This window comes from Parasteatoda tepidariorum, chromosome 4 (assembly GCF_982258835.1).
Source record: "Parasteatoda tepidariorum strain Cologne lab strain chromosome 4, Ptep-v5.0, whole genome shotgun sequence".
NCBI lineage: Eukaryota > Metazoa > Arthropoda > Arachnida > Araneae > Theridiidae > Parasteatoda > Parasteatoda tepidariorum.
In genome coordinates this window covers 122,392,348-122,520,613 of record NC_141758.1, presented here as the reverse complement: position 1 = coordinate 122,520,613, position 128,266 = coordinate 122,392,348, and the positions used below count along the sequence as shown (strand labels likewise).

Genomic DNA, 128,266 nt, shown 5'->3' with positions numbered 1-128,266 from the left:
CTATTTGTGCCTGGGTCCTAAACTGTGTTAAAGATTTCAAAAGATATGGTGTTGACACATTAATAAGTTAGTGTGTTGAATGTATAGTTTGAGAACAAACAGCACGAAATCTGGGAGTAGTTACTGAGTCAATCACAAGCTTTATTAATTAGTCAATGCAACAAAATCAAACGATATTAAAAACTAAGAATTGAACAAAAATGAAAGAGGGCAAGGTTACTTTTCTCTTGTATCTGAGCCCATCAAATGGAGCTTATAAAAGTTTGCTATAGAAAATAACAAACTTGATTTCAACTATTAATGACGTTCGGATAGAGTTTTAATAATGAAATAATATTTCTTTAAGACTTATGATTGAATTTCGAAATGAATGCATAATAAAATGAGCAGGGAATTTCGGGGAAGAAAATGATTTACTTAAATTTATAAGATCCAAGTTTACACAAGTTGTCATTCTTGTCGGAATTAATATTTTCAGAGCGAATTCTAAATACGGAAAAATAGAGGGGGAAAAAAATACCCTACGAAAGGGAAAAAAAATCGGGCTCAAACTTAAGCAGAGTTAGTAAAATATCATTTTAACTTTGAGATACATCCAAAGTCTATCGACGTAAACGGATATTCTTTAAATATTGTAAGATCAGTATGATTCTTTGTTGTGATTGCTGAATACCTACAAAAATATATGAAACAAAAAAAAGCGTTTTTTTTATTTTTTTTTTTTTTGAGAGAGAAGGCAATCGTCTTTCGCACCTAAAGATATTAATAATGAGGCTTTTATCATTGACCTTAGGTAATCTACTTTAGAATTCTTAGATAACTTTAAATCCTAACAATTCAAAGGGCTCCATGCGTACGACTAGATTTAAAATTTTTTAAAAAAAGAAAAAACGTTCCATTTTTTAAGAAACGTTTTGTACGTCCAGGGAAACGCTCTTACAAATTCAAGCAAATTAAGAGTTTGAACTTCGCGAATTAAGAATTTAAAATATTTAAGAGTTCTCAAAAGTTTCCTGCAATATAAAATTAAAACTATAATTTTCTGAAAATACTGCGTTGCAAATACAATTTGAAAATTAGATCACATCTTAAAACAATTTAAACAATTTAAAATTTAAAAATAAACAATTTAAAAATTAAATTCACATAAAAATTAAAAAAAAAAACAATTTAAATATTAACATTTCGGTAAAAAAAAGACTAGAAATAACTGGTTGCTCATCATGATCCTATTTTCTTATCAATAAAATACATTCTAGAAACAAAATTCAGTTTCAAGCATAAATAATTAAGGCAGTTGTTTATGATAAATGGAGTCCTAATTATTACAAGTTTATTGCAATTACGTCCTAATTATTACAAGTAACATTACTTATTAACTACGAACTTTTCTTTTGTCATTATTAAAGATTATTTAAAAGAAAATAGACTTTTTATTACAGAAGTTTGATAGTACAGAACTTCGAAACCCTTCTTCGAAGAGAGGAAATTTTAATTTTATTTTATTTAAATAAATAATGAAAAAGCTTTTAAATTGGTTAATATTTTCCAATATTATATCATTTTAATAATATAATATTGGAATTTCTAATATTATTTTAATAATAATTGTTCAATAAACAGCGTAAGAAATTTCAAGTGTGTATAACCTGCTTTACAAATAACCGATTTCAGTGCAAGTTATCTAGCTTGGATACCTAAACATATCACACTAACTAGAAAGCTCTGTTAACCGCATAATAAACTTTTGTTCAGCACGTTTGGAAATGGATACATTTTTTTTATAGTTATAGGTAATATCATCACATCTCAAGTAATTACAAGACGAAAAATGTCGCCATACTTAGCCCGTGCATGACGAAATATCTCGTCTTATCCAGTGAACAGATAAAGCGAATTAAACTACATTTCGAGAGCAGTTTTACAAATAAATTTAATTTCCTAATATTTGAGAGGGGTAGAAATTAAATTAAACAAATTCATTTTAGTTTTAAAAATTCTGTTAAATGTTCTATAAGTTGTAAACAATTAACCGTATACATAAAGTGTTTCGAACAAGATTTTTTTTTGATAACAGATACTAATACGAAATTCTTTAATGCAAACAAAGCAAAAAATAAAGAACAACTAATATTTTTTTAAAAATTATTATAATTCAATGAAAAAAAATCCAATTTTAGTATTAATAAATATCTTATGTGAGTTAGGTATGCACGTTTTAAAAAATAAATAACAAATGAATTATTGGAAAGAGGTTTTAAAGCGCTACCTCATTTAGAGCTTAATTAACAAATAATAACGTTATGTTTGGTAGCAGAATTAGTACAGCACGATTTTATTTATTTTTACTTGCAGACATACAGTATCTAACCACAGGCTCTGCAGATAAATATTTTTCATGGTGTTTCAAATCAATACAGCATTTCAGTTGTCGTAGCCTCATGAGACAGTTTCAAAGATTTAAAATGTACGTTTTTAAAATTTCCTCAAAAACTTTTAATCACTCGTAAACACCATTTTCATTTCATGAAATCATAATAAAATAATAATTGGGATAAATTTCAATGCTGAACTTTTATGCAAAAGAGCAAAAGTGACTACACAGCTCATATGGCATTACTCATATATGCTCATATACTATATTACTTACATTACTCATATGGAATTTTATGGCCAAACGCATATGACATTACTAATCCAAAAGCTAATAAAATCAAATAGCGTTATAACGAAAATTTTATTGAACCAGCAAGGGAGCTTTCAATCTTGAAGTTCCAATACGTAGGGGAAAATGTACTCTCTCAAAGGGAAAAATTTAATAAATTTGTAAATGAAAAATAACACAAAAATCTCAACTCTCACTTACAGGTTGATCATATATAAAATTTTTCAATACATTTTTTTTAAAAAATATGTAGAATTTTTGTGAATGTTCAGAACTATTTATTTTAGCATAATCATAACCGGACTTAGGATTAAACCTTTTCTCACCAAATTCGTTTATCTATCAAAATTACATCGACGTTAAAGCAGAGAGAATCTATTAGCTTTTTATTGATCTAAATTTGGTTATTAAAATTTACACTTCTTATCCCACCTTTGAGATTTCGAGATTCCATCCCACCCTTCTTATATTCCAATCTAAATGTTCAATATTTCGGAGTGGAGGCTTTAGCAGAGGTGCCAACTTTCCAAACTAGCTTTAAAAATCAGAGGAACACAATGTATACAGTAAGTGTTATGGCAATCTTGCTATAATTGCTATAAATGAGAACTCAAATTATAGCAATTTCGTGGTGTCTATACAACTTCATTCGATATATGTATCTAATATTAATAAAATCATTCATGAATTTACAATTAAATAAAAAGTAATTTTTATAAAGTACTAAATTAAAAATTATACAACGAGGAAACTTTATACTTCATTAATAGATGGTTCAATTAAATTGATTATTTGAAATCAATGTTAAGGCTTTTGGTTAAACAAAAACTAGCCTTTTTATCATCTTGCATTTAAGCCACTAAAAATGTTGGCTGACAGCATTTCAGATTTGAGTTCATGCTTTTCCGTAAGTTTCAGAACAGCTCGTTGAAAGAATGATATTTCTTTCCATATTTTATTTCTTCCTTCCATTAGAACGTTGTTTTCTATTTATTGTTTCAAAAACTGTTTAAGGGACAGTAAAAAATTAGATTAGTTGCTGACAAAATTTCCTAGCACTTGGTAGTTAAGTTGAAAAAAAACTTAAACAAATAGCGAGAATTTACAAAGGTCGTAATTTTTATTAGTTAACCGTGACAGTGAAAGCGTAATAATAACGGGTATGTCGTAATTGCTGACACCTCTGCTTTATTAGTAATACACTCTCTCGATACAAAAGTACAAGGAACTAAGTTGATCCCCTTATCTCCGCTTTGGAGCCTGTTTCGAATACTAGAAAGCATCGCGCTCCCTGTGGCACCACAGCCTCATAATATGCGCAACCACAAAAGGTTTTGATTGCTAAATGGTAAGAGTGTACTTTATATTTAAATAAATTTCTAACCTCAAAACTTTCATTTTCTTGTTTAACACTTAAAGAAAAATACGATTTTGAGCTGTGGCAGAATCGTTCCACAAGTTGCGCGATGTCATTGCAGAAGCTTATTGTGAAAATTTGCTACATTTTTATTCAGTTGAGAAATTCATTTCAGTAGTATTAATTTAAAAAACCACACTTTTAAAATTCTCCAGAAGAAAAATTTCCACAGGCTTAGCTATTTTCTTACATATATAAGTTGAATATAACCAAAAAGGATCAGTAAAATACTTATACAAATCATGAAAAGTGATAACACTATATAAGTTTTCTTTTTCTTTCAGTGTTTAACACGGCCCGGAAGTGTATAAAGTTTACTTCCCTCCAGTTGTAATTATAACAATTTACAATATTAATTAAGATTAAATAATTAATTTCAATCGATATATTTTCAAATATGGCTGCACTAATTGTGATAGAAATAATGAAACTTCCGCCATCATGTACGTGGATCAATAAGTTTGCCATGCCGCTCTAATGGCGGTCCATTAAGGGTTGAAATGTAATCACTCTTTTTCTTTTAGCTTGTTTCACAATAAGCATAAATTCTTAGGGTTTCTAACACGTGGTTCGTAACCCCTTAACTCTTCCCAACTGCCAAACCAATTTCAACATCATAAACTCTAATTTAATTTGTTAAAATCCCATCTAGTAGGAAATGGATATTTAAAATTTTTAATAACATCATTAAAGGTGTAGTTAAAGATTGAGGAAACAGAAGTTACAAAATAAATGCAAAACTAAAATTGTAAGAATCAGTCGCAGATTCATTTACACATTTCATTACACCATATACATTTTGCAAAATGGTACAAAAATATGTTCATTTTATGATTGTGTATGATTGTATATATAAAGCGATGCGTATTGAAATAGGCCCACCACAGTTCATTACTGATTCAGTAGCAATTTCCCCAATAAGATTTTGTATATTAAATGTTGTGACATTGATTGGAAAGTTGGTTTAAAAAATACCGGAGCTGAAAACTTCTGTTAATTCGAAGGAGTCGAAAATTGCACAACATTAAAACGCTTTGCGACATGCCAAAAAATATTAAAAATTAAAATTATGGGGGACATCAATATGAAGGAAGGTACAATAGATGGAAGGTGCAATACAATAAAAGGTACAATAGATTTGCTTAAATATCTGCTAAATACATAGCATTAATAAGGGTCGCCGCTTGTCATTGTTAAATTTCTAAATAAAGAAGAAATATTCTTATAACGAATTTATTCCAAAACTTAATTTCTCATGACTGCAAAATAATGAGCACTGTCACTGCATAGATTTCGATTCTTTGGATATTATAATAGCTTAAGTAAAACTGTTTAAGTCGAAACTTTAAAAACATGTTTTTAAGTCAGTGACAAATATTTCTCAGTTTCTATTCGTTTTCTTTGTCTCCAGCAATATTTGGTTTAGTATTTAATGGTTTTTAATTTACGATTTAAACTCAATCTTTCAGAATCGATCAAAAACTAGTTCTTAGATTAGAAATTCGGTACATAGAGTTTACTTATTAATATTTTTTTTCTAATTGAATGTATTAATAAAAATGAAGTACCTCTGGAATTATTGCTTTTAATTAATTTTCCTGTCGCCGCGAGTTGTTACCATAGAACATAATTCTGAACCCCATTTCTCCGAAAACAACCGTGTTGTATATGTTTCCAATCATTTTTTCATAGAACATTATTATAGGTAACTGCCGCATTTTTATTCTTTTTTTTTGTTGGTAAAAACTTTAAACTTCAAAAGAATACAATGTACCACAGTTGAAAAGCCTTGGAAAAATTTGTAATGGAAATGTTGAAATAAAATGTTGACGAAACATTTTATAAATAATTTTATTTTTGAGTGGCTGCAATACGCATCGCTTTATTTCGCTCGGAATTTAGTTTGGAGCTGAAGAGGTCACGGACTTTTTTTTTCTCCCTATAATCCCTGAAAAAAATCCATTCCCCCTTAAATGACGAGATGGAGCAACTTGATCGACTCAATTACTTTCAAAAAAAAATATTTAGACACTAAATACGATATAAATTACCCTAAGCGCGCACGCGTCAATGCCATTTTAAATTAAAGTTCATGGTTAGAGTAAATAAAACTCAAGAATAGATAAGGTTAAAGTATTGTGAGAGGTAATAAGAAAGAGGTGAATAAAATAGAATACTTGAAAATGCATAAACGATTAAAAAGTCATTTAACATTTAATTAAAAAAAACTGAACTGTGCTTTATTAAAATGTAAAACCTCTTTACTGAGGGGTCTACTTTTTACTTTAAAAACTGTCAGACAAATACAAATTCACTACCTCTCATTCGTTTTCAATACATCTGTAGCGTATCTACCACTACAAAATTACAACTACAATTCACTAGTATATAAGACATGTTAACTCGACTCTGTGCCGGGGTACCTTTGCATAGATGACGGTTGACATGGTCGATAACAACTCACGCCCCACACATCCCTTATTTTTCTTTCTAAGGAATACACACTAACTATTGAATGAATATAATATTTTATTCAAAAAAGAAACTATTGCAAAATACAATATGCTGCTCAATGCCAACTGGCCGGCAGGGTGGCCAAGAAGCTGACCTCAAGTAAGAAAGTTTCGGTTCTTTCCTTCCCTTCTTCGTATTATCTGTCCTTTCTATTGTGAAAGCAACGTTGGCCCACCTAATATGGCACCCCTGAGAGAGTGACCAACCCATCTGATACCCGAATGACGAAAGTCAATAATTCGGGTGGGTATTAGAAAAAAATTTGTTCAGTTGAATTTTCTCTCGAATCTTTTTCCAAAGTAGCCACACTTCTGTCATTGATCACTACCGTCTTCTACTATCGTTTCGTAAATGCAATTATATTCCGATTCTATTGAATCGATACCCACACAATTTCAGCTTTGAAGGTTCAGATCTTTGATGCAACTATGAAGACGTCTGAATTTGAGGGGATGCCAAACCATATTTCGAGGTCCTCGCTCGTCTTCTTTTTTTAAGAGTTCTTTGAATCATCATTTTTCTTCACATTTCTAACTTTCTTCACATATTTGTAATTGTTAAACTTGTAGAATATAATCTTTCAGTTGTAATAGATTAAATATCAAATAAATACGGATCTGCTCTCTACAATCCCGTCTACTTCCAGAAGATCACTTCCCGTTCATAACAGAACCCTTCTTGATTAGCAAATAAAATGGGTTCATCTACAGCACACAAGTCAATCAGAACCAGATATTGTTAAGTTTCTCAATTCGTCAGTTCTTCTTTCTTCGTCGTTAATTCTTCTTTCGTTCTTCTTTCAACAAATTAATCCTTGTGTGTCTCTTTTATTTATCTGCCCCAGAAGTAATTTTCTTGCTGACCCCGTAAGACAGTGGCGAATTTCGATTGTAGATATCACTAGTTTTCTTTCGCTTCCATAACTTCAGCAAAAATTTGAAGGATGATGTTTTGGATTTTTGAATATCTCCCTTTTATTAACATTTTCCTTTTTTCATGTTTTCGAAAGTAGTAGATGCTCCGACAAACTCTTGATAGTTCTTTTAAAAGAATGTCGGAATTTTTTTCTCAAAGTTAATCCGTTCAATCCATTTACAGGCTAGTCTGCAAAGTTTAATCATAGAAATTTTTGTAAATTAAAGAGCTTGGAGCAAGACACACTTTTTCTTCCTAAACTTGAACTTTTTTTCCAGATACACTTTAGAAGTTTCAAGAATTTTCACTAGGAGACAACACAACAGCGTCCTATGGCCTGTATATTTATTACTAAAAGCGCTCTCCTGATCAATTTAAAAATGCATCTTATTAATTAACTCCTTTTAACTGAGCTATTTTAAACTGATAATTGCTTTAAATTAATTCAACTCTACGGGAGCAAAAATTCTTGTTTTAAATACAAACAAATTTTATCCCTTGGAATCTCTCTAGAGCAGTCTTCTTAGTTAAGTTCGTCGACAACAGCTCATTGAGCAGCTCTAGTACGACGTAAATAAAGTGCTACTATTTTCCAGCTTTGCTTCGAACTTAAAACATACGCACATTCTTCAAACATCACGCCGAACAACTTACAGATAATTATCAAATACATTTCGCTCAACAATTTCTGCTTTGTGCAAACGTTCAAAATTGGTTTGTCTACTTTTACGATCAGGGTTCAATGCGCAAAATAAAAAAGATATCATTGGGAATAACTTTTGTTTTATTGATCAGATTTTCGAAAACTAAGTTCCAACCATAATGGTTCAAAGGGGTTGTCTTAAGTTAACCCTAGCAATTAAGTTACAGATATAAACACAAAAACGTATTTTCTGACTCTGGAGTAAATGCTGTTTTTTTAAATAACCGTCATTGAACAACCTTCCTAATTTTGGGTTTATGATTATTAATCTTCAACTTCGTATCCATGTAATTTTTTTGGACCAATCCAGAAGACGAGGAAACTTCTGGATCAGTACCCCCACAGGAATGATTTGTTATGGGAAAATGGAGGACTTTGTGACTGCAGATTTTACATGCATCAGTCACCATTTACTCCGCGGGGAGTCTTCGGCCAGCGGAGATCAAACCCACAAATCCTCTTGAACATGAGCCCAGTGACCTACCAACCAGGTTATCCCTGTCAAAGTAGATGCTACTTGGAAAATATCACAATAGTTAGGTTAGAAAGCGGTCCTAAGTTTGAGTAACTTCATTCAAAGTTAAGTTATGCCAAGCAATCCAAAATAGTGCATGCCATTAAATTGATGTCGTACTTTTTTTAATTTAATCAAGGGTCCAATTAAAGTAACATTTGTAATTAATTTCGATTAATTTAATTCAGCGAATCATTTATAAATAAAACAAAGTAATTTAATATTTCAATAAGCACCATTTTAATACTAAATATTTCTCTCAGTTACATTTCAGAGAAAGTGTGTCAGAATCTTATAGTTAACATTTGAGGTTAACAAGTTAAACATTCCCTTTTCAACCAATATGATTGGTGTTCAGTTTGTGAAAATCCAGTAATTAGAGCATAAGTTATTCCGGGTGATATCTTTCATTTTGTATCTTTCATTTCGCACTGTACAACATAAAAGCGGAAGCGGACTTTACTAACAGCTACAAGATGTGATAAAATATTGATAACGCATTTTGCTTGTTCAGAATAAATGGAGATGTATTGAAAACGAGAGGATAGTGCATATAATGAGGGGGCAAAAATAAATCACTTTTTGAACTTTCAAGGATAACTTTTTCATATCAAATTCAAAATTCTGCGATAATAAGAGAGTGTACCCCAAAGAAGGTTAAAACATATATTTAGAGTATGCAGTAAAATTTTAATAAAAATAATAGGACAAAAGTTCACGTGGAACAGTACAAATGTAAAGAACCACCAGTGACAGCTATACACTGATCTCAGTGCAAAGGATGATGTAAATATCTTCCAGGTTTCTCCCGGGCAAAGTTCCAAGCTAACTTGTATTTCCTTGATACAGAATAAGCTTTGAGCTTCAAGATAATATTTTAAGAGACATGAAAGCTACATAAAGAGAGATCGAGGCTGTAAAAGGAATGCTGCAGAACCTTTCATCGAAATTTTACAGTCATCTCGAGTTTTCTTGGTGACTTCCACTTTTTGAAGTAGTTCAAAAGACATTTAAAAATCACAAAAAGAAACTGACTAGAAGAATATACTCGTAGCCACCGTTGGGCAAACCTCTAATTATATACATTTTAATTGCTTCAAATTTAAAATACTTTTTCTCATTTGCTATCGTAGTTGACGCGAGCAGGTACCGATATCGAAATATTGGAATGGGTTAAGTGATATAATCTAACCCAATCTACGCGGTTTTCCTATCTTGGGGTCCATGATTTCTTCGCTGGTGGTCTTCCCTTATGGCATCTCTTTTGGGGGTGCATATTAATGAAATTAGAACTCTTTGGCAAGTGATATCTAAAAAATATTAAGAGCAGCAGAGGCACACGAGCTCTGGCGACTAGTACGCAACAGTTTATATCCATAACACTGTCAATAACAAGAGTATGGATCTATATAAATATGTTTTAAGCCAATATCACCTTCGGAAAAATACATCTGCAAAAATTTTGAAATGGTTGACCAAGACGCGGTTGAACAGTTGAAAAAGTAGGCTGTAACCACAAACAATATCTCTCAGTTGATTTTTGTTGAAGTTTATAACTGCACCATTATTTGAAAGTAAAAAAATACAATATGGACGAAACATTAAAAGCACACCCACAAAAAAATTTAACAAGAGCTCCCATTAACACTTCATTTTTAGTATTTTTTGTGAGAACAGACGGAATTTAAAAATATTATTAAATATCTCTACATTTTTGTTCATTACTTTAAATTTTGAATACATATTATTTGACAGAATTTTATCGTGATATGAAATGTTATCCCCCGAAAAATCAAAGAGAGTGATGTCTTTTTACCCAGTAATGTAATAATAATAAAATAACATTAAAACAACGAATACTTACCCACATTGTTTTCCATTTATAATACGAATTATATTACAGCAACGAGAGTTTACAAAAAATATGCGCTAACAAATCGTAGATGAAACTATTTCCAACAAAACTTGACGCTATAGAACTTATTAGTTTTATGCTTCGTTGCTTTGGTTTTCTAACACTCAAAATAAAGTGAATGTTTAGAAATATGATCTTAATAGTTTAGTCAAGAAACCGGACAAAACTTTGAGTCCAAAACCTATGAAAGGTCGGGAAATTTAGCTTTGGCTATAGAATCCAGAATTTAAAAATAAAGTTTATTAGCAGCAGGGGATACACTGACAAAAAAGAAAAAAAGGACTATAAATTAATTTGTATATTATTAATGCAACTTAGAATTAGGTAAAATATGAGGCTGTTTAATTTGCAGGTCTAGAGCGGATTCTAGTTCTGATTTTTTTTCCATGTTGTACGCATTAATTGAAATAGAATAAAATAAACTGATTTTTTTTTTTTTTTGGAAAGAGAACAGTTAGATTTGAGAAAGTAATATCAGAACATAATTATCTATTTGAAATGGAAAAGTTTCATGAGAAATGTTATTGTTGGATTGTTGGAAAATTATTATTGTTGGAAAATATCTGTATGTAATTTGGTATTTTGCTACATTTTTACTTGAAATTTTACAGTAAGTAATTTCACAAAAAAAACCCGAAGTATTTACGAGGGGAAAAAATAGCCTAACTCCCGGAACTCCTATAATTTCATCCCAAAAAACCCTATGGTTCCATGCGTGAAACCAGAAGGCCCGAGCAATTTTATCTAAACTAAGCGGATAGCTTCATTTCTATTGAGTAATTTTAAAAAAAATTTCAACTGTGATCAAAATATGTATTTTATGTTTAAACTTCCTGTTCGAAAAAAAAGAATTGTAAATACAATTTGTAGAAATTATATGAATCTTTACTACTTATCAGAATGTGAAACTGAGTTCTTCATTTCAAGTCAGATTAACTTTTTTTACCAACTAATTTTCAATCTTAATGAAATTTGATATTAAAAACCCAAAAGATTAAGTTATTGTAAGATTTTTTTTTAAGAATTTTATTTAAAAATAATCCAAGGTAAAAATGGTTAATTAAACGCTTGTAAAAAAAAATTTAAAGAGCGTTGGAAAAAATTTCTTACAAAGGGGGGGGGGGAGAGCCAAACAATTCTAAAAGCCCATGCTCGTTTTTTTTTCTCCTTCGCTAAAGTAGTTTTATTACTAATGAGTAGTCCTACTCATATTAGTTTTTGACATTAAAAAATTTCATAGTCAGATGTGGTATTAAAGAGTTTTTACATATTATCGAAATTTATTAACCTCTTAATTCAATAACTGAACTTTAATATGAAATTATTGAGGGACAAAAATTGGTTCAGTGGGGGAAAGGGGAATCGCAATAAGCAAACTTTGCTTGAGGTAGGTGAAACACAATAATCAAGAATGACATTAAGGGACTCATACTTTAGAGCTGTCTTCTGACTAAACTATTTTGACCATATTGCCTAGATATAGTTCTGAAACGGTACCAATCATCTCAAGATTGAGGCACCAAGAGTCGATCCTAAGAAGAATGAATTACATGATCCGCTCGTTAAATAAATGAACTCGTTAAATCCGAGATGCACGAAACTATCAAAAATAGAAGCTTTAATCGAGCCAAAGAATGATAGATTTCAAGGAAGTAGAAAATCAAAGATCATAATTTTACTCTCTTTTTTTTTAATTTAAATATGAAAGCAATGTATTCAAAATTTTACTATTATTATCACCATCACATGGATAAGTCACTGATGGCCAAAGCAGCGTTGAATACGAAACCATGTTATAAAAGTCAAAACCACGTCTTTCTCATCGTCATTTGCTATTATATCTTTAATTATCAACCCCTTCAGGGGGCGTGATCACATGCCGCTGACCATAGCCGGGGTCTGTTTAGAAGAAATTTGGATCCGTTAACGGACCCTTCACAAAATATCTTTACATAAAACGGACCCTTCACAAAATCATGATCAAATTATTCACTCAAAAGAGAGAAATGTCATCAAATTTATGAAATATTTAATGTTAAAAAAATGCACATAAAGATTGCGAAATAAATATTTTTGTCATACGATAGCCACATAGCGACCTCTCCTGGATTGTTCACATTCGTTTGATACCACGTGATGAAGGCGGAGCAAACTCCTGGTGAACAAACTATTCTGTTGGAAAGTACTGGCCGAGGGATCTCTCTTCCACCGGTTCCAAAGGGGTTAAGAATGGGTAAACAATAAATTCCTCCCTCAAAAGGGGCGAAAAACGGAATTTTTACGTTATATTGATGTTTGCTGTATGTACGATTTATTTTCTTAAGAAAGAAGAGAAACTTTTTAAAGAAAATTAATATAACCTTGAAAATGAAGCCGATTAACCAGTAATAATATATTAATCAGATTCGGCGGAATTGACATATAAATCACAATATAATTGTGATAAATAATGGACAACAAATTATGTAAAAATGTACTTATCTTTATCCAGCTCAATCTACAGAGTCCAATTGTGCAGCTCCAGTGCGATTTAAATAGACCAATCCAAACAGAGGCGTGCAGAGAGTCATCCCATTCTTTTCTACGAGACAAATACGACACAAATCAATTAACATAAATAAAAAGACAAAAACTATTCTTTAAGGTTTAAATGGGTTTTTCATTTGGTTTATTTAAAATTAGGGATTAAACAATACTTTACGACCTGAACATAAATAACTAAACCTTAAAAAAGTATTAATGAAAGATTTTCGTAGCTATCTATATATATATTTCTCTTACACGGCGATAAAAAAAAGCCTCATTACAACTCTCCGAATGGCAACGCTAGAAAACCAACCAATAATTGCCGCTAAAAATGTCACATGCCAAATCTGGATTGGGTGGCTCAACATATAGCGCTTCTAAAAACGGAAACTGAAATAACCAGAGTGTAAAATATTATGTGCTTATGCGCATCGTATTTTTTGCTAAATAATTTATTTATTATATATAAGTTTATAGATGGTAACGAGAAGAGTTTTGTGGTTGCTATGGTGACTAATTAGAAGGTAAATTGTTTTTTTGAGTGAGTGTGAGATTTGTTTTTTGGAACTGCGATGCTGTAATTTTATTGTTTAGTTAATAAATCTTCCTTTTATATTAAACGTGATAGTAGTTTCCTTAATTATTTGATTCGAAGTCCTTGGAGTTTTATTTGAGGTCAGTTTATTTTGTATTTTTTGACAAGAGAGAGCATTCTCACCAAACGAGATTTCTTCCGAAATTCAATGTTTTGTATATGCAGGGTTTTTCCATTGCAATTTCTCTTATTTAAATTTTTAATACACTTAATTATAGCCAAAATTTTAACCTTTTTAAAGAGATATCAGTTTTAGAAATTTTATCTTAAGATTTTATACTATAGCACATTTCTAATAGGTTTAACGAATTACATGTCATTTATTTGAATTCAAATTTATTTTAATGACTTAGTATTTACTAAAAAGATGTAATTTTTTTTTTAAAAAAAAGTTGTTATATGGATTTGAATGATTGTTTTGAATTCTTAGAATTTTGTGCATTTGCAAAGTACTCAAGTTAGTAGCGAGCGAAGCGAGCTTGGTTTGCGAAGCAAACCATATAAAATTGCGTAGCAATTTTCGGGGGTTGGCGAGCGTTAGCGAGCAGGGGGGCACAGCCCACTAGTTAACTAATATTTTCATTGAGCAAATTCAAAGAGCCAGATCACTTTTTGTCCGATCCCTTTGATTTCAATAAGACTAGGGCAGGGTGAGTAGACAAATCTTTCAACAAAAAATAAGCACCTTTTAAGTACTTTTTAAGCACTCAAAAATATTTTTAAACACTATATACAATAACAAAAATCAAAATAATTTTCAAAGAATTTATATGATCATGATAAAGTAAGTAGTTTTTGACAAAGAACTCTTTTTCTTGATTACATTAGCCACCCTAAAAAAATTGAGATATTTTTCGGTTCGATTTCAGACAGGGGGTTATAAAGCCTGAAATTGAGAATATCGTGCAGCAGAGTTGTACATGGGAGTGCAAGAATCTCACCAAAGTACATGTGGACACTCATGCTTTCGTCAAGCATGTAAAATGATTGGTGTTTTCATACGCTACGGACGCCGAAATACATTATGTTTGAATGAACTGTAAAAACGTTGAATAGAACAATGTAAAAACTACGCTTTTGCATAATATATGGCGAAAATCAACATGGTAAAGAAAAAATCCTCATTTTGAAAAGGGAAAATCTTTTTAAAAACACTCCCAATGAGGTGTTCACATACCAGCGATGGCTGGTCGATTTGAATCCCGGCTCGCAACGAACTAAGAGATGACGTAAAATATCGTCAGTGGCAGACGGATCATAGTTTAGAGTCTCCTCGCCATCAGTATAATAGTGGGAGATTTTCGCGGTTTTCCTGTTCATGTAACGCAGGTTAGTTCCATCAAAAATATTCCTCCGCGAAGGCAAATTTCTCCTAATTCTTGATAAAGGAGTTCCCTCGTTTTCTGGATTCGATTCAAAATTACAACTCTGCGGAGTTGAACATTGGTAGTCATAAACACAAAGACAATTACATAATATAAAAATCGCAGAATTTTCTATCGAACAAGCAATTTACAAGACAAATATTTATTGACAAACAATTTACAGGATTTTACAAGGTGCGATTGTGATTTTTCGAGAAAAAGGTTTTATGGGAGTTTATTGTGCACTTAAAAAAAAAATTCTTCGATATTTAAAAACTAAATTTAGGTGAAGAAAAGTTACTAACAAAAATTTGATATGACTGGTTGATCTATCTAAATCTTTGCTATTACATAGAGACATTTCTTAATAGTAGACTTAATAATTATTTTTGCCTTTGAATTATTTAAATGGTCAATAGTATTTATTAATATAGCTTATGTAAAACGTAGGATATTTTATTATATTTCAGTAAAAAATCTTTTAATACTATGATGATTTATTAAATGACAAACGTTTTATTTATCAGAGTTTAATTTTTAATCAAACTGACTATATAACATAATTTAAGTGCCATGATATCTAACTTAATAAAATATTTTCGATACTCGGTGAGAAATTTTATGTAATCCAATGTTGAACAGAATTGCAGATTTGATGTTATTTATCATGATTTTGAGCTTTGTGATTTGAACCCCATAACTTGAATCCCCGTACACCCATAATTTGAATTTCAAATCACGAAAAGATAAATTCCTAGATCAAGCAACAAACAAGGGACAAGTTTACTTGATTAAAAAGTTCACTCGCTTCAAAAATAAATAAGAACTGGAAATAACAGTTGACGTGTTTCTTGAAAATGCGCGCCTATAAAGCACTTGAAACAAGTCGACTTTTAATTTGTATCTTTTTTTGTATATTATTAATTAATGCCCCGACCAACAGAATTTCTAAACATTTTCTCTCATTATCTTGAACTATTTTAGGGGCAGTTGTTCTGCTACGGAATTTTATTTTAAGATTTTTTTTTTATACACAATACCGTTTTGAATTATTAAAACTATCATACGTTTGAATTTAATTTGAAAATACCCTACATCTTTAATCCTTTCTTTTAATTTTTCTCCTGCATATCTCTTATTGTTTTTTTTAAACAAACCAATAAGAAATGGTAGCTCATAAGCAATTTTATATTTTCTTTCAAGTTAATTTTGAATTCTCGAATTTACGATTCAATTTAGAGTTTTTTTTTTCAGCAACATGGACCGTTACTGCCATAAATATACACACAAAAACCTTAAAACTTAGACGAAACGAAATTTATTTTGATAGTTAAACTAACGCCGAATAAGACGTTGGGTTTCGGGGATGATCAAAACAATTATGGCTCGATTGTGTGGAATCAAAGTTTAGGGTAAAAGACTTGCACTCCAGGACAAAGAATAAGTTGTCCTGGCGGAATCTGCAACTGAAGGCTTTGGCCAACCTAAGGCTATCGGTTCAAAAGCACAAATAGGCATAATTTGCTTGCAGAGTAGCTTGCAAAAAAATCTAAATGAGTTTGCACAGACACATTTTGAACACTACTACAAAATCTCGTTTTTTCTAATGAAGTTAATTGACTAAAAATTACAAAATCAAGTTGCATGTTTTTGTTTAGATTGATGTATGGTAAAGGCCATTTTGATTTTCTTATGTTAATTTAATCAGTTCAGAGGTAGATGAAAAGTTGCAATAAAGCAATCTTTTTTTGAAAATATTATCGATCTCGATTTTCTTGAAACTTTGAATAGCTCTTTTAAAATGGCGATTTTCTTAAAAGAGTAGTAGAAGGTAATAATAAAGTTTTCGTTTCGTAAGCAACTCTAGATGCGTTAACGTATGCACCATTACGACCATCTATAAAATAATCTGTCACACAAAAACCTCTCAATAAATCTTATTTTAGCATTAAGAAAATTCCAAAGTTAGGAAAAGAGAAATTGTTTGAGGTGATTCTGAAAATAGCACAGTTTTGGAATCTTTTTAGAATTTTCAATTTTTAGTATTTGCTCTTTAATAAAACAAGGCATATCGAGCATTTTCCTGATATAGCATTATTTTTTTGAATGGTGCTAAATTTGACAAAAAATATTTGCAACTTTTAAGCAAATTTTTTCACCATTATCTCTTTTAAAAGAGCAAATTTCATAAAGTTAGCTAAAAAGAATAACTTTGAACGTCAAAATAAAATTGCACGGATATAATTTTTTGTTCATTTAAAAAAACTAAGCAAACTGTTGTATTTCTTTCTGTGCACACACACGCATTTACCTCTCATTACTCAAATAATAAACAAAAGACAATCAATAATTTATCTTCATTTCTCGAAAAAAAGTATGCTTTGTAATTAGTCAGCTGCTGTACATCGAAAAATTTGATCAGCAGATTATTTTTAATTTCTTAACAAGATCTTAGCTAGCTGGCAATAATTCTAAGTTTCCTTTTAATTAAAACTTGACAATAATTTCAAAATGAATTTTACTTTTAAGGAAAACAAACTAAATTGCAAAAACAATTGATCAGCAAATTAATGGGAAAATTATAAACATGGTAATGATAAAATATCCAAGGAATAAGACGGTGTATTTTGTTTTTTTGGTTTATTAATGGAAATAGCAATTAAATGGAAACAAAGTCGAAATAAAAAAAAATTAAAGTTTTCAGTTACATTTTTATTAATATGGTAACTCCTTATAGTAAATAAAAATATTAAAACTATGCATGATTTATACATAAATGTATTTCTAAGATATATATGAATTCATTATTTTATATAAATACTATTAAAACCAGAGCCATTTTCCTATTTCTGAACTGTACAATGAAATTGCAACTTTAGGGTGCTCTATAAAAAAAAGCCTTACGTTGCCGAGGTAAAAAAAAATGTGTGCATTTGTTTGGTATATATACTCAAGAACTAAAAAAAATTAGCTGCGAATATTTGCGAATTTGGCTGATATATCGATTTTTATCGTTCGCGTCATTTTTATAATAAAGATTTTCTTATATCTACATGGCTGAACAATCTTGTCATTTTTTTAAAATTGCTGCTTAAATCAAACCTTATGACAATGGTGCCAGCACTACATATTTTGTAATTATATTTAGTCTCAAAATGTAAAGGAACAATTCTATCTACAATTTCGGATTTAAAAATTATTCATTTTTCGTCAAGGTCAGTGGAGTGTTTTCAATATTTTCACATTCATTGTGTTTCGACTATCATTTTTCATTCTAAACGGAGTGAATTTCAAGTTATACTAGTAAATTGAGGTAGGCATTTTTAAATTTTTTTTATTAAATATCAAAATAAAATGCTCTGTAATGAAATAGCAACTTATTCGCTGAAATATTTATTATTTTTTTTTTAAGATGGCATCAAAAATATATAAATGCCAAATTTTCGAATTTCTCATTGAAAGCAATGCTAATTGGACCCAACAACGATACGAAAATGCTGATAAGTCGGTTGCAGTGTTGTTTAATATTGAAAGTTTGAATGGCCAACAAAAATCAGAATTAAGAAAAATTTTTGCAACTATTAAAAATAAGTGGCAAAAATGCACTCGCAAGAAAGATTTATTTCTCCAGCAAAATAAAGATTGGCTTGACACGGAATTGAAATTGTACACATTCCAATGCAAAGGTAAATTATCTATAATTTGTAAAATTTTTATTACTTATATAAAATATGTGAGTAAATTATTGTTCTTATTTTTATTTTTTTATTTATTTTTTTTTTTTTGTTGATAGAAACTGTTTCAAATTTAACATCAATTCCTGTAAAACGTGGTAGGCCGCAAAAAGATTATGCATCAAGTAATGAACGCACTAAAAGACGCTAACTTCGAAAATTGTGTGAAGAAGCAGAACCACAATTAATTTTCGATGCGAGCAAAAGACACCTTCGATCTAAAGGCAATGCAGAAACCGTAAAATGTATTGGAGAAATAAAATTAAATAACTCCAATTTGATACAAAAAACTCCCAATGTTAACGCTTACTCACCAGATGAAGCATTAGCTTTAATCGTTCAAACAGGATTAACGAGAAACGCATATCAAAATAGAGAATAGTGCGAAATAGTGCCTTGGAACGTGAAATAAATGTCTATCCACCCTATTACAAAGTACGAGAAGCTACGTCACATTGTTATCCATCGAAAGTCTCTATCTGCATAAGTGAAGTGAAAGCTGAAATTAATCTTCAAGACTCACTAGATCTGACAACACAACGCATCTTAAAAGTTCAATCAGATGTCTTTGCTTAAACTTCTGCAGACAAAATGCAAAACATAACTTTGATTTCTAAATGGGGTTGCGATGGCAGTAGTGGTCATTCCCTGAATAAGCAAATTTTTCAAGATTCGTCTAATTCAGATGCTAGTCTTTATATGAATTGCTTAGTGCCTCTACAACTTCACGGTACTTGCAACGGAGATCATAAAAAAAATTATATTGTGGCAAAATCCCAGACCTTCTGCCACAAGATATTGCAGAGCAGTAAAGCTTGAGTTCAAAAATGAAACGACTGATGCTATTCAACAAGAGAAGTTGATGATGGACATTAAAATTAAAAACCTGGTCCCTACAGTTGCGAACTTACATAATTCTCAATCTTTTGTTGTTAAGCATATTTTAGGTATGACAATGATTGACGGAAAAACGTGTAATGCGATTACTGATACAAAGTCTGCACAGACATGCAATATATGCAGAGCTACATCAAAAGAGATGAACGACTTGGCGAAACTAAAGACCAAGAAGATAAATACAGATTTTTATGAATACGATTTATCAACACTGCACGCTTATATTCGTTTTTTTTAGTGGTTATATCATGTTTCTGTACGACTTGAAGTGAAGTGTTGGCAGAAAAGAAAAGATGTGAAAGAAAAAGTGGAAATCATAGAAGAAAATATAAAGTTTCACAGAGAGATGGGTTTACCTGTAGGTATAATTATACAAGGAAAAGGTACCACGCACGACGGAAATCTGGCTCGTCGTTTTTTCAAAAACTCGAAAAAGTCTGCTGAAATTACAGGACTTAATGAAAATCTGATTTCAATGTGTAATACCATTTTGAAAGCATTATCAAGTAGGTATGCAGTTGATTCCTCTAAATTTTACAATTATTCATTGGAACTTGCAAATTTATATGTAAATGAGTATTCGTGGTATCCAATGCCAGCTAGCGTTCATAAGATATTGATTCACGGACATGATATTTTAAAATCAGCTTTATTACCTATAGGTATGATGAGTGAAGAAGCCCAAGAGGCTAGGAATAAAGATTTTAGAAATTACCGTGAAAAGTTCACAAGAAAGATATCTAGAGTACACACGAATGAAGACATATTATAGTTCGTTCACCAGGAGTTGAGACTTGGCTCCACCTCCTCGGACGCAGAGTTCATTTCAGCGCGGGAGTTAAAAGAGAAACATCTCCGTTGTTGAAATTGAGACAACCCTTAATTTGCGCCAAACACAGAAAGTGAATTCTTTTTCAGTCACTTACTTTGCTTTATCATCTGCTAACATACCTTTTGTTACACTAGCTAATTATAGTTTAAATTTTAAAACTGTTGTTCTCCCAGCGAAATGTCTCATAAAGGACAAACTATTCACTCAAAAGAAAGAAATATCATAAAAAATAGTGTAAAATATCATCAAATTTATGAAATATTCATTGTTAAAAAAATGCACATAAAGTTTGAGAAATAAATATTTTTGCCAAACGATCGCCAAATAGCAACATTGTTCAGGATTGCTCACAACCTTCTCCCAAAAATAGCGAAATAGTATCGTCGCATACCACGTGATGAAGGCGGAGCCAAGTGCCAACTCCTGGTGAACGAGCTATACATATGTTTCTAATTTCGTCAGATCCAGTAATAAGTTCTCTTCGAAAATTGCCTAGTAGGAAAAGTGGTAGCATGCCTCAAGCCGTTATCGATTTATTGGAAGATCCTTCAGCAAGTTCATGTTTTATAGAAATGGAAAATTAATAGTGCCAAAGTAGTTTGTTTATATTAAATATAAATAAAAAACGTTATTTAATAAAAATAATACTTCGTGTATAAAAAAAATCATAAAAATAAACTTGAGATTATTATTTCTGTTATAAAATTTTCAAAATTTTTTATATCTAGCAAAATAGATTCATTATTTTTCTTAAATTCGATAATCGAATTTGTAATTAACAATCTTAAATATTTTGATTCAATTTATTTAGTTTAAATTTGTTTTGATAAATATTTGTGATTTTGCATCCATTACTTCATTTATTAAAATTATTAACCACAAATTTGTAATCAAAAATCACAAAAACTGCTATTAAATAATTTTTATTTATTTATTTGTAATATTTTCAATTATCATCCGCCATTTTGGATCCGCCATTTTGTTTTTTTGAAATTTTGACTTCATATTTAAAATCAATGACCAAAAAAACCTATAGGTGATCAATTTCTAGAACATTGAAGTTAATTTTCTAATTTTGGCCGCATTTTTCTGATTTTGTCCCACTGTGCGACGTTCTTAAGATGAAATGATTTGATCAAATCAACAAGTTTTGCGGAAAAGAAAGCAGATCTCGTCAAAAAGAAATTTAAGGCTTCCCGAAATTGAGATACTAAGCGCTAACCATGATTAATATTTGTTTAAAATAGAAGGAAGAAAATTCTACCAGGGGACTATGCAATTGAATATAATACGAACAATTATTTCACTTAAAACTTACATTTGAACGGGTTACCACTCAATGAAAATGAAAACACCGTTGTGCTAGTTACTTAATCGCCAAATTCGACTTTACATACTAAAGGCTATGAATTTCGTTTTTAAATCATCGCCAAATTTGTTTTACTGTCAAACCTTTGTATCATCAAATTAAAAGGTTTTTTTATTCATTTGTACTTTTTGAATTTTATAAAATAATTACCAAAAGATCATTTTCTATGCGTCAGATAGAAAACAACATCGATTCAGAAGATAAGAGAAAGAAAAATAACTGCGTTTTGAATTTGTTACTTCAAATTTGAGTACAATAAAAACTATATTCTAAAATAAAGACAACAATGTTCGTCAAGTATATTATATGTTAGAGATTATAATATGTTATTATAGTTAATATCACGTGACTGCAACTACTACTATTTCCACTTAATTTTTGTAGTTTTATTTTAGTTTTCGCCGATGGCAACTTTCTGTGTTCCATGAAAAAATAAGTATATCGTATTTAGAATTCTTGTAAATAAAAGTCATTTTGTAAAGTTAAACATCTGAATTTATTTTGAACAAACAGTAAAAGAATCTTATTGTCTTATGTGACTCTATACATGGACACATAAAAAAGAGAATTTAACATGAATAAAATTAAATTTTAAAAATTACTTTTTTTTAGGTGGAAGTAGAGAGAAAGAAGAAAACGATTCTATCTTTGCCTTAATTAAGACGATAAATGTAGGGCTCAATATTCTGAAACACGGGAGGGGGCGATTTTTGGTATTAGCAGTTATTACAAATGAAATTACTTTCTTCATTTAATCAACTTTAAGAAAACTAAATACTTTTCGAATTATTATGCTTTCTTTTTTATTATTCTCTAAGTTTACGTAATAAAGTGGTTGAAATTTCGATTTGGGATAAAAATAGAGATAAATTGCAGCATACAATTTTTAAGAAAAAAAAGGAAAAAAAACGATAGCTACTTGTGGTAGCCAAGGTCAGAGCACCATTTCAAATTTGAGAACTCTTGCCAAGCGAAAAGTGGTCGAATATATCAACAGGGTATCTGCTACATTTTAGATTTTTAAATCCGTGACTTTTCATGACTTTCCATGAATAAATCCAAAAAATTTTCATGACTTTCCATGAATAAATCCAAAATATTTTCATGACTTTCCATGAATAAATCAAAAACATTTTCATGACTTACCAAAAGTTACTATTTTCGCCACAAAACACAACAATAAATTTAAAAAAGCATTACAATAACATTATAACCAAAATTGCTATACTCTATCTGCATATTTATTGATTTTAAACTTAAAAAACCGAGTAAAGAAAGAGTTGAAGCAATAAAATAGCTAAAAAAAATACAAAAGCAAATAACGAAATACTGTCAGATATATGTAGTTATTTAAAGCTGTTTTACTTCCTCTTTAAAGTAAGTGTAATATGAAAAGCCTAAACTGGAATTTTAAATTGATAAAATAAAAAATAAATAATAAATAAAAAAATTCTGAAATCACAGCAGTTTAAAAGATAATTCGCTCTAGAAAGGATGTTCTTTCTTTAATTTCTCGAAAGAACGCCATAATTTTTAAGGAACAGGATAAAAAACACTTTATATTTTTATAGAATATGACTATGAGCTGGGATTTTGCTACAAATTTAGATTTGGAACATCGGAACTCTTGTGAAATTGGGAGGGGGTAAATTTCATTCTAAAAATTAGATTTTTCGGCAACCTAGACTTTCCACGATTTAAAAAAAAAATTTAAAATCATGACATTTCATGACAAATTTTGTTCAATACTGAAATCCATGACTTTCCATGATTTTTCATGACTTTCCAGGTGCTCAGATACCCTATATATATTTTTTTTTGGTAATAAATTTTATATGGCAATAAAATTAAGGGGACATTTGCTTATGGTTTGGATTTTTTAACATTTATTATTTACACATTTGTCAATTTCGTTACAAAGTTCACGTTGAAATTCTAGTTAATCAGTATGATGTCAATATTTCGATTGACGATAAATGCTGCTTTTAGCGATTAGAAAAATGATTGAAACTATCATTCAGTAAAAAATTTCAGTTAAAGTTTGGGTGCTCTAGCATGTCAGTAAAAGGTCGAAATTTTCAAGATTCCAGCATTAAACAAACGAAAGCGATTTATTAAAAACGTAGTAAGCAATGTTCAGAGATAAATACTTGTCTATTTAGCGTTCACTTTCTTGAGGTATCCCGACTAAACTCATACAAATGATTAATATCTGGATAGAATGACTAACAAGTATTTCTGTTGAGCATAAGCATAAGATAGAATTTTTTAAATGTCATATCGGTCTTTCACATCTTGAATTTTAAGTTTAGTTTCAAAACCAACTCAATATAGTTACATATGAAAACAATTTTTTTATTAAAAAAATTATCCGCGTTTTAATCTTTACTTTAATTCTCATTAACAATTCTAATAAAATAAATAAGTAAGTAAACAATTTAAATGCTTTGAAAAATATAAATTCAAATGATAGAGATAAAATTTTTTAAAAAAAATTGAGAAATATTTTTCATACACTGAAGTGTATGAAATATTTGTAAATTTTTTTAAGAATAATAGTTCAACGGCGAAATAGAGTAGATACGAGGCAGTTCAAATAATACGTAAGCACCTAACAGTGGAAGGGGGTTTGTGATTTACTTATTTTCCCTGATAAGGGGGTAAGGATACGAGCAATGCTCACGTTTAATATTTATTACTTATTTTCAAAATTTTCTTAAAATTTAAAAAAAAAAGATTCATGGAAAAATTTAAACTTTTATTCTAAAGTTGAATGAAGGCAAAAAAATTTTTTTATCAAAATATAAAGTGATAAAAGAGGCAGTTACCTACAATAACACTAAAATGATTACTCTGTACGCTTACAAAATTCAAAATAGTGAAATTTTGAGGTGCATTAAACTTAATTTTATATCGGTACATGATATTAATAAAATTAAGCGAGAGTTTCAATTAAAAAAGTTAAGGTACTAAACCAAAAATTAAATTATACTGAAATCTTATATTTTATTAAAAAAGTGGTAAAATTAAATTGATTACTCAAATTAGCCAATATTGTATTTTTATATTAAGCATTTGAAATACTTCAGTTTTTTGCTCACAGCTTTTAAGATTTGAGTTCGTTTTTTTTTCTTTAAGGAAAAAGGTTAGGTTTCAGAATAGTTCGTTGGCAAGAGTGGAAGGTGACATTTCCTGGCTATTTTGATTTTTTGATTTTTATTTATTGCTTAGAAGTAAAAAATTATCGTAGATTAGCTGCGTACAGCAAAATTTCATAGCAAAAATCTCATAATCAAAAAAACTTATTTTTATACAGATTATGGAATTTTTTAGATGAGAAATTTTATTACTGAGCCACAAGACTGTAATCTTGACTAGGAAGAGATATTTACAGATGAATCACAATAGTTATATAACTTTTGTTTTAAATATTGGGTGAAGATGTTTGATCATTTTTGCTTTCAAAAGGGGGTGGGGGAACAAAATTGCAATACATTTATAGAAAGAACACAAAAAAATAAGGCAATCTAGGACATTCTTCTGACAAAGTAAGTACAGTACGAAAAAAAGAACACCCTAAATAACTCTTGATTTAGTGATTGGATCTTTACATACCCAAGTCAAAATCTCTGATGGTTTTCCATTGATGGACCAACATAATCTTGATGGTAACCATCAATAATTCCATCATGAACCACTATATTTTTTGATGGACCAACATAATCTTGATGGTAACCATCAATAATTCCATCATGAACCACTATATTTTTTGATGGACCAACATAATCTTGATAGTAACCATCAATAATTCCATCATGAACCACTCTATTTTTTGATGGACCAACATAATCTTGATGGTAACCATCAATAATTCCATCATGAACTACTCTATTTTTTGATGGTAACCAACATGAGTAATCAATGTAGGAATTCGGATTGATTTATGATGGTCCAACATAAAAATAGCAACTTGTTTTGATGGTTTGTTCATGTTGAACAATCACGAATTTCCATGATAGCGTCTTAAAAATCAAATGATGGAACGATCATGAACAACCATCATCTCAATGTAAGAAATTCGGATGATGGTTCTGCATAAAAACCCAAAATGTTTTGATGGTATATTCCTGAAAACCAACAAGAATTCCCATTTAATCCTTATGAAAATGTATAGTTGGAACCATCATCAACCATAACGGATTGTTGGTCCATGAGAGTCTCTTGATGGTTAATCATCATAGTATTAGAGTCTCCATTATGGAATGATGGAAGCATATCAAAAAACACGTAATAGAAAATGATGGATGCTGTTGGACCATCATGAATCTCAGTGAAACCAGCATAAACCATCAAAATTTCTTGATAGGACCATCAAGATTTTTGACTTGGGTATGCTTTTGTAATATTTGAAGCTTTTGCCGTAAGAAAAATGTTTAGTTTAATAACTCAAGAAGAAATGTCGAACAAGCCAGCATATATTCATATTTTCATGCGAATCGGAAAACAAATTTAAACAATGCTAGAAAGTACGTCTAACTTAATAAACTATTGTTGTAGTTCATTTACGTCGCACTAGAGCTGCACAATGGGCTATTGGCGACGGTCTGGGAAACATCCCTGAGGATGATCCGAAAACATGCCATCACAATTTTGATCCTCTGCAGAGGGGATGGCACCCCCGCTTCGGTCGCCCGACGACCTGCACGCGAAGTCGAGCACTTTACGGTAGCACAGTTTAACGAGGACCAATATCGCACACCCTCGGTCCCTACGCAGGCTGATCCAAGTGGTCACCCACCCGCACACTGACCGCAGTCAGTGATGCTTGACTTCGGTGAACTTAATAAACAAAAGGTTTAGTTTGATTGAATAAATATGTTTATGGTTAAAGAGCCAGAAATGGCTTTACTGCTCACATCGATTTTTTTTATCACATATTCAATGTAAGCAATTCATACGGTGACAGAAACTATACCTGATTAAAAAGTAAGTAAGAGTATTGTAAAATAAAATAAAAGATTCTTAGGGGGGTCGTGAGTCACGCATTAGCCTGAGCATAAACTTCCAACAGACAAAGTGAAAAGAATTTGTATATTCTGAGTAGCATTACACGAATAACGTGTTTTAAAGTAATTTCCGAATTTCAAAAATGTTTAGTTTTATTTTCCTAATTTTCTACATTTTAAATAAACAACCTTTGTAACGTATTTTGATACCACATTTTCTGCATTTCTTACTGTCAAAGAAGACTTCTTTCTCTTTCCTTTTTTTTAAAATTTTGTATTTGAGCTAGCTAACCACTCATATATCGGTATCTGAATTAAATATTGAGTCTATTTGATTAAAGAAACAGCAATTCTAATTTAAAACAGTGCAAAAATTGAATCAGTGAACTGAGCTGAATTCAAACATCACGAGCTTAGGGTAAAAAAAAACCCGAAGTTCCAAAATGAGAAGAAAAAACTTAATTCCAAAAGTAAAAGTCAAATATTCTTAGTTTAATAAATTTCATAAACATTTTAAATTAGGACGAAGGAAAAATATTAAAACTCTAAACAAAGGCACATCGGAAAAAACTGAGAATTTACTTATATACTATATTTCGGAAGTATAATTAGTTTAAAATGCTTAATAAATTTTCTGCAATAATTTTCGTCATAAAATGCGTTTATTCTTTAAACTATTTGAAAACATTGAAAAAGCTAATTGTTTGAAATAAACAATAACTAAAAGATTCGAGACATCTGATTCCATGTTATCACGTATACTTAAACATTTTGTCCCTAAAGCATAAAATATATTAAACGAACGTAATTCATAACGAGTAGTGAAAGGAAAAAAATGATAAAAATAAAACTAATTCGATGAAAAACAAAAGTTTAAGATTACTTTAATTGCTCGAACTTATTAAAAGTATTGTTTTAAATTTTATAACCGTCGTTCAGCAGCCGATCCAATTTCGGGTTTACGACTACTAATGTTGAACTCCGCAGCCTGGTAATTTTGAACCAATTCAGAAGACAAGGAAACTCCTGGATCAGTACCCCACAGAGGAATTGATTTGTTATGGGAACATGGAGGACTTTGCAACTCGACAGATTTAACGTGCATCAGTCACCATTTACTACACGGTGAGTCTTCGGTCGGCGGGGATCGAACCCACGAACCAAAGTAATATTATAATACTATAACCGTCGTTGAACAGCTGACCCAAATAAGTGGGTTTACGACTACTAATGATAAACTCCGTAGCCTTGTAATTTTGAACCCAATGCAGAAGACAAGGGAACTCTTGGATCGAGTATTGGGAGAATGTTACCATCGTGGAGGACTTTTTGATGGAGCTAAACCGCTTTTGCGTTACATGGAGAGGAAGACCACGAGAACCTCCCACTGCAAGGGGACTCAAACCCATGATCCTTCAACCACTGAGGATATTACACGTCAGCACTGTGGTCGGTGCAAGCCAGATGCGGAATTCGTATCGACTGGGATTCGAACCCGGTTCGCCTCGAACGTTCTATCCCCTGAACCATCGCGGCTCAAAAACCAAAGTAAAAGAAATGATTACTCTCTATTTGACACACAAATAGAAAATTTAATTTCTAAATATTTAATGAATTAAAAAAAAAGAGTTTTATCCCTCTTCTGGTAAATTTATATAAATAAGTTCTACTTCTACATTTTTTTCACATTAATGTTAGTATTTGGCATTAAACAATTTATAGCACTCTAATTAATTTATTTTAATCTAAAATGAATATTTCTTCCTTTTTGAAAGCGAAACAATTTCTTTGAATAGGGTATAAAATGAGTTTGAAATCTATACAAAGAGTACTTACCCAAATTGCTCAGTTAACTAATCCAATAGCTGTAGATGAGGCGCCTTAATGAGTTGCATCGAGCACCTAAGCGAGTTTCCGTCTGACACACTATATACAGTTCCGTCAGGCCACACGGCGAGTTTCAGCAAAGGACTGTTAATTCCTTAAAAAGAAAACAATACTTATTTACAAAGGATATCAATCAGTGATTATTCAATGTGTGATTAAGCCAAATACAAAATACAACTTATTTGAAGGGAACAGCTTTTTTTCCAATTAAAATTATACACATAAATACGTAAGAAAATGATGGGCCGATTATGTGGAAACAGGTTTTAGTGCTATGGGGATAAAAGACTCCAGGTCAAAGAATAAATTGTCCTAGCGGAATCTTCAACTGAAGGCTTTGGCCCACCTTAGGCTGTCATACCAAATAAGATGTGCAAAAATACAAATAGACATTTTCTGCTTTCCTGTCAACTAGAAGCAGATGAAGAAAACACAAAATATCTCGCAATAAAAGAAATTAAAAGAACGTTTATGAAGACTAAGTTATATCGTAACGTTAAAATAACTTTAAATCAATTTACTAAAGTAAGATTTATAATTCATAAAAGTTTTACTACCCGTGAAAAAATTCAATCCCTAAAACATTAACACAAAAACCAAATTTTCATAAATAATTACCAGAATATATGATTAAAGATAAAACATGAAAATAAAAAGATTTTTATAAAAGGTTTTTCTGAGGAAAATTTTAGAAGTTTTATTATTTTTTTATAGTCGATTGTTAAGATAATCAAAATGTATATGGAACAAAATTGAAGTTTTAATGAATTACGTACTTCAATTTTGAAGTTCCATAATAAGGAAAAAAACTAAGTTCCAAAATGAAGAATCAAGTATTCTTAGTTCAATAAGTTTCAAAAACATCAAAAATGACGACGAATAAAAAATATTAAACTGTTAAAGCTAAATCGGAAAAATCTGAGAATTCACTTATAAACTCAAAGTATAATTAGTTTTAAAAATACCTCAATAAAATTTTTGAATTAATTAATAATTAGAAAGAAATTTAAAAAAAAATAAATTGTTTTAATAAACAATAACTAAAATATTCGAGATACATATTTCTATGCTGTTACGCCCTCCAAAAATTGTCGCTATTGTATAAAAAATATGTTTTAAGATTTTAAAAACAAATCAAAATTCAGAACAAGAAAAAGGAAAAAAAATGAAAGAAATAAAACTATAAGATTAAACTAGATGATTAAAAAAAAAAAGGTGTAAGATTACTTACACTCGAACTTAACAAGAGAATAAAAATATGCTGTCTCAAATTGGAATTCAGAAGAGAAAAAAAAAGGAAATGATCTTTAACTCCTTGTTATGCATAGCGTTTCTAAACATTTCACCGAAAATTAACAGAAGAAAATCATTTTTAAAAAGAATCTGTCGAAGTGCCCTAATTAGGAAAGATTAAGTATTTATATAAAAGCAACAAAAAACTTGTTCCCCAGTGTAATGAATAAAACTGTATATTAATGAAGAAAAAAAAATATTTATTACTTAATAAAATAGGGATGTTAATGAATAATGGATAAAAATCAATATTTGTCATGCGCAAAATATTTAAGTTGGAATGTTATCAAACAGAATGTAAGAACGTTGTGAAATATAAACAATAAGTTTCGTTTCTTATAAAACTTTGTTCTTAAAAACCTTTTAATAATATTAAAAAACACTTTTAAGAAAGTAGTTAATTGTGTGTATGTAAAATTATGTCAATGATTTAAAAAAAAATTGCGTATTCATAAAAAGCGTGAATGTAAACTTTAGCAATTATTTGGACATTAAAGAAGCATGATTTAGATTTTAAAAAAATAATGTGAAATTTAAAAAAGCTTTTACAAATAATTTTATTGCATCGTTGCAACATCGCAAATCGTTCACAATACGCAAACTCTTATGAACATAACGTATTAAAACTGTCCAGAAAATTTCAAAATTAACTTCACTTACAGAAGACACTCAACAAAGAATAAGCAAAGCTCGTTTCGGCTGTGTATAATGAAGATTTCACCCTCTATTTAATATTTCCAGATGATAATTTGTAATTCTGCCGGAATGAAACCTGGTTTAAAACTTAAGCAGTTCAAAAAAATAAGATTTTTTAATGCATTAAAATTTAAGATAACTACTTTTCCATGAAAATATCCTTAGTAAACTAAGTAAATGAACAGGTATACCCTAATTACTTAAGTAATTAAAAAAAAAAACAAATAAAAATAAATATGATAAAACAAAATATCATTAAAGTGCTACAAAATAAAAAATGAAACATTACTTACATTCAAATGCAAGATTTAAGTATCTTTACTCTTACATTAACACAGCTTCAGAAAAAAAAAATTCTTTTTTTTGGGGGGGGGGGGGGAATACGGAAAATCTTAAGAGATGCAAGAAAGAAGAAAGATGCAAATTAAGCTCTTCGCGGGTTTTCAATTGGCTGGAAGTCAGTGACGCCAGCAGTCGCCTGCCTCCCCCCCCCCTGCTCTCTCCTTGTTAACAATCGCTGTTGCGGAAGAGGATTAAAATGTTCATTTTAAAATTCGAGTTTTATAAATCTCGCCAAGTCTTATTTTAAACGGATGAAATCTTTGACCCTTGAAACAAAAAAAAATATTTTTAAAACTACATTTCAACTACTGTATTATTTACAAACTATATTACAAACTATATTATACTACTATATTATTTACAAACTGTAGTTAACAACTTTTTACTCGACATGCGCTTTGTTGAAATTTTATTTTCTTTAAATAATAAGAGTTTAATTACTTTATTAAATGCTAAACTTAAAAAAAGTAATATTATGCAAAAAAGTAATATTTATTGAAGCTAATGTTTTCTAGAAACCTTTCTCACATTACACGCTACACTTTTTAAAGAACTTAAAAATTCTATGCGAAATTGATTTTACAAATAAAAAAATATATATTCTATTTTTTTTTTAACAATTGTAGTTACGCATTTGAATTGTTTCTTTACTTTAAATACATAGTTTATGTTAAGTTTGTTTTAAAAGAAAGGTTTTTAATTTTAGATATTGTATCACGATCGGGGTATATTCCACCAGCTATTCAATGTCAATTGCATTTTTAATTACATTTTAAAAAACTCCTGAAAAAAATTTTTTTTCCCCGATTGCTTATTAAAAAAAATGTTTTTACAACGATTTTACGTCAAATAACTAGGGGGTTGAAAGGTTAAAGAGAGACCCTTTTAAACTTTCATAATGTAGCATTTTCTTTCAGGGGTCTGTTTAGAAGAAATTTGGGTCCGTTAACGGACCCTTCACAAAATATCTTTCCATAAAAACGGACCCTTCACAAAATATTTTAACTTAAAAACGGACCCTTCACAAAAAGATTATTCTTTTAATCGGACCCTTCACAAACTTGTTTATCTTCATTATTATTTTGTCAATCGAATAAACCCTTTCCAGGGCAGAAAACAAGAAAGATGGATGTAAACGAATTAAGTTTCGTCAGACGATTCTTCCATTATTCGTCCGAAATGAATATTCTGCGTTCAGCAGTATAGGCTAAATATCAAATGTTGCATTTCTAATTTAGAAGCAGCAATTGTTGTTTATTTTTTAAAATTTAATTTTTTTAATTATAATTTTACAGTGTTGAGCATTATCATGTATGTCTTTACAATTTAAAAACTCCTTGAAAAAGTTTTTTTTTTGCAATAACGGACCCTATTTGCACAAATTCATAAAAGCGGACCCTGATTGAAAAAATGCGAGTCATTTTTTCACAATTTCACGAAAAACGGACCTTTCACAAAATGTCTGGACAGACCCCTGTCTTTATTTAGCGTTTCTAAAATTCGAACTTTTGAAAGATCAAGTTGTAACATATGCTTCACGGAGTATGACGATTTGTTTAACAGACTTTAATTTCTCCCAAATATCTTTCTGAAACTTCGGCACATTTTCAATGTCACGGAAAAACTGAGTTAATTTATAGAAGACACTGTCATGCAATAGAAAAATCAAAGTAAAGACAAAAAATTCAAAAAATGAGATTTTTATGAATTTTGCATTTTTATTTGATAAGTAAAACTAATTTATAAATTGCAAAGTATTGTTATCAGTTTTATGAATTTCGGTTTCAATTTTGTTAGCATTAGCAATAGATAGGAAATAGTTATAAAACCGATTTTATCGAAATGTATAGTGAAGAACTTACTTTTTTTTCATTGTTTGGCACAATAGGCCTGCAAACATTTTGGAAATTGAAAGCTTCATTTTTTGAAATTTATCCGACTCTACTAACTCTATTAAATACAGTAATAAGACATTTATCTACAAATGGCTAATAATATATATGTGTTAGTTTTTACCTTAAATCACTCTTAATGTCGAGTGAAAACCTTTCATATACAGGGTGTTTTGTAAAAACCACCCTTAACTTTTTCTTTCTAGAATCCTTGTCAAAAATGAACATAGAAAAGTATACACAATTCAGGGATGAAAGAGCAAATAAAAAAAAGGTCGCAACAAAAATGACATTTTGTCTCAGTAAAACTGTTGATTGTCTTACGTTGTGTGAGTAAAATTACAGCTTTTATCTCAAAGGTGATTTCCAGAATAATTTACACAGGGTTTATATTTGATAGATAAAATAAAAAATCTTATTAAATATATCAATTCAATAATTTTCAGATGTGTATTACAAAGGAAGACTAGAAATGGAATTTTAAAGGATCAAAATAAACTTAGAGTCAAAGATTGACATGAGCTTAATACAACATAACACTCTTCTAAAATAAATAACGTCGGAAGAGTGTTTACAAATTAAACAAAAATATATTTCAATCTTTTAAATAAATGAATATGATTTCAACTGATATTTATCACAAACTATTTTTTTAAAAAAATAGAAAAATGTGAATATAAAAATTCACTATCAATATTTAAGAGGGGTGATTGGGGGGGGCTTCAAGAAGAAATACCCGAAATTTTAAAAGAAATAGACGTTTACGCAGGAGACATAGATAATCATTGAATGTCTTCTGCTAATAGACAATTGTAAACTCTAATCATAATTTTTATAAATGAGAAATTGATATATTTTAAATCTTATTTTGAGAAACTTTAATAATTAAAGCATAAATGAATTAAATTCATGAAAATATTTTAAGCAATTACAGTAGTTAAGTCATATTATTTCAATTAAAATAATAATAATATTGTAACTGTAAATTTCATAATATTGTAATTTTATTACAATATTATAAAATTCTTAAAAATATATGATATTCTAATTTTTTCGACACAGATTCCGACAATACTTGAGTGGTAATAATAAAAAATAATGATAGCTTCAAAAAAGGATCAAAAACTCTTTTAAACTATTATATTTTAATTATCTTAATCCATGAATATTGACCAAAAATTTTACAAACATATTTTGAATTATACGTTGGCAAAATGCCAAAATTTATTTTTAATCCATGAAAAGTCAATTATTAAATTTAAATTGCGTGAATATGAATCGTGATGTGCGGTTTTTAAATTGTGAGTTTAAAAAACGAAATGTTCGATATTAAAATCGCGTAATTACAAATCATAATCTTTGATTTTAAAATAACCCAGGTTCGAATCGAAATTTTTCTTAAAAAATCAGGTGAATATATATAAATCATGAAGCGTTATTTTAAAACGAATCATGGTGTGTAATTTTTGAATATTTGATGAAAATTACATTGTGTTATAGTTTTAAATCTCGTTAATAGGAATCGCCATGAGTGTATTTTAAGTTTCGTAAATGCGAATCGCGACGTTTCATTTGATTAATTATCTTTCCTAAAATAATATTACAAAAATTTCAACTTTGTTAACATTCAACACTTAATTTGATATTCAACAAATATTCCTTCATAAAGTCATTTCTATGGCAAAAAACCTATCAAAGTCCTTAAATACAAAACTATTGATAAAAACAATAAATCGAAATAAAATAAATGCAGAAAAAGAATAGAAAAATGTTTTCATAAAATTCTATAATAAATGTATCAACAAAAAAGGAAATTTACTTAATAAATAGATCTCAAAAATAAGACAAACCCACGCTTTCAACAAGGAATTCATCAATATTTACTTTAAATCATATTTACTTTATGGAGGAACATCAATATTTACTTTAAATTCAGTAGAGGAAAGAGAATACTGATTTAGTTTTCTATGGTTGTTATATTGTTTCTCGGTTATTTGGAATTCGCCGTACTTAAGTCGCCAATTGAAAAAGTTTGAACTAAATGTCACATAGAGTTTTAATATCCAGAAGTGTAATAAAATAAATGGCGAAATGCTTTTTGCGGTTCTAAAAAATACCAACATAAACTAGACACAAGGACGAAATATTTTACTACGCATTAAAATCGTATAGTTGAAAACGTAATGCGTTTTATTAAAAGGCATGATTTTAAACAGAGATCACTATTTTTGAAATCGTGTTATTTCTATTTTTTAAAACTATTGCATAAAATATAACATTTACAATTTATTTAATTTTTTTTTTAATTTTTCTTTAATAGTTTTTTTAATTTATACCCTGCTTCATCAGAATTACAAAAAACTTTTTCTCGTTAAAAGAGCTTTCTTTTTAATCATTTTGTTATTTAAGTGTTTGAGGGCATTATCTAAAGATGGACTAAACTGGACCGTGAACACGAGAGAAGCCATTTAAATCAGATTTCCATATGAGGTGGACCGGGTTCGAATTCCAGAGATGACTGGTCGATACGAATTCCGCATCTGGCTTGCGCCGATCTGGCTTGCAAAATATCCTCAGTGGTAGACGGATCATCGGTTCGAGTCCCATTACCGTAAGGCTAACCATGGCATATTTTCGTGATTTTTCTCTCTATGTAACGCAAATGAGGGTCAGTTAATTCAGACAGTGAGGGTCATTAGTAATTTTTATACATTTGTTGGAACAAATGAGTCCCGTTAGTGGGTTAAATCAGATTCCTGATGCATCGCCAAAAATAAAATGTAATTATATCGGCTTGCCGATATGTCCGTTAAGTCGATAATTCGCGATAATCGATTTAAATGTATCTAAGAGTAGTGCTCGTTAAAATTGCCACATCATAACAAAAACAAAAGTTTTTTTTCTTCCTTTTTTTTTAAAAAAAATGGGAAAGCCAAACAGAAATAAAATAAGAAATCGCTCTCGATTTTTTAAAAAAAAATTTAACGCTGATAATTACACTTTTAAGTGTTTCCCATCGCCGGATTCTTAGAAAAAATGACGAAAAAGAACACGCGTTAAAATACGTTATCAAAATAAAATAAAAAAGAAACACAATTAATCAAAAAAGCATAAGAGAAATAGAAAATTTTCCTAAATTCTTAAAACAAAACTTGCAACGTAGAAAATCAGTTTTTTATTTTACCGACAATCTAATTATTTGTATTTGTCTAATTACAATCTAATTATTTGTATTTAAAAGAAGAAGTGGAGAAGAAAAAATATATCAGAAACGCTGTTAAAATGCCGCGCTATATATATATATATATATAGTATATATATATATATATATATATATATATATATATATATATATATATATATATATATATATATATATATATATATATATATATATATATATATATGTGGAGGTTGACGTCAGGTATAGTTGAAATAACTACGCTTTTGTAATAACAAATTTAATGAAAAAAAAACAACAATGGAAATAACACAACCGCTCCGTCTGAGCGTTTAGCTGGAATCTGACATAAGTGGGGTGGCGCTGCTGTAGTGGGGGTTGGATTCCCACATTGGCCATCCGACAAGAAGCACCTGCCCTCAGGTGGGCATATCAAAAAAAAAAAATTCAAAAAAATACTTACATAATAGCTAAATATCATTTTACATTCTAAATACTTATACATCATCTGAAAAAGATTTCAAAAGACATATTAATAATCAAAATATTAAAATAATTTTCAAGATAAAAAAAAATCTCAGGGAAAAAAATAAAAATTTTCTAAAGAGTTCTGAAGAGAATGTCATTTTAAGCAATATCATCAGACCAATGTTTGATGTATTCTGCACATGTACTGGTCTTTGAAGGTCCATCAAAAAAAGCACATTTTTCGACATCAAAAGTATCATTAGGTTTAATTTTTGTTATCGTATAAGGTCCTATGTATTTCGGTTTCAGTTTCAATCCTGGTCCAAATTGTGTGCGTTTTATTGCCACTAGATCGTTAATTTTGAAGGGTGCAGATGGTTTTCGCCGAAGATTGTAAGTTCGTTTGTTTTCATCTTGGACTTTCTGTATTTGTATTTTGGCTTGTTTCCGTAACTCGTCACGGCTGTTAACGAAGATGGCTTGAATTTCCTCATTCAGCATATTTGTAATTTTCAGATCTTGTTTCGTTTTAATAGCAGTACCAAATAACAGTTGAAAAGGGGTAGTGTTAATGCTTCGTTGAAAAGTAGAATTAATGACTTTCTGATCGTCTTTTACATAAGTGTACCATTTGTTAGGATCTTCTATTGATAATTTGGAGATTACAGAAATTATGGTAGAATTTAAATTTTCTATTTGTCCATTTGCTCTCGGTAAACCAGTAGTTACAGGAAAATGTTCAATTTGTTCAGCAGTGCAATACTCAAGGAACTGTTTGGAAGTAAATGCAGATCCACGATCAGAAATAATTCGTGATGGATTGCCAAAAACATATTTTTGAGAGTCTAATTTAGAAATAACTTCAGTAGCATCTGTAGATTTAGTTGGGTATAACCAGCAAAATTTTGTGAAAGCGTCTATAACTGCAAAAATGTATTTATAATTCTTGTTTGTGGTAGGCAATGGTCCTAAATGATCGATATGATAAGTGTGCAGAGGAATGGATTCTTTTTCGATCGGATGTAACAGTCCTTCTTGTTTTCCACACTTTCGATTTATTAAAATGCAAGGAACACAGTTTTTAATAAAACAGTCTATTTTTTCTTTCACTTTAGGGATATGGAATTGATGTTTCAATGATTCTTCAGTACGCTTAGAGGCATAATGTCCGCGATCGTGAGCATTTCGTATAATATCATTCTGCATACTTTCAGGAACGACAAGAAGTTCTTCACCATCAACAAATTTGTATAGTATGCCAGATTTAAGAAAAAAGTCATCATAAGGTTTAATTTTCAAAAGTTCTTTAACCGTTTGGATTTCACTATCTTCTTCCTGAGCTTTTCTAATTTTCGTAATGAGACTATCGTGTACTATCATAATGGGATATCTACTTAGCGCGTCAACGTGATACATTTTAGAACCGGAACGGTGTTCAATGATATAATCGAAATCCTGTAGCAATAATGCCCAGCGCGCTATGCGAGTACACAGATCCTTTTTATTTAATGTCATCGCAAACGCATTACAATCGGTCACGATTTTAAAATGTTTCCCTAGCAAGTAAACTCTAAATTTTTTCAAAGCCTGTACAATGGCTAAGACTTCAAGCTCATAACTGCTGTATTTCGCTTCGGCATCAGACGTTTTCTTACTCATAAAATATACCGGGTGAAAAGCATTATCCTCTATGGACTTTTGCATTAAAATACATCCGTAACCATGAATACTAGCGTCGCAATGTATTTCAATATCCGCGTTTTGATTGTAAATGCTAAGAACGGGTGGAGAAGACAAATTATGTTTTAAACTACAAAATGCTTGTATTTCATTCTCGGTAAATTTAAATTCGCGATTTTTCTTCAAAAGTTCAGTTAAAGGGTGCGCAATGATGGAGAAATTTAATATGAATTTTCGAAAATAGCTAGCTAGACCAAGAAATGATTGTAAATCCTTCCTATTTTTGGGTTCGGGAAAATTAAGTACAGCTTTAATTTTTTGTGGAGATGGGTACATTTTACCATTTTCAATTACATGTCCGAGAAATTCTATTTTTCTAGTTAAAAATGTACATTTTGAAAAATTTATCTCTAACCCATAAGCAGAAGCGAGTGAAAATACCGATGCAAGCCTCTCGAGACCTTCCTCTTCATTTTTCGATGGTATAGTCATATCATCCATAAAAATAATAATATGATCTTTAATTATCAAATCCTTAAAAATAGTGTTAATATAACGCTGAAAAGCTGCGGGTGATTTGCAAAGGCCAAATGGTGCGCGTAAAAATTGAAATTGACCATTATGAGTGACGAAAGACGTATATTTACGACTGTTCGGTTCTATTTCCAAATGAAAAAATGCATTACGCAAATCAATTTTGCTAAACGTAGTTGCTCCTTGAAGATTTTCTAATATATCATCAATAAGTGGTAAAGGGTAATTATCTTTAACTACATTTTTATTTAACGCTCTATAGTCAATACAAACTCTTGGGGTTCCGTCTTTCTTTTTTACCACTACAACCTGACTGGAATATTCGGAAGAACTGGAATATTCGGCTGACTGGAATATTCGGTCAGCCAACCATTTTGTCACTTGGTCATCAACAATTTTACGTTCTGTAAAAGGTAATCGACGTGGTCTATGAGTTATTGGTGTTTCATTTTTTAAATTTATTGACATTTGAATTTCGCAAGTTTTAGTTTTGGTAGGTTTATAATTTGAAACCATATTTTGAAGAGTTTCTTTTTGTGTTTGACTAACGCGAGATCCGATTTCTAATTCGAAATCATTTTTAATAGAAATATTTGAAATAGAAAATTGCTCTACGGGTTCCGTTCTACTATCCTCTATTTTTGTTAAAGTGATGCCAGCGGTATTAATTTTTATTTCTGCCTGAGTTAAAATATCCATGCCAATTATAGCATCATATGACATAATATTATCTCTAACTATACAAAAATTTGTTTTAAACTCTTGATCATCTATTACAAATTCATGAGTACAACTACCTATTGGTTTAATATGTCCGTTACCAAACGCTGCTAGTGTACCATAAAAAGAAGTTAAAGGAGGTGAGCCTATTTTTTGATAAGTTTGTTCCCGCAAAATTGTTTTCATAGCTCCAGTATCAATAAGAGCATTAAATGAAGTATTATTGACATTAACAATTTTATACATCAAAGAAGGTGAATGTGTAATTGCGCTTACAGTGTTATCAGTTTGGTTAGTAGATTTATTATTACACTTAGAAGCAATATGTCCAAATTTCTTACATAAATTACATTTCAAACCTCGTTGTTTATCAGGACACAAACGTGAAATATGCCCCGTCACACCACAATTATAACATGTTTTCTGTTTATCAAACTTAATATCATTTTGAAAATCATATCCTCGTACATTGTCACGTACTAAATTACTGCGCTCACGTTTGGGAAATTCAGGGGAAAAGCGAGGATTTGTACGGAAAAAAGATTTTTTGTTTCTATCATTAACTATTTTTTCATAAATACGCAATTTATCTTTAAATTCAGAAATAGATTTCGCGCCATACAAAATGGATTTATTAGCGGGGGAATCGAGAATACCGTCAATAGTATAATCAAATAAAGAAAAATCGTCTATTGGGTTTTTACAATTACACGCGAGTTCCCGTACGGCAAAAAAATATTCCATAAAAGATTCGTGTGGATTTTTTTTGCGATTACTTAATTGACGATGAATTTCGGCGGCATTTAATTGATGCCTGAACTCATTTAATAAAGCATTTTTAAACAATAACCACGATGTTAAATTACGTTGTGTGAAAATAAAAGTTTTAGCTTGACCGTCAAGTAAAGTTTTACAAAATATTATTTTCTGCGTATCACTTAAATCCGGAATAAAATTAAACGCGTCCTCAACATCGTTAAAAAACAAATGTATCCCATATGAATCAGAAGCATTAAATCGTCTCATTGAAGATGATATTTCTTTTAAAAGAAAGTAATTCGAAGAATCAAATTCTGCATTCTTTGTTTTGTTACTACTTGATAAGGGTGTGGCTTCAATGTCATTATGTACATGTACTACTTCAGTTTCACTTTCGTATTGATCATCTTCTTCGCTCAATTGTGTATTAAAAGCTTGTAATTCTTTTAAGTTCATAAGCGATTGATATATTCTATCTATTAATTCTGGTTTTTTCCCTTCAACATCCAAATTAAGCAGGTTTAATACACATATTAATTCGTGTTCGGAACAAGTATCAGATATTAACTTTTTCCTTTCCTCAATATTTATGTCCGGGGGAAAAGAAGAAAAGGATCGCAATTTCTTTCGTGAGTTACGATCAAACACATCGTTAAATATTCAGCAATTTCACAGTTTTTATATTTCCTGATTTTAGGAAATTTGCAATTGACTCAATATCGTTAAGAGATGTCATTGTATAATAATTAATACAGTTTAAGAGGGATAGTTCAAATCGAAAGCTGTACTTACCCGTCTGGTAAGTTAGGTAAACACGGTTTGTGCTTAGTTATTTTTCGGTTAACTAACACCGTCTGTGTTAATTATCTTTCACAAAAACCAAGGTCAAGGCCAGAGATGCAGTTCAAATTTAAACTCACCCGTCTGGTAAGTCAAGTAAACAGTAAACACCGTCTGTGTTTAATTATCAATTATCGTTGGTTAATCAACACCGTCTATGTTAATTATATTTTATCAAACGGCCAGAGCCCCCATGTGGAGGTTGACGTCAGGTATAGTTGAAATAACTACGCTTTTGTAATAACAAATTTAATGAAAAAAAAACAACAATGGAAATAACACAACCGCTCCGTCTGAGCGTTTAGCTGGAATCTGACATAAGTGGGGTGGCGCTGCTGTAGTGGGGGTTGGATTCCCACACACATATATATATATATATATATATATATATATATATATATATATATATATATATATATAAGACAAAAATTAAATACTTTTGTATTAATAAAAGCATTAAAACTTCATTCGTTTTCATAAAATATCTTTAGTAAAGGATAAGGGTAGATATTCTATTTTGGGACTTCAAGGCTAAAAACATGCCAATGAATAATAATTAGATTTATACTTCAAAAGAGAAGTTATTTTAAGATCTTTCACTTCCATATAAGGAAAGAATATTAAACGATTTGCTATGAGTAATAAATAAATTGATGAGGCGTAAGAATACAGAAAAAGGCAATAGTGACTGGCCTCTTCACAACTTTTAATCATCCTATATAACGCAGGAGCAATGTTTTTGCGTATGCTTTTTGTTGTTTATCATGCTTAAATAAAATCCGTCAGCTTAGACGGGACATGGGTCTCCCCCCATCTCCAGCTTGGAGGGGGCTAAGATGTATGCTTTCACCATCGCTACGAAATAAAAGAGATTATGCACAATATGGACTCGTTAAACATGCTGCTTTGACTGTAAATAACTAAAAAATAACGGTGTGGTTCCACCGTTATTTCATATTATATATATATATATATATATATATATATATATATATATATATATATATATATATATATATATATATATATTTCTAAGGGAAGTATTACAAAAATAATTACGCTAAAAGAAACTTGGAACTTTTTTACATGTCTCACAAAATCTTTAGTTAAAAAAAATATACCCACTTAACCTATAAAAAAAAAGCAGTTTGTAAACCTCGAATTCAATAGGTTTTTGAAAATAGAATGAAGTAATCAAAATTATTTAATTTTAAGTAGCATTTGAATTTTTGTAATTAATTAACATCTGTACCTAAAGCAAAAATAATTAGATTAATCTACGCAGAAAAGAACAAAATTTTAAGAATAACTGTATTAATATTGGATTAATCATAATTAATCATGGATAATAACGAATAATTATATCATTAAAAAGTAAAAATGAAACTAGGTAGGTTTTTGATGTTTGAAGCCTAATTTTTTTAACAGGGAATAAAATGTCGTTCTTTTACAGTTTAGTAAATCAGAATCATCGTTCACAGTTTTGAGAGCTTTGTTTATTGTCGGAATTCCGTTACGGCGGAAAGAATCATGAACTTTTCTTCTTGCAGCATTTCTGTCGAAATCGTCAATGTCATCCAAAAAAGTTTTACGAGATTTAGTCCTCTTCAGTGAATGTAATATACCAGGGGTGGCTAACATGCGGCTGACGAGCCAAATGCGGCTCTTTGAAGGATTATTTGTGGCTCTTGATAAATGTACCAGAGTACAGAGTTCCTTTTGCATTTTTGTGCTATTATATTTATAAAAAATTATTATCATTCCGAAAGTGTTTCTAGATGTATTTTAAATTACTGAGAACAAATATGAAAGACTGAATGCAACATTGTTCAGTTCAATTTGAGTTTTCCATTTCTAATATATTATGACATAAAGAGCATCTGGAGAATTAGAATTAATAGAGATGCAAGAAGATCAAGCTCTACAATGAAAATATAAGTCGACGTCGATTACTGAATTTTGGAAATTTGTACCAGAATCGAAGTATCCTGAATTGAAAAAGGCTGCCTGTCAAATTATTTCAATATTCGGAACAACGTACTTATGTGAATCATTGTATTCCACTTTAAAATTCGTAAAATCCAAACACCGATCAGTATTAGCTAACCAGCATCTCAAAGAATTACTGGGAAGTGCCGCCACCAATTATTCACAAAATTTTAAAGAATTATCAAGAGAAGTAAAATAAATGTGTTTAACTTTTAATATTTAAATTCAATACACATATTTTTTACTTTTACTTTTTTTATATGTTTTCAATAAATAATTTATGTAAAAAAAAATCAATACCTCTTTTGCATACCTTTTAAATACGTATTTAATTGCGGCTCGCGAAAAATTTCAAATTTTGAAAAATGGTTTGACTATTAAGGAGCATCCCTTTTATAGTCTTTAATAATTCTGAAAACAGAAGCTGTGTTTACTCCCGTATAGAAGCCGTATGATCAGCCACATCAATGATTGGAACATCTGGTTTTGAATGCACTTCTGTTTTATAAATGCTCAATATTATTTCCTTCTCAGCTTTACTAATGCAAGATTTCTTCTGCCGTTTTTAGGAGGACTTAAAACCATCACTTTATTTTCCATATTGCTCATGAAACACCTGCTAAAAGACACCACGGCGAAACAAACAATCCTTTAAGACAGTGTTTCCCAAAGTGTGATACGCGCACCCCCATGGGTACGGTAGCAGTTTAGCGGGGGTACGCGAATATCTTGCAACAAACAAACATTTCAAAACGTTTATTTTAAAAAAAAGCTAGTCATGAAATTTTACGATTACGTATTTTTCTATTGCATATTTTTTGCAGAGTTAACAGTTAAAAATTAGTAGTGTCAACAGCCAGTTGTGATTTTTAACTTATGTGCCATTTGTTTATAGTAAAATATACATTCACTTTTTTATTAATGGTACACAGCGTTACGAAAAACTTAGAAAGGGTACACAAAAGACATAAGTTTGGGACGAAATTTTTAAGAATAACAAATAAGAAAGAAAATAAATAGAATAAAAGTTTTTAAGAAATAAAAGTTTTTGCTTGACTGATAGGTGCTATTAGTCATTATTCCGGCGCCAAGCAGACAACGGTATTGCACAAAATAAATCAAGGCTTCTACCCACCTGCAGTATCACGATCCCATCTCTAAATTGTTTTCTTTCAGAATGATCCAGAAAGAAAGAATATTTTAATGAAAAAATTTAATGAAAAAATTTAATAATAAAATTAAAAAAACAATAAGGGCGTGTTTTCTTTCTTGTAACCCCTACACTCACACGCATTCAAAATGTTCTACCGTCGAAGCAGGGACTCATTCTAGGCGAAAGACGAACTTTTTAATTGTGGATATTTTCCTATGATAAAAAAATTGTTGCAAACAACTAGTGATACTGGAAATTAAGTACTTTTAAGGGCCCTTAATTTTCAAGGCCGTGGAAGCCTTGTCCCGTTCGCATGTAAACTCTCTTTACACACATAGTATCCCCAAGAGATTTTGAGAGCTCTGATTGGCTTTCTCGGCATTGCCTTCTGTTACGTCTTTTTGTAGCTCCTCCCCAATAACATTTCTCCGTAGTTTGTTCCCAAAATGTAAATCAATCATAAATCAGTTCCAATATATTTCTCATACTAATTTTATGACAAATGTTATAGTTTTGTTCAAAAAATTAAACAGCATTATTAATTGTATTTCAATAATGTCACATTTATTTAAATCTAATTTGCTTTAAATTTTATGCTAATATTTTTTAATATTAATGTTATGAATTTTAGGTAAATGCAAGGTAAACAATTATTTTCGGTAAAACATCAAATTAGTATAATAATAATTATTAAACATAAATTAAAGTTTTATTAGCTAGCTTTTATGTAATATATATATATATAAATATATATATATAAGAATTGATTAATATTCAAATTGAATAGCATTGTGAATATTCTTATGCACTTAGAAATTAAAATCTCTTACTTAAATTTATTCAGTATGATTGCAGAACTACTCAGTTAAGTTTGAATTTATAATATGAGATTTTAAAATGTATGTAAATAAATTTTTAAAATTATATTTGATTACTTAAAAAAGATTTTATCACATCTTAGAGGAAAATATTCTAAAATGTTAAAAAAATTTAATTATAATTCAGCAAAAAAATTTTAGAATTTTTTGAAAAACTTCTTTTACATTTCTCTTGCAGCACTTTCATAAACGCACTGTGGTGACAAACAAATAATTTCCTGCAATTAAATAATAAAAAAATATTCGCAATCCAATAGAAATGTTCTAGAAATGAAAGGAGGGAATTTCTTGTAAATTTATTCTTTAATTACTCATGGTATTAATTTAATGGACAATTCATAATCATTAATTTTTATTTTGATGGGAATTATGCAATCGGAAATTTATAAAATAAGCATGTTAAAAGACAATTGCTTGATTTCTTAGATGTCAATTAATAGTTTTTCGGTATTATAAAACATTTAACTTAAAAAAAAAAAAAAAAACATTAAAAATAAGTTATAAATAGGTAGCATAATGCAGATCTCTTAGTTTTAATTTATAATAATAGATGGCGCCACTAATAAATACTAAATTAAAAATTTTATAATTTAATTTTAGTAATTCACAAGAAATAAATAAAATATTAATTTAATTCGATGAACATTAATTTAATTGCATAAATATCAAGTGAAAACTATTCAGTTTTTTATTTTATAGTGAGTATAAGAATTAAGCAAGGCAATTAAATTCGATTTCAATGTTATTCAATAAATTAGAGAGATATTAGCTTCATAAGAATTCATGCCTGTTATAATCATAAATTTAACAAAAAAAGCATTTCCCATAAAAATTCAATAAAATTTTTTTAAAAAAAATAACTAAACTGGTTATTTGCCTACAAACAAATCTTTGTACATGAGGTTTGGAAGTTCTAGAATTCCATTTCGTATTGGTAAATTCCCCAAATTCCATGACCCACTTGTTGCAATCGTCTAAATTTAGAACATTGCTTCTAAGGGTGGTATTTGAGGAAATATTTTTTACTTCATTTTTAAGTGAAGAAGGCAGTTTCTCTGTTGAAAAAACTGACATTTCAAGTTTGTGCACAAAAGCTGGAGTATAGAAATCACTCTATGCTGAAAATAACAAGCATGGTAGAATGAAATAGCCATACGTCACAGATGGCGTTGCCGAGAAAGCCAATCAACGCGCTCAAAATCTCTCGGAGATACTATGTGTGTAAGGAGAGTTTACATGCGTCCCGTTCCCCTAATTTTCCTCTCTTTTCTACCGTGGTTTTTTAGTTTTGTTTTTCCTATTTATTTTTTTTTTTACTTTTCGTTGGCATTTTTATGTTTTATTTTTGAAATCACTTTTGTTTCTTCTCATTCTTGTCTAACAAGTCTTGAAAATGGGAGCCAGTTTCTGAGCGCTCCGAACACGTGACTGTAACTTCCGATTTGTATATTTTTCCGAATGAAGTTTTTAAGCAAGTACCGTTTCAGGATTGTTAGTGCCGTTACCGTAATAGTGTTACCGTTTCAGGATTGGGATTATTTATTTAATAAGGAGCAAGTTCGTTTTATTTAAAAATTTCTTCTACGAAACTAACGTAAATGGATGATGTTTTCCATATAAATGTAGGCAACAAACTTTCTCGACCTCTTAACCTGCTCTACTTCCGGTTAGAAAGCACACAGCTTCTTACTACAACTCATTCTGCGGGGCGATATTTTCAAACAAATAATTTTGTTTTTGATAAAAAGAAATAAATTGTATAATTTCTGAGCATAAATCAGCAATATTTCATAAGATAATGAATTACACAATTCTGGTGTGTTTGAAGTGAACATTTGCTTTAGTTACTTCGAGATGTATTGTTTAAAAAGGTGACATGGTTGCTAGATTTAGAAAGAACTCACTTTTTGGCAGTTCTGATTTGACCACTCTTTACTTGATTTTGACCACTTTTTACTTTGTAATGGAAGAAATTTACCTTCGCGGAGGACATTTTTAGCGGAACTAATACGCATTTGCGTTACATGCAGGAAAAACCACGAGAAACTCCCACGGTTAGCCTTACGGCAAGTGAACTCTAATCCATGATCCGTGTATTACTCAGGATATTCTTACGTCCGCACTGTGATCGGTGAGGAGGATTCATATCGGACAGTTATCGCTGGAATTCGAACTCTGTTGGAAGGCGATCCCCTGAGTCATCACGCCTCAAGTTATTTTATTTTATCGCCGTCGTTGAACAGACCCAAATTTTGGTTTTACTCTGTAGCCTTGTATTTTTGAACCCAATCCAGAAGACAAGGAAACTCTTGGATCAAGTATTGGGAGAAAAATTGCCTTCGTGGAGGACTTTCTGATGGAACTATCTTGCACTTGCGTTACATGGTGAGAAAAACCACGATTAGTCAGACAGCAAGGGAAATCCAGCCCGTGATCTGTCTACCACTGAGAATGTTTAACTTCGGAATTAAGGTCGGTGCACGCGGTATGCGGAATTCGTATCGACCAGCCATCGCAGGGATTCGAAGCAGATTCACCTCTTTGGAAGGCGAATGGTCCATCCCCTGAGTCACTGCGACTCTAGTTTGTTTATTATTTTAATTTTTTTTATAACCGTCGTTAACAGCCCACCCAATTAAGGGTTTACAGCTACTAATATTCAACTCCGTAGCCTTGTAGTTTTGAACTCAATCCAGAAGACAAGGGAACTACTTTATCAAGTATTGTGTAAAATTTTGCCTTTGTGGAGGCCTTTCTGATGGAACTAACCCGCATTTGCGTTGCATGAGGAGGAAAACCACGATTAACCTGACTGAAAGGGGACTTCAACCCATGATTCGTCTGCAACTGAGGATATTAAACGTCAGCACTATAAATATTTTTTGCCACAATATTGTTCTATCCATATGCCAATTCCAAAATTTTTTAATAAAATTTAAAGATGAAAGATAGCAAATATGATACTAACGATAAATAGATCTTAGATAAATAATGTTTATTTCTGTAATAAACAAGTGACCCAAAAACTGCAATTTTGTAATTGAAATGAATGTCTTATTTATTAATATTAAGAAATTATTTATTTCTGGTTCTTTGTAAAGTATGTAAACTAGATACATCATATTACATTAATCAGGGCCGCGCTAAATGCGATAAAATCGTAAATTTGGCGAATAAAATTGTTATATGGCAAAAGTTGGGTGCGAATAATATAAGCCTGAAATATACTACCGTAAAATAATTCTCCCCGATAAAAAAAAATCATTATAAACAAATTGTTAAGATTTGCATTCGGCGAAGACTTTGGAAAATTGGCGAATACTTTTGATATTTGACGATTTTACTGGCGAAAAATTTGAAACTATTACAGCAGGTCCAGATTAATCCAAATTGTTTTATAGAAAACATTCAGTAAAAATTGATTTTAAAAGCAAATTATTTTTCAATAAATTTTAAAAGAACCGTAGTTTTAAAAAACAATTAGCTATTTCAGCAAATACTTAGCTAACTCAAAAAGCTATTAAATTTTTAAAAAATTAAAAAACATATTTCATGATTTTTGAAAAGTAGCCCAATTAATATAGCCCGAAAATTCCCGGATAAGAAAAACGTTAATTTACTATAATCGGGGAAAAGACAAAATCTACCGACAAAAGGCGAAACTGACAAATTTATCGGATGACCACTGACCACTAGATTTATTGGTAACCACTTTTTTCTTTCCACTATTTTTTTATTTATTTATTTTTCTTTGAGTTAAAAGAACCTTAATTACGATTTTGTTTCTAAATTGTTATAAAAAAATATTTTTCTTAGTTTATGAAGTGACATTAAAATTATATGATATTATTATTAAAAAAATATATATTATATATGTTATTATAGCATCCTTTAAGGAAAAATAGTAAAAAAAAAGGAAAAGGAATATATAATAGGTGTGACTTTAGAATTGTTTTTCTCATAATCAATTTTAAGCTTCTCTATCAAAATGAAATATAATTTATGCTGGAAAATTGAGCCTTTTAATTAAACATAAAAAATATTAAGGTTAGAAGTTCTGCAACTGCTGCTCTCAGTTTTATCTCAGTTCTTCCATAGTTCATTTCTTCTTTTTTTTTATCTTCTGCATTTGATTTGCGTTTTTCAATTTCTATTTTTTTTTGTAGCTATTTTTATCCTTTCATCATTGCAACTTTTTTTTTGTTTCCTTTTTTCAATTTTATAGTTATGCTTTTTTCTTGGGGGGGAAGGGGATTTAAATTTTGGAGGTTTTATTTACTATTTTTGTCATTCCAGATTCCCGCTTCATATGCGAACCGTCGTTTGAACAGCCCAACCCAATTTTGAGTTTTCGACTGACAATGTTCAATTTCATAGACTTGTAATTTTGAACCCAATCCAGAAGATAAGGAGTTCAAGTATTGGGAGAAAATCGCTTTCATGGCGAACTTTTTGATGGGACAAACCATTATTGCGTTACATGGAAAGGAAACACAAAAACCACCCATGGTTAGCCTGATAGCAAGGGAACTCTAACCATGGATCCGTCTACCACTGATGATATTTTACGTCAGCGATGCGGCCGGTGCGAGCTGCGTGCGGATTTTGTATCGGCAGAGATTCGAACCCGATTCACCTCGTTGAAAGACAAACGCTCTATCCCATGAGCCACCACGGTTCATACCCGTTTCATTTTTTTTAAAATTTATTTTATTTTATAATCGTCGTTGCACAGCCGACCCAATTTTCGGGTTTAAGACTACTATTGTTCAACTCCGTAGCCTTGTAATTTTGAACCCAATCCAGAACACAAGGTAACTCCTGGATCAGTACCCCCTGGCGTATTGATTTGTTATGAGTACTTTGAGGACTTTGTGTACCCGGCAGATCTGACGTGCATCAGTCATCATTTACTACACGGGGAGCCTTCGGTCGGCGGGGATTGAACCCACGACCTCTGGGATATGGGCGCATTGCCCTACTAACCAAGCTATACTGGCCCCCTCCGGTTTCATTGTAATTTTGTACGGGTGAGCAAAAGACTGCACCTGGCTGATTTTTCAGCAATGAAACAAAATGATACATCAGCCGACTTTTTGATGAATTAACCAAATGAATTAAAGGAAAATAGTGAACGGTAATGAAATGAAAACTGACGTTAATCAAAAAATATTTGTTTATCGGAAAGAAAAATAACAAAAAACTTTTAACACTCACAAACGCCGATTTCAGTTTTCAAATGTGACTATGAATTTTTTTTTACGAGGAACGATTAGTTGATGTTCAACTAAATATTTTATATGAAAAATAAAACAAATGTTTCTTCATCTCTTCGAATTGTAGGGTTTTCACTCGACTTTCCCTTTGACTGTAAAACTCGCCAATTCAACTTAATCTCGAAAATTCTTCAGTTCATATGTTTATTTTACTTTAAAGAAAATTATAAAGATTTTATAATCAAGATTATTATAAAGATTCGATTATAAAGATTCGATAATAAAGATTATTATAATGATTCTTAAATGATGTTAAAATAATTGAATTTTGCATTAACGCTTTTATATAAATAATTTAAAATATACCTTCCTCAAATATTTCGAAGTTTACAAAAGTAAATTACATCCGAAAAAGGTTTTATGGATTAAAAAGTTCAATTGTTTTTAAATCTAACTAATTAATAAAACTACAGTTTTGTATTCTGCATGTAACGTCATTAAATTACCCTTGGGTTAAATCAAATTATAATATTTGCCGAGTAATAATTGCATTTTTAGGGTAATTATATAACAAAATCGATAACTTCTAACTTGAGAAACATTAACACAAAGATAATTTTTATAACATCGTTAAATTATTATTTTTTTTTGTTGAATCAAATCACATTTTATGATATTTGCAAAGTAATAATGAATTAAATTTTCATGTAAATAGAACTTGTAATTGTTTGCATTTTTTTGAAGAAAAAAATTCGTTCTATTTTCTTATTAGTTTTACAGTCTACTTTAAGTTGTAAACTCAAAATTGACGTCGAACGACGGCTGTAAAATAAAATATAGAATTCCAAAACATATCCTTATTAAACTTAAGTAAATATTCAGGTATACGCCTTATTACACACGTAATTAAAAACCCAAATAAAATAAATCTTTAATTGAAAAATCATTATCAAAGCCAGTAAATAAGATAAAAACGTTACAAATGAGAAAAAAAAAAAGATTACTAACTAACTACGAATAAACTGCTAAACTATTGCTACAAAACTACGGATCTTTACTCCTATAGATTATTTTTGCAGAAACTGAAAACATTTTCAGAACACGGGACATCCAAAAGATTTAAGAGAGAAAATGCAAATTAAGTTCTTTGTAAGTTTTCGATTCGCTGAGAGTTTGTGACGCAATATAGCCGTCACTAATTAGAAAATGAGACCACCTCCTTCCCCCCTAACTACTACCTTGTTTACAATCGTAGTTGCAAAGAAGATTAAAATGTTCATTTTGAAATTCGAACTTTAATACATCTCGCAAAATCTAGCTTGAAAGGGAAGATATCTTACACCTCTAAAACAAAATTTTCTTTTAAAATAACATTTCAACTTTTACAAAATTTACAAACTATTGTTAAGAGCTTTCACTCAGCGCGTGTTTTGCTAAAGTTATTTTAAAATAAAAATGGAGTTTATTAAATGTTTAACTTATTTTTTTTCGTTCTATGAAATTGATTACAACTTTTAAAAACAGACGAGTGTTTTATGTGCATAAAATGTAACATTTTAGACTTATGTTTTAAAAAAATTTATGAAGAAACCTATCTAACAACACTCGCTACTTTTTTAAATGAACTTACAAGTTGTACGCACAACTTTTTTTTCCAAGTGTTAAAAAAAAAAAAAAAAATTCTTTTTTGTTTGTCAAATGTAGTTAAGCGTAGATCGCATTTGTAGTTGTTAGTTGCTTTTCTCCTTTCTTAACATAGTTATATTAAATTTAGTTTTTTCCCCAACAGATTTCAAATCAGAATGGTTACAAAACAAAAAGTCTTGCGAGATAGATTAAATATTTTCAAAGGAAAATTTCTAATGTTAGATATTATTGTATCATCCGACTCAATTTTTGTGTATATTAATACTCAACTCCGTAGCTTTGTAATTTTGCATCCAATCCAGAAGACAAGGGAACTCCTGGATCAAGTATTAGGAAACATTTGCCTTCGTGGAGGACTTTTGATGAAACTGACCCGCATTTGCGTTACATGGAGGGGATCACCACGAGGACCTCCCATGGTTAGCCTGACTAACTCATGATCCGTCTAACCACTGAGGATATTTCACGTTAGCACTGTGGTTGGTGCAAGCCGAATACGGAATTCGTATCTACTAACCATCACTGGGATTCGAACCCAGTTCGCCTCATTGGAAGGCGAACGCTGTAATCCCTGAGCCATCGCGATCGGATAAATAGGACGATATATTATATAAATATAGAATATTTATTACATCAGGTATTATATTAGAATATTATAATAATTTGACCAAAATATTAGATTCACTGTAGTGTTTTAATAACTACATGTTTTGTAGGAGTTTATAGGCAATACTTTAATATTTAAACATATATGTTATGGGTTTTTATTCAGGAGATTTTATTTATACTTCCTATTTGTATTTATTTTCAACGCATTGCATTACAATGTTAAACCATTGATACAGGAGCGGAAATAAGTGCAAACCGGTTTCAATCATATAAAAACAAAGCTGTAGTATAGTATCATCTGATAGTTAAGATTTTACATAGAATTTTACAGTACGTCGAATAATATGGAGCGGGACTGTATGAGCAGTTAACTGTACACATTGTTTAGCTAAATAAAATTGAAAAATGATATGAAAAGAATGTACGGAGGGCAAAAAAAGTGAACATCCTGAATAACTTTTGATCCAATAATCGAATTTCCGCGTAATATTAGTCACTTATGATTTCTGATATTATTATTAAATATGCAAATTGATTCGTGCAGACGATATTCTTTGTTACGAAACCAGACACAAATAACATACTTTCTCCAAATAAACATGTGATGCGATGGATAAAATTAAAAAAGTTGAACAAAATCGGTCGAATAGTTCCTGGGAAAACTAATTTTAAAAATACAACTTTTTTTAAAAAATTAGTTTTTCAGGATCTACTCGACATCGCTAAAATTTTTGTATTTTGCCATGTAAAATTATATTCTTAAAAATGATGTAAAAGTTGTATACTTAACTCTTCAAAATAGTTTTTAATTATTATGAAATATAATAAAAAAATAATACATTGTTACTAAAATTAAATAAGTCATTCTTAGTTTATTTTTAAACGGCTACTCTCAAGATAGATTATTTCATAAATATTTTTTATAGGCTTTCTTCATGAAAACTGCTATTATAAACAACTTTGGATACAGTATAGCGAGTGAATAAAGTAAATGTGAGGAATGAAAAAAAAAACCAATCACTGGATCAGTGAATAGGTCTATGAACAATGAGTAACCAATAAATAGCAGTGCATTTGCTTATAGGTTGTTTAAGGTATTAAATAGTATTTTTGTGATAAGTCAAATCAGTGAATGAGTTAATAAATATTAAAAAAAATTTTAACTTTTAAATTAAGCCACGGTAGTCAAAATTTTGTCATTATTATAAATTATTTTTAACGAAATTGTGACATTGAATGCAAAGTACCTTTAAATTTAGCGTGTACAATTATAAATGTGATTTAGAACATTTCATGTGCCAGAACAATGTTGAGTATAAAAATGCTATGGAATTTAAACAAATGAAATGAAACTTTATTAAATCGCCGAGTTTACAAAACGGTGTTTTAAAAACACAGCATTTAAAATTAGCAAATGCTAATTAAAAAAACATTTTGCAATGCGGGTCAAAATGTGATGATTTTTTCTAATTTAAATGAGTTATACTGTAAGAAAATTATTCGATCTAATTTATCGGTCTCTGGAAACTGAGAACACTTTTACGAGTCTGATTAACATTAGAAATTATAATTATTTGTAAAAGTTGTTTTTAAATTAATAAATTAACTTTATGCAATTTTAAAAAAACAATTGAATTGCTTACAATCAAAACTATTGATATAAACATTTACGATTATTAACTTAAACAGTTATAAAATAAAATGATTAGATATATAAACAATTATAAAAATGTATGATAATTGTAACAGACTTACTTGGTACTTCACCAGCTGTGAAACTTACTTAGTACACCATCAATTTTTTTTAAAAACGCAAAACAATACCAGCCAATAGAAGTTTTTCAAAAAAAACCTAAATTATTTCTGAGATTTAAAACACGTATGAAATTGTTGATCATTATCATATTTTTATGAAATTATCCCGATTATAGTGAGAAATCACTTAATTATCACGTGAAATAACTGAGATTTAATATCTTTAAACTAAAAACTATCGAAGCTTTCAAAAATTACCTCTACTACTTGCGTCTCTCCCTTTGCTTAACGAGAGAGAATATTAATTTGTTCTTCTAGGGTTGCTGTAATCTAAAATCATTTCTGTCAAATTATAGTCATATCGAAGTTTTCGGAGAAAATTCGCCAATTCAAAATTCGCCAATTCAAAAAGTTTGAACTAGATGTTACATAGAATTTTTACATCTACAAATTCTTGAAATATATATTAAAATTAGTTGTGAAATGCTTTATCATTTGAAAAAATACTGACATAAATCAGAACTAGATAGAAAGATTAACAGATGATAGGTCATGATTTTTCATAATACTGTTCTTTATTTCTAAGTTTTAAAACCTTCTTATTGAATGAAATATAATCTGTTCAAATTTCTTTTGACGTTTTTTTAGTCCTAGTTCTTTTAATTTACTCCCAGCTTCATCAAAATTACAAAAACTTGTTCTCGTTAGTCGATTTTTTTTAAATTTTTTTTTATAAATTTTGATATTTTAGAGGGGGTTATATCGGCTAGACAGAGTTATATCGGTTACAGGGCGTTATATCGGCTAAACTTGAGTATGAACCCGAGAGAACTTATTTAAATAAGATTTCCATTTGAAAGACTTAAGATATACAATACATCAATAAAGAGTAGTGGTGGCTCAGGGGATATAGCCCTCACCTCCCAATGAGGTGAACCGGGTTCGAATATCAGTGGTGACTGAAACGAATTCTGCATCCGATCCGATCACAGTGCTGACGAAAAATATTCTCAGTGGTAGATGAATCATAGGTTAGAGTCCCCTTGCCATCGGGATAACCGTGGGATGTTTCCGTGGTTTTCTTCTCCGTGTAACTAAAAGCGTGTTAGAAATTTCTCCTAATGCTTATTCCAGAAGTTCTTCTATCGTCTGGATTTGGTTCAAACTTACGAGGCTACGGAGTTGAACATTAGTAGTCGTAAACTCAAAAATGGGGTACGCAGTTCAACGACAGTTATAAATAAAATACATCAATGAAGAGACGTTTTGGATCAGGGAATATAGCGCTGGCCTCTCAATGAGGTAACCCGGGTTCCAATCCGCAACCGGTTTGCACCGATCACAATTCTGACGTAAAACATTCTGAGTGTCTAACGGAATATGGCTTAGTATCCCCTCACTGTCGTGTTAACCACTGGAGGTTTTTACTCTGCGCTTAAAGCAGATGCGGGTTTATTCCATCAAACAGTCCTCCACGAAGGTTAGTTTGCCCCAGTGCTTGGTCCCGGAGTTCCCCCGGCTTCTGGGTGGAATTCAAAATTACGAGGCAACTGGTTCGATCGCTCTCCTGACCAAAGTATCAGGATCCTATTTCCAAGATGACGGTTATTCAGAGAAAGTACGCTATTGTGTCTGATTACGTTACTTAAAATTTCGACTACACTGATTAAGTATCATATTTGAGGTCACACCCTAGAACCATTGAGTCCTAGAACGCGAAGTTCTAGTCATTAGATCGAAAGTTATTCAGGTTCTTTTTTTTCGGCTCACTGTACACTATGTAATTAGCATTGTGTGAAAATATATGAATTTAGGTGATTTAGTGCAACATTGATTTCCAAAATATTTAACCATTTCAGGGGGTCGGAAAAAAAGAAATATTACAGTAATATGCACATTTAAGTACCTATATCAATACATCGGATACCTATAAGCACAATACCAGTAGTACCGATGACTTTAGTTAATAAAACTAATGGGCAACTTAAATAGAGACAACTTGAAATACGTAAATTAATTTTTGGTCGCAGTGTTACATTTTTAAAAAATGTGTATTTTGACGACAGGTAAAAAATCTTTTTTGAAGGTACTTTAATGTAAGATAAATGAACACATTAAATAATTTTTAAAATATTTTTCTTCTAATTAAAATACGTTGGAATTAAAAAATTTCTTACAAAAAAAACAACACTTAAAATGCTAAATGATTTCTTTTATAATAACGTGGATATTTCAGTAAGGATCTTAATTTTAACGTAAATTCAATAATGTATAAATGCTTTAATTTGGAAACTTTTTTCAAGATAAGGGAAATTTTCCAAAGAAGCATTGCAAAGCACAACGCGTGAAGATTTCCGAATAAAAGAAAATTATTTTTTTAATATAGGATCCTTTAATAAATCGAAGAAAACATTAAATAAAAAATATAATGTAAAATAAACAAAAGAAAAAAAAAGAAAAAGTTTAAAATTCAACCACTGCCGGGATCTGAACCTCTACTCCCTCGCTACATGCGTAAGTCACTAGCACATGGTCTTAGCCGTTGGACCACGCTTATACGGGAATCGTGCTACTACATAGCTTCAAGTACCCTCTCGCGGCTAGCTAAACAAAAGCTTTAAGGAGCCATAGCGATCCCCCTAATTGATCTATAAATATATGCTTCGGAGGGGTATTTCGGCTTGTAGAAGCCCACCTTCGGTCCGAGTTTCAAAATTATAACTTAATATTAAAGAGAGTTAGTCGGTCTTGAAATTTGAAACTTTTCCCCGCCATTTTATATTATTTTATTTTTTATTCCATTATGCGTTGTTTCGCAAAGAAAGACAATTGATTTTATACATAGAACACCTTTCGTATGCTAAACTGTCGAGAAAATATTGTAAAACGAGATTAAAAAAATAATATAATTTCAATAAACTAATTTTCCGGGATTTTTCCAGTTTTTAAGCGTTATTTGAAGATTTCCGAATAAAAGAAAATTATTTTTTTAATATAGGATCCTTTAATATATCGAAGAAAACATTAAATAAATAATATAATGTAAAATAAACAAAAAAAAAAAAAAGAAAAAGTTTAAAATTCAACCACTGCCGGGATCCGAACCCCTACCCCCTCGCTACATGCGTAAGTCACTAGCACATGGTTTTAGCCGTTGGACCACGCTTATACGGGAATCGTTCCACTACATAGCTTCAAGTACCCTCTCGCGGCTAGCTAAACAAAAGATTTAAGGAGCCATAGCGATCCCCCTAAATGATCTATAAATATATGCTTCGGAGGGGTGTTTCGGCTTGTAGAGGCCCACCTTCGGTCCGAGTTTCAAAATTATAACTATTTTCTTTTATTCGGAAATCTTCAAATAACGCTTAAAAACTGGAAAAATCCCGAAAATTTAGTTTATTTAAATTATATTACTTTTTTAATCTCGTTTGACAATATTTTCTCGACAGTTTAGCATACGAAAGGTGTTCTATGTATAAAATCAATTGTCTTTCTTTGCGAAACAACGCATAATGGAATAAAAAATAAAATAAAATAAAATGGCGGGAAAAAGTTTCAAATTTCAAGACCGACTAACTCTCTTTAATATTAAGTTATAATTTTGAAACTCGGACCGAAGGTGGGCCTCTACAAGCCGAAATACCCCTCCATAGCATATATTTATAGATCAATTAGGGGGATTGCTATGGCTCCTTAAATCTTTTGTTTAGCTAGCCGCGAGAGGGTACTTCAGGCTATGCAGTAGCACGATTCCCGTATAAGCGTGGTCCAACGGCAAAGACCATGTGCTAGTGACTTACGCATGTAGCGAGGGGGAAAGGGTTCGGTCCCGGCTGTGGTTAAATTTTAAATTTTTTTCTTTTTTTTCTTTTGTTTCTTTTACATTATATTATTTATTAAATGTTTTCTTCGATATATTAAAGGATCCTATATTAAATAAATAATTTTCTTTTATTCGGAAATCTTCAAATAACGCTTAAAAACTGGAAAAATCCCGGAAAATTAGTTTATTGAAATTATATTATTTTTTTAATCTCGTTTTACAATATTTTTTCGACAGTTCAGCATACGAAAGGTGTTCTATGTACAAAATCATTTGTATTTCTTTGCGAAACAACGCATAATGGAACAAAAATTAAAATAAAATAAAATGGCGGGGAAAAAATTCAAATTTCAAGACCGACTAACTCTCTTTAATATTAAGTTATAATTTTGAAACTCGGACCGAAGGTGGGCCTCTACAAGCCGAAATACCCCTCCATAACATATATTTATAGATCAATTAGGGGGATCGCTATGGCTCCTTAAATCTTTTGTTTAGCTAGCCGCGAGAGGGTACTTGAAGCTATGTAGTAGCACGATTACCGTATAAGCATGGTCCAACGGCTAAGACCATGTGCTAGTGACTTACGCATGTAGCGAGGGGGTAAGGGTTCGGTTCCCGGCTGTGGCTGAATTTTAAATATTTCTCTTTTTTTTCTTTTGTTTATTTTACATTATATTATTTAATTAATGTTTTCTTCCATATATTATAGGATCCTATATTAAATAAATAATTTTCTTTTATTCGAAAATCTTCACATAACGCTTAAAAACTGGAAAAATCCCGGAAAATTAGCTTATTTAAATTATATTATTTTTTTAATCTCGTTTTACAATATTTTTTCGACAGTTTAGCATACGAAAGGTGTTCTATGTACAAAATAAATTGTCTTTATTTGCGGAAGAACACATAATGGAATAAAAAATAAAATAAAATAAAATGGTGAGAAAAAGTTTCAAATTTTAAGACCGACTAAGTCTCTTTAATATTAAGTTATAATTTTGAAACTCGGACCGAAGGTGGGCCTCTACAAGCCGAAATAACCCTCCAAAGCATATATTTATAGATCAATTAGGGGGATCGCTATGGCTCCTTAAATCTTTTATTTAGCTAGCCGCGAGAGGGTACTTGAAGCTATGTAGTGGAACGATTCCCGTATAAGCGTGGTCCAACGGCTAAGACCATGTGCTGGTGACTTACGCATGTGGCGAGGGGGTAAGGGTTCGGACCCCGGCAGTGGTTGAATTTTAAACTTTTTTCTTTTTTTTCTTTTGTTTATTTTACATTATATTATTTATTTAATGTTTTCTTCGATATATTAAAGGATCCTATATTAAATAAATAATTTTCTTTTATTCGTAAAATCTTCAAATAACAATTAAAAACTTTAAAAATCCCGGAAAATTAGTTTATTTAAATTATATTATTTTTTTAATCTCGTTTTACAATATTTTTTCGACAGTTTATCATACGAAAGGTGTTCTATGTATAAAATCAATTGTCTTCCTTTGCGAAAGAACGCATAATGGAATAAAAAATATAATAAAATAAAATGGCGTAAAAAAGTTTCAAATTTCAAGACCGACTAACTCTCTTTAATATTAAGTTATAATTTTGAAAATCGGACCGAAGGTGGGCCTCTACAAGCCGAAAGACCCCTCCGAAGCATATATTTATAGATCAATTAGGGGGATCGCTATGGCTCCTTAAATCTTTTGCTTAGCTAGCCTGGAGAGGGTACTTGAAGCTATGTAGTAGCACGATTCCCGTATAAGCGTGGTCCAAAGGCTAAGACCATGTGCTGGTGACTTACGCATGTAGCGAGGGGGTAAGGGTTCGAACCCCGGCTGTGGTGAAATTTTAAACTTTTTTCTTTTTTTTCTTTTGTTTATTTTACATTATATTATTTATTTAATGTTTTCTTCGATATAATAAAGGATCCTATATTAAATAAATAATTTTCTTTTATTTGGAAATCTTCGAATAACGCTTAAAAACTGGAAAAATCCCGGAAAATTAGTTTATTTAAATTATATTATTTTTTATTCTCGTTTTACAATATTTTTTCGACAGTTTAGCATACGAAAGGTGTTCTATGTACAAAATCATTTGTATTTCTTTGCGAAACAATGCATAATGGAACAAAAATTAAAATAAAATAAAATGGTGGGAAAAAGTTTCAAATTTCAAGACCGACTAACTCTCTTTAATATTAAGTTATAATTTTGAAACTCGGACCGAAGGTGGGCCTCTGCAAGCCGAAATACCCCTGAGAAGCATATATTTATAGATCAATTAGGGGGATCGCTATGGCTCCTTAAATCTTTTGTTTAGCTTGCCGCGAGAGGTTACTTGAGGCTATGTAGTAGCACGATTCCCGTGTAAGCGTAGTCCAACGGCTAAGACCACGTGCTAATGACTTACGCATGTAGCTAGGGGGTAAGGGTTCGGTTCAAGGCAGTGGTTGAATTTTAAATATTTCTCTTTTTTTTCTTTTGTTTATTTTACATTATATTATTTATTTAATGTTTTCTTCGATATATTAAAGAATCCTATATTAAAAAAATAATTTTCTTTTATTCGGAAATCTTTAAATAAAGCTTAAAAACTGGAAAAATCCCGGAAAACTAGTTTATTTAAATTATATTATTTTTTTAATCTTGTTTGACAATATTTTCTCGACAGTTTATCATACGAAAGGTGTTCCATGTATAAAATCAATTGTCTTCCTTTGCGAAAGAACGCATAATGGAATAAAAAATAAAATAAAATAAAATGGCGTAAAAAAGTCTCAAATTTCAAGACCGACTAACTCTGTTTAATATTAAGTTATAATTTTGAAACTCGGACCGAAGGTGGGCCTCTACAAGTCGAAATACCCCTCCGAAGCAAATATTTATAGAACAATTAGGGGGATCGCTATGGCTCCTTAAATCTTTTGTTTAGCTAGCCGCGAGAGGGTACTTGAAGCTATGTAGTAGCACGATTCCCGTATAAGCGTGGTCCAACGGCTAAGACCATGTGCTAGTGACTTACGCATGTAGCGAGGGGGTAAGGGTTCGAACCCCGACTGTGGTCAAATTTTAAACTTTTTTCTTTTTTTTTCTTTTGTTTATTTTACATTATATTATTATTTAATGTTTTCTTCGATATATTAAAGGATCCTATATTAAATAAATAATTTTCTTTTATTCGGAAATCTTCAAATAACGCTTAAAAACTGGAAAAATCCCGGAAAATTAGTTTATTTAAATTATATTATTTTTTTAATCTCGTTTTACAATATTTTTTCGACAGTTTAGCATACGAAAGGTGTTCTATGTACAAAATAAATTGTCTTTCTTTGCGGAAGAACGCATAATGGAATAAAAAATAAAATAAAATAAAATGGCGGGAAAATGTTTCAAATTTCAAGACCGACTAACTCTCTTTAATATTAAGTTATAATTTTGAAACTCGGACCGAAGGTGGGCCTCTACAAGCCGAAATACCCCTCCATAGCATATATTTATAGATCAATTAGGGGGATCGCTATGGCTCCTTAAATCTTTTGTTTAGCTAGCCGCGAGAGGGTACTTGAAGCTATGTAGTAGCACGATTCCCGAATAAGCGTGGTCCAACGGCTAAGACCATGTGCAAGTGACTTACGCATGTAGCGAGGGGGTAAGGGTTCGGATCCCGGCAGTGGTTGAATTTTAAATATTTCTTTTTTTTTTCTTTTGTTTATTTTACATTATATTATTTATTTAATGCTTTCTTCGATATATTAAAGGATCCTATATTAAAAAAATAATTTTCTTTTATTCGGAAATCTTCAAATAACGCTTAAAAACTGGAAAAATCCCGGAAAACTAGTTTATTTAAATTGTATTATTTTTTAATCTCGTTTGACAATATTTTCTCGACAGTTTAGCATACGAAAGGTGTTCTATGTATAAAATCAATTGTCTTTCTTTGCGAAACAACGCATAATGGAATAAAAAATAAAATAAAATAAAATGGTGGGAAATAGTTTCAAATTTCAAGACCGACAGACTCTCTTTAATATTAAGTTATAATTTTGAAACTCAGACCAAGGGTGGGCCTCTACAAGCCGAAATACCCCTCCAAAGCATATATTTATAGATTAATTAGGGGGATCGCTATGGCTCCTTAAATCTTTTGTTTAGCTAGCCGCGAGAGGGTACTTGAAGCTATGCAGCAGCACTATTCCCGTATAAGCCTGGTCCAACGGCTAAGACCATGTGCTACTGACTTACGCATGTAGCGAGGGGGAAAGGGTTCGAACCCCGGCTGTGGTTAAATTTTAAACTTTTTTCTTTTTTTTCATTTGTTTATTTTACATTATATTATTTATTTAATGTTTTTTTCGATATAATAAAGGATCCTATATTAAAAAAATAATAATTTTCTTTTATTCGTGTAATTTCAAATAACGCTTAAAAACTGGAAAATCCAGGGAAATTAGTTTATTTTAATCATATCATTTTCTTATTTATTTTATAATATTTTTCTTAATATACTTTTCGACAATTTAGCGTGAATGATGTGTTCTGTATATAGAAATAACTATTTTTCCTTTATGAAATTGCGTATAATAGGTAATAAACTGATAAATTTTGATTACTTTTTATTTATTTATTTATCTCATTTAATGGTATTTTTTTGACTTTTTTCTCAATATTTTTAAGTGAATAAAGTTTTTTATATATGAAAAGAATTATTTTTCTTTGTTAAAGAGTGAATAATGGCTGTAAAAGGGACAAATGTCGTATCAGGAGGCACGCACACATCACACCCCGTTACTCCGTATAATATTATCCTATAAATTTCATACTCTTCGTGAAATTAGAGTGTAATGTAGCAAACTATTGTACCAAGGGAATTTTTATAGACCATTTAGTTGGCCCACAATGGGCTGAAATATGTTTTGTTGACTAACCGGGAGGAGGTGCTTTAAGCTAAATATACGCGGGGCAGGTATGTGAAGCGTGGCGCAGTTGGTAGCGCTGTGGGCAAGGTAAGTTTCATTTGGTAAAATTTTTACTGTAGTATAAGCATGCATCCCCCATCGTGAGATTACTGGTTTAGGGGGCAAATCTGACTAGGAGAATTTTTATTCTCCTAGTCATAATGTTCTAGAGTGTTTTGAAACATTCTAGAGCATAAATGTATGTTCTAGCAAATGTTTTGAAACATTCTTTGATACAATATGAATTGCAAAATTATAAGACAAATCTTGCATTTCATGTAATAAAAATACCCAAAAAAATAATAAAAATTCGAAAAAAATAACAATCACCTTAAAAAATGCTTTATAATGCAAAATACGCCCCTAAATTTAAAAACAAATGCCCTATGAATCTAAAAGAATGCTCTAAAGGATAAAAAGTGTCCAAAAATGCAAATGTCATCAAAATCCGGGCCTTACTTATAACATATAATATTTAATAACATTTCATTTTTATTGTAAGCAGAGCGCGATGACAAGGATGCAAAACTGAAAAATACTGGCACAAAATAACTTAAAAGTTAATATTTTGGGTATTTCCCTTACGGTATTTACCTTGGGTATTTCCCATTCTGTTGCGGACTTCCACAACCTGTCGCAAGTGTCAAGGATATGTACAGTCACGGAAAAAAATATCCGGAAAGTAACAAAGAATAATTTATTTTTTAATACTAATATTTCGCAGGCTCACAACAAATACTCTTACAAAACTCAATACAAATACTCAAAATTGTGTCCTTTCCTAGAAACGGCAAAACGCTGTATTTGTTGTGTCTGTGAAGTATTAAAGTATTAACGATCCATTAGTTGTTTTTTCCGGTTAATTTTTTCCATGACTGTACATATAAGTACATTAGAGTGCTATCGTTTTAACAAGCGTAAGATACATTGCGTTTATGGAAATAAAAATAAATATTCTTCTGAAAGAAATAATATTTGTACACTGCAAATATTTATTATAACTTATTATTTTATCAGACAGATAATTTCTGTAACCACACAGGTAGATGCCATAAAGAAGTGCTGTTAGACACAGGTTGAGTCAGCCCTGCCATTTCTATTATGAATATATTATTACACCTTGATTTAGATTATTAATGTTTCTTTTTTTCCTTTTTATTTACAAATTAACATTTATTACATTACACTTTCACAAAAATTAAAATATATTTTTCAGAAATCAATTATAATAAAAATTATCCAGCAATTTTTGGTGTTTTGCGGACCGTTTGACACCCCTTTGTGAGTAGGGGCATGATGCCTTGCTACTCAACTGGTTTGTGACGTAGCTGAAAGAACCTGGAGATCTCAAAGACCTTATTTCTCGGTGGCTATGGTTCAGAATCGAGTTTTCTTTTTTAAAGGTTAAATTTTATTTTAGAACCGTGGTTGAACAGCCACCCAATTTAATGGATTACGACTACTGATGTTCAACTCTGTAGCCTTGTAATTTTTAATCCAATCCAGAAGACAAGGTAACTCCCGGATCGAGTAATGGGAGAAATTTGCCTTCGTGAAGGAGCTAACCCGCATCTGCGTTATATAGAGAGGAAGACCACGAGAACATCCCATTGTTAGCCTGACGGCAAAGGGACTCTAACCCATGATCCGTCTACTACTGAGGATATTTCATGTCAGCATTGTGGTCAGTGCATGCGGAATTCGTATCGACTGGGATTCGGACCCGGTTCACCTCATTGGAAGGCGAACGCTCTATCCCTTGAGCCATCGCGGCTCTTTAGCCTTAAATTCGTGAAATCTCCAAAACATAAACGCAATTTTTGATTAACGTACTATAAAGTAGATGAGCCATGGTGGCTCAGGGGATAAAGAGTCCGCCTTTTAATGAGGTGAACCTGGTTCGAATTCCAATTGTGACAAGTCGATACAAACTCCGCACCGACTACAGTGCTGACGTAAAATGCCCTCATTGGTAGACGGATCATTTGCCCCCTTGTCAGGCTAACAGTGGGAACCTTTCTTCTCCATGTTACGCCAATGAGGGTTAGTTGCATCAAAAAGGTAAATTTCTCCAAATACGTGATACAGGAGTTCCCTTGGGTTGTGGATTGGGATCAAAATTACTGGTAATAGTGTACCCTACCAGAGGAAATAATTATAAGCTTGTTAGGGGTACACAATGTTGCCCTATAGGTTGCTATGTATGTATATATATATATGAGTGTGTTAAACAGCGTTAAAATGAGGAAATTTGAAACCAATATTTTGTATTATAACATGGCACTGTATCTCCCCTTTTGAATTTGGAATTAAGAGGAGATACAAAATTGAATTGAAATTGGACCACGTATTATATTACCGGGTACTAGTGTACCCTACATCGGGAAATAATTATATGCTTAATAGGGGCCCACAATGTGGCCCTATAAGTTACTATGTATGTATATATATAGTATGCTGAATTGCGTTAAAATTATCAAATTTCAATTCGTAAACTCGTGAAGATATATATAGGAAAATGAGCGGCGAGTAAAAAAATTTCTAACTCTAATTATTTGTAACCGTTTATATTCTGGAAAAATAAATCGCGTGACCTTTAATCTGAGTTAAAACGAAAGAATGAATTTGACGAACTTTATAACGCAATGAATTGAATTTTTTTTTTTTTTAATAATTTAGTATATATATATGACGCTTGGTAGCTGTGTGGTAGCGCTTCGCGCTCCTGTCAGGTCCAGGGTTCGACCCTCGGGCCGTGAAAGTTTTACTCAGCCTTTCATCCCTTCAGTGGTTCGATAAATGAGTACCAAGCATGCTTGGGAACTAAACACTGGGGTTTCCGTGTTCAGCTGACCACCTGACCAGAAAATCTGCTCTTGTACTCCAGAGCCCAAGGTCAAGAAAACTGAGATGGGCATAGTAGGCCTTGACCCTCTATGGGCTGTCGAGCTGAGTTTAGTTTTTTAGTATATATATAAATACACAACTTATTTTTTTGGGCCACAAAATGTTCGAATCCGTTACTTTTGGAACTCCCATTCGCTAGTTCTTAATCTTAAGTTCTGGCAACACTGCTCCTCATAACTGTTTCAGTCCCCACATGTTTGGTGAGGGACATTACTTCAAATTCAATAGTCTGCACTTCATTCCCCCTTTGACACATCTATTGTTATGACATCACCTGCTGGATGAGAGGACAGGCATGATCCCCCACAATCACCAAGAGGATTTAACACACAACAGATTGAACATTGCTGTGTAAGTAGCTGAGCAGAGTGAGCGCAACTAGTAAAGAAAAATAATGAGGCAAGTACTTACAATAACAACTTTTATTGCACCTTTCTGTATAAGAACAATGAACTGAAATCGTACTTTATTACATTAAAGGGAAATAGAATTTATTATCAACTACGGTACATAATATTACGACACAACATCAACAGAGATAAATGGAACTTTTCATAAATATTATATCTTCTTTAAACTAGAAACACTATAGAAATGATGGGGGGAAAAAACTTGTACTAAAATTGAACCTTTTGTTCATATCAATTATTTCATTTAACAATCTGATTGCTATGTCAGATGCATGAAGCCTTGATAATGCATAAATCCTTTGTGGATTTTGTTAATATGCCTTTTCAATGAAAAATATGATTAATTCAGCTTTTATATTTTACATTGTTAGTAAACTGCTAGTGCAAAATAATTTATAAACCAACATGCAAAACTTATTTTAAATTTTTTTTTTCAGAGGTGAGTAAAGGCGTTAACTTTAGAGCAAATGCTTTTTTAAACCTTTGTTTTTTTCAAACTTGTTTTATCATAGAGTTCATGACATTTCAAAAATAAAATTCTCCGACTTTTCAACAATTCTAAACTATATTTTATCTATATATTGCAATATTTTGTCAGAAAAAAATGACTTTTTTTATTTGATGTTTCAACAAATTTTGAGAGTGGAAAAAAAACACAACTAAATAAAGACATTGCGTAAAACTATTGAATTGCGACATCGTTAAAAGGACTCCATTTAATACATGTTAGAATTATTTACTGTTACTGACAATTCTAAAATAGGTCATTCTTTTGGCATGCCTTTGGAGTTTTGTTTTTGTAGGGGGAAAAAATAACAGTCCCATGAACATAAGTGCCATAATCAAATACAGTGCTAATCCTATAAGTTATTACAATAGGGTGTTTATTTTACCTCATTTAAATTTAAGCCAAAAGCATTATAAAAATAAAACATTTACACAATATGAGAAAAAATTGAAAATAATTTAGCAGAAAAAAATTTAGATTTCTCTGTGTACTGTGCAACACACATTTAATTTAATATCCAAAGACTGTAAACGCATCAGACAATTAAATCACATGTTTCGTCCACATTCTGCCAATAAATATTTATTGGAACAATTTTGCTGTATCATTTGAATTTAAAACACCTACTTAACTTTGATGATTGATTAGAAAACTTAAATGATCATCTTTTGAAAAGTATTAGCAATATCGTTAAGCAATATCTCTTGTCTTATTACAAATTTGTTTTTATTCGCAATTCAATATTTAGTTCCCTGCAAAGAAAAAAAAATCAATAGTAACATTGTCAATAGAACATTTTCTGTTATGTTCAACATAACAAATAACTTTACAAGTCAATTTGATAATTTCTTAGGATTTCCTAAGTTTATGAAATGCAACTTAAATTTAGTTTCATAAATTATTACTATTTCAATAAATTTTGATTATTTTTTAGCACATACGATAGTTTATTCATGAATTGTATAAATTCAAATTATTAGCAAAAGACTTTTAACGATATATTAACTTTACTTTCTAAAAATATTTTGAAAAAGCCATAGTAACTTTAAAAAAAAGGATAATATTAAGGGCAATTTTAAACAAAAAAAAATATTTTTGTTTTGAGAATTTTTTTGCATCTCTGAAGAATCAATTCCCTGTGAAGAAAAATAAATAAAAATGAAAAATTAATGCTTGAAAGCCCAAACCTTCTGAAAGACCAATTTGTTTTTATTGGTCATTTTAGACTTGAGTTATTAAACATTGACTTTAGATAGATCATTTTTATCAATGACATGTTTAACTGCAATTTGCAAAAAATTATTTTCATAAAAAGACTTCATAATAAAAAGGTCTCTAGAAATAAGACTTCATGAATCCTGCAATATATTAAAAAACCCTTTCAATAAAAAAAAAGAGATCAATAAAAAACCTCATCTTTATAAAATAAAGCAAAACCATACTTTATTTTTTTTTTAAATGAAAGAAAAAAGCATTAATTTAAATTAATACAACTGAGCAAATTGGTAACGAGACCAGATTATTGTTTCTGGATACAATTCTTTAATAAATATTTTATATAGGTTAAAAATATATTTCAATCAAACAGCAACATTTCAATTTTTTCCCTTATTTGCATGAGTTAAAATAAATTTGTAAAAAAAAAAAGAAAAGAAAGAAAAGAAAAAAAAATATTTAAACACAAAACACAGGAGAATAAAATTTCAAAAGCTATAATAATTCCATAATAAGTTTAGTTTCTTACTCAATATACCAAATTTATGACAAAACAAATCAACAAAAGTATACAAGACTGAAATTGCAAGTAAGTCAACGATTTAATTTAAACATACTCCTCGAAAATGTGCAGATTCATAAAGGGCAGTACATTGCAAAAATCAGGCATGTAAAATTAAATTCTTTGTGATATGCTTCAGTGTCTTTAAACATTCAGAAATTCAAAACTTTAATAAGTAATTTAATTAAAGAATAGAAAGGGAAAAAATAATCAGAAAAGTAAAGAAAGTTGAACTAAAGCAAACTGAAAAATACGATGACAAATACATGATTACTTTCGTAATAATAATGTATAATATAATGTGATTATAATAATAATAATATGATTAATAATCATTATTTTATAAGTGATCATTTTTATATAAATGATAACTTTTATACAATATAAATGATTACTATAATATTAAATGGTTACTTTTAACAGGCTTGTATTTTAAGTTCTTTTGGAATCAAATGAAATAAAGAAATTTTTTGAAATTTTTATAAAACTCAAAATTAATAACGAAAGTAGACTTTTTTTTACGAGTCACGCAAAATACAAGATCACGAGGTTTATTCATACATAAAATGGATTATTTAAAAAATATTTCAATTTTCCTTAAATTCTGTTGTGTCAAGTAAGTCATCTGCACCCTTATCTATAGAAACAATTTACAACAACCAATTATGATTTATCCTTATTTGTGAAGTATTGCTACAACAACATTACAGCTTCATATTAACAAAGATGATAAAACTTCATTCTTCTTGAATAACTGGTTAAAAACATTACAAACATGAAATCTATGTCAAATAAACATGGTAGCATGTTTATGGTAGCCATGTACAATACTCTTGGGTGGGAAGGAGCTGACCTGACACTTGTGGATATTTAATTTGGAGTGCCCAATTATAACTTATTTGCAGGTAGACACTTTGGTATCGAGTGTCACTTTCGTAAGTATACTCTCCAACAGTCAACAGATGAAAATCTTTCAACCTAATCCAAGACACCTAAAAAAATAATAAATGTATTATATATATCTATTCATATGATTTATATCTACTAAATTTATTATTTATATCTACTCAATTCAGTACAAAGATATTTCAGGCACCAATACCTATTTAAAATTGGTGTTGTCTTTTTAATTTTTACCAAAACACCATTTAATATGCAAGTATCATGTGCAAGAAAAATGAGGAAACCTGGACAAGATATAATATACAGGGGTGATTGGGGGCCACTGAGTAAAATCATTCAAAAAATTAAGATCTTTATAAATTTAAAGAATTAAAATTTTCAAAACATGACATTCTAAATGCAGCATAATTTAAATGAATAATTATGTGCAAATTTACTTTTATCTCTAATCACATTTATCAATCTACCAGAAAAAATATTTACAAATGAAAGACATGCCAAGTATAAATTCTAGTTCTAATATTTTTAAGTAAAATATACAAGAATTTTTACAAATATATGTGATCGATGATTTCTTGAAACATCTGGACTTCAGATTTCCGGAAACTTTGAAAGATCCGGATATCAGGATTTTTTCAGGAACACAACCACCCCTGAATATGAAACTTTTCACACAGGGTACGTAGCCAAATCTTTTAACAAAAAATAAGCACCTTTTAAGCGTTTAAAAATATTTTTAAGCAATATATACATTAACAAAATGCAAAATAATTTTCAAAGACTTTAAATGATCGCGATAAAATAACTAGCCTCTGACAATGAACTCTTTTCTTGATTACATTAGACATTATAAAATGATCCAGAGATTTTTTGATTCGATATCAGAGGGTGGAAATGAGGACTGAAGCTGAGAATAATTTGCAAAATGCAGCAGAGTTGCACATAAGAGTGCAATAATCTCATTGAAACTCAGCTGAGTAGACGTACAAGAGCACTCGCAAGTATTTAATCAAATATGTAAAATGATTGAACCGAATTGCACACCGAAATAGATTGTGGTTCAATGATTTGGGAAAACTTTGAATAAAACAATGAGAAAATCACGCTTTCGCATAATACATGGCGAAAATTAGCATAGTAAAGAAAAAAATTTCTTTTTCAAAAGGGAAAATTAAGCACTTTTTACAAACACCCAATAAAAAAAGCAGCTTTAAGGGCAGCTAAAAGTAGATTTAAATGACATTTTGTTAAAATTTAAGCAGAGCAAAGCTTTGAACATTCTTCAGGTTTGCTATTTGATTCTGAACAACTGGATTTGCATAAAAGAAGTCGAAACTAACAAAATAAAACTTTATTAACAAAATTAAAAAATTTAAATTTATTTAGTTATACCATTTTTAGAAAATTTCTACTTAATTTTTCGCATCTTTTTAACTGTCCTAAGGTACCCTACTAGGAGGTACACCTTGGAACAAATAACAAGGTAACTAAACATTTTTAAAATTTTTTCTATGACAGATACAAAATCAAAACCTAGTTAAAAATGATTTCAAATGTTTCACGAATACCTGGTAAAATTTTGACAATAATTAATTAAAATAAAATAAAAAAGTGTCCCAAGGTGAGCCACTCTCCCCTATCTTTCTCCTTAATTAACACTTAATGAGTTATACAAAAGGTATGTTACTCCTCTAGAAAGATAATATAAGCTTGAACTTTGATTTTACATTATGAATTAGGAAAGAGTGCAGTACAAGGTGATGAAGTATAAAACTATTTTTTTTCTCTTTTTAAATCAAAGAATAAGTATATTGACATAACAATTATTATGTAATAAAATGACATAACAACTAGCAGTGAACATTATGAGCATCAAACTAAACTCCAATTTGCCAATTCACCATTCCAACTATATGATTACTTTAACAAGTTATTTGAAATTTTGCACAGAGTGATATATTTGATGACAGCATAAAAATTATTTTAAAATACAAAAATATTTACAAAGCTGCTGTCCTTTTACAAAGCAGCTAAAACTTATTGGCCATTCACAATAAAGTACCTTGCCTGGTTAATTTAGTGAACAATTCTGTATAATATTAATAAGAATCAAAAGTAGTGATATGAATGAGTTGCTTAAAAAACATACTGAATTGTGTATAAATTTTAACTAGAGCAATGTATTTACTATATATATATTCAGTAAGAAGAAAATATTGATTAAAAAAATGAAACAAACTTGAACGATGAATGTTTTTCCACCCCATCCAGGTGATGTTCCAATCATACTCATAGAACTTGCCTCATTCACAAAATTGTCCAGTCTGTGATACGCACCCTGAAAATGCAAACAATCATAATTGAGTACACTTTTTTATTATTACTTTCAAATTATTTGTAAAAATAAAAACAAACAAAAAAAACACATTTAATTCTAGTAAACCAAAGCCTAAAGAGCATGGCTCCAAGCCTTTTCAACTTATAAGCCATAAATATTCTTTGAACAATAAAATGTATAGTTTCTATATGACATCCTATTCTTAATTTGATAATGATTCTTTCTATCAATGCATTAAAAAAAATTATAACAGCACAGATTAAAAACTTAAATAATGATATCATATTTGAAATTTAGGGACCACTTTCAAAGCGTTTAGTTGAAGAGGTATTGAAGGTGCCAAAATCCTTTTTCAAATCCCTACATTAGACTGTCCTTTCATAATATCATTTTAACAGGGTTGCCACTCAAATCTGGAGAAAAAAAAATTCCCTGTACATATTATACACAATATATTAAGAAGAAACACAACAATTTCTGTGTTCCTGTGTGAGCTAACTATATTAATTTAAATTGCTGGAACAGCTGAATACACTTAATGCTATAGTAAATAAATAGTTTAATGTAGCTGAAACATCATCCTTAAATATACCATAGATTATGCATTGAGAGGTCACTATTTTTTAAAAAGAAAATAAGAAACGAAATTCCCTGCATTTTCAAGTTTTCCCCTGTTCTCCCTGTAGAGTGGCAACCCTGTTCAAGTTACCCAAGATAATTATAGATATAAATATTTTATCCACGTAACTTTTATATTGTTCATTTTCAAATAAAAATAAAAGGTTGAGAATCACATTTTTGCATCATCCTTCACACAATAACATGATGAATTAAAATCTCTATACAAAAATATTGCACTTGCAAACAAAACCTTTTAGCTTTATAATTAATCAGTTATAAAAATTTTGATCAGTTTTCTTATCATTTAGAACTAGAACGATTGACGGAATGTAAATTTTTGAAGTTGAATAAGAGGTTCGTCACTTTGAGTAAATCTTTAGGTCGAAAGGGTGCAGGGAAGGGACAAATGTTTTTATTTCCTACTATGTGTCGGAAAGAATCTGTTTTCTGACAATAAGCTGCTGTCAAGCAAACATAAAGAAAGGGCATGCTGAATTTGTTTTCTCTTTGAGTTTTGAGTGGGAAATGCATAGTATTCGCATATCAATGAACAAATAGAAGGTGAAAAAGAAATAAAAAAGAAAAATACATCCCTATACTTTACTAAAAAAAGTGAAATCGAAATACAAAATATTAATAAGAATACAAAAACGATAAAAATACGGCTATTGTTTATTCGATAAAGTAGTAATAATCAGTTTTCTGTGTGAAAAAGCAAAATGCTAAAATTTTAAAAAGAAAAAAGTTAAATTGTAAACTAAAAATAATGATACTATACTAAAAAAATATAAAAATTTAATGGTAAAATTTTCAACTACATAATGTTTAGATAAATTGTAACCATTTGTTAACTAGGCAGCTGTTAACTTAAACAGTTAGATAAAAAAAAAAGCTTGGAAACAATTTCAGAAATTGAAAATAAATTACTATTTGCTACATTTTATAAAATAGTTACCAATTTTATTTGCTTGAAAATTTAGAAAAAATTGTAATTCTGAATAACTTTTAAAATTTCTAATACACTTACCAAAAACAAAGTTAAAAAATGATTAAAAGCAAACACATATACACCAAATTTAATATAACATAAAAGTAAAGATAATTTTAAATTTATCCTCGTTCATGATAACATTTGGAAATGTGACATCAAATCTACGGCAGCTTATAGGGGATCTATAAGCTTCTTGCTTAGAAAGTAACATGTCTTTTTCAGAAATTTCTCATTATGTTTCTCTAAAATAAGTCAGAAGATACACACGAGAAAGTCGAGTAAAGATGTAGCCAAATGTTACTTATTCACAGCCCTAATAATTATATTTATTCTTAAGCTTATTAGCTTAAATTTATTTTTGTGTGTTTCATTTTCTTTGCAATGGTTTGATTCTGTTCGGAAAAATTGCTTTCGACATTTCATTTTAATAAAAGTTTTAAATTTCACTATGAACATTTTTTCAGAAATATAATTTTCTTTCATTGACCAGGTTTTTTTTTAATACAATGAACTCTCGCTACTGCAATATCCAACAATAGCTCCCTAATAATAGAACATAGACAATAGAACAATAACTCCCTTTATTACGTTGATATTTCGTGATCCCGACAAACTTGCATATGAATTAATGTTATGTTCCTCTCTATATTACGATATTCTCTGAAGCAATAGACTGCTGCAAAAAAATTTTTTTTCTAAATTTCAACCATATTTCTCCATTTATTATTGGTTTTCAAATAATGTAAAAGAATCTCATTTCATCATCTTTTGCCATTTTTTCCACCTTTTCTGACAAACGAAGACTCACTGCTGACCACCCCAAGAAGTTCCATTCTTAGAATTGGCTCCCTCATCTCCTTAAGGAGTCACAGATGATCTGATTTAATTTCCTTTATGTTAAAAGCTGATCATGAATCACAAATGACAGCAAGCATCACATTAACACCTGAAAGAGAATTTTTTTTCTGTAGAAGGTGGGTGGATCACGATTCACAAACGAAAATCCTTTTCATGCTTTGGAACGAATGCATACTTTGTTGGTTGACTTAACAGTAAAAAAAATTAATATACAAACAAAAATATCAGATGATTTTCAATGAAAACGGCTTTCAGGTATGCTTATGATCCTATTTTCTGGATTTATTTCAATTGTTTTTAATATTTTTATCCATAATTAACAATCTTCAAATTTTTTTTAACATAATATATAAGCGTATTTACAGTTAATACATACATAACATTTAACTAAAAAAAAATCTAATTGTGTCCCTAAAGTATGAAGGCCCTCGATATAACATCCCTCTACAACAATATATTTATTCGTTTCCCAAAATATTGTTGTAGCGAGGTTTTACTGTATTATTTCTGAATCATGCTTACCACAATATGTGCGATCTGTTAGACATAGCACACTGACATAGTATCAGATTGATAAAAAACATTTATAAAAAAAGGGTCATTTTAAGAATCTTACTCTTCCAGTTGCTGAAATTCTTCCATGTATACTGCCTTGGTTAATTAGTTTACCAGATATACAAGAGTGGGAATTCATATCGGTATGACCTAATAGGAGGATAAAAACATACATTAAAGAAAATACTTATTATTGTTATATATAAACTTGCATTGTTATTATTATATTTAAATTATGACAACAGAAAAAAAAACTTACATTTTTTTTATTAATTCCGCTAGAAAAAAAATTCCAAGAAAAATATATGTAAATGTATTTTTTACTTTATTTTTTTCTCAAATTTTCTACAGACCAAATCTAACTTAGTAATAATCAATTGTCTGGCCTATCACAAGATAATCAGCCATTTTAAGGAATGTGGCATAAAACAAGCCAGAATGTTGAATAAAAGATTCTAAACTAGGAATTATTGAAAGTATAAATTAAATTTTAAGGACTGTATATGAAAAGTGGCTCTATTAACTGTGATCATAAGGTGTAAACAGTAGAATTTCTTTTTCTTAAAATCTATTTTCAACTAAGTAATTTTCAATAATGCTTGAGGTTCTTGAAAAAAAAGTCCCGCTCAAATAGACTGTTGACTGACAGAAATTTATGATAAAGAATCTACCAGACAAATCAGAAATTATTATATTCTGTTTACTGCATATAGATAGGAAATTAGAAGACCAGGATAATTTTAAAGAAACATTAATGTCAGAAAATACTATAAAATGCAATGAGATCATTATGTAATACTTGGTCAAGAATTCACACAGGCATGTTTCGCCACTCTTTCTATTAACTTCAGATTTGATACATTCTTATGAATACATTAATTACCAACCAGCAAGATAAGTTGAAAGCTTTTAATGGTTAAATATTTTTTCTTAAAATAAGGGGGGCAAAAAAGTTGTTGTGAAAGATCATGCAGGGTTTGAAAAAAACCGGGTATATTAGAAAAAACTCAAATCGCCTGGGTTTTATTGAAAAAACTCGGGGGGGAATTGGGTTTTATTTGAAAAACCCAAATTGGGTTCTTTCATTTAGTGCTCATAAGCTTTAAGTCTTACTGCGTAAATATTTTTATTAAAAAGTGTAGTATAAGCTTAAAAATAGAAATAAATCCAAAAAATTATTTTAATTTTGTCATATGTATTTTATATTATGTTTAAATAATGCATTATCACTAATACATATTTGAATCTTCTTTATTGTTAAGTACATAAAGTTTCACAATTTTTAACTCAACTTTATAAAAGATAAATGCAGAAATAAAAAAGGAACAAGTTTATTATCCTTTTTTATTTCACACACATTTATTTACTATATTTATTAAACAAATATATATACATATTACCTATTATAAAATTATAATCAGTAAATATTTATAATCAGTAAAAACTAAAGTTTCATCTGACTTTAATAAAAAACTGAAATAAATATTTAACAGACTTCCATGTTTTTATAATAAGATTAATAGAAAGTGAAATTAAAATTATGTATAATTATCAGTTACTTGTCCCATTTTTTTCAAATAATTAATCCTAGGAAAATGATTTCATTTTTAGATAAATAATTTTAAAAAGTTCTCTTATAAAAAGTTTTAGCTTATTTTTTGAAGCCAGAAAAATAAAACTGTTTAAATTTGTTAATGTATCACTTACTCAAAAAAATAAAAAATTTTCCTCCAATTTTTTAAACATAGGAATTAATAATAATAACCTATTTATTAATATATAAAGAATGCAACTAAATTTGAAAAATTGATCTTTTCAGACTATATTATTTAAATTTCTATTTGATTTAATTTCATTAAAATATTTCTTTGAAAAAACCCACTTAAAGTTTTCAATAGTACTATAAAATTATAGATTCAAGTGTTTCCTTTACTTTACAAATATTAATAACTTAATCATATAAAACATGCAACTCTATTTGACAAATTAATTCTGCACAATAAATTATATAGGATTAAATGTGCATCATTAAGTTTTAATAAAAAAAAAAAATTTTTTTTTGTTGAAAAAACCCACTTATCGTTCCAAGTGGGTTTTTTCAAGGTGGACCCACCCAATAAAACCTGGGCGGGTTTTTTCAAAGTGGGCCTTCTTGGCAAACCCTGTCATGCATTAATATGTTCTTGGTCAGAGGAGATTATATCCGTTATTTTTTTACTACAATTATACAAAAAAGTGATTCAAATGAAGATGCATTTTGGTGAGACTATTTTTAATGTAATCAGAGTTTTTATGCCACTAAAAAAGACCAGTTAAAATAAAATAATTTTTCAAAACTTGAAATAATATAAAAGAACCATAATGTTGTTAATTAATTACAGTGTATGATTGAATGTTAGGAACAATATAGAACAGCACAGTTTTGCACTTTTGAAGTTTGTTTGAAGAAACAGTTTTAAACTTTAGAAGTATGAAGAACAATAACTTTAAACTACTTAGAATAATCAATATCCGATCTTTTGTGTTTTTTTATTTTAAACTTTTACAACCAATTTCTCTTTTAATATGATTTGGAAAAAATTTCACAAATTTATAAAAAATATCAGCTAAAAAAGGATTTACCACAATTATTAAGAAATGTTTATTTTGTAGCAATTTAAAACACATTTCTGATATTTTGGAATTTCATTATTTTGGGTGCTTTAAATAGATGCATCTTATGACAGTTTCTACTACTAATTTTTGGAGTCTTAAGGACTATTTTATTCATTTCTAATCAAAACAAATCCCTGTGCTCGGTATTGATAAGACACAGAGGGATTGCGAGCTCGCAGTCTCGAAGACACTGGACGTGCATCGTCCTTTTGACCAGGAGACAGTCGAGCTGAGAAGGAGAAATCTACTAGCATGGCTAATTGTGGGCTCCTAGGCCTTGTAAAAAGATTTATTTCTTATTAGAGTTTCTAACAAACACAATAAACATAATTCATTCCGGAAATAGGAAGAAAAAAAAATAAAACTCTGTTCTATATAAAGTATTCTGTTTTTTCTTTTTTTTTTAAATTTAGGATTTTGTATATCAAAACATTGGAGTAGCCACAATTCAGAAATTATGGTCCTGACAGTTCAGCCAGGTGAGCAGAATTCTTTAAAGAAAAAAATATAAAACTTTCTGAACATAAATTAAAATTTATTTTATTCAACAAATTCTATGTAAAAAAATAATTTTTAATAACCTTTTGTTATTTTATTAATTGCGTGTCAATTTTTTCAAAATTTTATGGCAAAAAAATGCATTATTTTAAACTATCAAATTTTAAATGACACAATACGAAATTTGAACGAAATTGATCAAATAGTTTTTAAATAATAGATTTCTAAAAATATGGTTTTTTCTCATGTGTCATAACTCAAATTAATCAACCATTTTCGCTCAAATTTTGAACAGTTTAAATACATAGTTTATAAAATGCTGTGAAAATTTGTATAGCATACAATTTTTTTTTTTTTCAAACCTTATTAAAATTGAATAAGGAACATTAATTGTATACATTAAATTTTTATTTAAAGAAACAAATTCTATAATTTTTGTTCATATTTTGATGGTCAAGAACTCTAAATCATTAAAAGTAAGGTCTGCTAGTTAAGAGAAAATACTTTTTTAGTAACTTGACCAATAGTTAGTGCTACTTAATCAACATTTTTGAAATCATAATTTTTGAATCTTTAAGATTAGCACCTAGATCAGAGAAATCAGATTATTGAACAAAAAGCTATTTAAGGTTAGTCAGGAGGTAACAAAAAAATTATAAATTAATTTTTAAAAAAAAGCCAAAAATTAACAAATAAAAGTAAGAATATAATAATATTAAATAAAAAATAATAATTTAAATTGAGTTATTCCTATTATTCTTTATTCCATCTATATATATATATATATATATATATATCATGGTGGCCACTCTAATCAGATTTCGAATTTCCCTGATTATTCTAGGTAAAAATCTTAATATTTCCAGGTCTGTATTTTTCTTTCCTTCTTATAAAGTGTAGGATGTGTACTAGAAAAGTATTGATATTATAAAATATTTTACTCAAAATGTTACTTTTTTAACATATTATCTTGTAAATATAATTCATTTTAACAATTTGGCAAGATTTTGTTTTTTTATTTTATTTTTTAATGTTTTGGTACAACATTAATTCTTAAAAAATGATGACATGTGGAGAAAATAATAGGTTTAGCTTGTAGATTATATTGCTTTCAATGAATAAAAATGTTTTTAATGTGCTATTTTAAGTAGTTTTTGCTCAAAGTGTATCTATTAAAGGGCAAAAACAGAATAACCAATAAAACCTTGGATAAGTATTGTTTAATATATTTTCATTAAGCAAAGGAAAAACGTTCCAGGTGATTATATATCAATAAGTTTTTATAGTTACAGTGGCTCCCAAAAGTGTTCATTCACTTTTTATAACTTTTATTGAAATAGGAAATAAAAATTCATTAATTAAAATGAATATTTCAAAATGGGTACATGATAATAAGATGTATAATCTATTCTTAGCAAAACTGTATGTAATATATTAGTTCAATACTTAGTAAATCAAAGCAAAAGTTCATTGTTAAGATATCAATAATCAAATTGTAACAAAAATTTTACCCCACGAAAGTCATCGTACACTTAAATGTTTTCGGATTTTAGAATTCAAATTATCGTCAATTGCTTTAATTTTCTTACTTAATTATTTATCACTTATTTAATTGTAATTTTCTCCCAAACTTATGATAGCAAAATTATATTTTAACTCTTGCTTGCTAATTCCATAACATTTTATTTTATCATTTAAAAACGGCTCGTGGCCGTAGTAAAACAATAAACCAAATTTGAAAGTTGATTATTTGCCATCATAATGAATCAGTAATGAATATTGTTAAATTAGTTTATTGTGTGCTATTGCACTGTAATATATGATAAAATGCTTAAAAGGACTTCGTATCAAAGATTAAAATTACAAAATTTGTGGAAAAATTCATAAATTCACAATTGAGTGTTGTAAAAGTTTCTGTAAAATTTAATAAAAAATATTCTGCTTGAATTTCGCCAAGGAAAAAAAAAACTAGTTACATTTATTTACAAACTTATGAAAGCTATTGTAGGAAATGTAGGTATTATGAAAGGAAACTCAATTAAATGTTAATTTAACGAAAATGAGAATATTTTCTAATAAGCGGAGATTTTTTTGAAAGTGTACAATGACTTTTGCGGGATAAAGTTTTTGTTACTTTTTGATGATTGATTTCCTTAAAATAAACTTTTGCTTTGTTTTTAAAATAATCCATATTCCATCCGAATATATTTTTATTATTAAATATCCTTTCTGAAATATTCATTAATATCATATTTTCTTTAAACCAATATCTCAAGTCAAATTTTTAAATAATGTTGTCTTGAATTAGCATTATTATTTTAGGAGATTCAGTTTACAAAAATAAATGTCACAAATGCAAAATTGTATAATTTTTTGTTGTATACTCTATAGAGAAAAAAAATAGATAAAATTCTTTAAATTTTATACCTATTTGTTTTTCTTTTCTTATTTGAATTTAAAATATTTAAAGAATTCTTAACTAAACACATGGGTTTTTAGGTTAGCATGGTTAATTGTTTTTGTTTTAACAACTAGACTCTTATACAGTGCAAAACTAAAACACCAGATTTCATTTTCCTTCTTCCTACTAAACACGTATGAATAAAAAGAAATTTATATTTTATGTTTATACATCATGTAATATGTTTCCTATACATTCTTTAGTCTTTGTCTGCTTTTTAGGGTAATAGGAATAGTTTTGGAAATATCATCTCTGGAATGCAAGCAACATTTACAAACTTCCGATATTGTGATAACTATACAATTCGAATTTTGAATCAGAAATCAAATATTTACCGACAAAACAGTAAAATTAATTAATATATAGTTAGTTTATTAAAGAAACTTTTTTCTAATTTAAAATATGTTATAAAAGGTAAAATAAAAAAGAGAAAAATAGTATTAATGCAACAATTGGTTTACAAACATTGCTGTTAGCGATTGTAAAAAAATTTATGATTAGTTTGTTTGCTAAGAAAAAATAATTTACAGATTTCTTTGAATGGGAGTACAAAAGCTTTTAGAAAAAGAGTGCAATATAAAATCTATTATTATTAAGTTATAACCAACAAATTTTTGGAGAATTTTATAAAGTTAAAAATACAAAAACATTTTGAATCATTTTGTCAATAACAATTAAATTAAATGACCAATTTGAAATTTTTCAAAAAGGAAGAAAAATGTAATGCATAGCTTCAGATATACGAATACATGACTTCAAAAACTCCTTATTATGCTGCTCAGAGATTTTCCTTAACTAAATTAAATAGCACAGAAATTTTTTTTAACTGAAACAAGTGATTCTAAAATTAGGGAGTGGAGTAGTGCAAATAAATTAAATGTCACATGACTTTCAGTCGCAAAAATTTTTTAACAGGAAACAAATTGATTAAGAAACAAGAATTTGACGAGAAAGTTTCTGTGAAATGGTTTCTTTAATGAAAATACAACATTGAAAAAACTCCTCGATCATAGAACTTTTGGGTATTGAAATTCTTGCATTACTTTCTAATTGAGTAACATTTGGTAGAATAAAGTTTGGAAAATCCAATGGGCACTCGATTGAAATTTTAGCAAAACAAAAACAGAGTGTTTGGCTTTAAGAAGAGAATTATTTTGGGGGTTATTGTTCCCTCTCTCAAAAATTTTTGAACTGAAAGATACATAAGAAAAAGAGCTTTGATCACTATTTCTCAAAATTTTTAATTATATTATTAGCAGTTTCAAAAAAGAAAGTTATACATACAATCCATAGAGGACTCACGTAATCAGCATCACTTAACCTAAGTGCACATTCAAAGTTAGCTTCAATAAAGGGAAGAAATTCTCTTTCAAAAAAAATTAAAGATTCTGCAGAAATAGATGTCTTATCAAACACCTCCTAAAACAATACAACACAAGATTAGAAAACACCAGTAATTGAATTAAGGCAATAATTATTAAATACAGTCATTAGTGCGACCAATACATCGATTTCATAGACACAATGTTACTTTAATGTGTGTTAGAAAATCTGAATTGAACTGTTGATTCCAATATAATATTTGATTAATTTTTTATATGAAAATTACATCAAATACAGGTGTTAAAATTTTTCGCTCTTTCAAACATTTGGTTTAAAAATAAGGAAAACATGAAAGCGCTCAGTAGTAGTAAGAATAATATTTTCAAATACAATAAAAATATTAGATGTTTTCATATATATGCAACATTTAGGAATATTTCCAATATGAAAGTTAACCTTACTTTTGATAAATATTGAATTGCTCATTCCAATATATCTTGAAATTTTTGTTTAATTTTATGTAAGAAAATCACATCAAAAACAGGAGTTAAGTATTTTTGATCTTTTTCAAAACAAAAATTTTTTCACAGGCAAAAATTCAATGGATAGCAAAAGTTTCATGGAAGTCCACCTATTCTTTTGAGGTTAGTGCTCAATGAACATAGAGCATCTTGAATTCTACATGAAAGTACCATCATTTCTTAACCTAGACGTAATCTATGGTAAAAAGGATGGTGGAATATCAGTTACTCTTCATTATTAAGAATTAAAAATGTGTAACGCATTCTTATGCGAAGTCTTCAGCGTGCGATACATTAATAACATTAGTACATTTCTTTCATGAATCATATTTTTCTTGTTTAAAAATTGTACTTAATCTTTTTAAAAAGTGTTGTAATAAATAACTTATTTTGGAGATAAATCATGCATTCTTCTTGACTTTATTTTTGCTCAGACTTAAGAGCTTTCTGAACATACGTTATGCAGCAGAAATATATTATAATCAGCATAATATCATATGCTTAAAAGTTAAATTAAAAATTTAGCATACAGTAGATAGAATAATAATGTTTTTGTCAAAATAAGTTCTACATTTATGAGTAAATATTTGCTGTAATTCTATATATTTATGATGCAGCGACTTCTTGTTCAGAAGTGCAATTTCATTTAGACCAAGCAGGACAGGTCACCATTTTGAGTGTTGATTTTATAGTTAAGTACCTATATATTCTACTCTAAGCAGAAGGCACAAAAATTTGTGAGTCAAAAAATCAGAATGGGTACTTGTTAAGTGGGAAAAAGCTTACAATTAGACTATAATACATTGTCTTAAGCAAATCTCACATAACAAATGCATTGTATGACATAAAAGATGACATCACGTGGGAAAATGGTAACACTAGCACCAATTGGAAATCAGATGTAACAGTGGGAGATGACAAATCATTTTCATGATACAATACTGACAGTTTGAGCAATTAAAGGCTCATATATGCATTAAAAAAATTTAATGCTGGTAAAACAAATGAATTATTCACTTCTTATTAGTTCTCATTGTAAATTTTTTTAAAAATTCCATGTTGTTGTGTGCCATTAAGGCACTCGGTGATGTAATTGTTCTTGTTTTTCAGTGGGCCATCTACAGCCAAGAATTCGACTTCTGCCACACCCATATGTCACACCTGTTTATAAGGCGGATCCATTCATACAACCTCTCATGTATCCACTTATAAAAATATATTCAAAGAATTGTTAAGGAAACAATTAAATTTTTGGTTAATAGATAACCAGAATAAGATTAAAAATAATATCTGGAATAGAATAAAAAAAAACATCATAAAAAATTTAATTAACTCAAAACAGCTTTTTTTTTAGCTTTGCAGCTCTCTTTGAGAAATTTTTAATTCTTACCAAATCTGGCGATGACTGATCTGATATTTTAAGCATTTTGCAAAGATGGAAAAAAAGAAATGAAGGATAAGGTGAGAAGAGGAAGATATTCAGAGAGGCAAGACTGCATTAGAAGTGGATATTTGGCATTGTGGTGATGAATTTGACAGATTTGTGATTGAGCAACAGGGAAAAAATAATGAAGGTGGTAATAAGAATATTATTTATGCAATTAAGGTTTTATCGATGTTTTGTATTGCTTGTAACATGTTCTGAAGAGATTTAATCATTAAAGTTTAGTTTTTAGATGGAGTTTTGAGTAATGCTTTTTGATTGGAGAAAGTATTATTGTTAGCATTATTACATTTAAGAAAGAGAATTTGAATATAAGTTGTTTTTAGTATTAAATAATGCAGTTGAGTGCTGTTTGTCAGCCTGAGTCAGTAAAGTAGTTATGAAGAGTTACTATTTTGTAAAAGAATGATTGTTTATTAATGAAATTAATATGGAAATGCTATGGTAAAATATAGCCTCGATACCATATTTTTAGTTGAGTTTTTACTTACTTATATTCAGGGGATTTTTATTTCTTTTACTTTCATGAAATTATGGGCATAAGAGGAACAAAACTGGACCCTGGGTAAAATATTTGATACAGAGTTGTCGCCGGCCAGCTGGCCGAGTGGTTAGCGTGCCTGACTGTGAAGCCAATGACTGCGGGTTCGAATCCCGCTCTGGGCATGAATGTTTCTCTCTATCTGTGTTGCCTTCTGATGTGTGAATGTATGAACATGGCCTACCCTATGAACGAGTTTTTGTGTCAGTGTGGCGTGGGTAATGTTGCTCGCCTCTGTGACTTTGGTTTACAGGTGCCCACTGGGTAACGATAAATGAGCAACACTTCCGGCATCTTCTAAGGCGAAGAACAAAAGTTCAGTGCCTGCCGTTATTAAAAAAAAAAATACAGAGCTGCCATTCTTTAAATTGTATACAATGCTTTAGTTTTATAAAAACTTGTGGCCGAGTGGTAACAAAATGTTTGCCGGGTTGAAAAAAAATCTTAGATATCTTCCGTATTTTTTATTAAGTAAATGTATATTACTTGATGTTACCTAAAGGAGCTGGCAAAACTTTTTTTAAAGACGAATTTTCATTTAAATTGAAATTTTTTTATATAAATCAAATTTTTTTATATATACTAGCCAAATTATCTAATAAAATACATTAACAATATATCATGACTTAAAAGTACAATTTCAATAATAAAGATAAAATTGTTAATATTTCTAACTAAAATATTTTTAAAAAAAAATTTTTTTTTCATTATTACAAGCTAAACATCTAAAATTTTAATTACAGGAAGGCAATTGAACAGTTAGATACCCAGTGAAGAGTAAAACAGCTTAAATCAGAACACATTAAAGAAAAAAAAATTATTGAAGATTTTTATGTGCTGTCTTTCATTAATATTGTTCAATGCTAATGACATATTTAATTTGTTTTAAGAACACTTAAAGTATTTAAATAAACATTAAATTAAATGGGTATTATTAAAATATGTTAAATTCCTAGCTAATTGTTTTACATACAGCAAAAGAAAAATTAGTCTCTAGTTTAATTTATTTACTTGTCCATTTAGAAACATAATAATTTATATTTTTTGGATAAAACCTTTATTATCAATAAAATCAGACTAAAAAATCACACCTTAAAGAATATAATTACAAAATATTTTTGACTTAATAACTTATTTAAAAAATCATTTAGTTTAAAACAGTGATTTTCATTAAAAAATATATCTATAGTTAATTTAAAACATGACTTAAATCAAGTGATTTAAATCATATCAACCTAGTATCCGAATAATAAGTTAATTTTGAGTTTAGTAGGGTTCCAATATTTGTTAAAGTTTTTGTTATGTAACAAGGAAGCAGCAGTAAAAATGGGCTAAATATAGTTGGCAGTGAAAAGAAATTGCCAAAATTATTCTGAGTTAGGGAGACAAAGTTGTTCGAAGAACTAAATAAAATTCCAAAGAAAAATATTTTATTCATGAATTTTTCAATATAAAGTAAAAACAAATGCATAAAAAACAAACATACCTTAGAATGCAATGAAGCAGGATTGGATCTCTTATTCACATTTGGAAACTCCTGATGGAGGAAAAAAAAAATTAAAAAGTATTTGGCGCACAATTGAAAGAGAAAAATATATAAATAAAATTAACAATGCACAATAATATTTAACTGAAACATATTATTAAACTATGAACATGATTTAATTAGGAACTCAATAGTTTCCAAGCAAACACTTTTTTACATAAGCTTTAAATAAATCAACTAGAAAAATATCAACTTTAAATAAATCAACTTATAAAAAAAACTGTTCAGAAATATTTTTATATTTAAAAATAAATAAAAATAAAAAAAGGAAGGAATGCTGGAAAAAATTTGCATGTCAAAATTCAAAGTTATGAGATTTCTAAAAAAATATATTCTTACAATTGAACTTACTTAAAACTTATTATTGAACTTGTTTTTCAATACAAATGAATTAATTAAGAGATCAAAGTATTTTTATTAGAAGAAAAGTATTAAACTTGATACTTTTTTGAGTAAGAACAATATAAAAATGCTTACACAATAAACTGTTTTATATAACTGCTTGCTACAAGCGACCATCGATAACATTTATAAGAAAAATTTACTTTAAAAGAAATAAATTTTCAAGTACTATGGATGAAAAACCTTTTTTGAATTGTAGATAAAGAAACAATTATAACAAATTCATAGGAGTGCAAAAGAAGGAAAAAAAGAAAAAAAAAACAGGAAATTAAAATTTTCATTTGCTTCAAACTGTTAATCAAAAATTGAAAATTATTAATAATCAGTATGAGATGAATGTGATGATCTCACTTATAATTATTTTTATATGTTTTTCAACTTTTGAAATCATTTCTATCATAATAAACAAGACTTTGAAAACAAAATTGCTGCAATCCAATAATGTGAGAAAAATTATAAAATATATAAGTAAATGATGAGTACAGCTGGAAAATATTTTTTCTGGTATGTTTATTTTCTTAGTATATTTTATTTAAGACAGTTCAGGGGCTAAATTGAAAACGCTATAAGCCACTTTTGGTCAACCAGTCATAGGTGAATTCTTTAAATTTTTCAATCATACTTTTTCTTTTAATTTTTCGTTACAATTTTAGAAACTTCCGTACCATTCGAGTGGACACTAATGATAATCTTTTATGGTGTATTGCAACTTCAGGAAAAAGGGAGGTCACCTTACCTTCAATTTTTAAATTATTATTACAATCTCACTGATAAGTAAAGTTTAAAACAGTTTTAAGTCAAACTTGAAGGTGAAAAAAAAATGCGTGTTCTTGCACCCACGAACAATTATTTGTGTTCCTTGCTTCAACGTAATACATTTCGTAGAATTGTGCTTTAAAGGGGAAAAAAAGTGACAAAAAGTGCGAAGAAAAAAAAATTATTTATTTTAAAACAATTAACATTTAGTTACTATTTTTATTATAAGAAGTAAAAAAAAAGAAGAGGTAATTGAAAATAATAATAATAGTCTATATTCAAGGAAATATTTTGAATGGGCAATTAACTTACTAAAAAATTTAACTCTTATTTGCGTTTAACAATATTTTATCATTTTACATAAAACAGAAAATGAATTAAATTATCTTCATCATTCTCTAAATAAATTTTTTAAGAAGTACACCAGATCACTATGAAGCATCTTGAAAGAAAAGACAGCAATCCATAGAAAAATTAATTTCCTTATAATAAAAAAAGTCCCAACAAAAGGCTGAGATATTAAAAAGCATTTTTAAAAAAAACTAATACAGAAATTTAATTTTAAAAAAAATTCCCAGTTCCCACTCTTTTAAATGTCATTGTTTGATAATTAAATAATTGAAATAAAAAAAGTCTCAACTCAATAACTATCATTCTTTTACCATTTGAATGCAAAAATATTTCGAAGATTGTAAGAGAAATAGACATAAGGACTGAGCTTGAGTTTCCCTAGTGGTTATCTGATCTCCAAAGCAGAACATACCTAGAAGAGAGATTTTAAAATATATTTAACATTTATACAAAATGTAGAAAAGAAATACTATTTAATTTTTTAAAGGTATAAAAGATGTTAACCAAGTCATATACAGGCAAATATATAAAATTTTTATGTAAGAATCCTAGTTTGAATAAATACATAATGGACAATTACAGTATATTATTTTCAGTTCTAACTAATTGGAAATTCTCTCCTGAATCCAAAAATATAATTGTTTTTTCCTCAAATGCTTATTTGTTTAATTATTAAATATTATTAATTTTTCAAAAAGATCTCCGTAAATGATGCAATCAAAAACAATCCTTGATTGGTTATGACGTCACATTTGCTGAATAGAAACATGCCTCCTCCATCCGCTAAGGATATTTTAATGCTCTTTTAATTTTGATATCACTTATATCGTTCGAAAATTCTTTGTACATTATTAGTAAAAATTCTAAGAATTAAATTTATGGTGTTGACAGTGTGTGCAAAATGGAAAAAGGATTTCAAAACTTCAAACTGTTTGTTTATCACTAAAATAACTGAAGAAATGGTTATTCAGCTCTTTACAGAGAATCAACTTCTCCTATTCTCTAAAATCAGTGGTGTTAAAATTCATAGAAAATTTTGTTTAATTTCATTTCTTCAGTTAAAACAATGCTCCATTGCAGCTTAATTACTTAATTAAAATCAGTTGCACATTGGATAGAAGTAGTATACATTTAGATATAGTGTGGATGATTTTATAATTTGGTATTGCATGAAAAAAATCAGTGTTTTCATAAATCTAGTTCATTAAAATATTTCTATCGACCATCGTTTCAATCTATGCACTAATGTTCAAAAATCAAAAGGTAATGTAATACATTTCAGCTCTTTTTTTCTGAACTAGAGTTGAAGTATTTTCTTTAAGTAAATATTTACTAATGCAGTGCGTTTTTTCTATATATTAAATATACATTAAGACTTATATTTATTCTCAATATTATTCTTTGAGTAAATAGGAATTTTGCTATAGTTAGAAATTATTTTTAAATTTATAATTTTTAATTCCTTTTTCTGCTATATAGTATTTATAAAATATGGTTACTGTAATTATTTATGCACACTATTTGTCAGTGCTTGCAAAGAAGAATTCTAAAATAATAAAATTACTTCATGATACATTTCTAAAAAAAAAAAATTCATTAATTAAAATAGGAAGAAAAGTCTCAGGTTAAGCATCCGATATCGCTGAAAACGAATCAACACTTTCAAGAATTTAGTCAATTGAAATATATCTGCTCCTCATCATCATCTCCACGTTCTATGTGCTTATACTTAAATTTTCCTTAATGTAATTTAATTTAGCCACATAATTTCAGCGTATAGCATCAAACTAGACGGTTTCACTTAAGTTAAAGAATTAATAAAAAAAACTTTTGCAAAATGAAAAGAAATTGTTTTAATTATTTATTAAACAATTAAAGAGACAGTAATGTTTTCTCAACATTTTTATTCTTTGAGTGACTTTGCTGCAGTGAAAAATTATTTTTATATGTGTTTATGAAATTTAATTCTTGTCTTTGTAATGTGAATAAATGCATATGTTTATTTGCAATACTCTTATGACATAGATTAACACAATTAAAATAAAATGTACAGCAATATATTAATTTCATTTTTCTTTCTTCTTACCTTTTTTGTTTGAAAGAATGAATTAAAAGTTTTACTGAGATCACAAGCTTTTAAAAAGGCTACTGCTATGCGGAAGATAATTCCCTGCATTAAATTAAATAAATAAAGTCAGTAACTTAAGCTTTTCTACATTTTTAAAACCGAAAATTATTCTATAAGAAGATTGATTCAACATTTCTTTCACTTAACATGAAAATAAATCTTTGAAATTAAATTGAAATAAATTTTAAAATTAAGTTTAACATGGTTAAAAAATATTGAAAAACAAATTTATTATTTTGTATTAATAACACATCATTTTAATAAGTAATATCTGAAATCCATAATTCATTTTAACACCTTTTTATTGAACTTAAAATTTTTAATTATTCAGAACTAGAAAATCTTGCCAACTATTAACAAATGTTTCAATGGACACCATTGAAATTTAAAAATATTATAAAAATATGTTATATTAAGCTCATATTTTCGTTAAGCTGCATATTGTTCAGCTTGAAAGAAAATTATAATTTTATTTATTTAGAGATTTGTTTTTAATAATTGTATGATAACATTAACCATAATATTCAGAAGCTTTAGTTTTGTTATTGAAAAATATTTATAAATTGTACTGGATTTGCAATTGGTAAATTTAAAATAAATTAACTAATTTAAATCAAATTAAGCCTTTCAAATAATGATTTTTTTATCATTTATTTTAAAATCTAATTTGATAGTGGATTTTTAAAAATAAAGAAGTCAAGTTAAACATGAGAAACACAGAACAAATTGCATACCTAATATTTTAACAATTTTATGCACATAAAATATTTTTAAATACAAAACTCAGGAAAGAAAAAAAAGATTTTACCATTATTTGTGTTTAGCATTTTCTTGATGCTTATTTGACCAAGCAAATAACTTAATACTATCAAGAGATTTACATAAGCTTTGACTGTTGCAGTCTCTCCGACACCTTGTGGGCCACTCAAAGTAAGGAAACACTCCTATATTAAACAAAAATGTACATCAATTTTTGAACAATGTGTTACAATAATAAACCGATTTGAATCAGCTTGATCTAAATTGCTACTAAAATCATATTTAAATCATTTGGATTTCCTTTTTAAAAAAATCACAACTTAAACTAGAAGAAATAATCTTTTTAATATGTATAATTTTTTAGTAACATTTAATAAAACTTTTTTACATAAAATAAAATCAGTTTCTGTTTTTGAATTTCTGTTTCTGTAGCATCATAATTGCTCTTTATTATTATCATACTACTATTATCAGAACTATTCAACATAGCAAACAAAAATAAAGTGAAAAAATATTTTAAAAAACATGTAACTTTTTTCTTAAGCAACAACCAATTGATAGGACCTTCACCTACTAGTTAATTTGATTTGGCACCATTTCTGATGCAAAAAATTAAATAAATATTATAAAAAGAAAGCTTTTGATTAAACTAAGAAAAAAATTCTAGTATTTTCATAACATTAATTATGAAATCCTTAGTCAGGCAGAATCTTCCTTTATTTTTTTGAGGAAACTATTTTAACTGGCAAAAGTTTGAATTTTAATTTTTCTTTCTTGTAGCAACAGATGAAAAAGCAATTGCTTACTTATGCCTCTGAGAGATGTTTATTTATAATTTACTGTGCATGACTTAGTATACACTCAAAAATTAAAAAGAATTTTGGAGAATGAAAAACCAGAAAATATATTTGAATAAATAAAATTTTTCAATAGATTCTAACAATGTAAGTCCAAAATAAAACAAACTTATTTACCAAGATAACTTGAATTAATCAACAACACAAAAAAAATGGTATGTTCTTCTTCTTACTTAATAAAGTGTAACTCAGAGTTTGTTCATTAGAAAACAGAATTTCAATACAATCAAGCTACCGGGTCTAACCCCACTATCAGATCTTACCCTTTTCTTCCCAACATATATTTAATTAAAAATATCACCACTTAAAATTTGCTTTACTGCATTTGAATGAAAGGAAAAGTCTTTTCAATAAAAACAAAAGGTGGATATTTCTGTATCATGATCTGTTGTGCTAACTACAATTGACAAGGTGACAAATAGATTTGAAACTAGCAATTTAAAAAACAAAACAAAAAACAAGTAGATGTTCCAGGGATTGCTACGAGTCATACTTTACAAGTTGATCCCCTTTTGTGATGTTTTTATAAGTTTGTCGCAGGCCACTGCTGGAAGTTCCCAAGACTTGACGATTATTCTGCCACAGATTACAGCACGAAAATCTACCCAACAAGAGAGCAAATTTATTCTGTTTATTAATTACATTCTGAATCTTTACTTGTACTTCAGAAACTTTTTTTTTTATGAATTGCAAGCTCTTCTTAAAAAAAAATAGTTCACCAAACATCAAATTTAATTATTTTTTACCACAATACAATAACCAAATTAAGTGATATTGATTTTTTTATGCAAATAAAGGGATAATGAGAAACCACAACACTGAGGAATAATATGAGCAATTGCTGGAAAATCTTTTTAAACGAAAGAAAAAATTTTATTAAAATTTAAAACAATATATCTCAGTAAAAGAAGGAAAAAAAATCAAGCACATTTTACTACTGTGAAATATATAGCTAATCGAACAAAGGATTGGTAAAAGCTTGATCTGTAAGAAACAAATAAATAGAGTAAAATAAAGTCAGGGGTCTGTCCATGTCAAATTTACTACCGTTTAGCGGTATCTTCACAAATTAAATTTTAGGAGAATAGGTAGTCTTATAATACTTTTTCTTCAAATTTTATATTTTGTCCCGTAAGAAATAATAAACCATATTTTTACCACATTTTTGTGTTAATTTTTTAAAATAATTCTTAATTTTCACAAATTATGTCAAAATTTTCACAAAATAGGTACCTCAGAGAAAAACCTAGTTAGGCCCCTGAAAGCTGTAACCATAGTTTCAAGTACTATTGATATTAAAACAAATTTGATACAGTGGAGCATCGTTTCTACGACGCCGAAGGGATCACCGAAAAACGTCGTATAATCGATTTTTACTTCTAAAACTTTAACTAACTCTGTTTTCAGTTAATTTTAATGTTTAACGTGTTGATTTACATAAATTTCTAAATTAGACAAAGCAAAACAAACAAATAACCAAAGAAGAAAAATTGCAGTGAGCAATTTGAATGTATGTTACCTTTAATTATATTTTCTTGCTATTAGTCTCTACAATGCTTTGAATAGCAAATTGAACTTACTGCTTTCTATGATGCAATTTTAGATTTCTAATCACGGCCAAATCTAATGGCTGAAGCACGCTTGTGCAATTTGCAGGAAAAAAGAGAGCTTTTACATTTTCCAAAATAATTAGTATCGATGGGTGAGCTGGACATTGGTCGATGAATAGCAAAATTTTTCGTTTTTGCCTCTTCATAACATTGTCTAGTTTTTTCAGTCATCTAGTAAAAATTACGGTCGTCATCCAAGCATTCTTGTTAGCACCCTTTTCTGTATCATTCATGTTGGCAAATTCCGCCCTTTTTTAAAATACACAAGAAAAAATTAAATAAACGTGAACAAAATCTAAAAATCGACGTATAACCGATTCTATGCGCCGTATAAACGATATATTTCTACATTAAAATGAATAGGAATGATTTGAGACCACACTAAAACGTCGTATAAATGTAAGCATCGTATAAGTGATCGTCGTATAAACGATGCTCCACTGTATTTCAATATAATTCTTAGATATTTTACATTACTCCATTTGGATCAAAAATTACTAAACATAAAATTAACTACAAGATTTCATTTTTCACAAGAATAAAGCTTAAAAATTCTAAAATATACTCCAGATCAAGAATAGACAGGAGTTCAAGATTTGCTCTGTTATAAATCAACTTATAACATTGACATACAAAGAGAAATTAATAGTTATAATTTCAGAGAAAAGGAAGCAGACGAGTTGTACAATGCTTAGTCTTACAACATTTGTCGGCAAGAATTCTTCGACCCATGTTCAGAATGATCCTTTCCGCCCTGAAACAAATCTTCGTGTTTCGACTTTTGTGAAGTCCATAATAAAGTAGTCTTATAATCAAAGTAGTTTTAAGATTTCGCTTTTGCAATGTATGCAACACTTTACTGGTGTTTGTTTCACTTATTTTTTGCATGCTTGTGAGCTCAATTACATAACTACGGCTTAAAGTAAGTTTAGTAAAATTCGAACTTGCTTATACTTAACAGTTTTTTAGCTTTATGCTGCAAAATTATGAGCTTATGGCTTTTTAACACATTGCAGAGATTTTAACTGTAGTACTATGTAAGCTATACATTAATGTTATATTTTTTCCCCACCACAACCAGTGGGGATGCAGACCCATCATAATCAATTCTCTGCTGGAAGTTTGAAAGTTGGTTAGCTAGAAACTTTTTCAAACTAAAAACTTTTTTTCCATTTATATATTTCTCTAGCAATGGGACGTCCTAATATTTTAAGATATCAATTCTGTTGTAAAATAGGCGCTGTTCGCACAATCCGCTTTTATTGTATGTTTTGTAAACTAATTATATTGTAAAGCACTTTGTTTTTGTTGCTAAACCCTTTTATTTACTTTTAGTTGATGGAAACTATTGATGACCGGTGGATCTGATAAATCAATGAAATTATGGGGACATTAGATTCCTTGGCAATCGTCGATCTTGAAGACTTATATGGGGCATGGATATAATGTCGTAGATGCTTAATCTTCAACAAATAGCTCACATATAGCATCCGGTGGAATGGACAAAAAGCATTTTTTATTGGGACGTTAGAACAGCTCAAATAATAAGAAAGTTTCGATGTCATGCAGGTGTGTTCTTTTTTGGGTGGGGGAGAGAGAAATTTTCTTAATGTTGATTTCATATGTAATTATTGGAGATCTTAATTGTTTTAATGAATGGCTTTTTTTTCGCATTACATTAGGTAATATTTCTTTATCGCTACCTGTTCGGGACACCTACTGTCGCTAAAAAGTTTTTGAGGGTAATTTTGGATGATCCGCTATTTACCCAAATATTTATACTACAACTCTGCTTTTAAGCATCATAAGAAACTGTTACAAGTTAAGTTTCATTTATTCGTTTGACAAATGTATAAGAAAAATTACATTGCCTCTGTAAAAATTTGTAAAACTTAATCTGATAATACAAATAAAGGTTATGTTAATTTTGTATTGTATACAAATAAGGCTAAAATATTGTTAAAAGACCAAAAATTATGTCACTTATACACAAATTTAAAAAAGTTAATAAAAAGTCACGGTGGCTCAGAGAGTGGAGTGCTTATCTCACAATTAGGTAACCCAGTTGTAAACTTCAGCAGTGGCTGGAATTCTGCGCACAGCTCATTCAAACCTGTAGATGTAAATTACCTGGGTTTTTCTAACTCAAGGTAAATACCCAAAATTTATAAATAAATGGGTATTTATCAATTTTATTGCAAATTCAATGATTATCTGTTTCTTTAAAGATTTTTACAAAATTATGTAAAGCATATTTAAGATTTACTTACATTTTCAAAAGTTAATTCATTATTTACGAAGAAAAATTCATTCAATTTAACATGTTAATTAGTAAAATTGTGCTGTTTTTAGTTTTCTTTATTTGAAAGCAGTTATGGTTTAATACTCATAAAATTCACATTTCTAATCTTAATTCTCAGAATTTGTGATTTTAAAAGTAAAATCTAAAGGAAAGTTTTGCCACAAATATGTTTTTGAAGTGCGAAAATTTATTCAAGTGTTAAGTAATGTACTTTAATAAATTTATCATACAATACTTATCCTGAATATGAATGATGCATAATTTATTGATTGATCCATAATTAGTTATGAAGTGATGCTATCTTTCTAAATAATAATTATGTCTTATGTAGCTGAAAAATTTGTTGAGTTTTACAGCATAATTGCTAATGAATTAACAAATAAGATAGAAAATCTTCTAAAAGTTTGCAAAAAAACAAACCCTGCTTTATTAAAATTGTATTTATTTAATATTTTTTAATTAAATACACATCATTTATTGTTTTCAATTAAAAAAAATTTTTTTTTCATAAATTAAATGCTATAGGCATCAGTCTGATTTGGACATAAAAAGTGAAAATATACCTAGCATAAGTTTACAAATAAATAATAATTAATTATTATAAATTTTATTGGCATTAAATATCTTTTACTCCTGATTGGTATAAGTGTAGAGTAATACTTGATGGATTTAGAATTTATAAAGTTTATCTTTCTTAATTTTATTATGTGAATAAACATTAGATGACTAAAATTTTATATATTAAACTGTATTAAGAGCAGTTGATGTACATGTTCACTTTTTATTCTTAAATTAGTTTTTGTATTGACAAAATTTATCACTAAAAACTTATAAAATGTTTCATATTACTAATCACACGATGTATTTTTAATACAAATCACAAGATATTTTAATTTAAAGACATATTTAATCAAAATTTAATATTGTTAATTTAATTAAAGACATAGAACAACATTCAGGAGCTTTATTAATAATGAATATTTCTTATAGAATACAGTAAATAAGACTACATTTTGTTCCTTTGTATAAATTGTTTTGTATTTTAAGCTTGAAAAATAACTCATTAATATAAAAAAATTGCATACTTCAATATTTATTTTGATAATGATTAAATTTTGAAATGTCACAAATATGTCTAATTTTTAAAAACAAAATTATTTTTAATCAAACAATGCAGATTCTGAAAATCCTAAACAACAGATACAGAAAAAACTAAACAAAAGATCAAAGGATTTTGAACTAATTACATTTATTTATATATTTTTAAACCAGACAAATTTAGTTTAAATTAAATTGTTTTATGGATAAATTTCTCTTCAAATTTAGGTATGAAATTTGTAGTTTTAGTTTTATAACCAATATTAAATTTACAAGCTCAGTATAAATTAAAACCTTTTTAAGAACCTAGTTTCCAAAAACTTTAATCGTACTCTCTGTGTTCATTCAGGATTTCTTCTATTTAATCCAGTTTATCCCATTGCATTGAAAAAAATTATGTGTTTCTTTAAAAAATTGCAAATGTGAACTTAAATAGTTTAATATGATATCCATTTTATTACATCACTCATTGCGAACCTTTTTACATTAATTTTTTATTGTAACAACTTATCATGTTCCTCTATATTTACAGTTTTTTTGAAATATTTCTTTAGAAACAGATATGTATAGTTAAAAGTTTGTTTTTGAAAATAAAGATAAAATTAATATATTATTTTCAGGATTATAAGCAAAACAAATTCTGGTTATATGCTTTAAAAAGACCAAAAAGTGGTAAAAGTCCAGATATGTTTTTGGGTTATTTACCTGAGGCAATGGTAAATACCTGGATAATTACCTTTTTTTAAAATTAAAAAAAAACTAACCACTGGATATTTACTCAACCCACATCTATACTTAAACCACTATTCTTATGCAAAATATCAGTGTTAAATTCCCTTGCCGTGGGAGGTTATCTTGGATTTCTCTCCTTGTAACGCTAATGCAGGCTAGTTCCATCATCATCATAGTTGTTCAGACAGCTCAATGTAGGCCAATGCCTTTCTCTGAAGATTTCTCCATAACGATTTCTGATTTATCTTCGATTCTTTTAATTAATTCCAAGAAAATCAGACTCCTCCAAATCAACCCCGCTTTCTTGATCCATTGAATCTAAAAAGTAATATCTTTCTAATTGTATTGTCATCACTCCTTCGAATCACGTGGGCCATCCAATCCATTCTATTTATTTCACATATTTAATAATATCAGACTGTTTATAAATCTCGTTGAATCTCCTTCTCTAGTTATTGTTTTTATTTACACCAAGTGCGGGTTAGTTCCACCAAGATTTAAAGTTAAAACATCTATGACTGTTTCTAATATAAAAAGGTAAAAAAGTGGTGTACAGTTTAAATTTAAAAATAATAAATGTTTTCATATTACTTTTCTAGAAATAACCAGCAACAATAACTGCCGACTGCAACCAGGTTAGCTATTTTTTCTTTTCTTTCAGGAGCACTGCTCTAATACAGCTACTTTAATTTTACAGACTTTAATCCTTTTACTCTTAATCCTTTTCTGTCCAAAATATAATCAGCTTATAAAATTTAAGAAGTTTAACTTTAATATAATATGCCTTTTTTCTTTATCCATGTACTGATACTTACACATAATACTGAAATCTTTGTTTTAATTATTTTTGTTTTCCAACAAAGAAATTTATTTTTTCGTGTTTTATTTTATCATATTAATTTTTATTTATATTGAATCTGCAGTAAAATCATGGCTGTTGAGAGTGGAGATGAATGTTATTGCATTATGGGTGTTCTCACACGTGAGATTTTAGAGTTTGGTCTTATGGATGCAGATATGTTTGTTAAAGTAAGTTTTTTTTCCTTCACATATGTTAAAAAATATTTTTAGTGGTAAAATTTTTCAATTTTCTATATGTTGGTGAAAATAATGTTTAAATTATATACATTTAGTTTTATATTTGTTTAAACACAAATTTAAAACTTATAAAAGCATGTGGTTTATCTATATCAATAATGAAAAAAGACTTTCTTCCAAGAGTAATTTTAAAAAATTTTTATGAATCTTGGTCTAAATTAATTTATTCTTCGATATATAGCAGACAAATCAAATCTTAATCTTGTTAAGTACTAATTAAATTCCTAATTTTGGCATATAAGTAATAATCGAAGTAAATTGTTGAGATAGAAAGAATTTTTTATCTTGTTAAGTACTTATAGATATAGTTATAATTTATTTGAAAAGAAATACTTTAATAAAAAAAAATTTGACTACAAGAACTTGGTTCATCCACTTCAATTAGTCTAAGTATTAATGAAAATTTTTTATTGATATACAAAAGACTGCTCAGTTTGACATTTGTTTTTTCAAAAAGTATTTAGCTTTATATATATATGCCCAAAGAAAGAATAGGTTTATTTTCAAAAGAAAATAAAGAACTTGGAGTCTTAAAATCAGTTATGTGTCTGTAATTATGTAATTATCAGTAATTTATTCAAGATACTTTTTGTTTTAACAATCCTATGAAATTTGTATAATTAATTGTTAAAAATATATGAAATATTTATAATAAATTATCAAAATTAAATAAAATAATTTTTTTCTTATATTATTTTTATTATTTTTCTCTCCTTTTTTGCAATAATTTTTTTCTTTTTACTGACAACAGATGTTAGGTTTAGATGCAATGCTCTGTTTAAAAGAAATTTTAATAACTCCTACTATTATGTATCAAAATCACATTCAAAGAAATAACTAAATTAATACATCACTTTTTATTACATAAATTTTAAAAAAATACAATTCACTTTAACTAAATTGCTTCATTGCAACATAATAAACATAACTGAAAATAAAATACATTTAATCATCAAATAGTTTTGTATTTTCCAGAAGTAAATATGAAGGGTTTTCTGCATTAAAATACAGGATCAGCAACTAGAAAAACATAATGTGCAGTTAAAAAATTAAAGTAATTGCTAAACAATGTTATAATAAATAATTTAAGAAAAAACTTTCCAGAAAAATATAATGAAGTGATCATAGGTTACTAATGCATCATAAATAAAAAACTTAGTAGAATAAAGAAGTTACCTTGGGCCCTAGGTTGTCAACCCAATTTATGCAATTAAAAACATCACTTGGAGCACAGAAAAGTCTCCTTCTCCTGAAAATAGTTGCTTTTTTTAGCTTTTTCAGGTGAAAAAGTTGACTCAGATCAAAAATAGTTGCAAATAGTAGTCGTATTTTAGTTGCCTGTGGCAACCCTATATGTATATTGAATAAAAAAAATTTCTGTGACCTCTTTAAATAAGTCATTTTATGAGAAAATAAGTTTAGTAAAGAGCTTCCTATTGTACCATATTTTGTAAAGTTAATTGTATATAAATTATCAAAAATGTCACTTAAAAACTAAATAGGACAAGTTTCTTCCCCAGTAGAAAAAACAATTAAATATTCTGCCTTTGAAGAATTAGATCTCTCCCAACTATGCGAAAGAAATATAAGATACTCTTTAAAAAAGCATTGTCATCCAATATTAAAGCAGTTCATTTTATTATAAACATGTAATTGCAATTCAGTTTATTGTAATGCAAGTTAATAGTTATTTTACAAGTTATTTCTTACATTGTTTCAAAATAAATGAAACATAAACTAAGGAAATAAAAACCAGATTTTTAAGAAACTGCTAAAATATCTATGAAATTTTCTTTGGGAGAAAAATAGGGATGACATAAATCTTATCAAAAAATAAAATCTTACAATAGGTGATAGATTTTAGTAATACAAATAATAAAATTAATAATATAAAAATAGTATTTTTTTAAAAAAAAGTAAGATCAAAAGCGTTTTGTATCAGGGTTTTTAACCCCCCCCCCCAAAAAAAAAACTGGTTTTGTTTTTAAAAATTTTCAGGGTCTGTTTTCCACTTTGCCTAATTAAAACTTTTTTTTTTCGGGGGGGGGGGGGTATTGACTAAAGTCTTTCCTTTCTTTAAATCAATTATTTACTTATTTAATTTTAATTATATGACCTTTTTTACATAATCTTAGTGTATGTATATAGCAGTAATACTGATTAATAGTGAAAACAAACTGAATATAGATTGTTGAAGTTGAATTTAATGTTAATCTCAGGTCTGTTGATTGTGGTATTTTAAGTAAAATTATATATATGTAGTTCTTATAGGATGAAGGGAATGCTATTAGTGTGAATCAATTAATATAAAAATCATTAAATACTTCAGCAGTATTAAGCTGTCCGGCAAATTTCATTAACTGGTAATAGCTTTATATTCACAAAAAAATAAATCTAAATCTTAAAAAAAAAATGTCATGAACAATAAGAACAAAGCTAACAAATATTAATGTAAAAAAACAAAGCTAACATAATATTTTATCCCTGCTCCTAGAAGAGAATATATTAAAAATTTTTCATTAATACCATTGGGATAAAACAAAATTATAAAGTTAATTTTTTTAAAATTTCAATTAATTATTGAATTATAATTTTTCAAAAAACGTATTCTTTCAAACTAAAATTGTTCTCTTGAAAATAAAAATTTTAAAGAAAGTTATATAATAAAATTTTCTATTGTTCGTATAAATACTTCCAGTTTGATTGTAACATAATAAATAAAAAAAATTTCTTCTTACGTACTTTATAATTGTGAGATTTATTGCTTATGGGAATTTGTACAGTTTCAAATAAACATTAATCAACAATTTTTAAATTTTTACATAGAAATGATTTGCCACAAAATCATCTGTGTTAAATGGTGACATTTTTTTCAGAAGAAACTTATTCTTACAGGACAGGAAGAAACTGGACAAAACGAAATAAAATAAAAATTACTAATACAATTGCTCAAGAATAGGTATTATAACTAAAACAAATTTTTATAGTAACGGGAAGTTCATCATTAGGTTTGAGTATTCATAATTAACATTATTTAATCATAAAAATAAACTATTTGCAATTGAGATTTCAATATGGGTTTTTAATTGTATCTATGTTCAGTATGTGATTTATTGATTTAGTAGTAATTATAAAATTCAATTATTTTATTTTGATAAGTCTTTAAATATAAAATTAGAGTTTAATATATTCTTTAAAATTAAATAGTAATGATAAACTAGCTACCCTTAATTTCATTAGAAAGTCATAAAAACGTTCAGAATTTTTTCTGCTGTTTGTTTTTTACCTATGTATAAAATGATAGGTTATTAAAACCTCAAAAATTAATATTATTATTTAAACTAGATTGCAGTTATAAACTGTTTAGAAAAAAAACTCTTTAAATATGTAATATTTCTGATTGGGAAAAAGTTTCTTCCAATTGGGATGAAAGAAATCTATTTCTTTAAAAGTGGTTTTTCTCATCACTGTGGACGAAATTTGCCGTACCTGATGTAAAATAAAGTGAACAAATTTAAGATTAAGTCAATGTCTCTAAAAAATGTTTAAAATAAAATAGACATTCCATGTTCTTGTAGTTTTTAAAATTATTTATGTAATGTAATTATTGAAAGAATTTAAGCTTCCCAAAGTTTATTTTTATCTACTTGTTAAACACACTACTTTTGCTACAGTAGAAAGTATCAATGGGGATTAGGTGTTTTCCATCACCAGCGTAAATAAATCGGTATTGTACTTATCCAGTATGCTTATATTCCTTATTGTAATTTTCAAATTACATTTTTAATATTATTTTTTAATCTAATCTAAAGTATATTTTTTTCTTATTTATATAATGCAGCAATATGTCAATAAGAATATTGTTAAATTTAAAGCTCTATTATGTTAAATTAAGTAGTAATAAAATAGTTATTTTATTCTTTATTCTTCAAACTGTTTGTACTAAAACATACTTTACAATCTTTTGTAAATTGATTGTAAAGATACGTACTTATTTTAGTTTATATTTTTGGAGTCTGTTTTTCTTCATTTGTCTTTATCATATTGTGATTTTTTAATATTAAATCAAAAAATATATTTAAATTGTTTTAATAATTTCAATTTAAAATAAATTATTTTAAATTGAAGAATTACATAAATAAAAATGGGGAAATTATAAACCTATATGGTTTTTTGATCGCAATTGTGCAGTTATTTTTATGGATTTCAGCGCGACTTCTCAAATTCCTATTTTCAGGGTACCTGGAGAGTCATCATGGAAAACCATAAATTTCTGTATTTTGTCATGATTTTAACTATTTTTGTTTGTAAAAAAAACATGGATTGCTGAAAAATCTAATTTTTAAAATGGAATTTAACCCCCAAATATCATTGTGTTCTGAACATCTGAATTTGTTATAAAATCCCCACTCACAGTCATATTTTATTAAAATATAAAATGTTTTTATCATGTTCTTTAAAAATTATGGTGTTCTTTCAAAAAATGAAAGAAAAAGCATCACTTCTAGAGGGCATTATCTTTTAAACTTCTGTGATTTCAGAATTTTTGTTATTGTTTATTTTTTTTATTTTATCAATATCAAATTCTAGCTGAAGCAAGACAGTCATTGCCGAATTTTTTTATAGGAAATGAGTACAGAAAAAAACTAGGAGTTTCTTTCCTTTCTGATGAACAAGAAAAGTATCTTTAAAATATAATTCTGCAGAAAAAAAGAAAATTATTATTTGCTTCTGTATTTTTTTTAGCTATTTTATTGCTTCAACTCTTTCTTTACTCTGTTTTTTAAATTTAAAATCTATTAATATGAAGATGCAGAGTATAGCAATTTTGGTTATACCTATCATTTCAATTAATGGTATAATGCTTTTTTAAATTTACTGTTGTATTTTTGTTGGAGAAAATAGTAACCTCGGTAAGTCTTGAAAAATTCGTGGAATTAGTCATGAAAAGTTATGAATTTGAAAATCTAAAATGTAGCAGATACCCTGTATTTTTTTAACACTATGTAACAAAATTCAGAATTACAAGTTCGAGGAAAGAGAAGGATAAATGGGATTTTTCTCCTAGTGATTGTTAAAAACACGTATAAGAATGGCAAAAAAAGAAAAATATTAAATAAATAAATTACGTTTTAATGCAATTGAAAAACATTTTTTTACATAATTTTTTACTAAAAATGAGATTGATCATAATTGAAAAGCTAAAAGTATAATCACTCAAAATTTATTGATCGCCATGATCGACCAGAAACCATAATTCCTAAAACCTACTATAATAACATATGTATGCCTCTATGCCTGGTTTAATAAAAATCTTAGGTAGTATTAAAATTTTTTTTCTTGAAATTGCTGCATAATGCTTCATTGAAAAAGCTTCATGAGAACATTATTTAAAAAATAATTGAAATAATGACTAGTCAATCGATATTTACTCAATCATTAGGCTGTTTCAGTACTGATAAAGTGATGGTTTACTTTATTTCACTCTGTACAAAAAAATGGGTATTCAGCTAGTTAATGATAAATAGTTTCAGAACTTCTTTTTTTTTTATCTATGAATATTTTTACAGTTTTTTTCGAAGTGTTAATACACATGAGTTAGAATGAACTAATTACTATATTCATTTTATTCCAGAATGGCATAGAAAATCTATTACTTTAAATGTTGTATAATTTTCTAGTTAGATATAAAGCAAATAGTCATTAAGTGTGTATTTTTTGTTTTTTTCTCCCTTGTATTAACATTTTTATTGATTTTGTGACTGTGAAAATTGTTTTATTATTTTTAATAATACCTAATAAATATACATACAATGTATGTAAAAAAGAAATTTTAAGGACTACATATGTTTTACTCAGGCCATTAAATATTATGATCTTTTGTGTTAAGGTGATTATTTCCATTAAATAATTTTAACATGATCTAAAAGTGTGTTGTCATATATTTTAGGTTCAGTCAACTGTGTTAACTTCACAAAAGATAGTCTTGTGTTTTTGCTAGCAGTTTAGACAATACTTCGCAACTTACAGATAAAGACGGTGTAAAGTGCGTTCTGAGTAATTATCATTATTTATTTTAACTTTGTTAACTTTTAACTCTAAAATTGCTTCAGACAGTGAGTAGATTTATTTACGTTTCACTTCTTATCAAGTTTTGACAATTTTACCATTGATAGAACCGAACCATCAAAAAACTGTTTTAAACTTAATTAACTGTATATTATACAAAAAACTGTTTTAAACTATATAACTGTATACTGTATCCTTATTAATATAAGTTTGTTATTTTCACCTAAATTTAGCTCATTGAAGTAATTTTATGTATTTAAGTATTCAGTTACCACTTTTCTTGTGCAGATTAAACTTACGTTGAAAAGTAAATTTCTCAGAAAAAAAATATCCTTTTGATACATAAATGTACTTTATATATGAACACTATATGCTAACAAGAGATCTGCTTGCTGAAAGCTCTGTAATTGTTAAGTTACTTTTAATAAGACATTTTAATTATTGAAAAGTACCTTAAACATTCTAACAATTATTTATGTCATTCCTTTACATAGAATAAAATAGGGTGATTTGAAACTCTTAAGTTTAAAAGTTAAATTACTAATTACAAAATATAGAAAATTTATGCTTTTATCAGCTTTTTTTCTGATTTTGTCAATTCTGTTTTGAAACTGATCCAATGTTATAATTTGGATTTATTCCACTTTTATTAATATTGTGCAGTTGATAAAACAAAATGCTGCAAATTATAAAAATGAAATAGAACATTTTGATTTCAATAATAATTTTAACAGTTTATGATACTGAATATGTTAAAGACCAAACCCTCCTAGCTCTTTTAAGTGAAAAATCAAGAATACTTATCTGTTTTTAGCAATCATTTTAACCTTTATTAACTATAGTCAATTAAGGGAATGTTTTAACATTTTTTTTAATTATTATTACTATGTAATAAAGAAAAGAAATGAAAATATATTATCAAAACAAATGAAATATTTGTGGAATATACAGCTTTCATATTACCTGAAACAATTTTAAAGCTGTTACACTTACATCATTATACTACTGTTAAGCCTTAACTTGCCAGATCCCTTGGCCAATATACTGGCTTTTGCAGGAGTGCTTTTATCATAATAAGAATGTTTATTGAAGGCGAAATAACAATTATAATAGCAGAATTTTCATCATGAATACAAATAAGTAAACTTGCAGTAAAGAATTAACAAGATTTTATATATGCTGTAGTCTGTATACATCTTGTCAATTATTCTTTCTTTCTATTTTTGTGCTTAGCAAAAAATTTCAATAAACTTAATTAATTGTCACCTTATATTTCAGTAAAAAAAAATTAGTAATGTTTTTTTTTTATTATTATTTATTTATTTATTTATTTTTTTGTTGCACTAACTCCATAGTAAAACTGTACACTAATTTTCAACTTATATTTTTGTAAAAATTGAGAAACTGCACATACCTATTTTTTTTTCTCCCTTCCACATTTAAATTGATTTCTGACACAATAGCAAAACACTTCAGTGCACTAATTGTCAACTTGTATTTCTGCAAAGAGTAACAAACCATATTTTCTAATTGTTTCTTTTAAGGACATTCTCTCAAAAGGGACAATTTGTTGTTAAAAAATGTCACTTCATGTGCTGTTCTACAAAGTTCTTCATTTTAGTTACAAATTCACCATATTCCTTAAAATTTAAAATCCAGCTAAAGCAAAATTAAAATAATTTTATCCTAAATCCTTATATTTAAGTAGAGTAGCTAGAGTAACATTTTCTGTGCCTCATTGATTGAGAGCTAAAGTTTACTAAAGAGAAACTAAACAAATATTTACCTCATAGTCATTAACATAAATTTAGTCATTAACTTCATCAAGTGGAATATCAAAAAAGTGTGATAGCTATACTTGGCACTTCATTAAGAGATCTGAGCTAGTTGATAAATAATTTGTGCAACTTCGGTATAGCTGTGTCTCTTGGTTGGGGAGAGGGCGGCTAAAAAAATTAAACATAATGTATTAAATACTGCAGCCATTTCAACAATGAAACTCCTTCAACGGATACTATCTTTCAAATCTTAATTTCAGTCTTTCAGTCTAATATTGTCTTTCGAATCTTAATCTTAAAGGACTACTTTTGTTATTTTAAAAAACAATTGAGTATAATTTCATTAAAAATGCATTCATTTTTAGAACAAAAATGTATAATTACCTCTGGAGAGAGTTTTAGGTCATTTAAAAAAGTGAAACACGGTTTTGTATCTTATTCTTGAAATTTTCATGTATCATTTTGATAGTAACAGAAGATTTATGCTTAGTCCATGCAATATGAAGGCACACATAAGTTTTCTGGTCCCAGGAAACAATCTTGCAATGTTATATTGATTTTTGTCTGCAAGTTTTTTAATTAAGATACTGCTGGCAAGATTGCTTTCTATTATTTTTTCTCAATTTGCAGACTGCCCCCTCACTATAAAAGATTGTGTTAGTGTCAAAAGATGCCACTAAGCTTTTTCAGGTTTTTATCAGTAACTTAATTGGCGTTTTGATTTTTATTCTTCATTATAGTCTTAGAGAAAGTCTTGCTGCATTGATAAACATCATTAATATAATATATTTGTGTTAATTTAACTCAATTTTAAAAAAAATGATTTTAAACTGTTCATAACAAGTCTTACTCACTGAGAAAATAATATTTAATATATGTATTTATAAATAATCTTCCAATTTCGTTGAATAGTAATTCTAAAAATATTATTTATTGTATCTTGTTTTAACAACAGTTTCAAATATAATATGAATTAGTATCTAAAATTTTTATGAAAATACCTTCATCAGGGTTGCCGCAGCATCTGGAAAAACCGGACGAATACAGGGAATTAAAAAAGTCATAAAAACTGGAAAACTGCAGAGAATTTCCAAAATTTTTTAACATCAACAATAATAAAGTGTGTAATCACTATAAAAGATAAATCAGCCATGTCAGCTGTCCAACTACGGAAGCTCCTCAATCTATGTCTGTTTTAATTCCTCAATATATTTCTATTTTTTCTCTTCTCAGTCAAACGTTATATTTACTTTAATTTTTATGGTGATTTTACATTATTGCACTTCATGCTTTTTTTAGTTCTAGTTCGATGGAAAACCTAAAATTAGGGTTCCACTCTGTGTGTGTGTGTAAATATGTATATAAAAGTCATAAATATCTAACCTGTGCACATTTTTATTATGTGTTGAATATATCAACCAATATTTTAATTTACAGTCATTAATCTATATCTCTTTCTATTATGCTGTGTTTTTCAGTAAAAACATTTTTGAATATGTTGTCTTGATGTATTAGGGCACTAATACATCAAGTTAAGTCCAAATTTTTCAAAGAAATTTTTTATTTATTTTTGACTGTGAATATTAGGTTAGTTCTGGAACTGGGCACAAATGTTAAACTACCCCTTTTCAGTGTATGATTAAAAAAACATATTGTTTTATTTAGTTTAGTTTAGTTAAAGTTTGTAAATCAGGACTTACCTAGTTCTTGCACCTCAGTTGATTACATTGTTTTTTAGTCATTCAAGATTTATTATGGATGCATTTTATGTGAAATTAATAAAATAATATTAAGGATAATAAATTTCTACCTAGACTATTTTTTAATATTTAACATTTTTTTATAAATGGCACTCTTTGGCTTTTAAATTAGAAATCAAATTTTAAAAAATCTTTCTTGTAAAGAGTGAAATAATTACTTTTAATTTTTGTGGAAAATTTTTTTTTTTTTTACATTATTTTCAAATGTTGTAATTCTATATCTGAGACTGATATTCATAAGGGTCCCATTGTGTTTATGTATTCATTTAATGTGACATTTGCATTTTGTAAATTTTCCTTAAGTATAATAACCATATATTATATCTAACTTGTGTAAATTTTATAGGTGATTCAAGCAGGGATACTATAGGCTCATTGAATGGTAAATATCTACATTTTTAGTTTGTTTGTAGGTGTTATTTTAAGGTATTGTTGTCTTAATGAAAACTATTTTAAGTTTAAAGTTTTTATTGATAGAAATTTCAAAAAAGTTTTAACTGTTAAAAAAATTTTGAAATAACATGAATAAAGTTGACTTTTTTTTTCTTTGAAAATATGTTTAATTTTGTTAGTCTGGTTATTGTGAATTCCTGTGTTTGTTTATTTAATAGTTGAAATCCAAATATTAATTTTTAATTTAAATGCAGCTTGATTCTATTGCATTGAATTATAATAGTTTGTAAGTTTTATTATTATTATTATTGTTTTATTTTTATTTATTTATTTATTTATTTCTGTTTTATCTGTTATACTTATTTTTGAAGTTTCTGAACTCTTTATGCAAAAGTTTTCTATAAAATATTTTATTTTTTAAATATGTTGGCAGTGAAAAATAAAAACAGTCACTTTGAATTTTTGTTCATACCTGGTTTTATTTATTGCTTTTGTGTACTTCAGTAAAACTGAGCATTTTGGAACCGAAGGGCTATATTTTTGCCCCTTGTTATACTCCATGTCTAAAGTTAAAGTACATAAAAAAAATTCTTCAAGGCTGTAATTTTTTGATGAAATAAAACATTTACAATATAGCATTAAAATTGCATATAGAAAAAGGTTTTGAGTTCTCTTGCAGTTTTATATATGTCAATTTAAACTGTTTAGAGCATAATATCAATTTTAACTATAAACAAAATTTTCTATTTCGATCATTTATTGACTGTTATTTTTTTAGTGGAATTAAAAATACAGGTTTTATATGTTTTTACTTGTATACCCAAGATCTTAATTTTAAAATTAGACCTTTCTGAACCAGAGTGGAGGGATAATAAAAACTTTTAAAACCCTGAACTTAAAATATGGTATTCAAATTATGTATAGTTAAATAGTTTTTTATTGTATTTCATATGATTTTAAAATTTTGTTATTTTTTAAAACATTGTTATACGCCTGAAATTTTACACTTTTAGTATTTTTAAAATTTTATTAAATTTTAAAAAATATGATACATTATATAATTTTTTAAACATGATTTTTAAAATTATTTTATAGTTATTTAATATTAATATATAAAAAAAGATGAAAAAGTGTGACTTATAATTTACTGGGTTATGGTCTTTCAAAATATTTTCAACTAGTCAACAACTTTTGCTTTGAATTTAAGCAACACAATCCCCATTAGATAGATATTATAACTTAGTAGAAATTTTTCATTCTGATTCCTTTCATTTTTTAGTTACAAATGAAATTTTGTGCTTTAATATCAGCATGATATTATTTGTTTCCAAGGTTAAACGCATCTGGGGGCAAAAAAAGAGACAGGAATAATTGTCCTTATCCCGGCACTACTGAGGGCGCAAATGGTATGCTACTTAAAGTTTTATATTTATACTTAAAAAAACACACACACAGAATTTCGTAAAAAATTGCTTAAAATTTTTTTAAAAATGCAACAAAAAAAATTTTTCATTATAGGTTAGTTTTATAGTGACTGATTTAGGTTTTTGCTGGATTTTCTTATTTTTTAAACTTTCTTTTCATTGATAAATACTTTTTTTTAATTATCTGAGATGTTTCCTTCTCTCCTCACTTAATTCTTCTTCTATGAGCAATAATGAGATTATTTTTTAAATTTATTTAAAAAAAGATGTTCAAATTAATTAGAAATATTGAAAGTTTACTTGAATTGACTTATAAAAATGTAGTGAGAAAGTGGCAAATTGAGAAAAAGCTATGAGACTAACGTTACAGGTTACTGACAGATAATGTACGGACATTATAATTTTGATTATTATTACTACAAAAGTTTTTAATTTCATATCTTAAATAAATAAAAGCTAAGAAATTTGTTAATGGAGGGTTGCTGTTAAATGTTTTTCTTTTAATTATGTTGTCCTTTGTATCATAGAATTGCCCATAAGTTAGTAATTACTAACAATGAAAGAATAAAATTAGATGGGTACTCTAATAAAACAATTATAAATTTATATGCTGTACATTACTGGATATTAATATTTCACAAATGAAAATACATAAAGTACCTTTTTGATTAATGTTATAACAGGAAGCTTAAAAAATATAAAAATTAGACCCTTCGTGCTTTGAAGAAGCCCAAAATGATTTTTTTTTTTCAAAACCTATCTTTAGTTTTGTCTGTAACTGAAATAAACTTTCATGGTATTTTAAAAATCAATAAAAAGGAATACAGTTAATTTCTTCAAATGAATAGAATTCAATGCCATATATGATTTTATATTTAAATGCATATTATACATCTTAAATTTTTTTTTATGTAACATTAAATATGAGTTGATCTCACAGTGTGTTAGATTAACTTTATAATAGATAAAGCACAAAAATATTTCCCCCATATTTTTATAAGTATTGATTTGAGTGTCATTTTACTCATTAGTTTGTATTATAAATAAAATGTGTTATGGTGTGATAATGTGATATAATCAAAACATTTTCTTTTCTTTATCAGAATGTCCACCATTAAAAAACAGAGTGTATGCTTGTCATTGATCACAAATACCTAATTAAAAGTTATGGTCTGGGAAAAGTCTAAAAAACAGCTTAATTTGAGAATTTTTTAAGGCTTTATTAAAGCATTTTAAATTATTTTAACAATTTTTTAATGTAAACAGATTGAGATTGAAATATGCTACTCTTTTTACTATTTTCTCTCTGTATTTGAAACGTAACTGATATGAAATGTAATACTTTTTTATTGTCACACAAATGTAATATTTTTTTGATTGTTTTATTTTATTTTTCTTAAAGTTTTCAGAAATGCAAGAAGAAATGACCCCTGCCATTAGTGGTTACTGGTTGAAGCAAACACAAAAAAGAAAATTCCCTGCTTGAGTTACCAACATAGTAGCTGGGATTGAAAGAAGGCATCGAGAGAAGATGGTAATTTGTAACAACACTTTGTATCGAAAATAATTGAAAAATGATTTAACACCTTATTTTAAAATCTTGCTACAGACTTCTCTTTTTTTCAACAATTTCTGTGTTTAAATATTTTATTATTTGCTACCCCATTTTTAATTCGGTGCTTTCCAAAAACACTTTTTCATCAAACTTCTTAAAAAATTTAATACAAATAACTAACTTATCCAAACATAAGATTTCTTTCTTCTATATGAGTCATTCGATTGCAAAACCTGTTTAAATTATATTGAATTTTTCTGCTAAATTTTATGGGTAGAAAAAATTACATTTTTTAAGTAATTTATCCAGCTGACTACTCGAAATTTGTATGAAAGTTTATAATAAAAGTTAAAATTTCATTTTGACGGTAAAAAAGGAGGAAGAAAAAAACCTCTTCTGATTTCAATTCAAGTAGAAATAAATGAAAACGTTGAAGAGGAATAACTAGTTTTGCTTTTGAATTATGCATTCAACATTTATTATTCACCCATATCAGTTTAAATATTAAAGCTATTTTAAGAAATGCATTAAGATTTTACAAATATTTTATTAATTTAATAATTAAATTAATTTTTATTTGATTTGAATTTAATGTTGTCAATCTTTTTCTCTGTAACTGGTGAAAAATGGCTTTGAGACTATTTCTGGATGTTAGCATTCTTCTAAATTTCAAGTTATAAGGCAATAAAAGGGCATATACATATGTCCAGTATAGAATTAGTTTTTCTTTTTCATATACTAGACTTAAATTTTTGGAGAAATAAGTTTTTTACAAATTGTGGTAATATATATATCATACATATATAAGTTCAAAATGTGGAGAAAACATGGAAAAAATTACAGAATAATGAAAAAAGAAAATTATTAAGAGAAATTTATAGAAATCTGGAAGAAATATATATATAATCTTTTCATCACTGCACACAATTATATCTGGTTGATTTGTATTGTATTTTGATCTTATTTTATGAGTTCTATATGCTTGCAGCTTATGCACAGTATTGAAACCTATTGATTTTCTTAATTTCCTTTGTTTTTCTCTCTTTTTTTTTGTTGTTGTCCATTTTGTATTTACTTATTATGCTTTATATATATATAGAGAGAGAGAGAGACAAAAAAAAACTACCAAGAATAATTAAATATATTTTAAAAATTCTTTTTAAAAAAATTAAATAGCAAGAAAACGAATTAATGAACTACCCTCCAGCACATATGAATATGTCCATAAATTAGAGTGCTTTTTATATTGTATTTATATAGCCAAAACAAGATATGTTTTAATATATTTTGCTATATTAATACAATATTAAAAAGCACTCTAATTTACAGATATAATCATGTGAGCTGACCGGGAGTTTATAAGACTTAAATATATTTTGTTTTCTTGATTTTTAATTTTTTTAAAATTATTAAAACAAATTTAAAAGAATTTTTTAAATAAATATAATTATTTTTGGCAGTTTTTCTACTTCTTTAATTTGTTTTCTTTCCTTGTTCTCTTTGTATTTTTATCACATTATGTGACTTCTATGTACTTACAGCTTTTAGATTTTCTTATTTAAGCATCAATAAAACTAGGTTTGTTTCGGTCACATAATTGTTAATATCACCATTCTGAACATTATTAAGATTACATTTGACTTCACATGTTTTTATCATATAAAATATACTATTCTCTTCTATTTAATTAAAATTAGTTTTGTATTTTAAAGTACTTAATTATCTTAGCTAACTGTATTGAAGCATGAAAATATTATAAACTAGTATTGAATAATACAGATCAAACTTTCTGATGAGGATTGCTTGTAATACTTTAAGGAAGAATTGTATTTAATTCTTGTATATAGTTAACTATTGAACATTTTATAATCCTTTTTGTTTCGAATATTGTGTACTTTCATTTGCAACAATTTTTTTTTGTATTTAATGACTCTGTTTTCTAACTCTCCTTTCTTTTTATTTTTAAGTTTAAAAATTGCCTGTCTTCTGTAGCAATGCTTAATTTTTTTTTTATATCTTGCTTAATCGAGTTAAAATCCTTTATTTCTGTTTTCTGTGTAATTTATTTACTGAACTGTTTTTTTTTAATATTATTTTCAATTAGAAAATTCTTAATATTTTAATAATTAACTTTAGTATTGTAAATATTTAAGAAACCTTTCTTAAGCTGTTGTAACCATTTTGGTATGTTATGTTTAAATGCTCTTACCCTTTTATGCTATAAAGTTATGTATATTTACACCAGATATCTACAGCATTTTTGATTTTAAAACTTGTACTTTGTCTTTTACCAACTTAAAAATGAGCCTTTAATTTAAGTAAAAAAATAAAAACTTTTAGAGCCACTCCTATACTATAATTTGTTTTAACCTCCAACATTCTGAGCATTAATTTAAAAAAAATTTTGTTACAACTATTTTCAATCCTTCTTCTAAGTTTACTGAATAATTTTTTCCATTCTTGCATTTATATTTGTTAAACATTTAATGATTCACTATGTTCTATATTTTTCCTGTTATTGTTGCTAATAAATTATAATTTTTAATAAAATTTTTAATTTTAATATGCATGATTTTTCTTCATCTTTTTCATTTATTTTATTTAATTTTTTCCATATTTTTCATGATCAATTGTGTTTGGAGGTTTTCTTAATACAAAATCACTGAAACAGTTTCTCCAAATAACCTTGGATTTTCTTTATTTAAAGTAAATTACATTCAAGTCCAACAAAACAATGTTCAAGTTACAATTAAATTTATTTAGGGATATTTGCAGAACTTAAAATATATTTTAAAAATATCATATACATTAGCTTAATTCAAACTAGTTTTAGAAAAATTTTCAAAAATAGTTATTTTTTTAAGGCATTGAGAAATGATATCCTCTTTGCATTTTTTTATTTGCCTATTTTTTCAAAAATTTTTGTTTAGTGTGAAATTTTTAGTATAGTTTTTTGTTTAGATTAAAAATTCAAAGACTTTTTTTAAAAGAACTACATTATTTTAAAGTATAATTTATCATATGCAATATTTCTAAAAAATATAAGTCTGATATTTGAAACAAACTTTAAGATTTATGAAGTTGCAAAATGTTATACTTAGAAATGGTAATTTTAAATTTAATCATTTGATATCAATATTAAACAATATAAAGCAAGGACTTTAATAAATGAAGGGAATAATTAGTTTAAATGAATAAAATAGTACCTTTTTTAAAAATGCAACCAGATTTAGTGTGTGGATTTCTTTACTTTCAATTTTCTAGTATTCTTGTAACTTCGCAAATTGATTAGAAGCAGTAATAAATACATGATGTGTTCCCGCTTTTTTTCAAAGCTTACAAGTTACTTGCATCATCGTTTTCCTTAGTTATATCCAGGCGAAATTTCAAAGTAGGCTTATTTTGAATTATTGTATTAATAGTACAGTTTTCTAATGAAAGTCGCAGATATTATCTTAAATCACAGACTAGACAAGATTAAAGTTCAGTTATGCAAAAAATACACTTAAAACAGAGTTATAAGAGTTGAAAACTAGCTTTAATTCTCCATTTCCTATACTACAGAACTTTTTTGGATTGCCAGATGCATTTCTCGAGGAAATAATCATACTATTGAAGCCTATCGATTCGCCACCGTCTCTAAACATTAATATTGTTCTTCAATGAGTCCGGTAAGTCTGGATATATTTGATTTCGGCACCACTTAAATTCAAGGAAAAAAATTTTCTTTTTATTAAATGGAGACTTAAATTCCGTCGAGAATAACATATCATGGAATGGTTAACTAATTATTGTAATTATTAAGATAAGTAAGAATAAGCAGTAGACCATGTATGTCTTGGCCATACTAAATTAACACACCTTTTACTTAACGTACCTATTCGCACCAGCTGTAGAGAACCTTAAAGCACATCTTGAACCAGTGTTCCAATTCTGAAATGAAGAGAAAACGATATTTTAACAGTGAATGTCCTGAATTATCGATTTTAATTGGAGACAATCCACATGAAAACCTTGTTGAATATCTTAAAGACACTGTATTCTTCCAAAACTTTTAATCAGATTTTTACTTTTGACCAGATGTTAAACGAGGTATAACCTTTGGCTTTTGCACACAAAAAATAACTATCTAGCTAATAATACATGTATCTCTATTCAATAATTTTTTTCTCTTAAAATATTATATTTGAATTATTAAATTTTAAAAAAAGGAAAAGAAAATGGCCATTTTTTGATGAAAAATTGCAATGACTAGATGTCAGAGAATTTTATTTCAAAAATTAATTGTTCAAAAACATTAATCTTCACTCAGTGATTAATTAAGGAAGAAAAATTTTAATTTTTTATTTAAAACAGTAGCCTGCCACTTCTGCAACAGCACATATTTTTTTCTTGGTTGCTAGTGATATTCAAGTTATATCGGGTCTGAAATTTTTTCACCTTTTAAATAATAGGTAAGTGTAAGAGTCATTAGTTTTCTAAAATGATTAACTCTTTGCTTAAATTACTTATTTTTGCCCTATACTATTTGTAATTACAAAATAATAATGATTATAGATGAAAAAAGTAAACTGTTCTCATCGGAAGAAAATTATATTTGTGAGTGCGTATAATTGGTCTCGTAAATTTTGAAAAAAATTTTCAATCATATATATTTTTGTATCATTAATACTTTTCAATATTCATTAGGTTTTGCAGGAACTACATTTAAATATGAATGAATCCATTAAACTGTTAAAAAAGTGCAATTGGTCCTATTCGCGTCTCAGTTTTGCTTTGCCTTTATTGAATGCAGAATCCGACAAACCAATGGAGGATGAATCCGCAGAAAATAATATATCAAATAATCCACATAATATTTCTGTGCTTTTGTTTGATTCTGGGAAATCTAAAGACATGAAATCGAATAAAACCTATACAAGAAAATCTAAAAGCCTTACACACCTTTATCAGTTACAGAACCTGACATGTCTTCAAGCAACGAAAAATAATGTGCAAATAAATTCTGTGCCTTTATTAAATTTGAATTCTGAACAATCTTCAAATAAAGAACAAAATGAAAACTCTGAATCTTTTATACCTGCAAATTGCCGTTTATGATACTTTTAGCCTGAACATAATAAAATTTAAAGACAAATGTGTATTGAGGTAAATGTGTTCTGAGATAAATGTGCTTTGAGATAAAGTATTTGTCTCTTAGATTTTTTTTTTTTTTTTTAGTTCTGAACTGTAAGAGAGCTGAAGTGCTAAACATTTTATACCAAAATGCTTAGTCTGACAGCGTGACAGTTCCCATTTTTAGTTCAATGAAAAAAGTACGTTAAGTAATATTTTCAAAACAATGAAATTTCTAGATTTAAGCTCATACAGTTATAAAATCGTGTACAGTCCGCAAAAAAAAAAAAAAAAAAAACGAATCACCCTGAATAACTTTCATTCTAATGATCGGATTTTCACGAACTAACTGTCAATCTTAATGGTTCAGGGGGGGGTGACTTCAAATATGCTAATTAATTAGTGCTAACTATTAGTTAAGTTACGAAATCAGACAGAAAAACGTACTTTCTCTGAATAAACATTTATTGTTTTTTACATATTTGGAATCCTAACACTTAAAATAGAAATTTCGAAAAAATTAGTCGGAAATTGGATCGCAATAAAGATTTATATATATGGCGAAAGTTTAAAAATATGGCAAATTACCTAGCCATAGAAGGGGAAATAACTGATTACAACCATAAAGAAACTGAATGAATGACAAGACGGGAAAACATTAGTGCTTTTCGCTGCTAAGCCACCAAAAAAAAAATTTCTTGTTGCTTTCTGGTTAAAAGAAACAGATTGTTATTGTTTTTTTTAATCTCCCTTGAAAAGGAAATTTAAATCATTTAATAAATTATTTTTGATTCTTCAAGATTTTAGAATTTTGACGTTGAACTTTCTATCTGATATTATTTATTATTTTAAAGCTGTTTTAGCGTCATTTGTATGACAATTTTGATTTAAAACTAAATTTTTATAAGTTCTTATTAAATTTATGAAGAGTTGTAGGGTTAATTGCTTTTGCAACTCACTTCGAGTTTCTTAGGAAAGGAAAAAGAATGATAAAGCAAAGGTGGACCTGAAAAAAGATAGCTATTCTGATGCATAGTCACAAGATTTTATAAAATTCACGGTATTTATTTTCGATAAAATTGTAAAACTTAGTAAATGTTATACGGCATTTTAAAAGTATTTTGATATATATATATATCTATATTAAATAAATACAAAATAAAACGAAGAAAATTAAGAAAAACTGTTTTATTTATTGCGCCTAAGCTGCAAGTAAGTAGAACTCATAAAATAAGTTCAAAATGCAGAGAAAACATGGGAAAAATTACAGAACAATAAAAAAAGGAAGAAAAAAAGAAAAATAATGATAAAAATAAAATAACATGAAACCGGAAAAAAAATTCTAAAAATATCCGGGAAATAAAAGATATAATATTTTCATCAGCTCACACGATTATATCCGTAAAAAAGAGTGCTTTCTAATATTGTATCAATATAGCCAAAGCAAAATATATCAATACAATAGTGTGAGAAGCACTCAAAAAATTTTTACGAAAAAGTTACAACAAATAAAATGGAACACAATAAGTAAAAATATCACGTTAAAACAGAAAATTAAATATAAAGAAAAAACAATAAAACATAATCTATAAAGAAAGTAGCGAATTCAAATGAACTTACATGAACGTGAAATTTTTCAAGAATGATTTAAAATATTTTCGAAGCAAGATTGCCAGATTACAAAATATGAAACCAAAAGCGAAAATTGAGGTAAATGAAGAGATTTTGTATTAAAGTGAGTTCGTACTTTGCAGTACTGAAGTGCGTTTGATGTGTTAGTAACCAAAGATGAGCCCGAAAATGGATGTGCGCAAGGTAATATTACACTGGATAATTTACAGAAGTTGATAATTAATAATTTTAGAAAATTAATATTTATGTAAGAAAAAAAATAGAAAAGCGAAAGAAACATGAATTGCTTGTTTCGCACATAATTTTAGCCACGGATTTGCCCGAAATTGATTTGCGCGTGAAAAAATTATATAAATTAACAAAGAAATTTTTATATAAATAAATGTTATTATAATGCTTTTTAAATTTATTATTCTGTTTTTGTCGGTGAAAATAGTAACTTCGTTAAGTCATGAAAAGTTCTTGGAATTAGACATGAAAAGTCACATGAATTTGAAAATCTGAAATGTAGCAGATACCCTACCCTGTATTAAGGAAAATAAAATATTTCATTCGAAATCTCTCTTCTTATTCAACATTATTTCATTTTATACTTTGCAGAATATTAAAACGGTGCTGAGATCAAGGAGGTATGTAAATGGGAAAATATATTAAAATGCATATTTAAGTTCAGAACCTTATTTCGTGACACTTGTTAACCAAGGTGCTGTAATGCATTTCAACCAAAAGAACTAATTCGTTCTGTTTAAAACTATCCCTATCACACGACTTTTATTTCCGAATGTCACATACCTCCTTTAACTACATATCTGTACTCCTTCAACTACGATCAAAATAAAACTTTATTTTAAGGAGCAGGTCAAGAATTTGCACTTCATAAGATTTGCAAATGATATTAAGTAAACTTAGTTTGCAGTAAAAAGAGTTGATGTTATTTACACACTCCCTTCGTTAGTTCTTTAAAAAATATAATTTAAAAAAATTAAAAGAAAATTCGATTTATAATACCCTTAATTAAACAAGAGTAACAATTGTTACAGTTTTTACAATACTTTTTTAACTCTGACAATCTTTTCATGAGATAACTTCTTTTGCCAACGATTTTGTCCCTTTTTTTTTTGTTAGTTAAAACAAGCTTACGCATTCTTGTAATTTTTATATTTGAAATTTCAATGTCGAGAAACATGTATGAAGTGGCCCCTAGTCCAAAGAATCTAAGTTAAATAGTTGTAAGGCCGATTATTTTGAAAACAATTAACTACTCCGGATCAATGAAACAATTATAAATGAATCATTAATATTCTTGTTTTTTTATTACGAAATATTAGGAGAAATTTGAATTCATAATTTCTTCAAAACGTGTGTTAAAACTATTATTATAAGTTAATTAAGTAGAAAAAAGTCAAATGGAGGAAAAGATCAATTTTTGAGATGATTCTAAAAATAACCCGTTTTTCGAGTCTTTTTACACTTTTTCATTTTAGTAGTTGTATTGTTTAACAAAACAAGGCATATCGAACATTTTCCTGACATAGCAATATTTTTTTGAACTGTGCAAAAGTTGAGAAGTCATATAAAAACCTTTTTAAGCAAATATTTTCAACTTTTTAAAACAAAAGGGTAACTTTCTTTAAGTTAGCGCACAAGAATAACTGTTAATGTTAAAATAAAATTGTATGTCCATACTTTTTTGTTCATTTAAAAAACAAAACAATATATTGTATTTTTTCGCTGAGCACACATACGCATTTACTTTTCTTTACTCGAATAAATAAGAAACAATAAAAAAAAAGAAAATTACTAATTTTTCTTCATTTTTCGTAAACAATAGTACTCTTAGTAAACAGTCAGCTGTTCTGCATCGAATGACATTGTATGTGATCAGTAGAATACTTTTAATTCCGTAACAAGATTTAATTCTCAGATAGCTGACAATAATTCTAAGTTTTCTTTCAATAAGAACTTTGCAATCATTTAAAAAGTAATTTTATTTTAAAGGAAAACATAAATTAAAGTACTAAAACGATTGATTAGTATATTATTGGAAAATAATATAGATAGTTGCATAAAAAATAAGATTTTGCGTTAAAATTTAATTAAAAGTTAGAAAAATAATTCTGCGAAACAAGCGCAGACATATAATTTACAAATTTATTTTAAGATTAAGGCGATATATAAGATGTAAAAAAGTTTTAAGATCATTAAAAATGCTGACTTCGTATTTTTATTAATATTTATAAAATATGTGTTCAGGAAATTGATAAATATATTATTCCAAATCTAGGATACGTATGTATATTATTGAAATTGTATCAGTTATTGAGAAACAAAATCAAAAAATAATCACATTAAATAAGCATAATCTGGTGTATAATCATATTCTATCAGAAGCACGCTTTTATGAAACTAGACATCCGTTCAATAAAGTGTTTTTTATTCAGAATGTTTTATTCAAATTTCTTTTCTAAATTTCAAATTAATTATTAGAGAACTAAAAAAGAAACGTCGTATTTTATTGTCAGAAGGAAATAAAAAATAAAAAGATTAGCAAACGATTATTAGCGAAATACGATGAAATTTTTTTCTACGCGCGGGAAGTCAAGTACCTCGCAAGTTTATCACATTTTAATATTAATCGCCCCATTGAATCATTTCTTCATTGTCGCCAAATTATTTTTTTTTAAATAATTAATTTTAGTTTTTCTCAGCTTCTAGTAAATAAAAACAGTTGAAACTTTAGATTTTTCAATTGAAAAATATGTAGATTAATATGGTATAAAAAAATTCATACCTTATAATTCAAAATTCTTTCATCCTCAATTTAATTAAATAATAAAAAATAATTAACAATTATTAAAAATTATTTTTTTCATAAAATTATCTTTGGGTAAATGAGTTTTATGACTGGGTGAAATTTTCTTTGAATTGCTTTATTAGTTTTAAAAATATGACTAAAAACGTAAAAAGTTAAATTAACATTAAGGGGTACGAATTCTGGATCGCTCTCCTGACCGAACTATGGGGACCATATTTCCCAGATTGCGGCTACTCCCTATATTTTAATTGTCAGGATTCCAAATATGTACAAAAAAATACATGTTTGTTCAGAGAAAGTACGTTTTTGTGTCTGATTTCGTAACTTAATTAATAGTTAGCACTAGATAATTAGCATATTTGAGGTCACCCCCTGTAACCATTAAGATAGACACTTAGTTTGTGAAAATCCAATCATTAGAACGAAAGTTATTCAGGGTGATTCATTTTTTTTTTTTCGGACTGCACAGCTTAGATTGGCAATGAGCCTACGTAAAATATTTAGGATTTTTTTGACCCAAATTAAATTGTATAGTAACTTATGGAAGTAGAATGAGATGGTATTCTTTAAAATTTATTTGAAGAAAACAAATGGTTTCTTCGTGTTTCTAAACATTTTAAACTTGATTTTCGTAAATTCATATTTTTGGTAATGGGTTTTAGTTACCATAAAATATACAGCATGTTTCTACTAAACTACATCCATATACATCATGTTTAGAGTACTAGTAGTTTTGTTATGTTTGGAGAAAGTAAATAAGGATAATCAAATATTTTAATTTATATAGTTAATTAGACTATGATAGAAATTATTAATTGAGAATATATTGGGTTTGAATCCCCTTGCCGTCTTGATAACCGTAGTATGTTTTCGTGGTTTCCCACTCCATGTAATGAAAGTGCGGCTTAGTTCCATCTTAGTCTTCCACGAAGGCTAATTTCGCCCAATACTTGATGCCGTGACTTCGTAGTTGGGTTCAAAATTATAAGACTGCGGAGTTGATAGTCGTAACTTCGGGGGGGGGGATTTGTCCCGACGCCCTCCCCCCCTGGCTACGGACCTGCCTGAGGGTCATGTCATGCCAATTTTGATCCTATGTAGAGGGGATGGCTCCTCTGCTTTGGTAGGCCAACGACTTGCGTGCGAAGTCGAGCACTTCACGGTAGAACAGTTTAATGAGAATCGATAACGCGCACCCTCGGTCCCTACGCAGACTGATCCAAGTGGTCACCCATCCGCACACTGACAAGTATAGTCCCGCAGTGGACTGATCGTTAAGACACTGCTCCCAGCAGATCACCGAAGTCAAGCATCACTGGCTGCGGTCAGTGTGCGGGTGGGTGGCCACTTGGATCAGTCTGCGTAGGGACTGATGGTGCGCGGTATTGGTCCTCGCTAAACTGTGCTACCGTAAAGTGCTCGACTTCGCGCGCAGGTCGTCGGGCTACCGAAGCGGGGGTGCCATCCCCTCCGCAGAGGATCAAAATTGTGATCTCCGGATCTTAATCCTCCGGGATGTTTCCCAGATCGTCTCCAATAGCCCATTGTGCAGCTCTAGTGCGACGTAAATGAACAAATCAATCAATAAAAAAGTATAAATACGGAATTACTCGTTTACTTGAAAAGGCTTTTTTTTTTGGCCGCTTTCTTAAACGCGTTTTTTGTTTTTTTTCTTAAACGAGCTTTCTTAAACGCGTCCTAAATGAAAAGCCCTCAGACGTAATGCTATTAGTCAAAAATTGGATATTTGACACGAAACACTTAAACCATAATTTCAAATTAAGATTGATAACGACTTTTTTTTCCCCTCTTCGATACAGCTATCTGAGCCATAAAACACAAAATTAAAAAAGAAAAAAATATATATTAGTTCCGATAATTATTTTAAATATGTTTTATCATTTTTACAACGTATAAGAGGCTTGCATTTTGTAATAATTTATTTTTTTATTTAACTTTAAAATAGTATTTAGATTAAGTTGAAAAAGAAACTTACTTTAAAACGGTTGTAATTTGGTAAACAGTTTCACCCAAATGCAAATAATAAGGTAAGTTTCTAAAACACTTTTAAAAAAAAAGAAAGAAAAAAGTCTGGATGAAAGTTTGGAATTTTTAAGGCTCCCCTTCTAAAAGGTTTTTCAAAACAACACTATACAAAATCAGTTGAAAGAATGCATTTTTTAAAAGAAATTTGAAATGTTTGTCCTTAATTTAGTATCTCAAAAGTTTTGTAAAAAGCATTTTTTGTTCTTCAGATTTCGCTGGTATAAATGTACAAACATAGTATAAACATACGATTTCGATACTTATTAAACATTCAGAAGTTTTCGGTACTTAGAAAAATTCTGTCGAATTCGGTACTTAGAAAAATTCTGTTGATTTCGGTACTTAGAAAAATTCTGTCGATTTCGGTACTTAGAAAAATTCTGTTGATTTCGGTACTTAGAAAATTTCTGCCTTTTTCGGTACTTTGAAAATTTCAGACGTTTTCGGTACTTAGAAAACATTCCGACGATTTCGGTAGTTAGAAAATTCTGACGATTTCAGTACTTGGAAAATTTCTGAACTTTTCGGTACTTAGAAAAACTCTGACGATTTCGGTACTTAGAAAAATTATGTCGATTTCGGTACTTAGAAAAATTCTGTTGATTTTGGTACTTAGAAAAATTCTGACGATTTCTTTACTTAGAAAAATTCCGACGATTTCGGTGCTTAGAAAATTCTGACGATTTCAGTACTTGGAAAATTTCTGATCTTTTCGGTACTTAGAAAATTTCTGACCTTTTCGGTACGTAGAAAAACTCTGACGATTTCGGTACTTAGAAAAATTCTGTCGATTTCGGTACTTAGAAAAATTCTGTCGATTTCGGTACTTAGAAAAGACTCGGAAGTTTTCGGTACTTAGAAAATTTCTGACGTTTTCGGTACTTAGAAAAATTCTGATGATTTCGGTACTTAGAAAATTTCTGACCTTTTCGGTATTTAGAAAATTTCAAACGATTTCGGTACTTAGAAAACATTTCGACGATTTCGGTGCATAGAAAAATTCTGTTGATTTCGGTACTTAGAAAAATTCTGTCGATTACGGTACTTAGAAAAATTCTGTCGATTTCGGTACTTAGAAAAATTCTGTTGATTTCGGTACTTAGAAAATTTCTGCCTTTTTCGGTACTTTGAAAATTTTAGACGTTTTCGGTACTTAGAAAACATTCCGACGATTTTGGTACTTAGAAAAATTCTGGTGATTTCGGAACTTAGAGAAATTCTGTCGATTTCGGTACTTAGAAAAATGCTGTTGATTTTGGTACTTTGAAAATTTCTGACCTTTTCGGTACTTAGAAAATATCTGACGTTTTAAGTACTTTGAAAATTTCTGTCGATTTCGGTACTTAGAAAACATTCAGAAGTCTTCGGTACTTAGAAAATTTCTGACGTTTTCGTTACTTAGAAAAATTCTGGTGATTTCGGAACTTAGAAATATTCTGTTGATTTCGGTACTTAGAAAAATTCTGCCGAATTCGGTACTTAGAAAAATTCTGATGATTTCGGTACTTAGAAAAATTCTTACAATTTCGGTACTTAGAAAAATTCCGACGATTTCGGTACTTAGAAAAATTCCGACGATTTCGGTACTTGGAAAAATTCTGACGTTTTCGGTACTTAGAAAAATTCTGCCGATTTCGGTACTTCGAAAAATTCTGTCGATTTCGGTACTTAGAAAAGACTCGGAAGTTTTCGGTACTTAGAAAATTTCTGACGTTTTCGGTACTTAGAAAAATTCTGATGATTTCGGTACTTAGAAAACATTCCGACGATTTCGGTGCATAGAAAAATTCTGTTGATTTCGGTACTTAGAAAAATTCTGTCGATTACGGTACTTAGAAAAATTCTGTTGATTTTGGTACTTTGAAAATTTCTGACCTTTTCGGTACTTAGAAAATATCAGACGTTTTCAGTACTAAGAAATATTCTGTCGATTTCGGTACTTAGAAAACATTCAGAAGTCTTCGGTTACCGCTATGATAAATTAAATACCGAAAAGGTCAGAAATTTTCTAAGTACCGAAATCAACAGAATTTTTCTAAGTACCGAAATCGGCAGAATTTTTCTAAGTAACGAAAACGTCAGAAATTATCTAAGTACCGAAATCGACAGAATTTTTCTAAGTACCGAAATCAACAGAATTTTTCTAAGTACCGAAATCGGCAGAATTTTTCTAAGTACCGAAAACTTCTGAATGTTTATCAAGTATCGAAATCGTAAGAATTTTTCTAAGTACCGCTAACGTCAGAAATATTCTAAGTACCGAAATCGTCAGAATTTTCTAAGTACCGAAATCGTCAGAAATTTTCTAAGTACCGAAAACTTCTGAGTCTTTTCAAAGTACCGAAAAAGGCAGAAATTTTCTAAGTACCGAAATCAACAGAATTATTCAAAGTACCGAAATCAAAAGAATTTTTCGAAGTACTGAAATCAACAGAATTTTTCAAGTACCGAAATCGGCAGAAGTTTTCTAAGTACAGAAAACTTCTGAATGTTTTCTAAGTACCGAAAACGTCAGAAATTTTCTAAGGACCGAAAAGGTCAGAAATTTTCTAAGATCCGAAATCATCAGAAATTTTCTAAGTACCGAAAAGGTCAGAAATTTTCTAAGATCCGAAATCATCAGAATTTTCTAAGTACCGAAATCGGCAGAATTTTTCTAAGTACCGAAAACGTCAGAAATTTTCTAAGTACCGAAGACTTCTGAATGTTTTCTAAGTACCGAAATCGACAGAATATTTCTAAGTACCGAAAATTTTTTCCGAAATTTTTCTAAGTCTCGAAAATTGTGGATATTCTTCTAAGTCCGGCGACGGGAAGTCTGAGATGAAGCCCGAGCGAGGCCGGAAAGGCCGATATGCGTTTTCCGTTCAAATTTAAATTTCCTCGGTGAGAGGCTGGGGATGCGGACGTCGACGGCCACCGCCCAGGAGAAAAATGTTTCGCTTGGAACATGAACTTTGTGCGGGACTATACATGTGAGGCACAGTGAGCGTGTCTCAAGAAACGCAACGCTCTCGTCTCGACAAGGGCGAGGGCTCGCCTCACGGAAACAAAAGGTCTCGGCTTTTCAGCGAGTGGCTCGGACGTCGTTCCGTAGCCGCGCCAGCTTTGACCTTTGTGCGGCATAGTGAGCGTTTGAGAAACGCAGTGCTCTCGTCTCGACACAGACGGGGGTTGCCTCACTGAAAGCGACGGCCTCAGCTATTCAGTAGCAGCTCGGACAGTAGTTTGTAGCCGCGAGGAGACTGAACAGTGATGGAAGCATTTACGAGGTTTTCTGCAGTTTGTTCCGGCGCGAGCACGACTCTCGACGGCAGAGCACTCTCGCGTCCAGGCGTTGTCGCCAAGGGGGACGCAGTGAGTCTCGAACCGACTAGAGGAAGAAGGCTCTAGTTCGATCTGTGCGAACGGGGATCCGGTCGTCATGCCGGGTCCGGCTCCCTCGCCAGCCGGGGGCACCACCACCTCTGAGATTCGAAGCGCCGCTTCGAACGCTCGCTGAACGTGAAAGTAACATGGTTGGTCCTGCCAGTAGTCATATGCTTGTATCAAAGAAGGAGGGAAAGTCTGCTGCGGCCGCAGCGGTAACTCCAGCTCCAAAAGCGTATATTGAAGTTGTTGCGGTTAAAAAGCTCATAGTTGGATCTTAGTTCCAGACGGGTGGTCCGCCCACCGGTGGTCACTGCCTGTACTGAGCATTGCCGCCGAAATTGTCCGATGATCTTTACCGGTTGTCGTTCGGTTTCGGCAATTTTACTTTGAAAAAATTAGAGTGCTCAAAGTATGCATGACGCATGAATAATGGTGCATGGAATAATGGAATAGGACCTCGGTTCTATTTTGTTGGTTTTCGGAACACGAGGTAATGATTAAGAGGGACAGACGGGGGCATTCGTATTGCGACGCTAGAGGTGAAATTCTTGGACCGTCGCAAGACGAACTACTGCGAAAGCATTTGCCAAGAATGTTTCCATTAATCAAGAACGAAAGTTAGAGGTTCGAAGGCGATCAAATACCGCCCTAGTTCTAACCATAAACGATGCCAGCCACCGATCCGGCAGTGTTCCTCACATGACACGCCGGGCAGCTTCCGGGAAACCAAAGCTTTTTGGTTCCGGGGGAAGTATGGTTGCAAAGCTGAAACTTAAAGGAATTGACGGAAGGGCATTACTGGAATAATGGTAAATATCTGCCTTGAACGAGGAATTCCCAGTAAGCACGAGTCATCAGCTCGTGTTGATTACGTCCCTGCCCTTTGTGCAAACCGCCCGTCGCAACATCCGATGGAATGATTTAGTGAGGTCCTCGGACTGGCGCTCAGGCTGACCTCCGGGTCGAGCCGGCGTGCCGGAAAGTTGATCGAACTTAGTCATTTAGACGAAGTTAACGCGTAACAAGGTTTCCTTAGGTGAACCTGCGGAAGGACAATTAAAGATGGGTGCCAGTAGGCTCCGACATCGGCCTACGCCCGGGGATCCTTCACTGGCGATCCCCGCCTCGACCGCAACTGTCAGTGCCGTGTGGGCGTGCCTGTTTCCCATCCCTTCGTCCTGGGGAAGAGGGAGGTCCTTCGCAGGGCTAGGCTTGAAGAGGGTGCTCGACCTGAGAGAGCTCCCCGCCCCGTTGGTGCCGACGCATTTTCCCCCTTCTCGGAGGAAAACTCTTGATTTGAAACTCTCGAACGCAAAACGAAGTCTCTGAATGTGATTGGCGCAATATGGGTTCATTTGGTGAACGTGGTTGGTATATTTTTGGTACATGAGGTGGGTCGAATGACCAATGGTGCGAAGATGCCATCTGTGGCATAATGACTGAACGCCCTCAGTCAGAATCCCTTTTGAACTCATCATCAGTAGACCGTCGTTAATTTTTTTCATGTCTTATTTGATCGTGTGTGCGAATTTCGTACTTTGAATCGAGTCTTTCGAATCATAAAGTAAAATTTTTTTTTATTTTAAAAGACAATATTTGATCGTGTGTGCGAATTTCGAACGGTATTTGATCGTGTGTGCGAATTTCGAACAGTATTTGATCGTGTGTGCGAATTTCACAAATTTTTTTTCTTCATGTCTTTCCTTGATCGTGTGTGCGAATTTCTAAATTTTTTTTTTCTTTCATGTGTTTCCTTGATCGTGTGTGCGAATTTCACAATTTTTTTTTTTCTTCATGTCTTTCCTTGATCGTGTGTGCGAATTTCTAATTTTTTTTTCTTTCTTCAAAAGTCTTTCCTTGATCGTGAGTGCGAATTTCACAAATTTTTTTTTCTTCGTCTTTCCTTGATCGTGTGTGCGAATTCCTAAATTTTTTTTTTCTTTCATGTGTTTCGTTGATCGTGTATGCGAATTTCTCAATTTTTTTTTTCTTCATGTCTTTCCTTGATCGTGTGTGTGAATTTCTAAATTTTTTTTTCTTTCTTCATAAGTCTT

General features: G+C 29.1%; 1 protein-coding gene, 3 long non-coding RNA genes and 1 pseudogene across 18 annotated transcripts; 2 read left to right on the top strand and 3 right to left on the bottom strand.

Annotated features, from left to right (window-relative positions):
• Positions 1 to 11,069: 11,069 nt before the first annotated feature.
• On the bottom strand, positions 11,070 to 54,808 carry LOC147812679 (uncharacterized). The gene is made up of 3 exons (XR_015433395.1): positions 54,506 to 54,808; positions 28,803 to 28,947; positions 11,070 to 13,224 (listed from the first exon to the last, which is right to left on the bottom strand). It is a non-coding gene; the product is annotated as an uncharacterized LOC147812679 (long non-coding RNA).
• An 11,809-nt stretch (positions 54,809 to 66,617) lies between these two features.
• Positions 66,618 to 72,140, bottom strand: LOC147812678 (uncharacterized). The gene is made up of 2 exons (XR_015433385.1): positions 72,048 to 72,140; positions 66,618 to 69,897 (listed from the first exon to the last, which is right to left on the bottom strand). It is a non-coding gene; the product is annotated as an uncharacterized LOC147812678 (long non-coding RNA).
• On the bottom strand, positions 72,048 to 93,865 carry LOC147812677 (uncharacterized). 7 transcript variants are annotated; one of them, XR_015433384.1, is made up of 7 exons: positions 93,725 to 93,865; positions 90,606 to 90,741; positions 87,981 to 88,081; positions 86,101 to 86,151; positions 82,088 to 82,204; positions 75,233 to 75,321; positions 72,048 to 72,146 (listed from the first exon to the last, which is right to left on the bottom strand). XR_015433384.1 is itself a non-coding variant. In XM_087162044.1 (6 exons), the coding sequence occupies exons 1-6, from the start codon at positions 92,734 to 92,736 to the stop codon at positions 75,307 to 75,309; spliced, it is 528 nt and encodes a 175-aa protein (XP_087018170.1). In that variant the 5' UTR covers positions 92,737 to 92,895; the 3' UTR covers positions 75,230 to 75,306. The 7 variants fall into 7 exon arrangements, 1 of the variants encoding a protein (XP_087018170.1); XR_015433381.1 differs by having other exon boundaries at positions 82,070 to 82,204; positions 92,933 to 93,726; XR_015433383.1 differs by lacking the exon at positions 93,725 to 93,865 and adding an exon at positions 93,657 to 93,675 and having other exon boundaries at positions 82,070 to 82,204.
• Positions 93,866 to 94,147: 282 nt separating this feature from the next.
• LOC147812676 (uncharacterized) lies at positions 94,148 to 116,296 on the top strand. 9 transcript variants are annotated; one of them, XR_015433394.1, is made up of 7 exons: positions 94,148 to 94,287; positions 94,359 to 95,173; positions 98,079 to 98,184; positions 104,204 to 104,299; positions 108,207 to 108,242; positions 109,586 to 109,659; positions 111,080 to 113,795. It is a non-coding gene; the product is annotated as an uncharacterized LOC147812676 (long non-coding RNA). The 9 variants fall into 9 exon arrangements; XR_015433393.1 differs by lacking the exon at positions 94,148 to 94,287 and adding an exon at positions 115,922 to 116,296 and having other exon boundaries at positions 94,451 to 94,592; positions 111,080 to 111,211; XR_015433392.1 differs by lacking the exon at positions 94,148 to 94,287 and adding an exon at positions 115,922 to 116,296 and having other exon boundaries at positions 94,451 to 94,592; positions 111,080 to 115,686.
• Positions 116,297 to 126,352: 10,056 nt separating this feature from the next.
• LOC147812675 (small subunit ribosomal RNA) lies at positions 126,353 to 127,271 on the top strand (annotated as a pseudogene; the record flags this gene model as incomplete).
• Between the last annotated feature and the right edge of the window lie 995 nt (positions 127,272 to 128,266).

Coding starts and splice junctions, on each gene's coding strand:
- LOC147812677 (XM_087162044.1), bottom strand. CDS start 92,736: ATGCTCCACTGTATCAAATTTGTTTTAATATCAATAGTACTTGAAACT. Junction 90,742..92,646: donor TAACTAGGTTTTTCTCTGAG/GTACCTATTTTG, acceptor TGTTTAATATAG/GAGTGTTTCCTTACTTTGAG. Junction 86,152..87,980: donor AATATTTTTGCATTCAAATG/GTAAAAGAATGA, acceptor TTCCTCCATCAG/GAGTTTCCAAATGTGAATAA.